Here is a 111,880-nt window from a genome sequence, read left to right as displayed (position 1 = left end):
AAGTAACATTAATTTTTCATTGGTATTGTAAAGCGACATATAATTTGGAACAAATATTTTTTCTAAAGTGACATACAATTTAGGACGGAGGGAGTAATATATTTAGTTTTTAATATAGACTAAGTAACATTCATTTGTTATTGAATGAATTTAAAAGATTAACTTTCTCTTGACTTTGTTTCAGATTTTTGAACATGAGAAATTTTGATTAGTTTTCATTAATCTTTTAGCCGACTAAAAAATTCTCTATAATGGAAGTGTTAACATAAAATGAAAAATAATATAAAATGCATGTGTGTATGTCACATGGCAATACTCGAACGCCTAGTGGATGGATGTTTGATTTCATTTGATTTGCTTGAAATAGTAAAGTATACTTTTGAAGAGGTGTGAGGTGATGAATTTGAAGTGTGAAAACTTAATATTAGTTAGTCTTATAAGTTGGGGGGCTATGGTGAGAGCTCAAAAACCGTGAGGATATATTTTTGAATATATAAAGGTTATGTTAGGTGGAAAGTGATGAATAAATTGATAAGTTAGATGATAACAAGTGAATTTAGGGTGAATATTAATTAAGGAGCTTCTACGGTGCAGTCATGAAACTGATTTTTTTGAAAAAATTAATTTTAATTTTAAATTTTGATTCATTTTTAAATTGTTGATTACTGATTAATGATCAATAGTAATTCATCTAGTAATGCTTGCAACATCTTAGACTTATAGATACTATTTTATCGTTGGCATCTTTAACATGCAAACAGAGTTGCTGATATCATGTGAGTGTTACACTTTGTGGAATGTTACACTTAAAACAAGGTAGGATAAAATTAGATTAAATGTATTCTTGTTAATATGATGAATTGATGATACTAAGAGGACTAAACTTTTGATGTCACTGTACAAACTGTGGGGTGTTACTCACAACACTTTTGATGTTATAGTGTTAACTTCACCAGAAAAGTTATTTTAATGACTTCACCATAAAATTTTCCTATTAAATAATCTAACAAATGAATTTGTATAGTGTTGTTTAGTCCAACTTTCAAGCAGATGATAGATGATAGGGTGAAGATTTTTACGAGTCTTCTTCACAAAAGATTGTAGAGTTTTCTTAATGTGATGTTAGGTTTGAATATTTTGGTAAAAATAATTTATAGAAAAATAAGAATATAAGCTAGTTTAACCTTAATCTCTATTTGTTCAAATTCAAACCAATAAGTTCAAGAAAGAGTATACCAATGTGATATATCTTCTGAACCTCATGGCATAACATGTTGGAGAGAAACCATTCATTATTAAATGTTGCTTATAAAAAAGATGTCTTAAGATTCTTAGAAAAGAAAACTTGTGTCTTACGAAAAAACATTTTCAATTTTAAAAAATTAAATATATAATTTTCAAGATAAAATTTCTACGTTAGATTACTTAATTTTGTGTTAGTCATGTATCCTATAAAAAAAAAAGTTGATGTAACTTGTGAATCATTTTAAATTTTTAAGAATTGAACTATTCAAATAAAAAGTCAACTCTCATTTACAACATGTTACCGCGGCTGCTGTTGAGCATCTAAACACAATTAAACCGTGTTCTATAAAAAGCATACTACAATTGTTTCTTTGATCTATATTAAAACATTAAAACATACAAATGATTTCATAAAGAAAAGTTTGTTGATGGAATTGTTAAATGTTTCTTTTGTGCATTTGGTGTTGTAACTTAAAATAAATGAAGATGCTCTTTATTTATTTATTGTGGTCTGTGAAATACATTTGTGATCTATCTATGTAATATGAAAGTGAAGCTAAATTGAACTATTTCTTTAAATTAATATACGAAACAGTATCTGGGGACCATGGTGGCTATTGAATATTAGGATTATTAGTCAGGAATATGGATTTGTGACTGTAATCCTTATCCTGTCAGATGTATAACGTGACCCTACCAAACCACCGAAGGTTCATCCCACTAAATTGGGGTTGGGGTTGGGGTCCTTTTGATAACACAGTCACTACTGTAAGCTGGGAAGAATTAAAAAAACATAGAAAATAACCACGAGGATTTTATTATATTAGATTAGATTAAGTTAATCTGATTAACCATTTCGCAGAGAATATTTAGAGTTTATGCTTCTTCGTGATGGACTTTTTCTATTTCAAGTTTCAACGAATTATTTATTTGTTTTCTAATTTTTTGATATTTGTGAAGTGATATTTGAAATTTTCCATAACCGAACTTTAAAGTGCCAATGAAGCAATTAGATGTGTAAGCTACAACCCAAATATTGAGAGTTCGGCCATGTTTGATGTGCTAAAAAATAAGAGATTTGACAAGACAACTTCAATTGTATTCTTTCATTTTAAGATTGTTTATGGATTGTAAGAAATATTGGGAAAAATTCATGTCTCACATCGGATAGATAAGACTCTTCTTCCGATTTAGAATCGGTTTTTAAGGATGCGTTAGACCTCAAATTTTATTATGGTATAAGAGCCTGTTGAATTCAAACCGGTATTTAAGGATGAGTTAGACCTCCAATTTCATTACGAAAAAGGGTAAGAGTGGACAAATAATAGAGACAAACCATCATTTTAAACTTAAAAGTGTAACTCGTTATCAACTTTATCTCTGACGCAAACAAAAACGCAAAGTATAATCTACCAATCTACATTTTGTTAGTTATTTTCATCCTTGAAGTTAAATTTGGACATTAACTCTTTCAAAAATTGTTGATGTGTCCTTAGGGACTAATATGAAAGAACATGAAGGTTCATGTTGCAAGCGTGGAATATTTCATCTTGTGTGTTGTGGTATGAATTTGCATGTTTCTCCATCATGTTGTCGTTAGCGCGTGTAGAATGAAGGAACAAGGTAAGTCGTGTGTGTACGAAGGAGGGATTTGCAAACACAAAAGCTTTGTGTGGCCAAAGGGTCATGGTGTGTGTGTGACTGTGACAGAAGTGAAAAATAAGATTTCTTGACGGACCAAAATACTTCATGATACTCATAGAAAACTTATACCGGGCATTCCTAAAAGTTTGGGATCCGTTTGATGTGCAGGATATGAAAGAGATATGATAAGATTAAAAAATGAATAAAGATAGGATATGATAGGGATAAGATAGACACTTATCATGTCATACGTTCTTGGTGCACACATGATAAAAAAGATGATAATATTATTTTATCATATTATGTGTTTGATGCACGTGTTATTAACATGAAGGAAAAAAAGAAATTAACAACGTTGGGGCATATTCATCTCCACCATTTGCCCCCTTCGTCATTCCATCAACCAGATTCATTGTCTTTGAACACCGCCATCGAGCCTCCATCTTCAGCCGATGAAACATTGTCCCCTTCCACATAGCAATCGTGTAGTTTTGCCCGCATAAAAATAGCTCACAATGCAACAATCCAATCTTCATTTTCATGTGCAGCAACCAATTTTCCTATGCACAAGAAACAAGACACAACACAACATAATACATGTACAGCAGCCAATTATATATGCAGCAACAACCAATCGATAGTTTTATCATATTTTTGTTTTTGGAGTAAACTATTAAGTTGGTCCCTTTTTTTTAAATCATTCTCAAATTAATTCTCGATTCTGCTAATATTTGAAACTAATCAACAATTAACTTTTATCGAACACTTCAAACTTTTGTTTACTTTTTTTTTTATATGCTAATTTGTCCGCTATATATTAAGTACAGTATCATTTCACTTATTCACAACTTGCTTCAAGTTTTAACTAGCTGTTTTTTAGGTGAAGTTTTAACTAACTTTTCTATTATACATTACTTTTTACTAAACATAGCATTACACATTTGGTGGGATTAAATAGAATAATAATATGCAGGTTCTAACTCGATTAATAAAATGTCAAAATAGTTTATATTAGACGTTGTGATTATGGTTTGAACTCCGATTTTTGTACTTAAATGTGAATCTTTAATAACTATTTTTTTTTTAAAAGGACTTTAATGACTATTGTTATTTTGTCTATTTAAAAAGAAACTACTAACAAAAAAAATGAAACTTGTATTTCTACGCATACTTTTCTACAAATAATCTCAAAAATAAAATCAATTTTGAGCTAATAATAACAATCATCCCTTGAAACAAACATATCATCAAGTAATATATTGATACTCTTCTCTCTCCTCTCCTTTCGAGACCCTAATAGTCACCACTTTTATTCTTCTTCATATCTCGAATATTAAGGATCAATTTTGACCCAAAATTACCTTTTTAAATTGTTTTTCTTTCTTTTTTTAATTAAGTAAGTGATTTTCACATATTTTTAATCTTATTTCGTTTGTTTCCTTTGATTTCTTTGTCTTTGCACAGCACTGTTTGTTTTGATTTCCCATCTTTATGCGGTGTATTTTTTATTTTCCGCCTTTGTGTAGTGTGTTTTTTATTTTTCGTCTTAATGCGCTGTTTATTTGACCCAGGTTAAAAATTAGTTTTATTTTAAATTTATATTATATCAATGTACTCTATCAATTTGAATGAATGAATATCGTTTATTTTTGTAAAATAAGAAGAAAAAAAACATCCCTTCAATTCTTGAAATATAATTTTGTTTTTAAACTTCCATAAATCAAAACCATGTGACTTCCAACCAAATGATTCCTCAATCAAAACCATGTGACTTCGAAACATTGTCACTATCATCCACGTATTAGATCTTCACCAACAATTGCATTAACATTCAAGTTTTATTACACCACCAAACAACATTTACGTTTTACTCGAGTTAGTGAATATCAACGAATACGTAGTAGACCTAAGAACTACAACGTATAAATAAAACAAAAATAATTGTTTGGAAACATTGTCATTGTCATCCAGACACCCACGTTTTACTCAAGTTAACAAATATCCACGAATATGTAGACTTAAGAACTAAACAAATACTCAGTCAAAGAAAAAGAACTAAACAAATACAAAAAAACATTTGATTGGGAAAATTGTCGTTGTTATCATGCACATTTTTCACTTTTGCTCCTATTGAGAGAACTAAAGAGTGAGTCCCCGTGAGCATAGTTCAATTGGCAGGGACATTGCATAATTTATGCAGGGGATGGAGTTCGAACTCCGGACAACCCACTTCTCCACATTCCACGTTTAAATGTGTGAGCTCCAGCCACTAAGATACTAGACAAAAAAAAAAGATTGAGAGAAAACAAAGAAAAACAAGAGAAAGTGGGAGAAAACATAGTGTTAATTGTAATGAATGTTTCACATAATGAATCAATAGCAAAGCTTACAATGCAAGATCATAAGCAAACCATAGCTTTTGTTTTTTTTGAACAAGAAGTCATAGCTTTTGTTACAAGTGTTACTATAGTCTATGATGTTCTTCCTCAATCTCTTCTATATTTTAAAAAAAAAATTGGGGGGTTGTGAGGTCTTTAAAAAAATTGCTTGGATAAATTGGGATACAATTTGTTTATCTGTGGATCGTGGTGGTTTGGAGGTTTGGAGGCTAGGGGAATTTAATTTACCTTTGTTAGGGAAGTGGTGATGGAGGTTGTTGGTTGATAAGGAAGGGTTGTGGTACCGAGTTTTAAAGGCTAGGTATGGGGAGGAAGGAGGCCGAGTTAAGGAAGGGGGTAGAAGTGCTTCTGGGTGGTGGAGGATGATGTGTCAGGTCAGGGAAGGGGTGGGATCGGGAGTAGGAAGTTGGTTTGATGATAACTCTAGGTAGAGTCCCTTTAAAGTGTCAGTTCAGCCGTCTCTATGAGTTGTCGGTCCATAAGGAGTGTTTGGTAGAGGATATGGTGAGAATGGGGTGGGAAGAAAGAGGTAGTGGGTGGGGGGTGGAAGCGTCGGTTGTTGGCGTAGGAGGAGGATAGTGTGAGGGAGTGCGTGACTTTATTGAATAACGTTACTTTGCAGGAAAATTTACAGGACCACTTGTGTTGGTTACTTGATCTTATACATGGATACTTGGTTCATGGGACGTACCGCTTTCTAACATCTATGGATGATCAGGTGACCGTTGATTCAAACAACGACATGTGGCACAAATTGGTTCCTACAAAAGTTTCTCTCTTTGCTTGGCGTCTCTTGAAAGATAGAATTCCGACAAGATCAAATTTGGTGCGACGACATGTTATCCAACCTAACGAAAACGTGTGTGTTGGAGGATGTGGTTGCATTGAAACAGCAGATCATCTCTTCATAGATGTGATTTGTTTGGGAGCGTGTGGTTTTTAATATGTCATTGGATTGGTTTTTCTTGTGTGTTTCCAGGTTCAATTACAAATCATTACCTTCGGTTTACTCATTTGGCGGGTTTGCCACGAGTTTCTCACTCTTTTCTTAAGGTTATCTGGCTCGCTTGTGTTTGGACAATTTGGAAGGAGAGAAACAACTGTATCTTCAAAAATGCGGTAATTGATCCTCACAATATAGTCGAAAAGGTGAAGCTGAATTCCTTTTTATGGCTTTCGTCGAATTTTGTACCAGTTGCGTTTGGTTTTCATGATTGGTGGAGACACTCACTACTTTGCATTGGTGCTGTGTAATTTTTTATTTTTTCTGGTGGTGACATATGTGTCAGGTGTCTTTTTATTGTACAGATCTTGGGTGATTCATCGCTCTTAGCACGCCTTGTGCGGGATGAATCACTCTCCTTTAAAGCAATATATTTCATTTTGATTTGTTAAAAAAAAAAAAACTTTGATTCTATCTTATTTGTATTTGTTTTCACTAGCTCGGTACAAGAATGTATCCACCAACATGATATATATGTACCAATAGTTTCGTAGTATTATAAACGGTGTATCATATATCCTCTCAGTTTTACTATCATTAATCTTAATTGAATTTTTTTTATTTTTTTTGGTCAGGGAATTTTTTAAGTATTACTTAAAAATATATATTATGTCATTTTATATTTATTAGTTAATTCAAAAGTTAGTTTTATCAAAAAAAAATATTTAACAAGTTCATCCGCTATCAATAAGCATGAGAGATAAAAAAAAAACGGCAGCCAAAATTTATTTATCTTGAATGATTTGAGTAATATATTTTTAACCACCTCAAACAAATCTATTTACCAAAAAGTAAGAAAAACTGAAAAGTTAGAAAATTATCCCTTGATCAATAAATGTTTTTATCTTGTTTTGATATTTTCAATCTCGTCAATAGCTATAGAAAAATATAAGAGTAAATTACATCCCCTCCTCCTAAAAGAAACTTGAATTACATTCCTCTTTTAAGTTAAAATATACACTTCTCTTCCTTAAAAAATAAAATTTATACTCCCCTAGAATTTATACTTCACCAACAACACGTAATAGATTTTGATTTGTTAATTGTTATAAAATCTCTAAAAAAAAAAAATATTATTCAATATCAATATCAATTTTATTTTAATTCGTAACAAACAGACCTTAAATCGTCTAAAATTTGATGTTTTAATGTTTAATAGGTTTTGTATGTTTAATAGGTTTTTAAAACTATTTAATTTTAAATTATTTTTAGAAAAGTATGATCTGATGTGTCAAATTGATGTGTTGTGATTGATGTGTCAAATTATTTTTAAAACTACCTTTAAACTCTTTTATCTTAGATTAAATTATAATTTTGTCAATCTTTTCGGTAATTTCAATTTATTATATTAACTCACAATAATTTCAGTTTATTAGTTTTTTGGTCAATTTAGACATATGATCATGTTACTTAAATTTATTCAAATGAAATAGACTCTTAAATAGGCTAACCAATCATATCAAACTTTCAAAATGACTAGATTCTTACAAATAAAACCCTCCTGATATATTATAGCTCAGACTCTTAATGTTCTTGACCAAATTATGCTTAATTAGGCTTGCAAAACTTAACTCACCTAACCTATTCTTAAATTTTTCAAAAACTTAATACTTTTGTTTACCAAGTCATGGAAGATAGTAGAACATATATAGATAATTTTCAATCTAGTGCTAAACAAAGATAAAGAGAGACAAGAAAAAAATCACAGCAATGTTCGAAAATTTAATTTATATAAGAAAAGGATATTCTTAAACATCTAATCTTCATTAAAAAAGGTTATTATTCTTAAACATGACAACTTTGTCTATCACAAAAAAAAACATAACCTCTTTCAATATACGTCGGTAACTGCATTTGAGTTTCATATAGAAGAAAATAGATAAAAATAACTGCAAAAAAAACTGCCTTTGTATTCTCTTCAATTCATCACACTATAACCTATGAATGAAAACATGAAATAGCATTTGAAATATTGGCACGGCTCAATCAAAATCAAAATCAAAATCAAAACATTCACAAGTAGTGTTATTTTTTGTTTCTTCTGAGTGAACCAAGCCAATATCTCAATAGCTAATTCATACAAAATAGAGATTAACCATTCCTTGTTGAGTTTGTTTGAAATATTGAGCTTTAAGTAAGAAAAAAAAGAGAGGGTGGTAATGGTTGTGTGATGAGAATAAATGGTTGTGTGTGAGTGTGATGAGAATGAATGTTTCTTAGGTTTAAAAAGAGAGAGGGCCTGTATATAGCATTTAAAACACTCGACTACCAAGGCATAAAGAAGGGACAGAGCATTAAAATCCATAGTATTAGCTCCATGCTGTTTTTTACCTTATTTTAACCCATAACGCCATGCCCTTTAGGCATTGAGTTTTAATGTTGCATCTCTTTGAGAAACTGCATGGTTTCTAGGTTGCTTAAAAGTCAAATTTAACCCTATAGTATGGGGGTATTAGTGTGTGATAATTAAGGGCAGTTTTGGTTTGATGAAAAAAGGGAAATTGTTTTGTTTTGTGTTGTGGTGGTGATCGTGATACTACCCAACTGGTTTGTGTTGTGTTTTGCAGAGAAATTAGCAGAAAGAGTGGAAAATATTAAATGAGGGAATCTCTTTCTGAAATCGACAGACAGCAACATTAATACCCACAACGTACTCGTGAGGGAGGTGGTGAGGTGAGTCTCTGCCTTTTCAACTGTCAAAACCCATTTGGCTCTAATTGGGACGTTATAGAGGGTCGGACCCTGAAATTTTAATTTGTGGAAAAAATATCATTATAAACAATTTTCTTTATATCATTAGAAAGTCACACGTATAAACGGTGAATCAGTGTATGAACTACAATTTCAATATTTTTATCGGTTGAGTTAAGATTTATAGACGGTTAATATATTTCTTTAAGCAGATCAAATAATTAGTTAACAATTCATCTCTAGTACCTTCACATATTTGATTATTCACAAATAAGATTATCCAATATTTTTTGTGGGACAATACTTATTTCTTTTTAGTGAAAACACAAATATAAGTATTCCAAGCTTGTGACAAACTAAATAGTTTAGTGGGTGTAGTGATTGTTCTCATGAGGAATGATTATGGCTAAATTCAAAGGAAATTTTTTAATATAACATTTAACATATTAATATTTATCATTCAAAAAAGAATTGGTTATCCAAAGTAACAAGTAACACATGTTTTGATGATAGAATCAATAAAATGACACTAGTAAATAACAATAACAATACAAAAAAAATAAAATTTATTGGAGAAAATAGTTAGCAACATCATACTTTAATTAGAGAAACATGATGAGATAAAATGAAGAGGAAAATATAAGGATGTTTTGGTGGCGGGAGTGAGAGTTAAGAAAGTGATAAAGAGAGATCAAGACTTTGATCATCACCCTTAACATAAAATCTAACAATACTAACATTGATCGTTTTAAAAAGTTAAAATGGTGGCAAAATTAGCTTATTAGCTTAACTAGATGCACAATTTTGAATTCAATCATGAGAATGTATCCGAGGAGGATTATGTCAGCTTTGTGCTTCTACATGACTCAAGTAATAAGTCTATGTATTTACATTCCTTCACAAAAAAAAGTCTATATATTTACATGTGGTGGTATACTCGATTAAAAAAAAATATAACTAATATCTTTAGAGTTTGCTCTAAAAAAACAAGTGTCTTAAGAGCATTTATTAAGAAGTTTAAAAATAAAATTTTATCTTAAAAATAATGCATTAACACTTTGAATTTATTTTTAACAAAAAAACACTTAGAAATTTTAAAAATTAACACATTTTACCTACTATAACTTGTGACTTATTTCCTTTTTAATCCTTCTTAAAAAGTGTCTTAAGACATTAATGGAGGAAACAACTACCTTTATTTTTGAAGTTGGGATGGGGTTGACCTTGCAGTGAAGGAAAAACATTTTCACGACTTGAGATGTTTGCTCAATATGGCAAAGCAGTATCTCTGTTTCAATAGGGAATCTTGTTTTATACCATGCCATGCTCAACAGTGTTTGTGGTTGGGTTCATAATAACGTATTTATAGGAACAATTAATACCCATAATATCTGCAACCTTTTATTTTTCAAATGGAATCTGGCTGCAGACACTTAACGTCTCAATTTGCTGTGATATTTATGAGAGGACGACATTTTCACATTAGTGTGTAACATCGCTATGAAATCAAGTACTACCGCTAAAGGTGGAAATAGCTTGGATCGGCTTATAGCATAACCTAAGTTTGGTCAAATTAGACCTTTCTTTTTTAAACACAGAAGGTCAAGAATTTCTAAAAGTCTAACGAGATAAAAATATCAAGCCACAAGGCATAAAAATTATTTTTTAAATCTATCATATCGATCTACTTAAGTAAAAAATGAATAAATTATTTTATTATTATTATATTAATTTTTATTTTGATTAAATTAAAATTTTAAACTTTTTCTGTAATTTAAGCTTATTAATTTACATTAATTTTTTACATCTTTAAATGCATTATATAAACTAGAATTGAATTTTTTTTGAAGAGATGAAAATGGAATATATTAATATCATATGACTACCTTCCTAGCATAAGGTGTGCCAAATAAGGAGCCAAAAAAAAACACAATGTTGTTCTACAGTATAAAACAACAATTAGCCAATGCCCACACATACATTTGGATTTTGGCACCAATTATGATAATTAAAAACAACAAATTTAGCTTTGAACCACCAAAAGAAAAGAAGCTTTATACTCTCTAAAAACTGAATACTCTGCAAAAGATTAATACTCTCCAAAATATGATATCATCTATAGTCAAATTCTCTAAAATGTCATGTTAAATATCCAAAGGAAGATTAATCTCAGTGTTCTATTAGTCTGTTAATATATTTAAACATGAATCAGATAACTTATTTAAATTTGTTCATATGAAATAAACTTGTAAACAAGCTAACATGACATATCAAACTTTCTTCTAAAAAAATGACATATCTGGCTTTCAAAAGTTTATGCTTAAACCTAAAAAATAAATTTATCACTGACTATAAGTCAGACTTATATCTTCAGTTGATTGGTAGATCAGACTTAAGTCTTGTAAAACTTAACTATCGTTGAACATATTCTCATTACTAAGTATTGCTGACGGACACTAGCTACTCTCATATGCCACGATTATAAAAATAGGGGCTATAAAATTAGTTAAATACAATTATTATTTTTTAGATTTCACGTAAAATATAAGATACTAAAGTATTTTGTTATTATTTAATTAGTTAGGACTGCCAAATATGAATGGATAAAGGCGGTATTGTACTATTACAATTGTTGAAGACCCCACCTTAGCTTGCAAATTATCCACTTATTCTTTTACATTTATTCAAGACATTATTTCATCTTCGCTTAAATATGCAATCCGTCTCTGTAATTTGGACGCGTTTTGATTTTCGTGTAAAAAAAAAAATTAAAAATATGCCTATAAAATTTTTTTTGTTTTAAAAATATCCCTGACCCCACTATTCAGTTGAAGTGGCATGGTTTTGGCCACGTGGCAGTTGCTGACTGTGCAACTTTTGCCACGTGGCGTGCCACATAATTAATTTTTGTTTATTTTTTTCAAAATTTTAAAAATTCATTTTTTAAATTAAAAAATCTGAAAATAAATATAAAAATCATAAAAAAAACTGAAAAATTAAATTTTTCGATTTTTATTTTTTTTTCCTTCAAAATTCTGAAAATTCATTTTATTTTAAATTAAAAAAATCTGAAAATTCATTTTTATGATTTTTTTAATTTTAAAAAATAATTTTCATATTTTAAAAAAATATAAATTTTTAATGACGTGGACTGCCACGTCAGGGCCACGTGGTAAAAGTTGCACAGTCAGCAACTGCCACGTGACCAAAGCCATCCCATGTCAGCAAAAAAAGTGGGGTCATGGATCTTTTTAAAACAAAATTTTTTTTGCAGAGATGTTTTTTATTTTTTTTTTACAAGGACGGAAATCAAAACGCATCCAAATTACAGAGACGGATTACATATTTAAGCCTTTTATCTTTATCCCTCTCTTATATCTCATCACTAATATATCACGTTATTCTCTTTTGTCCTTTTCTCTTTCAAAGGTTTACAGACCACACCAAACATTTCTTTTACAATGTTGGCATAATATAACTTGCCCAGTAATGTCCCCATTTCAAACTTCAAAAGGAGAAATTTTTCTATAATACACATTAAAAAAAGTTAACAAAGTGTTTATTTACCTATTTTTGTGAACAAAAGGAGCGAAAGGCTAAAAAAACACTAAAATTTACTCCCTCCCTCCGATCCTATTTATAAGAAGCATTTAAGTAAATAAAAAGTGATGCATCTGATCAAGAGTTTGGACCAAATACATTAACTTTTTGTTGACTCAAATATCTCTTATAAATAGGATCAGAGAGAGTGTTAGGGAAGCATACTATCGAAAAATCTCCCAAAATAGGAACACCTAGAAAATCGAGAACTACATATAAAAAATTAAAACGACTCTATAACATAAGACTATACGTAAACAAAACGTCTGCAACTTGGTTTGCTCCTCATAGAACATGTCTCCATATTTGAACATCTCTTATGGAAACAATTGCAAGAATGTGTCCCAATAAAGACAGCAAGAGTGGCACCAAGACACACCATCTTGTAGCATGTTAACAGTTACCATTGAATCACGCTACAATAATTTAGAGAAGCCTCTTTGAGTATTAGCATGTACTCCATGATACATGCCATAACAAAAGTACATGATCAAGGTTACACGCAAAAACTGCCATAAAATGACTATTTTTGTTACAAATTATATTCCTTCACAGTATGCATTTTCCAATATACTAACCTTAATCTGGAGGAAGTGACCAACCAATATAAGAGAGTGGAAGCCAAAGAACACACAGAGGTGTCTAGAATAGGTTGCAAGGTGGTTGAAAGAGTTTCTTTAGATATTTTAATACAAGTACATACTAATTGAATAAGGGCCCTGGCTGAGAATATGATCATTAGGACGTCTCTAGAGGCCATCAATGGTCTCAACAAAGATCATGACCCATCCCCTAAAAGGAGAGGGATGACGACTAGGAAGAATGATCCTCAACCAATCGACAATATTTCACTACTAAAATAAATTTAGTTGGATATCATGAGTAATCGATATGCATACCTTCTTGGCATGACCACAACCATGCAAAGAGTTTCTACGTTATGATTACACATAGGACAAACACTCGAAGATGACTTGCCATGACAAGCACACATGTCATTGGTGAGGACAAAGGCCAAACTGCCCTCCTAGGCAAGACTCTCATACATTTTTTTTTTGGGGGGTCTGCAACTTCTATTTTTTTAAATCTTTACAAAATAAAATAAAATTGAAGAAGCTAAATTAGTCCACTCAAATTGACATCGGAAGAATCAAACTTGAGATTTTGATAAGGATCACATTTCTAGGTTTCAAGTCAACACCATCAAACTAACTCAAGTGGCTTTAAATCTCTACAAACTAATCTCTAAACAATTGAATATCGAATCTTCTTAGAAATCGTGGTTGAGTCTAACACAACCCCACAAAATCGGCTTGTGAGACCATCTCATATCTGATATGAGACTCTTAACAAATCCAAATAAACGGACCTTAGTCCGCCTACTCTCGCCCCTATTTTTTTTTTTTTCAAAAAATTTCTCACCTCTATTTTTTTTAAGTCATCTCTAATTGGTTGGTACATAATACATATATTGTGATCACTACCAAACACCAATATACAATGCATCGACCCAAAACTAATTTGGACTGAAATAGGATTCAAATAACTTAATTTCCATATATGTTTAATTTCCTTTTTTTGAGAGGTTGGCTAATGTCTTCTTTTTTTTTTTTTTACAAAAGGATGGCTAATGTCTTATTTCCTAAATAAAAAGTTAGTAAAAAAATTAATAAATAATATATAACTACTTTTTTTTTATGGAAATATAACTACTTTTTATTCAATATAATAATTGTTATTGATTTCCCCTAAAAAAAAGTTGTATTAATAACGTGTTATTTTTTACCTTGTACCAGAAAAAACGTGTTACTTTTTACCCCGCATCAGAACCCTTAATCATGAAGAAAAAAAGGCATTTGTTTTACGACACGTAGATTCACACGCAAGTATGCGGCGCGTATAACAAATCATATTCGTATATTATAAAGTTCCAAATTTTGATACATATAAGTACTAAGTGATAGATAGATAGAAGCTCAAGAAGATAAAATCAATTACGTAGAAGAGTTCAAGAAACATAATCTGCTATCAAGCTGTTTTGTTTATTTCAGTTATTGTATATTTGTGATTCATATAGTATAGTTTTATTTCATTTGGATGGGTCAATGTGCATCACGTAGAAAAATTCATAGCGGAGGAGAGGTTGGAGGTGATGGTGGAGGAGAATCTGTTTATTCACAAAGGCATGGTGGAGGATGTTTTGCTATGGTAAAGGAGCATAAGTCCAGGTTCTATATTGTTAGAAGATGTATAATGATTCTAATTTGTTGGCATAAATATGATCATAAGTATTGAGATCATGAATAATCTTATTTTTTGTTTCTTTTCTCTTTTTTGGTCTATCGACATTAAGAATGAACAGTTCTTGTTTTTGTATCATAAATAATTAGCTAGAACAGGCTTTGTGAGACAGTTCTGTCTCTTGTTGAATCTGTTGATGCATAATTCATGTCCCTCTTTTCTTCTTTTTCATATTGTTAGCTGAAAACCTGAGGAAAAATAAATTTAGGAAATTTAGAGTTTTCATGTATCACTTAATAAACTTCCTCACGCCTTGTATTATTTAAATTTATATTGGGTTTAGGTTATTCTTAGAAAATCAACTTGTAAAGTGAACGATGAAATTCTTTAAAATTCTTTTTACATTAGAAATCTTTTCGGTATGAGATTTAGAAGCACTTGGATAGAATTTAAGAAAGGGGCAAAGTCAATTTTTTATGTGTGCTATACTATGTGTTTTTAATCCACACCACCATTTTATAAAGACGGGGTAGAACTCCAAAGAGAATGAACAAAAGAGACAGTATTAAGAGTCGTGTTTATGGCTCCCTTTAACCTTTACTTTTTTGAAATTGATAATGATATTTTAGTGTAAAGATAAATTAAACCCCAAACAACACGCAGAGCAAAGTCAAATTATACGTGAGTTTATTATATTTAAAAAATGTTTAGTATGATGTAGTATAAATTCTAATACTACATAAAAAAAAAAGGTTAGATGTTATTTTATGTAAGCCAGTATCAATATTACTTGCTTGCTGCCTTTGATTATGTTATCTACAATCTACAACTATGTCCACCGGATCATCATTAATTAATTGTTAAATATCTGTTCAAAACTTGTTAACATTTGAGGTTGGAACCCAATCATTTTATATAAAAATGATGAGAACCAGAGGCTATTCTTTGTCTCATTTATAAATTTTATGTAGCTGTTGATGTGTTGGGAAATCTGGTTTGCATCATATATATAGCTGTTTCTGTCGGGAGTTTCATCTATATAGGGACCAGACCATGATTGTCAACAGGTGTTTTAGGATATTGTAAACAGTGTTGCCATTGTTGTGGTAAAAACAGTTTTTGCATGATAACAAATTGAGGCTTGGTTACAGTATGTGTGTAAAGAAAATATTATTAGTGCTAAAAATAAAGATTTGTTTTTACATAATGTATACGTATCATTTCATTTGTAAGAAGCATTTTTCTACTGCAAACAAATCCCGGCAATCAAACAACTTAGCCATGTTTGGTTCCACTTCTAGAGGAGCTAGAATTAGAAATTAAAGTTTGTGGTTCTAGAATTGATTTTAACATTTAAATTTATCGTTCAACTCACTTCTACATAAGTGTATTCAAACATAAATCATTTTATCTATGCAAAACCAAACATACACTTAATCTCATCTATAAATCCTAACTAATCAAAATCAACACCGTAAATTTGTGAAAATCAAGGTCACTCAACGCCATTCTAAACATGCACTAATGTTTTGGAATATAGGAATCTGGATTTCATCTATATTCTCAAAAGCGCCATTTATTAAATCCTAGGTTCCATGAAGAGGACCTTGAGGATGGATGTTGGTGGATAATTAATGCAAACTTTCTTCGTTTGGATACGCAAGTCCAACTGAAAGAAAAGCTAACTGTTTCCTGGTAAGAAAACGTTGGAGTAGTGTTTAGATAACTTTTTGCGTAGGTAAGTCTCTAACTAATCCATCACATAATTTTGATGATGTTTTGCAAGCAATTTCCCTTAACACATGACTCTAAAAGTTGATAACTAAAATTTAAAGCTTCTGACCATCGTATCTTAACCTCTTCCTTACAAGCTACATCCTCCATCACGTGCAAGATGACATCGTGAGTGTGAACAGAATTTATTTCAATCAGAGTAATGACAAATTTTTATGGTGAAAGTCATCAAAGAAAACTAAATTGTTATTTGTATTAAATTCTCACAATAAACTGAAATTAAGTGAAGGGTTTTTCTATGCACATGTTAAGAAGTTTAAAGTAGTAACTTTAACTTGGAACTTGTGTTTTTTATATTAAATATGTAGTTTTTAATCAATAATTATTGGTTTTCAATGAAAAGTTACTACTTTTAGTTACCTTAACATGTGCAATATTACACATGTTAGACAAATCCTTAAGTGAAACTAATACGCTCGTAATGAAGTGACCTTGCTCCAGATGCTTGAGCTCAGCCAGCCAACAGTAAATTGGATAAAAAAAATAAAAAAAGCTGGTCTGGAAGTTTAATATTCGACCGTGAGAGCTTCTGGGATTTGGAGTTAACATTTGGAGACTGGTGTGTTGAATGTATTACATGTATCGAAACTTGGACATTATCCAACTATTTCAATTTAAAGTTCTTTTTTATCAGAAAAGTGACAGTCAGTTGAAGCTTGAAGGAAAACAATGAGAAGTATGGGACAACATTAGTATCAATATTACATTCATTCATCAGAAAGTGCCAAAGCCATAATTCTTTTGATGATTTCATTGATGTTCATGTCAAGGATTGCAAACATACTCGATAGTGTTGCAATTCCCAAGTACCAGTGGAAGTGCGAGAATCTCCCAGAGGTTTTAGGCCTTAATACATTTGATTTGATAATATATACAAACTAAGGTTAAGGACTCTCTAATTCAGCTGTACAACACATAATTTTGCTTCATTTCTGCAACTTATACCACAATAATTCCTGTTGAAAAATTATCAGGAAAAGATAACCATAAGTTCCTCTTCAGAACTTATCACCTGAAAATTTTCAAGACATAATTAGACAACTATATAGTGAAATTAAGTAGACATAAAATTTTGTTTACTGATTATTTTTTTTTAAGTCAAATTTCAACTTTTGAAGTGGCTAGAAACAATTTTTGATGTACCTAACAACCTAATTAGTGCTCCTGAGATGATTTACGAAGATTTTCAAGTTTGTTTCTCCATGTAGCTGCAAAAGTAAACAAACAAGCCTTAGGTTATTCCATGAAAATGCCAAGATTTGGGTATTCAAGCTTGCAGAAGGCAACAGATTGTGACCATAATACTTGCAGATGTGTAAGATATATGAATACAGTCATACCCAAACGATATTTTACCTGCGTCATTAAATCTTTCCTGTTTGATAGCTAAATGCATATTATGCATCATACTTAGTTCTTGAGCTACCGAATCTGGACCATCTATGGCACTGTAACAAACGAAAGAAGTTCGTGCTCAAGCTCAAATGATATAGCATGAATGTAAAGGAGGAAACTTGCACACAGAATCTATGGTGGCAAGGATGCTACAGGTGACGCGGTAAGACACAATAACTATGCAATACCTGTCAAGCAATACATCATAAATAGCCTTTTTATTATGCACTCTGCCCATTCCATAGCCGAGTCTTATAGCGTCTGTGAAAACAATTTCTTTACTTACATATATTGGAGCCTGCACAAATCAAATATAAAAATCATAAAGAGGTTTTGTCCAACTTCTTGGCACAAAATGCATATTACTAGGATTTCTAAATAAGAACACTTATGTTAGCATTCAGAGATTCCCCTTTAAAAAATCAAAATTTCTTGACAGGGTCATAGAAGAATTTGTACCTTGCATTTATTTGCAACATTAATGGCATCTGAGGGGCGCAAATCCACACTAATAATATCACTTTTCCCTGGCTGAAGGAATTATAAACTTTGATGAGCACTTTTACGAATAAAAAAGCATAACAAAAAGGCATTTATCTTTTAAAAGTTGTCAATACCTGGCTAAGGTACAATCTGGCAAAGTAAGTACTGACTACTCGCTCTGTAATTCTCACCATTATCACCTGAAAGAGTAAAATGAAACAACACACATCTTAATAAATTATTTGACACCAAATACATTGCTATTGCTTCAAAACATTAGAACAAGGATAAGGATGGAAAGATTGCTTAAGTGAAATTATTTGCATGCAAGAGGACCTGTTTAACTTTATTCAAATTGTTCTTTTTTTAAAACCAATAATTCTTTCTATTTTAGTATGGCACTTCTCAAAATAAACACGCAATGTGCATTGATGCTATGATCTCACACAATTTCCTTGAGAGGGACTAATGATGCAAATAGACTAAATAAAGGCTATTTATCTAGTGTAGATTTTCTTCTGATTTATTCTGACCTAGTGGATGGGCACAGTATGATTTGGACATGCGTGTTGAATATTGAAATGAGAGATTATAGCTTTTTTGGGAGTTCTTTCTCATGGTGATAGCTATTCATTGTCAAAATGAAGAGTTCATAAGAATCAAAATTACCAAGAAGATAGTATAATGTAATGAATTGTGAAATACACTTTGTTGCTGATATTTGCATAAACACTACTGCCTAAACTATACGTAACATAGCATTAGAATCAGCAAAAAATATTAACGAAACAACAAAAATGAAGCCAATGATTGAATGTCCATTGGCATCAGTATAAAATGAAAAATGCTTAGCTCCATACTTCATGGTCTAGTCTTTCAACTAGGTTATTCACAAACTGGAACTGATCCGGCCAATCCTACAATATGACATTTTACAAGGATCAGTCATAATAAAAAAAAGCACAAGTGCACAACCATTAAGATACAGGTTAAAAAATTACCTCGATCTCTTGTTCCACTTCAGCATCTATAAGCTTTTCAATAGCAATCTTTCCTGCATCAACAAAAGAACCGTTCAATAAAACAAGAATTTGCTCCTTTTCATTATTGATGCATATCCTATCCTATCATAGCATACATACCTACAACAATAGGCAGAACATAGTCTCCATCACAAGAAATCTTGAGAAAAATTGTGGGATTCTGAAAACGCTGTAGAAACCCCTGTCTGAATAAATTACTATCCCTTCTTGAGCTATTTTCTGGAAATGGTAACACGGGTGATTTACGTTGTAACTCAGATTGAAAACGATGTCTCCACATTCCATAGTGTGCTATTGTTTCTGCGCTAGTTTAAGTAATTCAAAATTTCAGGGATTCATACACATGACATCATGGATAGTTTACCTAAATGATCAAAAGAACCACAGTTACTATAATACACACTACAGTAACACCATCTCCAAATTTTCTCAACAACAACAACAATAATGCAAAACTATGGTCTGTTTTTCAAAATACATGTCTGAGCTTAGAGCTTATAAGCTCGTATGACTAAAAACAAACTCGTTTGGTAACCGTCATTTTTTCATGAATTTATAGCTTATTTTACTAGCTAACAGCGTTTTTTATGAGATAATTCAATTAACTTGTAGCTTCAAACTTATTGCTTATCATTTTTATCTCTAAATTTCACCTTGTAATCTTAATTGAACTTCTCTCACAATGTTAAATGTGTGTGAGTTTTGCCGCTCTATTTATAAAGGTAAAGGAAAAAAAAGGAAATTATTATATGCTAATCAATGCTTAGTTCTATTTAATAAATTTCATTATTTCTATAAACACATTGAACAGTGTAACAGAACAATCTGAAATGAAAGAGGAAAAAGAGTGAGAGAAAGAAAGAGGACCTGAGAGAAGAATAGAAGCTTCGAGAAAGTCGTTTTCATTGTTGTTGTTGTGATGATCGCTGAAATTGGATCTGCTGAGAGATGAATTACATGAAATAAGAAAGGATCTGGGTTTATGGAAGCGAGAGTGACGTGAGCGAAGAGGGAGGTTAATGGGAGAGAAATGGAAGGAGAGAGAGTGAGGAACGGAGCGGGAGGTGGCGGCATTTGTGTGATCGGCCGTGATGGTGGTGGTAGCGCCGGTGATCGGTTGCATGGAGAAACGAGATCTTATCATTTTTTTTAATAATGAAGCTCAGAAGATGATGATGATGATGGGAAGAAGATGAAGATAAAGGATTAAAGGTTGGTGGTTGATTTGATTTGATATGAATATATGAAATGAAAATGAAAATGTAAAGGATGAGAATGAGAACGAGAATGATAAACACATCAATGTTTATAATGTTTTTGTAAAATTAATTAGTTAATTTATTATTGGATAGTAGTTGATTAAATATCAATTACTCTATTAAGTTGGGTTTATTTATGTTATGTTTTTAAATTATTAAATTTTATAATCGATTGATAGAGTTTAGAGATGAGAGATGACGAGGCGAGATCACAACACGCAAGCAAGATTCCTTTCATGGACTTTGCACTTTGCTTTTATCCTACTTAATGCAATTCAAAATATCCGATTTTACCTGTTTAACATCAAAATATGTTAGCTTCTATCCAGCTAACATATTATATTGAAGAAATGATGCTTTCTATACAATTTTTGTCTCTTTTTTAGACAAAAACAATAGAAAGAGATAAAAATATAATGAAAATATGAGATAAAATTGTTTTATTTTATTTTATTGTAAAGAAAAATAAATTAGAACTACTAGTATGTATTTATAAATAAAAGGCTAAAATATGGTTTTAGTCCTTGCAAATATGCCTCGTTTTGGTTTTATTCCCTGTAAAAAAAAAATTGTTTTTGGTCCCTGCAAAAATTTTGTTTTTTAAAATAGTCTCCGACCCCATTATTGTGATGATTTGCCTACGTGGCACATGATAACCGAACCTATTTTATAGTTTTTGGTCCCTGCAAAATATTTTGTTTTTTAAAAAGGTCCCTAGGGACTATTTTCAAAAACAAAAAAATTTGCAGGGACCAAAATCAATTTTTTTTTTACAGGGACTAAAACCAAAACGAATCATATTTGCAAGGACTAAAACCATATTTTAGCCTGAATAAAAATTGATCGGAATGTATTTGTGGGGTGTGATGAAGCGAAGCGAGTTTGGCAAGAGGCGGGTTTGTGGGATATTATTCGTGATGGAACTGTTAATGATGTTGGTCTGGTAGCGTGTTCGTTCTCTCTTTTTTGTACAAATTTTCGGACAATGCGTGCAACGAAATAACAATGATGTTATTGTGCATTTAGCGTCAAAGGAACGTTAAAGTATTGGAGACCAAGTACCAGCCTCTCTGATTAATTGTGCAAATGATGCGAGATTCTTTATTGCAATGGCACGCAGTTCGCGACCAACACAATTGGCAAAACATCAGCGTAACAACCAGCATGAGGTGCGATGGCAGCCACCGTTGGATGGGTGTGTGAAGTGTAATATTGACGCAACACTATTTGGGGATCAACAATGCTTTAGAATTGGGATGTATATTCAAAATGTTCAAAGTCATTTTGTCAAAGCATCGACAAAGACGTTTGAGTACTTTCCTACTCCTTCAGAATGAGAAGCATTGGGATCAAGGGAGGTTATATCTTGGCTTGGGGAATTAGGATTATCAATGGTGTAAATTGAGCTAGATTGTAAGCTGGTGGTGGAAGACATCATGGATACAACTAACAATCAATATGAGTTTGGCAATATGTTGGTTAATTGTAGATCACTTTTACAATAATTTTTAAACTTTAAAATAAGTTTTGTTAAGAGACAAGCGAATTATGTTTCTCATACATTATTAGCAATGGTATCAAAATTGTATGCTAGTCATCATATATTTGATTTGATTCCATATTGCAATAACTCTATTATGATGAATGAAATAAAGTAAGTCATTTCCTTAAAAAAATTCCCATATAATCATTTCTATTCATAGCTTTGATTTATCAATATTTTTTTTTAAGAATTTTTATTTTAATAAACAAACAGCTTTAATATTATTTTTTTAAGAACAACAATTTTAATAATTAATCATTAGATTAATATTTTTGTCATTCACTAGATTTGAACTTGAACCCTCTAACTTATTTATCTCTTAAATTAATTTAGTTATTCAACATCCTCTAAAAGGTTAAGATCAACCTCATCTCATAAGAATGAAGGACTCTTTATGAGAGAGACAAAAACAAATGAGATATCGATGAGATTTGTTTTCGTAAATAAACCCGTCCAATAAATCACTTAATATACACTTTAGATATATCTCTCTGACAAAGGAGTTCACGACTTTTTTAAAAATAGAGACAAGACAAGCACTTCAACTCCCCTTTAGTGGACCAATAAGAGCACGCATTCACGCAGTCGAACATCAAGAATCATCTGATAGTGGACATTCTAGATTTAATTTAGAAATTATAAGTTATAAAACAAAATTAAATTTGTTTATCTTCTGAACTGTCCGATCAAGATTGGATGATTCAGATTGTGCTGAACGTGTAACTGCGTGCTTTGTTACCAGGTAAATCCACTTTGCCCTCTAGTTGGCCAGTATTAAATCCACTTTGCCCTCTAGTTGGCCAGTATTTCCACTTTCCTTCGGTGCCAATAATCCAAAGTCCAACTTCCAATCATAGAAACGAAACATATTATGGGGTAGCACTTGGATGACATTGTGGTTGGTGATATTGGCCAACCACAATATCACATGTGACTTTCTTCTTTTTCTTTCACAATATTTTTTTATTGTTTTGCACACTTATAACATTGTGGTTGGTAGTGTCATCAATGTCACCTAAGCATTATCCCATATTATGACGCCGACCGTATACATTGCACCCAAGCATATTCAGACTCTCCACGATGTTGATGTTTCTTTTGCCTACTGGTTTCCACGTAAAATGATTTAATTGTCATTTTTTACCAAACAATTTGGAACATGCCTTCTTATCAGTATCACTTGTCAGACTCAGATGTACTGTTTAGAATTTTGGATATATATATCATCATGAAGTTCATCACTTATGAGTTATGAGTCCACATGTATAATCTAGTTGTAGTGTTGTGACGCTTAACAAGTACAATTATTGGAGATACACCGTTTGATCTGAAATGTGGCAAGTTAACTTTTTTTATATTCTCTCCTAGATATTTTAAATAAAAAATTATTAATATTTAATGCAAAAAGTTCTTTTTATCAATAATTAAATGTAACAATAAATAAATTGTAGAAGAGATATAAATAACATTAATCCAAAATTGATTATGTCAACAAAAAAATAATCCCAACTGATGCAAAAATATGACAATACTAATGCTTTTGGTTGGTTATGGTATCATGAATAAAATTTAGCAATATGTACATACGGTGGCATTAAAAATTTAAGACTTAAATATATCTTTAGTTCCTGCACTTTCATCATATTTTGGCATTGGTCCCTACACTTTATTTTGTTTGGAATTGGTCCCTCCACTTTGTAAAAATATTTGTATTGGTCCCTCTGTTAACTTTTTGTTAAAAAAATACACAAAACTATTGGTATTAGTCCCTGCACTTTGTAAAATTATTGGTATTGGTGCAGGGACCAATGTTTTTACAAATATTTTTACAAAGTGCAGGGATCAATGCCAAACAAAAACAAGTGCAGGGACCAATACCAAAATCTGATGAAAGTGCAGGGACCAATGACACATTTAAACCAAAATTTAATTATTTATGTTCTCGTGTTGTTGAATTTAATAATTAAGTCAATGTTATCAACAAAAAAATGAGTCCCGTGAGCATAACTCAGTTGGAAGGACAATGCATTATTATATGCAGGGACCGGGGTGAATTCTAACTACAAAATTTACTTTTTATGTTTATTCATTTAATGATGTATGTGTTCCATACACGATTGCAAGTTGAATTGTTTGGAGTGTTAGAAGGTCTACTATCCCTTTGCTAGTGAGAAACTTTTCTTACCTCTATACTTTAAAAAATTCACATATTTATTTTCACGAAATTCACGTTTTTCTGGTTTGGCGTCCAAATTTGAAATCACATTTTTATTTTTAAAAAATGGCAAGTCGTTTTCCTTCTTCTTTTTTTTTTTTTTTAATGCAAAAAAGTCTACTTCCCTATCATATTTTTTGAATGCATTTTTTTTAATACAATAGCATCCTTGTCCTAAAGCTAAAGTTTCCATATGCTGAAGAGCTGCTTGCTACCTGCCATGAAAAACTCAGCAATGGCTATTCTTCACTTACTTGTTCCAGATCTTCAAAAGTTTTATTTATTTTCTTATCCACTTCCGTCGGGCGTGTCTATTTAAGGCTGTTTTAACAACTTGATTAACTCGTCTCTCAGGCGTGTCTATATAAGGCAGCTGTTTCAACAACTTGATTAACTCATATGTACTGACATTTTGACCAGAGTAAAGGCAAAGGTCGAGTGGAGTTAAACCATCCTGAGACAAACAAAAGATAAATTGAATTCAAATATCAATGTAAAAGAAATGGCTAGTATTAATCTGCTAGACAACATATTTTGAACAATCAATCATTGTTTAAGAGTATTTCTAATTTTATAAACCACGGACAAAATATTATGATATGCCTATTAAAAATCAACACCGAATTGAACAATACTCTAGACTCCATAGAGCTTTTAAACAAAAAAAATATATATAATCATCAATCACGACTCTAAATAAAACAAATTCAATCAAGCCTTGTCACTTCTGCTAGGTAAGGACTGATGCTGGCTAATCGATGCATCACGGTCTATTAAAGATCAATATTTTAATGAAACTATTAATTTTTTGATCCAAGCATGGGACTAGTGACTAGATTCGTAACAGTTCAACAAAGAAGCAAGTGATTGGCAAAGTCTAATGATTCCTAAATAACAATCGGAAAGTTTTTCTTCAACTGATAGGTTTTTAATGACTATGGTTTTTAACAACTTTTAAGACGTCCCTGTTTAAAGAGAGAATCTCGAGTAAGTATCTCAATTTCTTAGCCTATCATTTAAATCAGATAACCAGTTCTTAAGGACGGGACAAATCTTCTAAATACTTGTGTAGCACCAACACTTCAGATTGAATGCATGTATGATGTCCAACATGACACCAATACAATCACTTCTATTTTCTAAATTATTATCAATGTCTACGTGTCAGTGTAACGTTGAATGTCTGCGTCAGTGCTTCATAGCTAAATATCAGTGACAACTGATATTTACCAATGACCCATTAAAAGCATCTATATTCAACCCACATTATCTACCACGCAAGGTTCTATTACATTGATAGATTAATATAGGAAATCAATAGACAATTACCTTGTTTTTTAATGTCCGATCAGCGCCTTTAATCAGCAGAAGCTCCACTATATCAGGTCTCTGAGTCTGAACAGCAAGATGTAATGGTGTCCAGCCATCCTAAGACAGAGCAAATGAATTTTGTTCTCAAACATTGGTCCACAAAAGAATAAGAGGTAGATAAGCTAAGGATTGGAAAAATTGATCATACGTTGTCCCGAAGATTTATATCCACATTGTAAAACAAGAGTGTTTTAATTGCTCGGGCAGACGCTGTTTGTACAGCATAGTGCATCAAGGTGGCCCCATCCTGTTTCCAGCACAGAATATCAGGATACCAACAGGTAACTAAGGATATAATAACTATATGTTAATAGATTAAGGGCATGTTTGGATTGACTTATTTGAGCTTATCTATTAGCATAAACGCTCGTGAGACTATTCAAAAGAGCATATGGAAACAGCTTATAAATATGTCCATAAGTTGTTTTCAACATTTTTCGATAAGCTCCCAGAATAGCTTATGAAAACAGTTTATAGCTTATATGCAACAATTTGATTTGACTTTATCTTTTTGTTCTAAAAAAAATGTATGCATAAACACTTATATGACAAGAGTTTGTGCTATAAGCGCCTAAGATGTAATGATAACAACGATGAATTTCCAGTGAGGGCAGGAAGAGCACAAAATATAAATCGCAGTAAGAAAATCAACAAATAAAGGCTTACGAATGCTACTATGACAGCACAACACAATTTTTCACTCACATTATCTTGCACAAACGGATTCGCCAAGTTTCTCACGAGAAGATGGGTTATGGCAAGCTTTCTTCCAATTATCGCTTTGTAAAGAGCGCTCAAACCATCCTTGAAAAAGTAAAACAAATCACAATAGTTAAATACAGGATTCAACACATTATAATCTTCTGTGTTGAAATTAGTATTCATGTACCTTATCCATAGCATTAATATCAACATCATGCTGCAACAAAGTATCTAAAAGGAAAGATTCTCCGCTCGCAGCAAAAGTGTGCAAAGGAATCCATTTATCCTACAAAAAATGAGTATTATCCATTAAAAACATAAATATAGAGATTATTAACCAAAGGTAACAGACAAGTGAATACCCTTTTCTCCTACACTTCTATCATGATTCCAACGTTGAAAAAAATGCAACTACTAAGATAACTCAACAACTACAATACCAACAGCTACTAAGATTATTCAACAACATCAACGGTGGAACAAAAAATTACTTCAACATCAAACGAAGGAAAACGAGAGATGATGAAATATCAGTCATTAATTAGAGGAATACTTACTGAAGTAGCAACTGACAAGTCTGGCGTTTTCTTTTTCAACGAATCCCTCTCCTCCCAGGTAAACAAAAAAGGAAGACCTATTCAGGCAAGTATGAAAGAATGAAAACCAAAATGCCAACATTTAAAAACCAGATATATGCAAACAATGAGAACCAAAAGCGGATAAAATGGAGATCTTCCCGAACTCAACCACCAATGAAAAAATGATCCATTTTATCCCAATCAAATTTCTTTGTTTATGTTGCCATCCATTAAGTACCAAAGGTTGTGAAGTAGCACCAATTTAAGAGCCATTTTGGATAAACTTCTTCAAGAACACTTATCTAAAGAGAAATACTAAAACAAAATCTCAACATAACCATGAGTTTTTAATACAATAGCTTCTCATATAAATTAAAACTAGCCTCTATATCTCAACTTTTTCATAAGTTCTCTCATTTAACTTTTCAATAAGCGCTGGTAAACTTATAAGCGGTTTTCCCCATAAATTTATTTTAACTAACAAGCTCCCATAAATTAAAAGCAAATGCAAACCACAACTATTTTTTAAAATATCAATACACATCACCAAGGAAGTTGATTTTCACTACATCAGAACATGTTGCAAAGAACCAAAAGTTATCTAACAAGCAGAAATCATAATCTATGAAGCAGCAACACGGACACATATACCGGATATGACATTGACACATAGAAACCAAACGTAACTACATGCGCCTATGTCTGGCACAGATATGTGTCAGGCACATGAACGGCACCCTAAACAATAATATATGAAGCAGCAATACAGATAAGTATACCGGATATGACACTGACACGTAGATACCAAAGGTAACTACATGTGTATGTGTCTAACACCAATATGTGTCAGACACCCAACACAATAATCTACAAAGCAGCAATACAGAAACATGCATCGGATACGACACCGACGCATAGATACCAAACGTAACTACGTGTGTTTGTGTCTAACACCATTGTGTGTCAGGGGCACCTGACACGCCTTCAATCTAGAGACTAGAAGTTATTACATAGGTCACAATAATCCTCGACAACATTAACAAAAATAAAACCAAAACAGATTGTAAATACCAATTACCTCCAATTTTCTTAGCAGCAGGATCATAACTCTCACTGTTCAAAAACTCCTTAACATCCTCCAACCCTTTCCCATAAACAGCCCACCTAGGATTCCTAGCCTCTACCCTCTCATCACTCAATTCATCTAATTCTCTTTCCTTCTTTTTCTCAGCAAAACAAAAACTCGGAACCTTATCAAGAACCAAAGGCGTCAACTGAGCCAATTTAGCTTCTTTATAAGCTTTATACTCGTTCGAATCAATATCCCTCAAATGAACCAACCCACTTTTCTTCTTCATAAAATTACTATTAAACTCAAACTCTTGAGCTATCTTACGCCGTTCTTCTTTACTATTAAACTCAAACTCTTGAGCTATCTTACGCCGTTCTTCTTTACTATTAAACTCAATCTCTTGAGCTATCTTAGGCTGTTCTTTCTTCGTTATGTTTATCCCTGCTTGAACTTCTTTCCATTTACCAGGAACAAGATTCTCGGACTTTATCACTGTCTGTTTTTTCTTCTTTGAAATTGGTTTCGGTTTTTTGTTGTTTACGAGGTTGTTGTCGGATGTTGGGAAAATGGGGTCTTCGAAAATGCCTTCTTCGAAAACCAGACAATCTCCGATGATGTGTTCTTCGTCGTTGTCGTTGTTGTCATTTTGGTATGATGAAGAGAGAATTTTGTAGAGGTTGCGGTTTGTGGGGGATTTGAGAGGTTGAAAAGATTGAAACTTGCGAGGTGTGGAAGAAGGGAATGGAGAGAAGATGAGTGTTTGGGGTTGAGGATTATGAACAAGGGTGGAAAAATTGAACATTGTTGTTGTTGCAAATGACCCCATGCTCGCTCTTGATTAAATAAAAAAAATTGGTTTTTTAATAATAAATTTATTTTGATGTAATTTGTGATTTTTTGTAATATTTAGTAAATTAGATTTGTAGAAATTGATATTGTATTAAGTTGTGTAATATTTAGTAAATGGTTTTTTCTAAAGGAGAAAACTTATGTACAGTTGCATAGGCACAGTTTTTACTGTTCACGAATAAAAATAGGACACCTGGATATTTAATTATATTAAATTATATGATTTAACGTCCGTTAATTTCTTTCCGTTTCAATGTTTCGTCTTCGCAACTGTTGTGATCATCTGCGTTCTATCACAATCTACATTCTCATAGATGTCAAATCATCACTACTAAGAACTAACAGTGGCAAAACCCCACCCTGTAATTAAACTTTAAGATAACAATCAGATCCCTCAATGCAAGAGAGAAAGCAAAACACCAACACAGTAAAAGAAAGAAGAAACCATATATGCTGAAATTTTGGAAAGAAACAAGAATCTAAGAAAATCCAAGCAGGAGCGTATGTAAAATTTCCTCTTAAACCGTTGCAGCACAAACTGAACCCTCCTCCATGACAGATATTTTGTTTGATTATATAAGAATAAGTTGTCAATGTTTTGTCTATATCAAAGAGTTTGGGCTTTTATCATGTCCCATGTTTTGATGCACATACGTTGGTGGCCCTACAGAGGGGGAGGTATGGAAGATCGATAGGGGGAAAGTGCGTGGCTGTGGTATGTTGATTCTCGAAGAGAAGATCAGGTTAGTTGAAGAGGAGATGGAAAGAAACAGTAACTGAACAAAACGTTTACTGTTAATCTCTTAACATCTGACGTGGACAAAATAATTGACGTGTCATGTGTCGATTGGAGAACAGCACCTACAGGATGCAGGGAACTGCATCTAAGTTTTCTCCTTTTCTAAATTACCTTTGAAGAATGGTGGGTAATTTATCCACCAACAAATGAAAATGAGCAATTTATTTGTGGGGTCAAGATAATTGTGCTTATGTGGTTAATGTGTATTGATTGGGTAAATTACTTGTCATTCTTTCATAGGTAGCCTAGTTGTCACCTTAGTAAATTGGATATTTAAGGTTTAACAGGTCATTTGATTCCCCAATTAATTAATTTTCAGTTTTCATTTTGGTCTCATAATTAAAAAAATTTACATTTCGATCACTTAATTATACGTTCATTAGTTAAATTGGTCCACTATGTTAGTTTCTTAATGTCAGATATTTTTTATATCATTTTAACCATTTGATTGCATGTCCATTATATCTATGGTAAACCATCAGCACTTAATTTTTTTCACTTTTCATCATCTTCCCTCTCTTCCCTCTTCTTCTTCCTCATATCTTCATCATCTTTCATCATGTTCAAAAGGTTCAACCTTTTCCAGAATTTTTTTTTCCAAAACAATTTATTGAAACTCAATTTTCTCCACTACAAAATCAAACACACGGGTTTCAATTTCTTCAACTCCACATTCATCAACATTCATACAAAACCCATGATAAAAAAAAACCCAAAAAAAGAAATAATTTTTTTAAAATCATCATATTCATACATTCATCACCTCCAACCTCTATGCAGAAAATAAAACTGGAAGAAAAAAAAAATCACAATCGAACAACATCACCAACCCATATCATAAAATCACTTTCTCAATCCGTATCCATACAAAAATCACATCACCACAGAAATCTCAAAACACTTATTTGAAAAACTTGATGTTCTTCTCCAAAATACAACACAAACTGGCTTAAAAACTCAAGCAAAACCCATTATTTGCTTCGAATTTTTGACCCTCGTGAAACAGATTTTTTTTTCATGCTTGTTTACCTTTAATGTAGCTTCAACGCCATTAATGGGTTCCTTAAAATGGGTCTTCATGTTATGTGGTTTTGCCTTTTCTTTTAAACCTTATTCTTCAATGAAATAGGTAGCAACTTTCATAGATATGGTACGAAGGTAGATCTGAAAACTTGATGGAAATTTCAGAATAAGAGAAAAGGGAAAATATGATTAGAATAATTGGAAACGTGAGAGAAATTTGAGCAAGAGAAAATGATGACTTTGAAACGAAAGGATAAGAAATTGGAATTTAAAAGATAGAGGTTAATCATGTTATGTTTGTTTTGACTTTTGTTTCTGGAAATTTTTCTTGCTTGTTCATGAGTATTGATGGAGGTGCTCTTGAATTATGAAGAATGGCAAAGGAAGAAGATGAACTAAAGGAAATAAAATTAGGTGTTGTTACGTATCATAAAGTAGTATTGCATAATTCAATGGTAGTATTCTCTTTAAAAAAATCAAACTGTTTAAATTTAAAAATTAATACGGTCTATGATGGACCATCTATAATATTGGTCCACTATAGACATTTGGGGTTAAAGTTAACTTCAGGGATTTATTTGACCGACGGAGAGACAATTAAAAGACCAAAACATAGAGTTTTATTAATTATGGGACTAAAATGAAAACTTGAAATTAATTAAGGGGCCAAATGACCTATTAAGCCAATTAATATTGTATTTTAAGTTCATTTGGCATGTACAATGCATAAAATATGCAACGTTTGAGGTTCAAATTCCGATCACAAAAAAAAAAAGTTTTAAAAATATTTTTTTGTTAGGAAAATCCAATTTAAGTTAATTGACAAATATCAATGGCAAAGGCTACGGTGGGCAACCTCTTTAGGGGAGTTAACATTTTTTTTTTTTGGCATGTAAAATAGATATTAACCATTGGAAGTATTTGAAATTTTTTGAAGACCATACTGTTACTGTACTCTCTCAACACTAAATTTCCATCATCCTTCTCTCTTCCTCTCCATGTCTTACTCGCACCACCACCACCAACAGCAACTGCAAGTTTTTCTTTTCACCCTCTCTTCTCTCTTCGTATCTCACTTGTGACTTGTGAGTAACAGATCTGCCGCCGTCGTCCCTCTCCTTTGCAACAGTTTTAAAATTAGTGAACCTGGTAAAGTTGTGCTTATCATTGACAACACCAAGTTCTATAAAGAAAAACCTCTTGTACCGCTTAAAAACCAAGTCTTCACTCTGACTGAGAAAAATCATCATGTTTATGTACAGCGTGCAAGACCAAAATTGTTTTGTTTGATTATGTTCTCGTGTCCACTTTTACCACTAAATGATCTTCTAATTGAACTTTCCTGCTATTCATATCAATATAAAGTTTTTTATATCTTACAATTCAAATTTTGTAAAGATGAAAAAACTGATTTATAGAAAAAAGACGCTATAAATATTCCAAAAAAGCTATACTCACTGAAAAAGTTGCATTTGTAACAAGTATTAAGAACATCACGAAAAGTTTATCTGCAAAAAAATTATCTCAAAATTATATTCCTGCGTCCAGATTTTTGTTACTTTTATTTTGAACTTTTGTCTTTTAAAAAAATTCAAATTTAATTTATTTCATGTTAAAAAATTCTAAATTTTAGTAAACGAGCCGTTTGTAATGTTCTAAACTTGTATAAAAAAATCATTGAAAAACGGCAAAGACCAAACTTACAAATGGAAAAAAAACATTGGGGATGAAAAATTTAAAATTTAAATAGGGACCAATGTTGGAAGCTCGCTTATTTATAGGGACTTTAAACATAATTAACCCATAAAATAATGATACTCTCATAGTTATATCATTAGAATTATATCGCTAGTAACCAAGTTGCTTGAGCTCCAGTGGCAAGGACTCCTTCCAAAGACGTATCCGGGGAATACCGAGAACGATTCCCAGAGGAACAACGCTTGGCCAGTGCGCATACCTCTACGCATGAGCCGGATTAGTCGTCCACCTTTAGTGGGTCGAAAATCGGTGCAAAAGCAAAAAAAAAAAACAGAGAAATAATATTTGTACAACCATTTCCTAACAACTTTTGTGACAATTTTCTCTTTCATACTCACATTATATTTTTATTTTCTCTCTATTGCTTTGGTTTTTGTGCCAACACATACTTTTCTTTGTAAAATATGATTGTCAATATGGTTGTCAACCAAATTGATGTTCAAATAACATTGCTCAAAAAAGAATTATATCGCTAGTGTTTTTTTACCACAAAATCAATAATATATTATTGGTTTAAATGCAATTTTGGTTCCTTGCATGACCAATCCACAATTTTGATCTTTTTATATTATCAATCACGTAAATTTGCTTTCTCTGTCAAATTGACATCCAACTTCTAACGGTCATGTCGACATGGCAGTCATTTGCTTACGTGACATGTTACGTGGAGCAAATATGGCAGTATAACGCTGACATAACGCTTATTAGGCTTAAAAACTAAAGTTCCACTACTTGGAAATAATAATATAACTCCAATGTCATCAACAAACGATACAGGCACAATCTAACAGTCAAAGTACTTGAAGATACATCAATACTTGCAGAGTGCAAATTACCTCCAAAACGGGCATACATCACCTATAGGCACAATCTAACAGTCAAAGTACCATAGCAATTACACAGTTTTTGCTTTCCTTCTTCAAACTTAAAATATCTAAACAAACTAATGTAAAATATCACCTAGGCCCACGAGCATACCTCCTATCTGGGCTACCATATGGAGCATAAGGAGGTGACCTAGACCTATCCCTCCTATACCTTCCACTTCCACCATAAGGAGAGTGTCTTGGGGAATAATCCCTGCTACCACGATACGGAGAACGCCTTGGAGACCTATGATATGGATAATCATCACGACCAAATCCACCCTGATGCCTTCCACGGTCACCACCACGAGGTCCTTGAGAACAACAGAAGACAAAGGTTCAATAAGATTTCATAAAACAAGTAATAAATTATATTAAAGATTCAAAGAAGTGTCTCACACTTACCATAGTCTCTAGTATTTTTCAGCCCAAGATAGTGCCCAGGTGTGGGAGTTCTTGGCCGCTTTCTCTTTGACTGAAATATAAATAGAGAAACTGCATCCTTAGAATTTTGTTGATATAAATCAGTGTTGTCGAATATGGGCCATGGCGGTGGTGGCGGATTTCGGCCTCTCCGATATGGTAAATATCGCCCGATGTTGCGAGCTTTTCTGCCATAAGCCACTATGAAGGCACCATAAAGCGGCCTAAAAGGCAGGATTTTGGCTCTCTGCCATGGACCACCATCCACCATCGACAACACTGATATAAACAAACTCGCACCAATCATTCATGTAAAGCTGAACATAAAACAGATTAAATCATCTGGTATATCCATCATGTTGTATTAAATTGTAAAAATGAACACTTGCAAATTATAGTAAGAGCCCTTTAAAAGAAAGTTTGATTAACATAAAGTTATATCCACACACTAATGATCAATGCCAAGTGTGAGATACCATAAAGGCCTGATTAGAAAGTTGTTGAATAATGTCCGTTGATTAGTTCAGAGTTGAAAGGGAATGCTGAGGTTGTAAAGTTGTTGAACATTATAATTGCTAGTTGAGTTGAAAGTGAATGCTGAGGTTGTAAAGTTGTTGAACGTTATAATTGCTAATGTTTAGTTGATCAGACGCATTTGATTAGCTGTTTAAGCTTGCATTTGATCAAGTTGTTTCACTAAAGTTGACATGGATGAACTGATCATCTTTGATTGCTGCCAACATAGCTGATGCAATGCATTCTGAATGTAAGCACAAAACCTTCAAGTCAAGAAAGAAAAGCGCTAGTGTTTTATCAACTACTAGTTAATTAAAATACACATTACCCGCTCAACAGTGATATAGCGGCCCTCTAAAATGGATTGATTGAGGTACTTGATACAGCGGTTTGCATCCTCAGCAGTATCCATAGTGACAAAAGCAAAACCTCGAGATATACGCGTACGGGGCTCCACCACAAGAAAACATGAAGCAACCTAATAAAGTTATCAACCCATGACATTCTCATTCAAAGATTCGGGGATCACTGATGAAGGAAAATTGGACTATTATACAGTGAAAAAGAGGAGATAATCAATATGATACACACCTTCCCTTCCTTAGAGAAATGCTCCTCTAGGTCTCTCTCAGTGACCCTTGAAGAGAGACCAGTCACATAAAGAGTGTCCCCACCATTCCTAGAACAAAATTGAAAATATCAGAGGTTCCTAATAGAACATCACCAAATCCAAACCACGGCTATTTCTATCGATATACTAAATAAGGTAAAGCTAATCTTTCAATCTAAGGATTATAACAAGATGCAGGTAAAATTGACTAACCTATCAGGACTTCTTGATCTTGATCTGAACAAATAAGACCAGTAAATCAAAGGAAATACATTAGGCACTGCAGAACGGAAAAATGTAAAAACAATGCTTGAATGCTAAACCATGATTGCAATTAACCTGCCACGATTTCTCGAGGGGGATCTAGGCCTTTGCCTCTCAAGAGATCTGGACCGAGACCTAGGCCTTTGCATTTCACGAGACATTGACTGAGACGGAGGCCTTTGCTTTTCAAGGGATCTTGACCGTGACCTAGGCCTTTGCATTTCAGGAGACCTTGACAGAGACCTAGGCCTTTGCATTTCAGGAGACCTCGACCTCGACCTAGGCCTTTGCATTTCAGGCGACCTTGACAGAGACCTGGGCCTGTGCCTGTCAAGGGATCCTGACTGAGACCTGGACCGAGACCTGGATCTTGACTGAGCCCTCCATGGGGAAGGGGACCTTGAAAGCCTGGAAATGTGAAATATTCCATCATAACCAGAATAACAAATAGCTTCACAAGGGGCAAAATCACTTGGTGTTCAAAATTAAAAAACAGAAAATTAATCAACTTTAACCTAAAATCTCAAAGATAAAATAATTCATCTCGTTTATAAATGAACATAATTTAAAAATTCAATTCACTAATAAATATAAACTTAATGTTTAATTCAATTTTGCGTTAGGGTTCATTAACAAATAAACATAATTCAAGATAATCGCTAACAAATTATTTGTTAATCATCATTTTTGCAATGAAAGAGAGTTCAAGGGTTACCTTCTTACTGGAGAATCATCCTGCAAAATAATTGGGGAAAAAGTTAGAAAAATCTTGAAGAAGAATCCAAATGGGGTATAGATTCGGATAGAAAATTTACCATTTCGAAAAGCGACGAAAAGCGATAGCGATGAAGAAGAAAGCAACAACGACGAAGAGTTAGGGTTTTTGTCGAAATGCACTTTTTGTACGATTTGCAACAAGTTGGTCTTGGATTTTGCGGTTTTATAAGGTCTTTATTATAGAGGAAACTGCGCTCACCTCCCCTAAGATTTATTAAAATGGCACTCACAGCCCTCTAGTTTTAAAATGGACATTAACCTCCCTTAAATTTTCAACAAAGAGACAAACACCTCCCTTCTTGGTTAACACCGTTAAATTGTCCGTTGACTCATTTAAATACAACTCATTTTCTCACTATCCACAATAAAAGTAATTACTTTTGCAACGTATCTATCAATAGTGTGTGCATTGTCTATAAAATCATTCATGGTCCTTCACTCAGCAACTTAAGCTTCAGCTTTAAATTTAATCAACCAAATGAAAACACCACTTAATGACTTGAAAGAAAAGGTTATCACTATTGGCATCAAGGAGGTAAGAGACTAAAATCTATAGAATTATAAATTTCTGTGATTGAATTTTTACACCAGACAGGTTTTAATTTATTATTATGTAGAAAGAGCACAAACGAAACAGTGATATGATGACGATCGACGGCGTAAAAAATAAATAATGGTGAACGAAAACAACACATTAGAAACTAGAAAGAACGATGCCGCAATTACTGTTGAGAGCGACGACGACAACGATGGAGAAAATTAGGGGTGTTTGCGGTGCAGTTCGGCTCGGTTATGAAGCAAAAAGTGAACCGATCCAAAAAATAAAATATGTGCAGTTCGGCTCGGTTCGGTTGGTTCTTAAAATAAAATCTGAACCGAACCGATCCAATTTAACGCGGTTTAATTTGGATCGGTTTTCGATTATCCAAATTGTAAATAAGTGATAGTAGTGCCCGTATTAAAAATAATTTTGACGATTTCATAAATTGCAGTATTTCTTTTTTCTTTCATATACTAGCTGTAGCAAATTCTTTCATATGATAGGCTATAGCGGTATAGCCTGTAGCAGTTTATGCATAATGTGTCATATTTCAATAAAATCTCTATAGCCATTAGGGTTGGGAATAGGCCAGGCCGGCCTATAGGGGCCTATGGCCTGGCCTGTTTAAGCCTGGCCTGGCCTGGCCTGTTTATTAAAAAGATTAGGCTTAGGCTTTTTAAAAAGCCTATTTAAGTAAATAGGCCAGGCTTAGGCTATCAAAAAAGCCTATGAAGCCTAATAGGCCGGCCTGTTTATGCATGTTAGGCTTTATAGTGGACTTTTTAAATAGGCTTTAAAGCATTATAGTGAAATAGGCTTTTAAGGCCTTATAGTGATAAACAAGTCTTACACTCAAATAGGCTTTGAGGCCTATTAAACCTATTTAAAAGTAGATAAAATGGAATGTTTAGTGAGGCCTATTAAACCTATTTAAAAGTAGGCCTGTAAATAGGCTTTCAGGCCAGGCCAGGCCAAAAAAATAGGCCTATGAAAGGCCATAGGCCAGGCTCAGGCCTGCAAAAATTTTCGTAGGCCAGGCTCAGGCCTATCAAAGCCTGGCCTGGCCTGGCCTATTCCCAACCCTAATAGCCATGCAACTATTAAGGAACAAATGCCTTATTATTTTGATCAAAAAAGGCAAATACTCAATGAGCAAGACAAACAAAATAACTGATACAAGACCAAAGATCAACCTTACTAGTTAGTACTATCATAACCTTAACAAACCATTACATAAGGAGTACCACAAAAAGTAAGAAACAAACCATATAGCACTTTCTAATCCCCTTTTCTAAACATACTTCTTAACTTATGTTTCTCTTCGGTTAAAATATCTCAGCAATCTCTAGCAACTGAAATCCTAGAAGGAATGGGGAATCTAGGCTGCCCAACACTCATAAAATAGCAAAATTCCTCCCCCTCAAGAAACTTAAAAGGCAACTCATCAACAATTATCATCCTAACTAACGCTTTCCTACATACTTCAACATCAAAATGGACACTGGAAAGAGTACTACTAGTTCCTGTCCCATCTTCTTTTTTCAATTGTTGAAGAGTTTGTGTTTGTTTATCATTGGAACCTTCACCTTTATTCACATAATTTTTCCTCTCCATACTCGGTGGCAGTGGTGCTAGTAGTTCAAGTTCAGCAGTAGAGTTCATGGATTCAACATTCCCAGCTATTCTACTCTCGTTAGTTTGAAAGTTTATAGCCTGCAAAATATTCATATACAACTCAATAAATAATTCTATGACAAACAAGATTCCAAACTTACATTCTTATATGAAGAAAAAAAAACAATCAACAATTGTCATTACCAAACAACATTTTTACATGAAAAAAAAAATAACCCAAACAAATAGAACATAACTGATAAAAAAATAATAGCACATTCAGAGAAGTGATTCAAAGAAGAAGTTATACCAGATATACCAAAGAAGTGATGAAAAAAAATCAATCAACATTCTTTTAAACACGAAGAAGTTATAGCAGACATATAGTTATACCAAAGAAGAAATGATGAAAAAAATCAATCAACATTATTTATACACAAAGAATAAAGTGATTCAAATAACCCTTTCTTTCTAATCTATTTAATTCAACAATTTGATCATGGAAAAATATTTTATAGGTTAGATATGATATTTTATATGACCTAATTATGCTAATTTCTAAATTCTAACGGAGAGTTAACAGAATGCAACAGAGGGGAGGTATATGATAGTTTTTAAAATAGAGGGTAGGTTTGTTGTATTTAGTCATAATAAAGAAATGATGAAAAAAATCAATCAACATTATTTATACACAAAGAATAAAGTGATTCAAATAATCCTTTCTTTCTAATCTATTTAATTCAGCAATTGATCATGGAATATAATTCAATAAATATCATATCTAACCTATAAAATATTTGTTTTAAATATAATTTTTGTATTGAAAAGATAAAGTTTTAAAATTTTAATACATTGAATCTAAAATTTCCAAAAAAAATGTTTCTTCCTTAAAAAAAAAAGTTTCTATTTTTAGTTTTTTAACATTTTCCATAAAATTAAGATGAATGTTATTTGAAAATTTTAGTGTTTGGATAATTTAAAACTAACGAATTAAGATGAATGTTATTTGAAAATTTTAGGGTTTGGATAACTTAAAACTGACGGAACGAATGGAACAGAGTGAAATGGAACGAAATAAAGATTTCATTCCATTGTTTGTATATTTTTTATGAAGGAATTGAGTTAATTTCTCATTCCATTGTTTGGAAAATCAACGGAACAGGATGAGTTATGAATTTTTTATTCCAATTTTACTCTATATTTAGAAAACATCAATAGGTGGAATTTTTAACTCAATTCTATCGATATTTGGTTATTTTGGCATGTTAGTAGCACCAATATACATGGTTCATTCAAACGATCACCTTTAGGGGTGTTCAAAATCGAACCAACCCAATAGAAAAACTGCAAACCAAACCAATCCAAACTGAAACCGCAAAAAAACCGTACTTGGTTCGGATGAATTCAGATGACTTTTGCACTGAACCGTGCGGTTCGGTTCGGTTTGCGGTTTGAATCTCAGCAACCGAACCAAACCAAACCCAACCGCAAGAATAATGAATATTACTTAAATATGCACTAGCCCAAACATAGCTCAGAAATAATCTCTTTTGATTCGATTTTTCCATTGTTGCACCATCAAGTTCAATTCTAATTCCTTTCCATCTCTTTGAATTCATTTCCAGTGATGAATTTATTTCCTTTACTTCCCAATAATTTGTTTCATGCTTATGTTTCTTCTTAATTTTACCTATTTAGATATAAGTTTTACCTAATATTTTATCATATAAACATCAAAATAAAATGTCCTATGTTTATTTTGTGACAAGTTGGCAATATTAGAGTTAATGTAATATTTTTTATCTTGCGATAAACCGCACAAACCGAACCAATCCAAACCGCATTGGTTTGGTTTGGTTTGGATGACTTTTTAAAAATCAACCGAACCAAACCAAACCAAACCGCATGCTTTTTATCTCGCGGTTTGAATGACTTTTTTCTCAAAACCGAACCAAACCGCACCGCGAACACCTCTAATTACCTTCATTCATGAGTACTCAAAGTCAACACATGTTCATAACAACCATTTGAGAATATACTAAGGGTCTGTTTAGGAAACCCAAAAAAAGAGCTTTTAGCTTTTAACTTATAAGCTCGTTTGACAAAAAAAGCTCTGTTTGGTAACACTTTTTCACCATGAGCTTATAGCTTATTTCACGAGCTTATAAGCTATTTTTCAGAAGCTATTCCAAGTAGCGTTTGAGCTTATAGCTTATAGCTTCTCACTTTTTCTTTCAATTTTACCCTTATTATTTCATTTAAATTGTATTTTTATCCATTATAATTTTTATAATAAGCTACGTAATAAAGACTACTATCCCTTTATTCCAATTTTTATATATATATCAGCTGGTCTTTTTTTTTTTTTTGAAAAAATATATACCTTCGTTTTTTTTTTTTACGAAACAAAATACTATTATTCTATTAGTGTTACTTTTTACTTTTTATTTTTATTTTTTTGAGAAAAGTGTTATTTTTTTTATTCTCTGTTATTAGTATTACTCTATTAGTGCTACATTTTTTATTTATTTTTGAGGTAAATGTTATTTTCTTTATAAAGTAGAAACACTTAAATGATAATAAATATAAGATAAAATTTTAATAAATAAAATTTAATTTAATTTATAATATATAGGATATATTAAATTAATAAATTTAAAGTATTTTTTTAAAGAAAAATTAGTTTACAAAGTTACAAATACTTAAATTAATGATATAATTTTTATTATGAATTAAGAATACCCTTTATGTCATTTTACATTTATCAGCTAGTTGAACCGCTATTTTTACCAAACACTTCAGTTAGCTTATCAGCTAAAAGCTATCAGCTAGCTTATCAGCTATCTGCTATTTTTACCAAACAGAGCCTAACATGAGATTTATAAACAAGCCTAAATTCTTTCTTGTAACAAGCCTTTTAGAAGCTATTCATGGTTCGGTACATTCAGGAAACAATTTGAGTAACAAACATATATTGTTTTAATTGAAACATCCAAAAAATTATTGGGTGCATTCAGGATATAATTTTTTTTTTTTAATGAAGCCAAAGTATTACCAATGAATAAATAATATCATGTAGCAATACTGTGTTGCCTGCTCTATTGATATGTCTAAAACTAAACTCTCTAAAATTGACAAGGTTAATTACTGATGCCGTTAACTAAGCTACCAACATAAGTTCGAGGTAACTAATCATCTTCGTTTAGGATCCCAACCAGGGTTATGCATTCATGATATAATGAAACAATGGAATCAAGCACTCGTAATTGAAAAAGAAAAACAAGAAATAAAAGTGGCAAAATTGTAACTGTATTATCAATGTGTTCCATTCTATTGGATGCACACCTCAAATTAGGGGGAATGGAAGATTGGATAAATGGGTGGTATTGGATGGAATGGGTTCCATCACATTCCATTCCTTTCCATTTTTTTTACAAAACCAAACAATGGAACATGGCTCTATCCCACTCCATCCATCACTCTTCACCAATCCAAACATAACCTTAATTTCCTGTATTTTTAAGGCTCAGTATTTCCCATCTCGAAGTTGTTTGAGTGCTAATTTGGGGAGTAATCCTAGTTACATATAGAAGAGTATTTTGAAGGCGTGTCATAGTCCGTGGCGGGGGCACGTTGGTGTATTGGTACATGTAGTTCTACCTATATTCTTGACGAATTGTGGTTGTTAAATGGGGATTACATAAATATGGTTATTGTGGGGGCACACTCTTAAGGGTTAAAATAAACATCCAAAGTTATATACTAGTTGAATGCATTTTGAAATTAATTTAATAACAAACATGAAAAGTACATTTGTCAAAAAAGGATGAAAAGTATTGGAAACTAACTCAATGTAAAATTAATTGAGTATATAAAATCAATATTATAAAAAAGTATTATATATACTATCTCGCAAGTTCAAGAACTAAATGACTGGAGCTATATATATATATATATATATATATATATATATATCAAGTTTAACTAATTTAATTCATGAAATAAATTAAACAAATTAATTATCAAGTTTAGTCTCCAACTATGTTTGAGTATACTCAATTTATTGACAACCTTTATAGTTATTGTAAAATAGTTTTACATTTACATGTTACCAACCATAACTCATAATATTGACAATAAATCCACTTTGTGATCAACAACAGTTTAAGAATAATCGTAAAATATTTCATTCTCATTGGTTATGAAGTGCAGATAAGTGGCAGAAAATTATGAACAAATAAAGGAATCAAACAATTAATACAACAATCTACAAACTGGTGATGTTTTTTACAAATATGAATTGTTACCTATGTGAAAGGTTTACAAGTGATTTGAACAATCAATTCTAAGTAGAGAAAACTAAACACTTCACTCAAATCTTCTTCCCCTTAAAGAGGCAAGCAACATATTACAGCCTTCACCAAAACTTCAATCAAACATGAATTCAGGAGTTTACGTTGTTAGGATATCTGGAATTGTCGCGGAATGAGCCCCCAATATCTTACCACCAGCATCTGGGAAACTATCACAATCAGGTAATGAACTGACCTGCCCATCAGAATCTATTTGTACGGGATACTTAAGAAGATGTCCCTGTAGCAGTGACATTTCTTCAGAAGCGTATTTTCTCCAATTATCGTCTGCTATTTCATTCACTTTACGCACACACTCCAATCTTTCTGGCTCTTTAAATGTTTCATCTAACATACCAAGATGCTCTGCCCAAAGTGACATTCTATAACCATAAATCTGCAGGAATAAAACCCATCAGATAAATAGTAATCAATTTTCACCCAACAGACAGCAGAAAAAGTAAAAGAGAAACCTAGTTGAAAGGTCAAATTATAATTTTTTATTTTTATTTTAGTAATTTAAAAAATTGGGGGGAAGTCATTCACATTCATCATAGGATAGGATAAGGGTTATTTACCGGTCTACTTAAGCATTAAGCATCAAATCAATTAGTAATTTTGCTAGCTCAGTGGTAAGAGTTTAATCTTGTAACCTCAAGGTTTTGAGTTCAAATCCCTCAGGGACAGTTGTAAAATGGTCATTAGTGCCACCATAATCAATAAAATATTTCAAAAATAAATAAATTTTATAAGAGTGAGAAGTGATTTCCAGCTTATTTGTGTTTGACTGCAATGTTACGCATCACTTGTGGCTAGACAAATGGTAATTTCCAATTAGAGTTGCTGCTAGAATTAAAGCTTAGTGAGAAATACAAACCTGGCCATGTGGATGTTTTTTCCTCGCAGACCATGTGTAATGGGGTTGATATGAACCCATAGCTATCTCAGTATCTTTAGTACCAGCCATAGATCTTTGGTTTATGTTGGCAGATCCCAATATAACATATTCATCATCCACGATCATCCCCTTGGCATGCACATAGATCATATTTCGACGATATTTAAATGCTCCAGAGACCTGACAAAAAAATTCACAACCTATTCATAATCGGTGTCTGTCATTTAAGATACATATTTCAAAAGTCAAGTATTTGGATATTATAAGAAACATGTAAAATGGAATATACTAAGAAGAAAAAGAAAAATCGTAGTGTTGGAATGTTAGATGAATTGGAGAGTACCATCTACAATTCGAATAGCATAAAGAAAAATTTCAGCAACAATTATTTTAACAATTTGATCATAATATCAGTAGCCAAGTCAATTAAAACTTAAAAGATGCATCTACAGATTAATGTATTGTATCAAGATCTATCTTGTCATATACATGGTGAAAGGAAAAGCCAACTGATTTTATGTTTGGGCGTACCGCATATGTAAGTTAAGAGCTGGAGATGAAGATTGAAGGGTGGTTGGTGGACTGAGAATTCAATGCTTGTTTGTTATTTTCCAAAGCCAAAGAAACGCACAAAGAGATAAATCAAAAGATTATAGTTTTTTAAGTTTGTTTGATCTGAAAATGGTCAACGCTCTATGCAAAACCTACATGAAATTCAATACTACACAGAAAATGCAACCAATATATGTTTAATTGACAGTAGATAGTACAAAGCTTAGAGCAAAAGAAAATTATACTTTTGAATACATCATCTCATTGGTGATATTAAGTGATAGTGTGATACCTACTAACACTATTGTCTATATAAAGAAGATTACCTCATCTACAGTAGTAGATAACTAAGGGTCTGTTTGTTTCAGATTTTTTTAATAAAATCTATTTTTTAATAAAAAAAAAAATAACTTTTGTCATTTTTTAGTGTTTGTTTAGGATTTTAAAAGAAAACCATTTTTTTAGAATGCCAGTAAAAAAAAAAGCTATTAAACAAGGAGGTAACACATGTAAAAGTTAAAATTCTTTTTTTAAGTGATTTTTATGGGTAGTAAACAAACAGAAATAACTTGATTTTTTTAAAATCTCTAGAAAAAATCTCTAGATTCTTTTAACACAAAATCTTTTTTTTTAAAGCTGAAACAAAAGCACCCTGAATACTATTAAATAAAGCAGCCTTGTATTTTTTAACATGATAAAGAACTAGTACATTTTAGAGATCCTTAACAAAATGGAACTTTTATTTGGAGAAATTACCGGTGCACTATTTGAGCCTGAACTTTCTTCATTGAAGTGTTCCCGATTACCAAGGCAATAGAAATTGAGGTAGTCTTGTGGATGCACATCACTAAGTTGCATTGATTTCAATTCTTTAGCAACAACATTATACATCATTTGCATTGTCTGAGCCTGTATACAGAAAACATAGAACTGAGTATAAACATTTAATTTATTTTGTTGCTTTTTTTATCTTTTGACTCAAATAAAAAACATAAATCCTTTAATGTTGTGTAGACGTTGGACAGTTGAATACAGGTTTGGAAACCATTCATTAGAACAATACGTAATTAGATAAGATACCATCACATCGACAACAAACCAACATTTGTGAGAACTCGCTTCTTTGATTTCCTTATTGATAATTACTTACTTTGTGCTCCCTAAAGAGAAGCCGGATCCTTAGCCTTCATAATCAGATATTGTAAATTTTCATGATAAACAAGTTTATAAAATGTTGGGAGTCCCAAAGTGATATGGTCTAAATAGTGATTATTCATGAAAGACAGACATCACTTTACAAGTCGGTTTTGTAGGGTTAAGTCCAACGCAAATTTTAAGATGGTATTACAGGTTATCCTAAATCCGTTGGGCCATCTGTTGACAGACCCCCCATTCCATGCTTCAGATATCTAATTATGGGCGTGATGGGATGTGTTGGGAGTCCCATAGCAATATGGCCTTAGCAGTGGTTATAAATGGGAGACAATACTCTCCTTAGAAGCCAATTTTGTGGGGTTAATTAAGACCCAACCAAAATTCTAATATAAATTTTGACATTAGATAATCACATACCTGCCAGAAAAGGATTTCTTGCACAGCTCCAGATTTAGGATCACCTTCTGGCCACATAGGTAAAACAATATAAATAGCAAATCTCTCCTTAGCTTTGATTTTACTAGCAATTTTCAGTGCCAATTCCATTGGGATAAGATTATCAGCACCTGACCACAGAAGAAAACAATGAGTTTGACTTTGACTAAAGATGGTAAGTGGAACATCATCTCATTATCCTTAAAATCCTTTTCCTTTTGCTGACAAAATATGTACAAACTAAGAAATCCATGTCTTAAGAACATAATATGGTAAGTTATTTATTTTTTTAAGAAGAAGATCACAAAGAGTTGGAGGAAAAAAATATCCTTCGGAAAAAAAAACACTATGGCTACAATCATCATTTAATCAAATTTGAAACTAATTCACACCATACCAGCAGCAATACTTTTCTACGACGCCAATTTCTGAAAGGGATGTAGATTTCAAGATTAATATGCATTCAAGGATCTCCCCCTAATCCTAAAAACTTTAAGCAATTTCTTTTGTCCACAACAAAGGAAACCACCTCGCTTAAATATAGACAGTTATCTTGCTTTTCAAAAGTATTAACATTTAACCCACCTGCATTATTGTAAGATGGCCATGCATATGAAGATCCAATAAAGTATTGGTTTTCAATATAAATGAAATGTTGAGCAGATCTGATAGCTTGGATATATCCTGTTTGAATGCTTTTTTCTATAGTCAAATTTTTAGCACATATGAGATTCTGCAACCAAAAAATGTAATAAGATTCAGATCAATTCATAAATAAAATCTCAAACTCAATAAATAGCTTCTTTACAGAACTCACCAAGTTAACATATTTTATGTGTAAATATAAAAGGATGGACAACAAAGTAAAACACCAGTGAATATACCTGGGATAGAGCCTGATCAGCACGTTTGGGAAATCCTTTCAAGGATCCTGAGTCAATGGAGCGGAAGATCTGTAAAATTGTGTGTAGCCCAGTAAGAGTTGGAAAACAAAGTAATGAAATGAACCATCTCCAAAATCAAGAAAAATAACATGCAGGTCATATTTACTCAAAACCAAGTTTGCTTTTAGCCAACCTGAACATGCCAGTTTTCAGGATCATTTTCACTAGAAACCCATAATAGAGGGTCATCCCCTGGAACAATTGTATAACCTTCCTTTGATTCCTTTGGGGTAGGAAGAGTAGGAAGAGATGGACTTAATATCCATGAGATACGGTCTACTCTTATTAAAGCGTCGTCGTTCCACTGAGAAGCTTTTTTGAAAAGAATTGCAAACTCTTTCCACTTGGTTGCTTTTCTCCATCGTTGTTCAAAATTAATAAGAACGTCATATGCAGCGGGTCCGTCTATTCTGCAGTGCAAATCATGCCAAGGTTGTCTAGGAGCCCTTGTTCCAGACTATCCCAAAAAGCAAAAAAGAAAAGCAGGGAGCAGTGACGATAAATCAGTTTATGTATCAGTTTTTAAAACCGAGTGTTACAACATTGTAACAAAACCATATTTCTTACAGCATATTGGTAGCTAAGAAGAACTGCACAACTGACTTTCTTACTAATAATCCATAGATATGCAATAGTGATACCAGTTTCGTTAAATAGTGGGGCTATAGCGCTATTGCATAGCAAAATTTGAACAAATTGGCATTGTTCTGCAAGCCATTTAGTACAAAATATTGTGATATAGTCGAAATATTATAGCACTTTTGCCTACCGGAATTTGAACAAACCCCTATTGGGAGCTAACAATTATAACTGGTTCCTCCCTTACATTCAACCATCAGACTAAGTCCAATAATTTTGATAACTAAGATCATTCTAGATTGTTCTAGATTGCTATTTGGAAGCAGATAACACAATTAGGTTACTCTAAACAATTTAACCTCAGAATTTGACACTTTGTGATCTAATCCTTAAAATATTGCAACAAAGGCACAACCCAAGCCAACTCAAGAGCCAAGATAGCTTTGAGCTCAGCTCTCCAAGAACATCATGAGTAACCCCTTACATGGTGGCCACGTGGCAGAAAGGACTATATGTGGCAATATAACTTTGTCTTATCTGGGAAGTGCATTCAGAGATTGGGGCAAGCATTACGGGTGTCTTAAGTTCTGGAAAGTGGTAACAAATCCGGATGATAGATAGGGAAGGTATAGTGGTTATGATCCCACACTATAGGTGCCATACTAAGACATCACATATAATATTACAATAGATGAATTCTATCATGTTCAATACCCTTGGTGACAAAACAACCAACCAACTTTACTGTCTCTGAATTAGTTACCATACAACCTAATCATGCATCCGTCCAATTCAACCTTGTAACTAGGGTTCACTAAGAAATTATCAATGATAACACACAATGTAGATTTTATTCAAAAGCTAGTACATATCTGGTGGACAAGTCATAATCAAAGTCTACAAGGCGTATCTCGTAAAATCTACAAAATGTAAAAAAATTCTACAAGATATAAGAATAACTTAATCAGAAAACATTCTATTCAAAGAGTTTATACATGAATGTATAGAGTCCCAATAAAATAAAAAATGCAATGTTAATATGTCCAATTGGAAAGACAACTTACAGGAAATGTAGGATTGTGGAAATCACCGGCAAATACAGTATCAAGATCACGAAAAAGCCGATGCTCAGGTGTGTCATAGCGACCATCACAGAGATCGAGACCTCCTATAAAAGTAGCTACCCTTCTGTTATTACCAGCAGCTTGTGCGTCTACAATAACACATTTTTGGTGGTGTGTGAAGACGGTTCCAACAACCTGCATATACCACAAGCAATTTCACTACAGAGTTCATCTCAAAAGACATAAAACCACTCAGCCAAGCCAAAAAACCTTTTAACTTCAAATAGAGAAAGATTACACTTACAGTAAGCTAAAATATATTTATTTCCCATACTACATTTTGAATGAACAAAAAAACCTACCCACAATTTAGACCTAAGACCACAAAACACAAGGTATTTCACATTTGACTCCACTGATTAATACACAAAGAACCCTATCTCCTGACAATATACATGAGATGTATCAACTTTATGAAACAACAAAATAAAAACCACACAACAACTATCAACAAATATTTACCAACCAATACTTGCCTGTTGCTTAATGAAGCTCATCTTACTACTAGCATAGCGAGGCGCCAAAACACACATGACAGAAGAATGTTTGAAAAACTTCCTAGTTTCCTCATCATGCGTCTCCATTACTCCAGTCTGCACATATCATAAAACACCCAATAAGTAATAGCATAGAAACCGAAAAATGATAAATGCTACTTCCTCCGGTTTTAATTATAAGAGAAAGTTGGGTCAACAAAAGTTGGCGTATTATATACCAACTTTTGTTGATGCAAATGTCTCTTATATTTAGGACCGGAGGGAGTAAATGCTAACATCCAAAATTCTTCTTACCGTCTTGAAAAAGAGCTTATCATGGGAAGTTTTATCATCCCAAACAAGCAATAAAACCCTCACACCTTCTTCACTCTTATACTTAAGCAAATCACCAAGTGTTAAATCGCCACCTTTCGGCAAAGGCCTAGAAGGTTCCCTAACAAGCTTCACCTTATCATAAATCGACCAACCCGCTAAATAAACCATATGATGAGCTTCTGTTATAGCATAACATATATCTTCCCAACAATTCTCCGCTCTATAAACCTTCCCATTATCAAGCTGAATCTCCGGTACAGTTCCTTCTGGACAATGTGCATCTTGATAAAGCCTCACAGAACTCCCCTTCCTCACCGGAAAATACGTATGCCTCACTCCTCCATGTTCCGGATCAGCCGCAATGCCACGCAGGTATAGCGGATTCTCATCCACCGGAGTAAACTTCATTTCTATATTCAAAGCTGTATCCGGCTTCGGTGGTTTACCGGATGAAGCAACAATAGGAAACCAACCGGAAATCAACTCTCCGGTAGCAATTCTCTTGGCCGGAATCTTCACCATTCCCATAACTTCAGCACCAAACACATCATCATCTTTAACACGAATCTCCAAATCAATAACCGGATGTGCTAACGGAATGTGAAACCGTTCCTTCCACTCAGGATTCAGTGAATTCTTCAACACACGTGTCCGTGCAACGGTTGCTTGCGGTACAGAAACAGTTACGTAGGGATCACTTCGTATGATTTTTCTCCGGTGATGATGTTCCCGGTGTGTGGTGGTTCCTCCGTCGGCGGCGGTGGTGGTGGAGTCAGAAGGTGGCGAGTGGAATTTAATAGTGTCGCAAGCGGTTATGCAGCGGCAGAAACGCTCGGAAAACATATCCATGTTCGGTAACCGGCGAGCGGAGATTATAGTTAAGTCGAGATCGCCGTGAAGATATGTAAAACCGTCACCGTTAACTTCACCGCCGGTTTCCGCCATTTTGTTAACGTGCGCCGCGTGTGAACGTTAAAAACTAAGAAAACAGAAAGATAAAGATAAAGGTTTTTATAAAATTTCTCTTTTGTTTCAACGCAACGCAACGCAAAGCAATTATGGCTTGTAAAAGAGGAAGTGGAATGGAATAAGTATAACGTAACAGTTTGAGTTTGAAGGTGAGTGAGTGAACGTGGGTTGTTTTTATTTATTTATTTAATTTTTCTGTGTTTTTTGGTTTTGGATTTTGATTTTGATTTTGATTTTGATTTTGATTTTGTTTGTTTGTGTCGTGGCTTGTTCACAGGATTTCTTGCTTCTTTTGGGAATTTTAATTTTAATTTATTATTACAGTTGATTAATTGGAAAATTGTTTTGCATTATTGTAAGTTGTAACGTGGATTACGATGTTGAGATCTAGTGATACTACGTGGAACGGAATTGCCGATGCAAAATGAGATGTGTGATTAACTTATGATTGTGGTGAATGTAGTAATAAATCGATTTTTGCAACGTCAATAATCAATTATTGTTGTATAGTCAAATCTTAATCGTGTTGTGATGTACTAAGCTGTTGGATAAGAAGAGATGAAACTTGTTGGTTGCTGGTGAGTAGTAGGTATAGCAATATATATAAAGGTAGTGGGGGTGTGTCCGTGGGTCTATCGACCCTCAATGGCTAAGAACAGCCCATCGTGTGTCCTACCACGACCTTGGATTCCATTACGAGGACATTGTCATTGTTTTACTCTTGGAAATTATTCATTTACTATGGTCTATGGGGCATGTTTGATGCCATATTCAACTAGCTATACTATACTATACTAAAAATAGAGCAACATGAAATAAAAAAATTAAGATTTATCGCTTTTTTTTTTTTGAGGAAATTTTAGTTTGGTCACTTATTTGTTGTCTCACAATGGCTCTTCACACTGGGTGTATGTTTAGATTTTCATTATGGCCAAAAATTTCACATAAATGACAAATTGTTCTACTAAGTGCATATTCAACGCAAAAAAAAAAAAAAAAAAATTGTGCATATTTGGTATAAGGTGGACTTGTCAAAATCATGATGTCACTGTGACTTTGCAAAAACTATAAAGAGTTATTTTTTAAAATTACACCCGATTCACAATGTTGTTTTGACAAATCCACATATATATCAAACATAAGTGTAATTTGGATAAGTGTACTTTTTGTCCAAAACTATCTTATCTTGCCTGAATATGTCAATTTCAAACGTGAATCCAAACATACACCCGTTAATTTCTTACATTAATTGTATGAATATGTTGGTATCTTTCATAAATTATACTAGGTTTTTGTAAATATTCCCATTTGACTGCTTCAACAATTAATGTCTCAAATTTATTACTCTTGCAGTAGCTCAGTGGAACAAAATCGACTAAGAATGATAACTTAAATATAAGTTAAAACAGTCATTCTCCAACTTCTTATGGCAGCGGTGCATACGGGCTTTTCTCCTTCTTGTCACTACAGAAAGTTGGATGTTCTTTAAACTGATGGGACACATCCAAATTATGGGAGAAATTAAAGGGATATGGGAACTTTAATGAAGGTCAACAACAATGGTGCAGTTACACATTTGTTGTTGGTTTAGGGTGAGTGGCACAAAGGTATTTTTGGTGTAATGTCTTTGATTAAGTATTCAAAAGATATTGTTGGTGAAAGATATAAAACCATTGGACAAAGGGAAAAAGTAACAAGTTAAAGGAGGAATTATGCTGTACTAGAAAATGGCTTAAGATCTCAATATTGTCAGTGGTTTTTATTTAATGCTAATTACAATCACAGCAACTGGATATTCATTCATTGCATCAATGATTACCAAAAGGACCAAAGTCATTAATTTATTTGCAAGGCACCTTTTACATCATTATATTAGAGTTATTTGTGAGGGTAAACAGTAATGTCATGATTTTCTTTTCCCCCTCCCTTTTCACATGACATTTGAAATCATAATAAATGACCATATCCCCCGCCATTTTCCATCCTCATATTTTCTTTCCTTGCTACTTGCGTAGATCCAAACAATCGTTATCGCGTAAAGCAGCCCAAAAAGAACATGATATTGCTTGGAAAGGAAGCTGGAAAGTAGGTTTAATGACTTAAGAAGCAAGCCAACGTTATCTTGGGATGTTGGACTTAAGTTGCAGCATCTCCCTGGTATCAAGGCATATATACCTTGAAGGAAATAAATAACTTTCAACATTGTCTTTTTCAGTTAGAAATGCAATGCAATGATACAAAAAGCACACACTTGCCTCCCCAAATGCCTAAAACTTCATTTCCTTGTTAGATCCCAACAAAAAAGTTGCCAAGTAAAAAGTGAATCAATATGAATCCAGATCCTATACAGTTTTACTGTAAACTACAGAGATCTTGGCCATTGAAATTTAATTTTTTTTTCTTCAATAAATATTTAAAGAAATACTATAATTTACCAATTTCCAACTTTTGGATCAAAACTGTACTGCATTCAAATTTGTTAAGTTAAGTATATGATTGTGTTTAAGTATGATTTTCTCTCTAAAAACCTAAGGAATAACCATCATGTGATTGGTATTGTTCAGATTTATGGACCAATCTTTTGGTGTGGAAAGCATCAAATTTTGGCACTGATTTGGTTGCTCCATCAATTAGCCTTCAAACAAAGGTCTTAATTTTCTTTTTGCAGAAAAATAGAATTCTTACAACTTGCTTATATCTCCTGTGAAGTAAGTGACTATAAGCATCTCATTACAAACCTAATGTATAACTATAAGCAATGATTTAGTATTTTTTTGTCTTTAGGAGTGCTGATTTAGTATTTTTTCTTCGGATCCTAATGTATAACTATCAGAACTTTATATATTCATTGCTATCTAAGAAATTGAGCCATGCTTACTACAAACCATGATATGTATCCATCGAAGGTCATCAGCATTTTAATTCATTCATCTTTCAACAACTTCATTTACTGCTATATTTCTCAGCTCTTGCTATTTAAATGACCAGAAGTAGCCTCAAAATGCTTTGGATATGTGTTTTGATAGTAAGAAGAATTGTATTTCCTACAACATATTGGTAGCTAAGAAGAACTGCAGATTGATAGCTAAGAAGAACTGCAGAACTGGCTTTCTTACTAATAATCCATAGATATGCAATAGTGATACCAGTTTTGTTAAATAGTGGAGCTATAGCGCTATTGCATAGCGAATTTTGAACAAATTGTCATTGTTCTGCGAGCCATTTAGTACAAAATATTGTGATATAGTCGCTAGAGCAACACTATAGTATACTATAGCACTCTTGCCAACCGGAATTTGAACAAACCCCTATTGGGAGCTAACAATTATAATTGGTTCCTCCCTTACATTCAACCATCAGACTAGGTCCAATAAGTTTGATAACTAAGATCATTCTAGAATGTGCGTAAAAAACAGATTGTTCTACATTGCTATTTGGAAGTAGACAACACAATTAGATTACTCTAAACAAAATTTAATCTCAGAATTTGACGCTTTGTCATTTAATACTTAAAATATTGGAACAAAAGCACAACCTAAGCCAACTCAAGAGCCAAGATAGCTTCGAGCTCAGCTCTCCAAGAACATCATGAGGCACCCCTTACATGGTGGCCACGTGGCAGAAAGGACTATCTGTGGCAATAGAACTTTGTCTTGTTGCCATTAAAAAAAAAAGAACTTTGTCTTGTCTGGGAAGTGCAGTCAGAGATTGTTCTGGTAAGTGGTAACAAATCCGAATGTTAGATAGCGACGGTGTGGTTCTTATGATCCCACACTATAGGTGCTATACTAAGACATCACATATAATATTACAATAGATAAATTCTATTATGTTCAATATCCTTGGTGACAAAACAATCAACCAACTTTACTGTCACTAAATTAGAGTTACCATACAACCTAATCATGCATCCGTCCAATTCAACCTTGTAACTAGGGTTCACTAAGAAATTATCAATGATAACACATAATATAGATTTTATTCAAAAGCTAGTACATATTTGGTGGACAAATCATAATCAAAGTCTACAAGGCGTATCTCGTAAAATCTACAAAATGGAAACAAATTTTACAAGATATAATGAATAACGTAACCAGAAAACATTCTATTGAAAGAGTTTATACATGAATGTATAGAATCCCAATAAAATAAAATAAAAGTGCACTGTTAATATGTCCAATTGGGAAGACAGCTTACAGGAAATGTAGGATTGTGGAAATCACCGGCAAATACAGTATCAACATCACGAAAAAGCCGATGCTCAGGTGTGTCATAGTAACCATCACAGAGATCAAGACCTCCTATAAAAGTAGCTACCCTTCTGTTATTACCAGCAGCTTGTGCGTCCACAATAACACATTTTTGGTGGTGTGTGAAGACGGTTCCAACAACCTGCATAATACCATACCAGAAGCAGTTTCACTACAGGGTTTATCTCAAAAGACATAAAACCACTCAACTCAACCATATCACAGCTCATCATGAGTCTCCATCACTCCAGTCTGCACAAAAACTGTGGTTGTGACTTAAAAATTTTGTACCATCCTATTTTAATTTTTCACAACTAGAATAGATATCAAATTTGTAGTGACTCAAATTTACAAACAAACTTTGTCACGGTAGGTAGGTGAGTGGGTGCGTCAGAAACAAATAAATTCATGTGATATAGCTTTCAACAAATATAATTTATTTATTTTTTTCGCCTTGAAATGAAATGAAAATCATAATAATAATGAATTCCATCCAAATTATATCCTGCACATTGATAAAGTTGTCATTAAACAAGGAATGTGCTTTAACTTTGGGTATCTTCCATTCCTTTTCACTCCTTCTAAGCACACCAAATAATTAGAGAATGGAGTCATTACCAATTCATTTTTATTCTCTAAGCCTGGAATCTATACTAATGGACCAGGAGAATATCAAACTATATCAAAGAGAAATTTTGAATCAAGTCTACATATATTATTGAATCAAAACTTATTATATATGCTAATGAGGCATTTTTTGCAGTTAGGAGGGTTACTAAAACCTTATACCTTACAATGTTTTTGGGCCTGGTTGTTTTTGCTTGAACTTGAACCATGCACAACAAGACTGTGAGAGAGGCTGTCTCTTTTGCACCTAAGCTTCCACCTTTGTGCTTTCGTCGAACAATTCTGGAGAGCGATGACGTAAACGGAACCTTTGAGAAGTTGCAATTAGATCTTAAAGACAATGCCAACAGGCAGCCTTAAAGGCATCATCGTAGAGTCCATAGTGAAGCCCATTTGAAGTTGAGAAGGGCGGTTAAGAAAGTAGCCTTTGGGAACTAGTCAACTGAGCAACATGCTCTACAAGAGGAGACATAATACTGCAGCAACCACATCAAAGGACCAACATTATTAGTGCAATGTAAAATTCACCAAACAAGGAGATTACACCAAATCGAACCCTACAAGGGGCTTCTAAAGTAATGTCCCCTAGACTCTTTGGTTCAATATTCTCTTGCACAGCTTGAATGCAAAGCACTGCTGAAGATCTGCATGTTAAACTTTCATTGGACACCAGTGAGAGAAGAGGTCATTTGTATTTCTTCTATCAAAAATCAATGAAGTCAATTTAGAAAGATCACCATTTCAAGAGAGTTGGTAATTGGTATATGTATAATTAGGGTGCACACATGTGAATCAATGAAGTCGTCATTGATATGTGCTCGTCAACTGTCACACTATGCTAACATTTAAAGGTATTTGAATTAACCTTTTCAATGTTACTTTAAAGCTAAGATGATGAGACCAGACTAAGAGTGCCTCCAATCATAATATGTCAGAAAACTGATTTCATGTCGGATATGTTACACTTGTCTCTCATGTGTGCAGATAAAGTATTCAGTATAATCTTAATACTTTCGGTTCTCAGCTTCCCTGGATCGTCTGAGACAAAATTTTGTATCTGATTTTGTACTTCAATCCAACTGCAGCCAGGTAGCTTTCCAGCTCTTCTCTCCCTCATTAGCACCCTTAATCTCTCAACATCCTCCCACCTTCCAGCCTCAGCATGCATGTTTGACAAAGTAATATAATTAGAGGCATTATGTGGTTCAAGTTCTAAAAGCCTCAAGGCAGCAATTTTACCAAGTTCCATGTTCTTATGTACACGACAAGCCGCAAGCAGCGAACCCCATAATCCAGCATTTGCTTTCACTTTCATCCCCCTAACTATGTTGAACGCTTCCTCTAACCTACCCATGCGGCCAAGCAAGTCAACTAGGCAGCTGTAGTGTTCAGCCAAGGGTTCAATAGCAAAACCTTCAATCATGCATTTAAATAAATCCACACCCTGATTGGTTAAACCGGCATGACTGCAAGCTGACAACATCCCAATAAAGGTAACCTCGTCAGGAACCGTCCCCTCTGATGACATTTGTTCAAAGGCCCAAAATGCCTCATTTGCATATCCATTCAAAGCATAGCCCGAAATCAAGGAATTCCAAGAAATAAGATCAACACCTTCAATATCTTTAAACACTTTTTCAGCACTTTGTACTCCTCCGCATTTTGCATACATGGCAATCAGAGCATTGCTAACAAATAAATCATTTATATAACCACTTTTCAGGATCAACTCATGGAGCTGCTTGCCTACTTGCAAAGCAGCAAGATTAGCACATGAACTTAAGGAACATGCAAAAGTTGATTGATCCGGCTTCTTTCCTTCCTGCCCCATCAATACCAAACTCTTAAGAGCATCCAAGTATAAACCATTTTGAAGAAAACCTGTAATAAGAGAATTCCAGGAAATAACATTCCTCACCCCCATGGCCTCAAATATCTCTGTTGCTCTATCCATCTCTCCTGCCTGAGCATATCCAGAAATCATAGTATTCCACGAAACAGCATTCTTTACAGGCATTTGTCTAAATAGATTGAGAGCTTCACTCATTCTTCCACTCTGACAATAGCCTGCAATCATGCTGTTCCAACAAATAGCATCACGTTTATTGAGTTGACTGAAAACTTGACTAGCCTCATCAATCCTTCCATTCTGTATTAATCCCGACATCAAAGCTGTTTTTGCTGCCACGTCTTTGTAAGGCATCTGATTGTAAACTTCCCGTGCTTCATCAAGCTTACCAACCCGAACATACCCATTGATCATTGTAGTCCACGATACACAATCTTTATACGGCGTTTCTTTAAACAGCTTAACAGCTTCATCAATTTGTAAGTCTTGGACATAGGCTGCAATCATCGCATTCCAAGAAACCACATTCTTACACGGCATCCTGTCAAAGAGTTTCCTAGCCTCTACAATCTTTCCATGTCTAGCAAACCCGCACAACATTGTAACCCAAGAAACAGCATTAGGATCTGGAATCTTCTCAAACAACTCCCAAGCAGAACCCAAATCACAATTATTAACAAACCCAGCCACCATCAAATTCCACGAAACCACATTCCTCTCAGCCATCCTCTCAAAAAACTTCATAGCCAAACCCATTTTCCCATTCTGTGTATAACCCGCCAACATAGAATTATAAGAAACCAAATCCTTCACCGGCATCTTTTCAAATACTTTCTCAGCATCATCAAACCGACCCTTTTTCGCATACCCCGCAATCATCGCATTCCAACAAGCAGTATCCAATTTGTCAGGAACCAACTCGAACAACTCTCTAGCTTTTTCAAGCATCCCTTTACGCGTGTAACAAGTTATCATCAAAGCCCACGAAAAATTATCTCGTTCCGCCATTAAATCAAACAACTTATGGGCTTCTTCAACCATGTTATTATGAAGATATCCAGCAATCATGGTGTTCCAGGAAACAAGATTTCTTTGAGACATTTTATCAAACAGTTGGCGTGCATCACTAACTCGACCATTTTTCGCAAACACAGTTACCATGGAATTGTATGTTGCATGGTTTTTGTGTATCACGTTTGAGAATACTCTTTTGGCTTCATCAATTTTTCCTTGTTTTCCTAAATAGATAATTTTTTTGTTTTGGTTGAAGACATTTTTTGATTGTTCAAGTGTTGATCTTGTTCCAATGTTAAGTTTCATTGAGTTTGTGATACAATGAATGGGCGTAGACTCTTTTATGCAATCATGTTTTTATATTTGTTAGGAGGGAAAAAAGGAACCCCGAGATTTTTCATGCAGTGTCCGAATAAAATTTTCCACATGTTACATTTTCCACAAGAGTGAGGTTTAGTATGGGAAAGCAAAGTTGTTTTCCACCGTTGAAAAAGTTTTTTTGGACGGTTAGATTAAAGCGGAATACAAATTTTAAGATAGTCTGTCTACACTGTGTAATCCATCTAGCATTCTCTCTTCTCCATTCCACCACCACTCTTTTCATCTTCCATCTCGGTCTTACTTTTCAATCGAAAGAACACAAACTTACTACTCAAATTTGGACAAACTGAGTCGAGTTTTGGAAACAAGGAGGGACTATGATGTCACCATCAGCAAACTTATAAGCATTTGTACCAATAATATAGATGAATCAAACTCCAATAATAAATCATAGATGAATCAAACTCCAATAAATCTCCACAAATATGGAAAACACGTCTCCTCGAGTTATATGTAATCAAGAAACCAATATTTTTATTATTATTATTTCTATATGTAAATTCGGCATCATCACACATACAAAAATTAAATCTGGTTCGACTTTTCTTTCATCATCACATATTCAAACTACTTATTTTTTATACCCAGATCTGCTTCTGAGTAATTTTGATTTTGATGTTTGTTTTTTTTTTTTTAAATTAGTTGTTGATAAATAAATAAATAATTAGTTTGAATAAGTCTTTTTTGAAACAATTGGGAGAGGAAAAAAATTAGTATGAATTTGTGTTGTTCTGAGCAGTAAAGAAAATGATGGACTGGGTTAATTTCAATCCCATGAGGTTGAAGACAAAGTAAACAAGATATGGTGTGGGTAGTCTATGATTAAATCAGTGTTCCAAGTTAATCAAGTGGTATAAAATAGCTTTCCCATGGTGGGAAACAACTTCCCTTTCCCATACTAAATGCCACCTATTTGACCAAAAGGAAAAAAAAATCAGTTTGTTACATTTTTTTAAGAAAAAATCACTTGAACAAATCATGTTTTTTTAAAAAAAAAAAATAATCACTTTTAAGTTTTAGGATTGTATTTGTTTGTTATTACAGCTTTAAAAAAAATAATCTATAAAAGAAATGTAGCAACATATTTTAACACATATTTGAGATTTGTTTGGGAAAAACGAAAAAATTTAAAAGACCTTTAAATGCATTTGACCATATTTAATCAACCAAGTCACACTCATTGGATAATCATATGCGGTTTTAATCAATTATTAGTTTTTCTTCAGAAAAACACACAAAATAGTTGCAAAAGTATTCTCCCAAATTCTGGAATAAGCAAACTCTTAATAGACGTAGACTTAGATTTCCTCTTATAATAACAGTTTTTTTTAAGAAATAGTTTTTCCACACTTGTTAGATATAATTGTACTGTCTTGTACTAGTTGAGAATGGTAGCAATAGTGTCCGGGAATTGTTTTTTATGAAGCCAAAAACTGTACTAACCATTTTCTTACATAATTTGTGGAAGTGTACATTATTTAAAGTCACTTTTGCCTGAAAAGTATTTCAAAGAACTTGATTAAGACTCAAACTCAAATGTAGGAACAGATCAACCAATATTAAAACTTGTTTCATTGTGGGGCTCTTCTCCCACCTCCTACATTTGTACGTTTGAATGCGTGGTTGAAGAACATTTTGTATTGTCTGATTGTGCACTTCTAAAAACATAGAAATCTTTTTAGTAATGAAAATGGAATTAAACAATCACCTTAATTACATCATATGCTTTTTATGAACCTCCATGAAAAGCATACCCTTCTAAAATCAAAACTAATTAAAATATATATATATTTTGGCCCTGACTAAATCAATCATTAAATTTCATACCAACAAAAACAGTCATAATAAATTCATCTTTGCTATAGATGCACTATAAATGAAAGTTACATTCTTATTACATAAAAAAAAAAAAAAAAAATTGTTGCATTCACCTTTCAGATAGTGTTGCATCAAAATCACACAACGATCCTCTCCCACTAGTAAATTTCTTCATAGAATTCAACGTTGGAGGAACACTCACTATAGCTGATTCCTTCTCTTTCCCACCTTGTCTCCCTCCCTCATAACTTCCCTTAGAAATCCAAAGCAGAACGTTTTTGTTTGGAACAACATTCTGAATCCCTTTATGTAACTTCTTCTCCTTCTTTTTCTTCTTCTTCTTGCTCTTAATTTCACCCATGCACGAGACTTTGGGAGAAGTGGGTTCTTTTGGACTAAAACTAATTCCCCTTTTGTGCTTTCTTCTAGCTTCCTTAGGGAATAATGAAACATGTGTTGTAGGTGATCGACAAGGACTAAGAGTTGGGTTCTGATATCCCGCTAAAGACACTGGTGGTTGTTTAGATAGAAACTTCAAGAACGTTGTTTTAATCTTAAACAGTTTCTCCATCTAGAGCTTATGTGCTGTGCAGTATTTTCTTCTGAGGAAAATGGTTTTGAAGTATGAAATTGTGAAAAGTTATGCTATGCTAACATTTATAGCATGGTTTAAAATGTAAGGGACATAATAGGAGGTAGCTGAAAGGTATGATTCATGATTAGATATCATCTAATCGGGAAATTAAAAGAGACAAATTAAAATTAGGGGGCAATTAAAGAAAGAATATGGTTGACATTGATGATAGAGAAGTGGCGTGCTAGCATAGTAGAGTGCAAGTGTAAAGAAATTGTAATGAAATCAGCTTAAGTTGCCGGCACATTATAAAACATTTTTTTAACTTTGATTAGTCGTCGTTACATAGGTTGATGCGTCACTTTGACACTGAAATAGGCCATTTGTTTGGACATTGAAATTTAGGATTAATTAAACATGACCATTATATTTTATTTTATTTTCAAATATCTTATGGCAATGCCGTTGAATGGGAGGATGTGTATTTGTTCAAAGTTAAAGTATCAGATTATTAGTTCGTAAAGCATATTCTCTGTTGCCTTTTGTTCATTTATTCGTCTTTTAGAGAACCTTGTACCGCTAAATCTATTGAAAATTTGAAAGAATAGAACACTTTGAAGTGAAAACCAAAAACTAACAACAACAAAAACCTAAAAACCAACGTTGAGAAATGAACAAAATCAAAACCTAAAAACCAACGCTTTGAGAAATGGGCGGAACAAGCGCATGCAATACAATCCCCAGTTGGCCACGGCCGTATCGCCGATTCATCAGAGCCATACAAGCACCAAATATGTTACCAATCTTAATTTGATTTACCTTTTTGGAATTCAGTGTTTTGTTTATGAACTCATGAACTGTGAACCGTTTTTGTTCTATTAAAATACCAAACTTCTTACTACGGTTAAAATTTTGATTAAAAAATGTCGGTTGGTACTATTTACCTCATTTGGACGAAGGCTGATTGGAGTATATAGTACAATTATTTATTCTTTATTCATTTGAACTCAATCATCAAATTTATTTGTAATTGAACCTGCTAAATCAATTAAACTATGACCCAAAAGTCTTGCGAATTCTTTAATTTAAAGTGTAAAAATATTTGAACTTGACTAGATTTCATCTGTTTTTTTTTATAAAAAAAAAAAGGCTCATCTGGCTTATTATGTATACTAGATAATTGTTTTCATACTAAGGTGAGAAGACTAAATAGGCAACAGAAATAAAAACTGCAAAAACCACACAACACCCACTCATCACACTATGGCATGGTGACAACAAGAGAACTTAACATTTATGATCTATGACCGGAAAATTGTTCATTCAACATCCGCATCATGAACTCGTTTCAGATTATTAGTACTTTATATAGTCGATCATCCTCAACAATTTACATGACATATATTGGAACAAAAAAAAAAAACCTTTACCTATTAACGTAAAATTTGAAATCAGAGTTGCCAGTACTCTGAAGACATTGTCAACAGAATCAAATCATTTGTGATTAATACAAATCAAACTATTAGCCCTCGAACATCCCATTTTCCAGTCTCAGCAGAACCTCAAACTGCACCATCTAGCCTGAAGCTGTCTGCACATTCACACCCGTCTTAGATACTTTGGCAATTATGCCTAAATTTAAACTTGATTTGTAACTTGATAAGTTACAAATAGGTTCACTTGCTATAAGTAACTTTCTTTTGGGCCAAAGCAAAAGGGTAAAAGGCCAAATACGTAGTTGCATGAATGTTAAAAACTCATTACATGGATAGTGGCAGGCAATCATAATTTACTTTGACAGAATAAAGTGGTGGGTCAGCAATTCCCCACATTCCAATCATCTACCCCCCTCTAATCCAATAACAACAATTTTCCTAAACCACCCTCAACAGTCAACCCCCCTCTCAAAAAACCCAGATCTATTTAGACGCTTTGATCACCCTTCTATATAACAGGCTACATATGCAAATCTTCCTCAATAGATTTCTAGCCAAGACTTTTCAAAAATTTAAAATATGAGGTAGATGGCAAATAATGAGGACTTTCAATCCACTTATGTGTAGTGAAGAGAACTTCTGAACCATTTATATTTTACTTCATCAATAAGATTAAAAAAAAAAAAAAATAGCAATATTATACTTCAGCAAACAAACAACTCACCTCACTGAGTGCCTGTATCATCCTTGTCACTTGTCTGTGGAGTGTACTGGCTGGTTGAGGATGGTGAGTAGCCAGGTTGACTTGGTGAGTAACCAGTACTCGGACTGCAGATAGTCAAATAAAAAATTTAAAAAAACAGAATGCTCAGTTATATGCCTTCATTACCACTTAGCATTTAAAGAATCATCCATGAATAACATACCTAAATTGCGGTGAACTTGGGCTATAGTCTGGGCTGGTACCAGAATTATATGGGCTAGAAAAATGTATAAATATGAGTAAGTCACACAGAAAGCAATTATATTCTGTTAACCTTTAATAACAAAAGAAAAAAAGAAGAAACCTTGATTATATACTGCTATTGACATAGACACTAGATAAATTGTCAAAAGCCTTGACGGGATAATAAATGAAGTTCACTTACCTGCTGGGACTGTATGTTGGGCTCGAGGGAGAATACGATGGAGATGTTGGAGAGTATGATGGAGACGTTGGGCTGGAAAAAAGAAAAGAAAAAAAAAACAGACATTGCTTAGTGTTAAGATTACCGCAAGAAAAATGCAATTGATATAAAAATAGGCCAGACTATATTCAGATTCAGCCACCCAACAAGCTAATCATTGAAAAATATGGAAAATTCAGAGGAAAATAATGTTTATTGCATAACATAGTGGTTCCTAATATGGAAAATTCAAAGGAAAACAATTTTTATTGCATAATGCAGTGATTCCTCTTCAAACCCAAGTATAAGACTGAAAAGTGAAGGAAATGAGTTTCAAGTTTTTGAGATATCTTTAAGCATTTACAGGTTTCATATATCATGTTGGTGCTTAAAAAAAAACTACAAATACCCAGAAGATGACTCACCTGTAGCTTGGAGACGTGGGACTATAGGGACTTGATGGAGACAACCTCGGACTGCTGGGAGAATATGCCAATGAAGGGCTATACTTAGCAGACTGCGGATTGTAACTTGGGGAAGTAGGACTATATGATGGTGATGTTGGGCTGTAAGAGGGTGATGTGGGGCTGTACCCAGGAGAGGTAGGGCTGTAAGCAGGTGATGTAGGGCTATATGAGGGAGATGTCGGGCTGTAAGAGGGTGATGTGGGGCTGTAGGAAGGCGAAGTTGGACTGTAGGAAGGTGATGTTGGACTATATGATGGAGAAGTGGGACTATAGGCAGGTGAAGTGGGGCTGTATGCTGGAGATGTTGGGCTGTATGCAGGTGAAGTGGGGCTATAGCTGGGAGATGTAGGGCTGTAGCTGGGAGAAGTTGGGCTGTAGCTGGGTGATGTGGGACTGTAGCTGGGTGACGTGGGAGAGTAGGATGGACTTGTAGGTGAATAAGCTGGGCTCGTAGGACTGTATCCTGGAGAGCTAGGGCTGTATGTTGGAGAGGTAGGACTGTACCCAGGTGATGTGGGGCTGTACCCAGGGGATGTGGGACTGTACCCTGGTGAAGTGGGGCTGTATCCAGGTGATGATGGACTGTAGCCTGGTGATGATGGACTGTAACCAGGAGATGAAGTAGGCGAAAATGCCATACCACCAACATATGGTGAAAACTGTGCATCGTTGCTAGGAGACAGCCGGAGATTTGGGCTCAACAGATAATTTGGAGACATCAAGCCTTCGTGGTATGGAGTAGCAGATATTGGGGAACGGCCAGGGGTCATGCCAAAATCAAGACCTTCCATATAGCTAGGTAGCTGGAGCTCAATAGCATTCTTAAGCATCTCATCATTAAGTAACAGGGCACATTCACCGGTGCCTATGGGGGCTAGTTGACCTAACATAATATTTTCAGTTACACCCCTCAAGTGATCAGTCTCAGCATATACCGCAGCATCCAGGAGAATATCAACAGTCTCTTCAAATGAGCACCTCATCATTGGGCCAGTTTCATTCCTGTTGATACCATGACGTGTAATTGCCATCAAATGTCCCCGATAAGTCATAGTATCACAAAGAATAGCCAGGTGTCTGTAATTGACATAAGACCCATCAAATGAAATGACAACACGCAATTCATCCAGCAGAGACCGCCGAACTGCCTCAATACCCAGAACTTCAATAACTTCAATCAAGTGGTTGCTTGTGGTCCTTTTTGCATCAACATCTTCATGGCACATTACAGCTAAAAGGTTGACACCTTCGGTATCAAGCATCCATTCCTCGTGAGGCTTAAAACCTTCATTTTCGTCAAACTTCTGAATTTTCGTATTTTTTATGAAAACTTTATTGATATCTGGAATACCTCGCAAGGTCATTTCAGTCAGCATGTTGCTTTCTATTTTCTTTAAGAAAACATCATCTTCAGCAGATTCATCTTGAATGTCTCCCTTGGGTGCTTCATCATTCATAATACGGATTCGAAGTATAAGTTTTTCAGCATTGTCATCATTAAATATGCATGTCAAATCACCATCGAATTCGTGGTTGATCTTCTCGGCAATGTCAGCCATACTCAACTTCTTATCCACCATCATTTCACGATTTAGTTCTATGCGAAGCAACCAAGGTGAGATTTTATCAAGAGCAACTTCTTCATCGGGCATTTCATAGTAAGACTTGACAAAATCAACATCCTCTTCTATTATTGTACCCATTGGGTCCGGATCATACCACACCTCTGTGGCTTGAGTCACACTCCGGAGAGTGGTATATTCTAAAGCACACTGCACATTCTTGGCTCTCTCTTTAGTCTTACAAACCTCAGGTTTCAAATACACGGACAAAGAAGGTGTCTTAATTCTCTTGGCAACATTAATAATTTCTCTTAACCTAGGCACACCAAGAGTAACGTTCTTAGCACTGACACCAGCGTAGTGGAAAGTGTTGAGAGTCATCTGAGTAGCAGGTTCACCAATTGATTGTGCTGCCACACAACCAATCATTTCCCCAGAGGCCACAAGTGATTGCAAGAACCTTGATTCTATTTCTCCCACTACCCATTCAAATGCCTCGCGAGAAAGCCTGTACTCCTCCAGGACCCTTTTACTGGCAAAAGTGCTACGAAGCAGAATATTGAACAGGAGAGTGGCATTTTTCTGAGCTTCCTGACTTAAAAGGTCCTCCCCAGGAACTACTCTAAGTCTCTCCTGGAGCTTATCAATAGCTTCCACAATTTCCATCGGATGCATATCAGAAGGTCTTCGGAAGTCAACCTTAAAGGTCTTCTGCGCATTCCAGATAAGCCTTTTAAGGTTGACAGGTAGTGGTAGGGAACTGTCACCAGTGGTGGCTATCTCAGTTGCAAGTTGAACCCTATCGGCGTCAAGCTTTTGAACTTCCGCCTCAAACACGTTACGGAACTCTCTAATTGTTTTTAAGTCTTCTACGGGCTCTTCAAGCATGTAAGTAGGCTTCCAGTTTTCATCATCAAATTCATACCTAAAAGCCCTGTCAAAATCTGTTTTTTTCATTTTCAGTGAATCCAGCTTCTGCGTTTCAATCCAAACAGCATCCATACCGTCTTCACCATAGAGAAACTGTATGACATCTCCCAAAGAATTCCTAACTGTCCCGTCATATTTAACCATGATGTCCTCCATAGCCTTTACAAGCCGCCTCTGAATGTACCCAGTTTCTGAAGTCTTCACAGCAGTATCAATAAGACCTTCCCTACCACCCATGGCATGGAAAAAGAACTCTTGAGGGGTCAGTCCACGGAGATATGAGTTCTCCACAAACCCACGACTTTCAGGCCCATAATCATCTTTTGTAAAGTGAGGCAATGTCCGGTCTATGAACCCAAATGGAATTCGTTTACCCTCAACATTCTGTTGGCCCACACAAGCAGTCATCTGAGATATGTTAATGAAACTTCCCTTAGAACCAGCTGTGACCATGGCTTTCAGATTATTGCTCTCAGATAAACTTTTTTGGGCACTATTTCCGGCGTCATCACGAGCTCTATTCAGAGTCTAATTATAAAATAGCATAGTAAATCAGATTCATCCAAAAGAAGTTCCAATAAATATACAGTGACAAAATATCAAATGTAAGTACCTGGTTCACTCTATTTTCAAATGAATCCATCATTGTCCGACCAGGTTCAGCCTCTAATTTCTTTTCCTGAGCTTCCCGGATGAGTTGTTTCACTTTATCCTTAGCCTGTGAAATAGTCTGATTAATAGTCTCCATGGTAGACGCATCAGCAATTGTATCACCAATGCCAATGCTAAAAGCTTGCTGTAAAAGCCAGTAGTTTACAAGCCACTGAGTATGGCCAAGAAATTTGCGAGCCGCATCAGGGCCAACCTCTTCCCTGTATTCAAGTACACATTTATTGTCAGAAAGCACTCAATAATAATAAACTCAACTGAGAATTCAGAGTTTGAGTCAACAGAATAAATTCCACTATCGATTGATAGAGATTGTAAAGGTAAATAATCCATAATAAGATTAAAACAATAATCTAATTCTGTTGGTAATTTGAAGTAGAAATATCCATATAATTTATCATGTGGGAGCTCATACCAAATGACATGAATGAGACTTCCAGTGCCTGTTCCTAGTGTCTTTTTGCAAAGAGTACCAGTAAGTAGTTCCCCCTTTTCAATTCTGACCATGGTATCTCCAGGGGTTATGGGCCCCCTTTCGTTCTCATTGTGCCAGCTAGAATATCTAATTAGATTTATCTGCTTAGGAATAATCAGATTGAAAACTTGCTTCCCAGTCCACAGTGGTTCTGGTTTCAATATTGTAGGAGCAGGAACTTTGCCATCAAAATCTTCCCACCACATCAATATATTCATAAAAACATCCTGCAAAAGAAAAAAGCTTTATCAGATTTCTAAGCAGCTTGTACAAGAACATGAATTGAGCTAAACTGCAATAACAGAAAAAATCACTTAATACAACCTTTGAAATGAATGTGTCTCTTTTGGTAATTTTCCTGCATCCTAAAAGTGAATCTTGGACAATTCCCATTACTGGCCTGTTTGCCTGAGGTGACACAATGCATTTAGGCACCATCATCAGCTCCAACACCTCAGCTCTGGTTTCAAATGACTGAGGAACATGCATATTCATTTCATCACCATCAAAATCAGCATTATATGGTGAGGTAACCGACAAGTTGAGCCGAAAAGTAGAATAGGGCATGATTTTGATTCGGTGCCCCATGATAGACATCTTATGAAGACTGGGTTGACGATTGAAGAGGACAAAATCTCCATCATTCAAATGGCGCTCCACCTAAAACCAAAACATCAACAGCTGTTAGAAGGCTTTGAGTGAAAAGCTAAGAATAAAAATAAAAAAGCATTTCTTAAAAACGATGCCTTGTATCCAAGCTCCAAATGGTGATCGCTACTTTTCTTCAAATATCTGAGATCAAGCCTTTGCCCATCATCACGAATGATATACTTGGCACCAGTTTTTCCAGGTGGAGGATGGGGTCCGTACTCAACAAGTTCCTTCAATCTGTTTTTCATTCATTTAGAACATTTAGTCAAATTAACGGAAAACACATTAAGAGACGAATAACTCAAAAGTTGTATCCAAATAACACCTTTCAATGTTGTAAGGAGTCACAGTCTCAGGGTATGTAAGATTCAGAGCAATACTCCATGGCACTCCCAATTGATCAATATTGATGGTTGGATCTGGTGTGATTACTGTTCGAGCAGAAAAATCAACTCTTTTCCCCATCAAGTTGCCTCTAATCCGGCCTTCTTTTGCTTTAAGCCTGCTACATATTGATTTGATAGGCCTTCCCGATCTTTGAGTAGCCTGTGAAAATAAATCAATTTTATTAAAAATGCGCCGACAACTATGAATAATTCAAAATCAACGAAGATTATAACTAGGAAATAAAATATCAGTGTCCAAAACAAGTATACCCTTGGCAATCCAGGCAACTCATTATCAAAATATGTGGCTATATGAAACTGCAACAGCTGAGCAAATTCTGAAATAATATGTGCAGGAGAACCATTCCTCTCTTGTCTCTTCAGATTTTCATTGTGCCTGATGATCATGGCCAGCTGATGAGTTAGATCATCCTACATACAGAAGCGACAAAAAAAAAATCAGCACTTAAATAAAGCTTTAATAGAAAATGTCATTGGGAAAGTTTTAAGTTAACATAATCAGTATCAAAAGATGATGAAATGAAAACATGAGCAGAGCTTGGAAAATGGAGAATATGTAAAACAGCATATGGAAACACTTGCCTCACTCCTGGAGGATGTGTCCATCATTACTGAAGGTCTCACAGGTGGAGGAGGAATTGGGAGCACTTGTAAAATCAACCAGTCAGGACGGGCATACTTAGGATTCAAGCCTAACAACTGGCAGTCCTCGTCACTTATCCTTTTCAGAACACCCAAAACCTTCATCGGACATAAAAAGTCACGAACCACATTAATTTCTGTAACAATGGACATATAAGTGTTCATACCAGAAATCTATAATCTAAAAATCAATTACCCTTTCTGCAGAAAGAGTCTGTTTCCTTTCAACAGGTTCAGGAAGCTGTTCCTGGTCATCACTTTTCTTCCTTTGAGCTTTGTACTCTGCAATCATTTTCATCCCCTCAATAGTGATCTTTGGTTGCTGAGCACCACAGCCACCACGACTCTTTTTAAGCGGCTCCTTAGTATCATGTTCAGGAAGGTCAATGTCATCACCGCCTTCACACTTCGTTTTGTTTTTGCAAGCATCAAGAATCTTCCGCAGTCTGTGTTTTGGGTTCTTGATCCTCATAGCTTGCTTAAACTTATGATCATTCTGCACAAAACACAATCAATTTAAAGAACCTAATTTCACTTTCCTACACATACAAACAAAACACACAGGCCATGTTTGGATAAACAGCTTAATTTGTAGTTTTGTAGCACAAGAGCTTATCATGATATGCGTTTATATATAAACTGTTTCTATAACAAAATATAAAATGAAGTTAAATAATTTTCTTATAAGCTATTTTCATAAACTATCTTGCAGAGCTTGTGAAAACAAATTGAAACAAGCTTACAAACTTATCTGAGTTGTTTTCATAGTTTTTCCCGAACAGTCTCACATAACTCATGTTGGTAGATAAGCTCAAAATAAGTCAATCCAAACTAAACCGTAATAAAGATAAAAGATTAAATAACAATCAACAAATCACATACCATAAATTAAAAAGAAGCATCTAGATTCCTTCATATTATTTGACCGACATATCAGATAGTTCGAAATTTCAATAGACAGTTAATAGTAATAACTGCCTATAGAACTCGGGTTCTCATAATCTCCCAATTATATACAGCTAATCAAGTCAGTATCATACAAAGCACATTCCCTAGCTATGAGCTAAAATCAGTGTTGTCAATTGCAGATTGCGGAAAATAGCAACTAGTTGAAATCCTATTGTAGCCTTGTTATAGCGCCACTATAGCCACTAATTAACAACTATATAGAGTATCACAGAACAATAGCAATTTGTTCAAATTCCACTGCGCAATGTAAGTGTTAGAGCTGCTATTAACAACACTGGTTTAAATGGCCTTGAAAGTACCTCATCAGCGAGAATTTTCGAACAATTGAAGCATACGCATCGCATTATACTGAGTACAGTCTTCAAGAACCCTATATGAAACATAGGCTTTGCAAGCTCCAAATAACCAAAATGTCCGGGACATTCAGCCATGCTGGCAGTGCAGGTTTCGCACTTCATCTTCCTATCAATAGTCCCGAGTCTGGGATCACTCAATCCTCCAATTTTTGGCTTTCCTCGTTCCGTTGTTTCGCCGTGCTCAATTTGCACCACAGCCATTTGCCTCTGAAAGATTAACAATTAATCGGTAATTATTTAACAAACAACACATCAATGAAGTTACAATGCTTCAATTCAACTATTCTAATCATATTCAAGAAGAATTCAAGAAAACGAAAGGATTAACGAGAATTGAGAAAATTACGATCTCATCGGGACTGAGTATGCCGAACTGAACCATACGGACTTTGGCGACCTCTGCCGGAGAAAAAGGGAACCGAATATCCATGGCGGTGATGAAGTTTTAGGGTTTGGGAGGGAATGAAAAAGTAAAAGCGATAATTCAAATTAAGTTTGATACGGTGTAATTGATTACTGTTTAAGCGTTTTTTGAGGTTTAGTTTTGAGTTTTATGGAAGTGTTAGAAGAGATCGATTGAAAATCGTTTCTCTGGTATTGAGGAATACTCCTCTCGATGTAAAGAATGAATGGGAGCCCTGTGGTTGTATTTATAGATGGTATCGTGCGCTAGGTTTACTATCGTGCACGTGGTATGCAATTAACGCGATTGAACACACGGTTATGATTGTATGGATTCGTTTTTAGGGTTCGCCTCTATATACTCTATCTCACTTGGCTACTCTTTTTTTTTTAAATTTAAGGATTAATTAAGTTTTCGGTTCCTGTAAATATTCACAATTTTATTTTTAATCCCTACAAGATAAAATAATATTTTTTAGTTCCTCTAAAAATTTTTATCAACATTTTTATTCCTATAAAAATTTTTCATCAGCATGTTTAGTCCTTGTAAAAAAATTTTATCAACATTTTTAGTCCCTAAAATGCTTAAGGAAAATATCACAGAGACTAAAAAGTGATATTTTATTTTGAAGGGACTAAAAACAAAACTATGAATATTTATAGGGACTAAAAACTTAATTAACCCTAAATTTAATTTAGACTATTACTCTGCCCACCCTATTTGTTTCTCCCACACCCTGCAAAAAATCAAAAATACCTCTTGTTTAGATTATGTAATTTGAATCAGATTGTTGGAGATTTCCGAAAAACAAAATTCGGACACACTCGAAATCTGATTTTTGGTATTTTCTTTTTTGTCAAATGTCTATGTTGACCGTTATATAACCCCCGCATAAGCTGCAAAGCAATTGCAGGGGTATATGAACGGTCAACAATGACCATGACATTCAAAACCTTCCAAAAAATGCATTAAAACTGCACTAACCAGCCAAACATTAGGTGAAACGCATCGTCCAAAAATAATTGAGGGTGTCCCGATTATATAATCCGAAAATGACAAAAACATCCCGGATTATATAATCTGAACTGCACCATAATGCATGTTTGGAGATCATTAAACCTATTTATGATCATAGGGCGCCACGTGTCACCTATTTGAACTTTCCATCTTCTTTCGTATTGCAATTTTCGATTTTCATCATCATTGTGCCTTTCTTCACAAGATTTCCAAGACTTTATGTCTCCCAAGGCAATTAATTATCCATTATCTCAAAGCATTTATGCTTCTTTCCAAGATAGTTGCTTCTCTCCGCTATCTCAAGTCACATTCACCGTTATAAAATGCCTTGTTACCTTTTTGCTCTTTACTAAATCATGACTTTCTCTTCTTTGTATCTTCCCTTCTCTCGCAAGGAAGCAAAAACTCCTTCACGCCATGGACGTGCTTCCCTCGGAACTTCAACTCATTGTTGCCAGGAAGATTGTTGCTTCAAGCACTAGAGAGTTGATAACCTTCCGGGCATCCGCGAAGCTCCATCGGAGAATTTCTGAAAACCCTGTGGTGCTCAGAGCGGTGTCAAAAGATTGTTTACACCTTCTTGTCCTCCCTTCGCCTAACGCGGGACAAAAAAAGTTCATGCAGCAACTTACTGTCAGTGGTCATGCATTATACTGCGTTGTCAGAGCGGTTCAAATGTTTCATCAGCCTCACCCTAACCTGCCAAGGATTCAGTCTGTTCTTAGAAACGCCTGAATTGTGGGGTCAGATGAAGTCACGTACTTCATGATCATGTTGAAGGTATTGGCAAGCGAAGGTTTTGAGAGAGATAGGGTTTTATCCCTCTTTCATGACCTTTTCACTCGACAGCGCCTTGCTCAATGTAGAAGCGGCATCATTGTCGACGGTCTTCTCTTCGTTGGGATCAACTCGAACTATGTTTTATGCCCCCAGATTTGCACTACAAGTTCACTTGTCTATTCGACGGGGTTTGTGCGATGAGCAATAGGATCCGCAATTCTCACTTGCCACCTCCAGGTGCAGACGAGGATTATGATATGATCAACATCTACCTTTTTTTGTCGTTTCAACGCCGAACTTGCTTGGTTTCTAGGGTACTTCCACTTCATCGACCTTGATTTCCTGTTGTAAAAGCTTAAAGGCCATTTTTTTTAATGCGTCGAATGATCACAAACTTTGTCTAACCATTTAAGGTTTCGATGCAATGTATTTTGACCCAATAGCTGACTATTTCGATGGAATGTATTAGCGCCCTATCTCTTCGTAATCCTTTAGTTTGGCCAGTATCAAATATATTCGGATTACATAATCTGGAAACCATGGGAGGTGTCCGGATTATGTAATCCGGACCGTGTCAGTTTGTTTTGGACAGTGTTTTGCATCACAAGAAACACATTTTCAAAGATTATGTAGTCCGTATTATTTTTGTTCGTATATTTGTGTTTTTATTTGCATTTATTTTATGAATTTAGCATCTACATAATACAAAATAAAACAAAGTGTAAGCAAAGAATGTAAAGCTGGTAAAAGTGATTTCCAGATTATATAATTCGGAAATTTCTAAAAAATTATTTATCCGAATTATATAATTTGAAGGACTTTTTTTGTACATTTGCGGGGGACGCGAGAACTTAAGAGGGTTGAAAAAATAATAGTCTTTAATTTAATCTTAAAATTTGGGCCTCAAAATTTGAATCGAAAGACATAAAGTTTGCAATTCTCTTTAATACGCGGTATGTGTTCTAGTATGTGAGAGTATGTGTAATGAATATGTTATTTTAGTTTGTGTAATTTATCAAACAAAACTGTACTCCCTCCGTTCCTTTTTAAGTGTCTATTTTGATGAAATTTTTTGTTCGTATTTAATTGTCACTTTTAAAGTTCAATGCAACATTAAATGTTATTTTACCAATATTATCTTTAATTATTTATTACGGAGAGAGAAATATATAAAATAAGATATTAAATGAATAAGGTCATTATAGTAAAAGTACAACTTATTGCATCAAAAGTGATAACAATCATTGACTATTTTGGTTTATGTAAAATGTCAAAATGTGACAATTAAAAAGGAACGGAGGTAGTATATATTTTGTGTTTGTTTATCATAATAATTTTGTATTTTTTAAAATAATTTAGTTTGTTTGAATACAACTATATAAAAGTGATATTTATTTTCCTTAAAAAAAAAAGATATTTCTGATGCAAAATTACCTTCATATTTTGATACTTATTTTATCTTTTCTATTTTTTATTTATTTTGCAAAGTAACCCATAACAACTTTTCATTGAAAGTTATTTTAGATTCTGTTTTTTGTTTTAAGCTGTAACAAACGAATATAATATTCTTAAATGTGATTGTTATTATTATTTTTTTAAAGGTGATATTTTTCATAAAAAAAAAAAACTATAACAAACAACGTATTATTTTCATGATTAAATTAATTAATCCAACAGTAAATACTATTTTATATATGATGCAAGATTTGTCTAATCCGTACACGATATAATTGAAAATCATTGCATTGTCTAATCCGTACACGGTATGTGTTCTAGTATGTGAGAGTATGTGTAATGAATATGTTATTTTAGTTTATGGGAGGTGTCCGGATTATGTAATCCGCTACATTAAAACCCAGAAAACACGCATCGATGCAAAGAACAAGAAATTCAGAAATTAAATAAACTAAAAAAAACACACATCGGACACAAAAAGCAGGGAACAACATGAATCAAAATCATATGTAAAAAAACCCATAAAATGTATAACCCATAAATCACATAAACTCTACTCTATTTTATCTCATGTAAAAAAGGTCATCTTCAATCGACGCAAATGCGAAGAGCAATTGGAATTGACGAATGCCAAAAAGACGAAAACCGAGCACAAATTGATGCCAAATTCCAAATATGCAGATGATGAATTCACAAATACATTTAAACCTAAACCCCAAATTTGAAGAAAAAAAACCCAGTTATGAAGAAACTCATATGAAACCAAAACCCCGAAATCCAGTGAAGGTGATGAGCTTTTTGCTATTTGATGTTGATACGAGGGTATATGTCTTCTGTGATGATGAAGGATGAAGTTGGAGTGGCGTGAGAGTGAGATTTAATACTGGTTTGAGAAAGAAAAAAACAATAGATCTTACTATGGAATGGGGGTGAGTGTTGGTGATTATTATGAACGTTATTAATGATGTTCGTGGATGATGTATGAAGAACAAGATGGAAGGAATTAAAAATCGAAGGAAATTAAGAGGATTTGGGAATTAGGGTTCAATTGTTCTTATAAAAAATTCAATTTCATTTTAATTTCTTTTACTTTTAATTTTTGAAATGTTAAATTTATTGTCTAAGTTTAAAAAATTTGATTTGATTTGATGACATGTTAATGACATTTTTCATGTTGGAATTGCCACCTAACTGATTTTTTGGACAGCACATAAAAAAATGTGTCACATCAGCGTTTCTGACAGCTTTGTTCGATTCGAAAAAGACATGACCAAGTTTGTGAGTTGGTTAAAATAAGAGGATCAAAAGTGAAATTAAGTTTTCAAAAATTAAAAGATTTTTTTTAATAAAAAATTGTATTTTTTTTAACATGTAATTAATTAAATATGATTTTTTTTGTCAAGTAGCCTAGTGGCTAGAGCTCACACATATAAATGTGGAGAAGTGAGGTGTCCGGGGTTCGAACCCCGGCCCTGCATATAATATGCAATATCGCTACCAACTGAGCTAAGCTCACGGGGATAAATGTTATAGCGGCGAGGATTGAAGTAATGAAAATCTGGACTTAAAAATTAAATTTTGAGCTATTTTTTTTTTTTGCAGAGAAACTTTGTATAATTTTCTAAATAAGTATGTAAAAAGCATTAAAAAATTTAAATATTTAAGTATGATTAAACAAATTTTAATTTTACAGTAACTAAAAGTATGTGCTGATTTTTTTATAGGGATCAAAACAAGTCATTTTTTTTATGAGAACTAAAAACAAAATTGACTATATTTATAGCGATAAAAAACTTATTTAACCCTATAAACATTTGTCATTCACTTGAAAAAAAAACAACATTTTCCATTCAAAAAGAAAAGGAACCATAGGTTTTTTTAGTTTTCTAATTTATTCTTATAATAATTGAGGATGAATGAAAAATATTTAAGAATAACTCTAAATTTCATACCAATTCAAAGGATTTAATGTAATTTAAGGAGAAGTATTCATTTTTGTATACATAATTTTAATATTTAAAACAAGAGAAAGTGATTGAGACCAAGTTTAAATGTTTGAGCATGATTAAACAAAGTGTAGTATGGAAAAATAAGTACCTATTAATTTCGAGTTAAGATCATCTCTATTTAATACTTCTCCATTTCCTCCATATAGAAATACAAAGACACAAAATATATTGAAAATAATTAATGATTGTGAGACTTATTTAATTATAGGATCCACCACCTATTTTTTTTAGGAGTTTGTTAGGATACACGCACTATTTTTTTTTTATTAAGCTGTGTTTTAGCAAAGATATAACTAAAAATTTGTTAAATACACCTTAAGGTGAATGTTGCTAAAACACACATTCTTAAAAAATAAGTGGGTGTATGTTAACAACTTCTATAGGCATTTGCTAGAATACATCCACTTATTTTTTTAGAATGTGTGTTTTAGCAAGTTATAACTAAAAAATATTTAAATACACCTTAAGGAAAACACTCCCACATTAAAATTAGTGGGTGTGTTCTAACAATTTTTTTTTTTTTATGTCTTCATAATTGCAATATCCATTTATCTTTATCTTTTTTATCACAATAGTCCCAATTGCAAATGTTTGAGCCTAAAATATATTAGTATAAATTTTTGATGCGTCCTTCCCCTCTTTGTTATGATATAAATTTTCCTTCAAAATTTGTTTCCTTTGATGTTTTTGGTTGACAACCCTTACGTATGTCACCGGTAATGATGCATGTTTATACGTGGTTGGAGCTTTCCCCTTAACCATTAGAAAACAACAGATCTTCAAGTAATAACCTTTCAGTAGTTGAATCACTTGAGTTAGTAGCGGATTTGCCTCCATACATGAAAAAGAGTTGACAAATTATTGAGTTTTGATCAAAGTGTAGCAGTCTTTTTAATTCACTTGGTTTCATCTTTGTAGCTTCTTCCGTTTGAGATTCTGCTATCAATTTGATGCCTTCAAGTGTGTTTGTAACGTATGTCTCTTGATGATTCAATTGGCATTACATTTTCCATATGTTAAAAATGAGACTCATGTGCGTCACTTCATGAATAAAGTTATATTATTTTTTCTTCTTCTTCTAGTTGTATATGTATGTATATATGTATGTCCCATGTTTTTGTAGTTGATACCCTTCAACTCTATTGCATGCACCGTCCACATTAGGATTGTGAGTTGCCGTGATCCTCGGTTGGGAGTTCTCTATGGCGTAAAAGGTAAAATTTGGAGTATTTTACCTTGTATCGAAAATCAAACATAATTGTCCCTGTGAGCTTAACTCAGTTGGTAAAGACAATGCATAATATATGTAAGATCCGAAGTTCGAACCTCAGACACCACAAAAAAAAAATCAAACACAACTCTTAAAATAGTCTTTTGATACGAAATTTCGAACGAAACAAAATGTCAAATGTGAGTCCAACTTGCCTTTTTTTTTTATTTTTATTTTTTTTATTTTTTTAAGGAATTTGAATATATTGTTTAGCCAGCTTTTAGATTTTGTGATATTTCTACATGTATTTATACTATTATTGCTATTGGAATAACAAAATTTTGACCTTTTAAAAATCCGAAAAGTTTTATAATTAAAAATCCGAAAATTCTTCACAAGAATGCCCAAAATTATAACACTTGAGTCATGCGTTGAGTTTCTTTAGTAGTTAATGAAGATTGAAGAGAAATCGTTTATTTCTATAACAATTTGTAGTGTTATGTTTATTATATACATCATACAAAATAAACAATCACTCAGCTTGTCCCCATTTTCCAACCTAATCTTTCTATACTAGAGAATATATATAGAGATTCAAGGATGTGACTTGTATACATGAAGATAACTTATGAATTTGTCGCTTTCAGATATATTTTTCATAAGATTTGCAAGGAGCAAGTAGTTTACTCTCGTATAGTTAGATTCTTGCGGCTTTGTACAAAAAAAAAATTGCTTGTTGTGCTTTTTCCTCTACTACTAGTCATTAACTTTTCTTATGTATTTGCTCTTGATAATGCACGCTCTGAATCCAATCAGTTCAAGTGTCAAAGGTACTACTTTCATTTCAATCTTCTTTCTCTTAAGCACTTTACAATATTTGATGTGACTCTATAAAAAAACAATATTTGATGTGACAATTATTTCTATTCCAAGTCCTGTGTACTGAGTCAAAAAAAAAAAAGTCCTGTTTAGTGTGTACATGTAATGTCGTTTTAGTCCAAATTCCAAAATGCAGGTGCTCATCATTTGTTGCATCTGCATAATGCAGCAAGTTAAAATTTTAAAAAGATTGATAAAATGATAAAAGACTCCTTTCACAATTCTCAATTTTTCATCCTAATATCATTGGACTTACAAGTCCTGAAGCTTACTTTTTTTTCCCACAAAAATTGCTAAATGACTTCAAATTAGGGTTTATTACATTCCACTCATTCAATTTTGGAGGGTCTTCTAAAATTTCCAAAATCTACGAGTACATTTGGCTGCTTGTGAGGAGTTTGTAGGGTGGAAGCAAGGAAAACTTTGGCACAACACCATTCTGCTTCCTAATCCAAGCTGAAGTTCCCTCACAAACTATAACAAACGAAAGCATCGGATGCACCGACGGTTTTCAAAATTCACTGTCTACTTGAATTGAGCTCATGCACTGCAAGATAGATTAAGAGCAATCCAAATAAGCAAATGTAGATTTGAATATCAACATTCAACAACCGCGAACAAATTAACATAAACAACTGTTAGAACACACATTATCAGCACTCCATTAAACCCCAAAATACCTTCAAGTTGGTTATAGCCCTCATGTTTAGTCTAAACCATATTAGAGATTTAAAGCTTGCGAAATTTGGTAGGATTGTAAGAAAGGAAATCTTATCTTAGTTTTGTCTGAACTCTAAATCATCACTTAGGCTTCCTAATCTTCTTTACCAAGTTTGAGCCTGCATGTCTCTAAATTGATAGGAAACTTGTTCAACTATATTTTTCTGCATAATCATGCAGCAACTAAACACCTGAAATGCCATATGTAAGCCTTAATAACAAACTACATTTGGTTCCTTAATTCAACTCCGAAGCACTTGAATGTCTAGACCAGCCATCATGCTTCTTCTCCAGCCCATCGTATGTACTCCTGATTCCTATTATCAATGTTCAAACATAATTTGTAGAAAACCTACCCACACCCGAGACACAGAAGGTATAGTTCTTTGAATTTCAACTTGCCTTACAAAACTCATTGATTTTAGACCTTAACCACATTATTATTTCAGTATAGCTTATGCTCAGCATTACCAATTTATAAACTAACTCATTAGGGATACTAACACTTATATCTCTTTATTGAACCCAACAATCAAATTTAAATATACCAACAAACAATTATGTTTTTCTAACTGGTCTCATAATCAAACTTACGTTCCATCTAGCCCCTCAAAATAACAAAACAAGGTTGGTGATCATAGAACAATATCAAATCTTTATTTGATACAAAATTTAAGAACCACACACATCATTCCATAAGAAGAATACAAATTGATTGCATAAACCACTTCTCATCTACATCACACTAAAAAATCAAATAGAAGCAATGACTGTTTCTAATTACAACTTGATAGGTTCCTAATTCTTGCGAGGACACAAGACTCCAAACATAATAATTCACCCTCTTTCCTCACGGCATCCAGTCTAAGATAAGGTGGAAAATAGAAGATAGTGTACAAACAAAGAAATTTGGAAGATATTAAAGGGATTATAACATTAGGAACCATATAGTATAATAATCATAAACAAGCTGGAATAGCTCAGTTGGTTAGAGCGTGTGGCTGTTAACCACAAGGTGGAGGTTCAACCCCTCCTTCTAGCGATTTTAATCCTGCCTATGTTAAGCTTGGGCAACAAACATAAAACTTTGTCCAATCTTTTTGATATGAATCAAATACGCAATAGTGTTAAGGCTAGGTCGTTGCCTAGAAGCAACGTGCTGTGTATAGCTCGAGTACGGTGTCAAATGAGCAAGGGCCGCTGCATTATTTTTGACAGAACACTATGGCATCGTTTGATTCATGTAGCCGACCTCACTTAGTGGGATAAGGCTTGGTTGTCGTTGTGTATAGTATAATCATCAGAAATTGAGTCAAATAACATGGGTGTGTCACTTAAATTTAAGTTTAAAACGTGTATGCCTTACCCCAATTTCTTGAAACTTTAACAGATGATCTTATCTTCCTATTGTAAAGAGTCATGCAAACAAGGAAAATACTGATGGGTGGTGATAATATAACCCTATTCCATTTTATAAGTTTTCAGCCGAAGCACTGACTTCTAAAAGGGCTAAAGGTTAATGGAAATATGATGCAGCCGAAGTACTGACTTGTCAAAGGGCTAAAGGTTAATGGAAATGTTATGTTTTGAGAAGATAATAATCAAATCGCTTATTGCCTGTTCTGATTTTGATCTTGATTGACATGCATAAACTCATGAGACTAATTTACCAAATAAAACAATTTCAAGCAGTTGCCACATCATACATCAGAACTCAATCCAATCACACAAACAAAGTTGTCAATATTTCAAATAAGCACAACACAAACAGTTAAGCAATACAAATTTCATGACCTGTTGGATCACCTCAATTGACATAATGCCTCGTGTTACAAATGCAGTCAAATACATACTGCTCTACAACACCCAAGAGTTCATAGCACAATATAACTATAAAAATCAAGAAAATGGTGAAGGAGAATATTTCAAAACCTCATTCTTCTTCTTGTTTGTGTCATCTCCTTAAGCTTGTTCATTGTCACCAGGGAGTGAAAGCAGAGACTCTGTATAAAGAGCCACTTCGGTTCCATGTGTACTGCTAGAATAGTAGTGCCACTCTATCAACTGTCCTTTGTCATTATACTTCACCAATCTCCATCCATCTTCTGTTCCAATGATATCACCACTTTTTGTTGAACATATAGGGGAAAATAGCTTAGTGGAAATGCCGTCAATAGACAAAACAAGAGTTTTCTTCCAAGAGGAATGCACTTTGTATTCTTTCATCACCCATATTTCAACTGTATCATTAGCAAAATCCATAGCCCATATACTGAGAAATTCTCCAAATACCCACACATCACAATTTGTAGCTTCATAATCAATATCAATTGGGAGAGGAATCTCAAAAAGTTCCGTTTTGATTAAATCAAAGGCAAGAATAAGATCCTTTTGTAAATGATCATGACGAAAAGCGAACCAATGAATAGACCCATTGAAAAGAGACCCTGTTATTTTGGGGTAATCAGTAGAGGAATTGGTACATTTAGTATTATTTACTATTTCGTGAGCTTAGTTCAGTTAGTAGGATATTGCATATTATTTGCAGGAGCCGGAGTTTGAACTCTGGACACTCAACTTCTCCATAACTTAATTGTGTAAGTTCTAGCCACGGGGCTATTTGACAATTTTTTTTTTTTTTTTTTTTTACGTAGGTAGAAAAATGTCGGATATCGATTTCGTGCATTAACGCAGTGTCTCCGTAAGCTTAACTCAAAATATTGCATATTATATATAGAGTAAATTACACTCCCCTCCCCTCAAAGATGCTTGAATTACACTCCCCTCCCCTCTTAAGTTAAAATGTACACTTTACTCCCTCAATATTTTTTTTTTATGTTAAAATTTATACTCCCCTCTCTTATAAGATGCTTGAATTACAAACCCCTCCCTTAATAATTAAATATGCACCACACTTTAATCTATTTGAACATAAATAAATATTCTTAATATATATATATATATATATATATATATATATATATATTAATTTTGAATCACCATTTAAGAAAAATTAATTCATTTCTTTATAGTTTAAATGTCATGATAATTAAATTTAAATATATTGCTATTGATTTTATAAATTAGAGTATAAAATTAACTTTTAAATAATCATGTTTTAATGATTTTAGTAATTTTTCACATATTTTAATTTTGTTTTGGGTTGTTTCATGTTTTATAATAGAGTTTAAAACTACATGTCAATGAAATGACGAATAAAAAATAGCGAAAAATATGTATTCAATTTTTTATTATATTAAAATAGACCCGCAATAATATTTTTTTTTAAGTGTGTTAAATTATTATTTTTTGCTAGATTATTAGAAATAATAAAAAAGAATATTGAGGGAGTAAAGTGTAAATTTTAACATAAGAGGGGAGGGGATGTAATTCAAGCTTCTCTTAGGGTAGGGGGTGAAATTTTTTCTAATATGTTTTGAATAAGAGGGGAGAGGAGTGTATATTTTAACTTAAGAGAGGAAGGGAGTGTAATTCAAACATCTTTAAGAGGAGGGGAGTGTAATTTACTCTTATATATAAGAGTAGGAGTTTGAACTTCGAACACTATACTTTTTCACAATTAAATTATGGGACATTTAAGCACTAAGCTATTTAACAAAAAATGTGAATTAACGCAGTAATCACCTTCGACTGTCCGATCTAAAAAATTACCGCTGAGGTTAAAACTGTATAAAACTGGTCAAATTGCAATGGATGAACAAAAGCCGTTAGATCAATTGTTCAAGGCTGAGATCGTCTAGTGTGGGAAACAACAACATTCTAGAAACGAGAGTTGGCTGGTCCACAATCAACTGCGACGCGTTTTCGACTTTTCTCAGCCCTTACAATTACAAAACCCCTCCGCCCCCTCTCTCTACTCTACAGCAACAACAATGGCTTCAATCTACACCTGCTCAGAATGCAACACAAACCTCAACCTCAACACCTCCTACACTTACCCACCGGATTTCTACTTCGAAGCCGGAAACAAAAACTCAATCTCCTTCTCCACCATCGACGCTACCAAGTTCAAATTCGAAAAAGAAGATAAGATCCGTCCATTCTTCGAAACAATCAACTATTGGGGAATTCAAAGAAAGAGAACTAAGATCAAGTGTAATAATTGTAATCATCTTGTTGGTTATGTATATGATGATGGTCCTCCTCTTATTAATACTCCTGGTCAGTTTCATATGGGTCCTAGTCAAGTTATTCCTAGAGCTCCTAGATATAGGTTTAAATCCAAATCACTTCGAATCACTTCTCAAACTTAATTCACTTCTGTATTTTGTGGATATAATTCTTAGTGTATATGGTTGGTGTAATGCTTTATACTTTTTTGTTCGAATAAAGTGGTTTATTTCGTTTACTTTTTTTATTTTTTATTTTTTGTTGTTAATTAATCTTATTTGAATTAGAATTATGATTTAGGGTAAAACATGTGCCATGTAAATGATGTATCTTGAAGCTTAATTATGTTCATTGGAACTTTGGTCATTGTTGCTTGGTTTTGGTAAATAGAGAACCATCTTATGCTCGGTTCATATTGTATGCTAAGTTGGTATTTAATTTTGTAGTCTTTAGAAAGAATAATTATAAGGTCACCACTGGTGAATATTATCAAGTTGAGCTGTTTTATTTGGTAACTTGCTGCAACTACATAAACATTTGCAATTCTAAGACATACTTTCTGTTCTTCAGTTAGGATTTGGATTCCCTATAGTTGTGTGTGGTTGCAACAGTCAATAGTTCAGTACTTTTGGATCAAGATCAGACTGTTCATGTTCATGTAGTGACTTTAGTAAATATGATTTAAAATTAAAATGCCATTTTGAATATGAGTCGTCTGAGCTTAATTCAATAGTGTTGATTTGGTGTCTGAAGCAACTGTCTTCTTTTACAATTGCAGTGAATCTAGATTTTTAAGTCTCACGGCTCTGCCACCGTGCCATGTAAATAACTAACTTCATTCCCCCATCTGTCTCTATTTTCTTTCTGGGTGAGTACACCCTCCAAACAGCAGGCCATTTTGGATTCTGGCCCAAGTTGACTTGTTCCACAAGCAATGTCCCCTATCAGAGAGTAGCATGTATAATAAATAGGAGAATGCAAGTATAGAGAAGATTCATTGAGTATAAACTTTTAGTGAATAGAGTAGCAAAACTCTATTGTAGAAGGAGGGAAACCGTTGAGAAGAGTTTACTTTTCTCTCATATTCTTTCATATTTTCTTAATAAAAGTGTTATTTCGATTCAATCTGATTTATGGGTTCCTAAATCTCCAAGAATGAGGGTTGGAGAGCGAGTATCCGTTATCAGAGATAAAGTTTATTGTGTGGAGAAAAATCATAACACTTTTTATTTTATTTGGTGGACGTTAACTACAATTGAACATTTCTGATCCCTGCTCTCTTATAACATATTTATTGTCAGTTCAGTTCCTTTCATGTCTGATAGCTCTCTCAAAATTTTCTGCCTTGATTGCTACGCAGTGTGATAATACTTGGTACTTATATGCGAAAATGAATATTGTATATGAATAATACGGGAAAAGTGAGGTTGGACAAGGCTTTGATTATTCAGTTTTTTTCTTGAGATGATCTGATCATTCAATTCTTGTAATAAGATGAAATTGGCCGTTGATTATTGATATACTATATTATTCCATGTTTATGATAAGCTGGTTTGTGGAGAATCAAAAAGAAGAAAACAAGACTATGTATATTTAAATTGAAAGAATGATAAAAAGAAACCCCAACTTTCTCCTTTCTCCTTGTTTATATACCTTTCACCCCTTGATAATTAACCGAGTTCATTAGATAATTGTTACAATATACTAGCCCCAAGTCCAGAGAGTTAATCCTCTTTTATCGTCCTGAGTTTCATTAGTTCATATCAGTTTGTCTATAGAACTATCCGCTATTATGGTGTTTCAGGCTGAAGGTGTAATACTTCTTTAACATTGAGCTTTATGTGCATCATGTTTTCTGGTATGATTAGTTGGCAGATTATAAATTTATTAAACTAGACTTCTCATGCTTGACATCCCATATGACAAGGATGAATGGAAATGACGCGAGTCACTGCAGTAAGGGTTTCTTGTCAGTTCCCTTCATGTCTTGTAGCTCTGTAAAATTTGCGTGCTATTGACATCTTTGCAAATTGATAATAATTACCTGAGGAAATGTATATTGTAAATGGATAATACGGGGAAAGTGTAGTCGAAAACTTGAAATTGACTGTTGAAGTTATATTCCATGTTTGTCTATAGAACTATCTGCCATGTGATGTTTCAGGATGAAGGTGTAAGTAATAATGATGTTGAGCTTTATGGTTTTGCTGGTAGGATTAGTTGGCTGATTATAGTTTTCATATAATTTAAACTGGAGAAATGTTTAGTATTAGTGTAGTACACTATTACTCCGTGAAGCCAACTTATGACAATAGTCTTTTTCCTTCAGAAGCATAATTCTTGTTCTATCTAAATCAGTATTATCACTGTCGTTTATTTCTTTTCTCTTTTAGTCATGTTACTACCACCCTTTCTTCTGTTAAGTTTTTACCTTTCCTTTTCTTTTTATCTTTGAACTGTTGCTTTCATTGTATGCTTTCTTGTATTACAAATTGTAGTGCATATTAGTCATTGTTTCTCTTGTACCTTAAAATTTTGGTGGCAGAATATACAAAGTACAACTTGCTATAATTCTCAATTAAACTAGTTGATATTTCTTATGTCCTAATCTTATTTAAGTAAGGTTTTTTCTTGAGCAAATTATTTAATAGACTGATAACTGCAACTTAGTTTTTTTGTGTTTATAATATTTGGCAATACTGTTGTAGTTGGCCTTTTGCTTTGGATAAGGGCTAATGAGAGGAAGTTTACTTGCAGTTGGTTCACACCAAGACTTGTTTATTAACATTACATTATCCACTGATTAAAAGAATTAGAAGTTGCCATGGAGGACAAATAAAATTATGTATATAGTATGCATCACTATACCATGAAATATATTTTATAATCGCAAGTTGCTCGTGTCATATGAGGATCAGAGGATCACAGCCACCCATTGAAGATTCTTGATAGGGATGGGAACCTTCTTAATGGTGAAAGAAGAGAAAAACACGTAAGAAGATTATCTTTATTATTCGGTCCCAAACTTGATATAATTGGAGTCCCCTCTTAATGTTAGAAAAATCATAAGACGTTGATTTTTTGTTTGTTTGAATTGCTGCCCAGTACTACAATGATTTGATATCCATGTCACCGTAATCTCCCTCGGGTCTCGAGAACTTGTTGAGCGTGTAATGCGAGTTCTTTACCATTTGCTAAAGTGTCTTGCTAACCGATGCTCAGGACAATGATTAAGAAAATTATAAGAAGAAAATTTATCTTGAAAATATAAATTTTAATTTTTTATTAAGTAATAATTATGACACTTATATAAAAAAGTTGTTTTGGTTGCTCAACCAATATTCTAAGAGCGCTGTTTAACCTTCTCAAAAAAACAGAGACAAAAGTTTAACTTCTGATAAAACTAAAAAAATTACATCAACTTTAGCCGCATTAACTTGAGCCAAAAGCAACACTATTCTTTAATACTTCATTCATCTTAAACTATAAGTCCTTTTCCTTAAAAAAAAAAATCCTTTTACAATGCCTATAAGTCATAAATGTCATTATTTTTTTTAACTACTCTCTTTATATTTTATTAAAAAATAAAAGAAATAATATTTATACAATCATTTATTTATGAGACATCACTCTTTGTTCCTCTTTCTCTCTATTTACGGGACATCACTCTTTGCCCCATTCATTTCTATAAAAAGAAAAAATAAAATGTTGTTCTAAAATAATTGTATAAATATCATTTTTCATAAAAAATAACCATGCTTGGTCATCGATTTCTATAAAATTTGTGACGTCTAATTAGTTTATTTTTTATTTTTAGAGAATGATATCTAATTAGCTGTTTTGCATCGGTCTTTCTCCAATTTGTATGAACATTTCTCTTTGAATTTTGGAGATATCTGTCAAAACCATGTAAAAAATCACTCTTGTACGTGAACAATGATGGCTTTCATTACTCTATGTTTTATTCTTTACTAAAGATAGCATATATATAATTTTTCTTGATGATAGTGTTTCGTTTTTCTTATTACAATTTAATTTCAAATTAAATTCTCAATTGCAATATTATAAATTAGAATTGAAATATCATATCATATATATAGTAAAATTTTCTAAAAGTCATATTATATATCAAAAAGTCATGCTATATATTAAACAAAGGTTTAATTTCTCTTACATGTGTTAGCCGACCCTAGTTTTCTAGTAGGAGAAACTCTAACTTCTCTCTAAACTTTCTTTCTCTTTCGTTCATCGAGGAGGGGTGATTTTAGGTCATTTTTTAACCTAGAATCACCCCTCTACATCTTTTTTCCCATTTTCTTTTAATCTAAATAAGTGGTTTTCACATCTATCAAGTTTTTCCTTTTGTGTTTTTTGTGATTTCGTCGTCTAAGTGCGGCGTTCTGTTGTTCGTCGTCTTGTGCGGCGTTTGATTTCACGTTTTGTCGCGGTGTTTGTTCAGTTCCTCTTGAAAGATCTACATCAGTCAATTACAAATTCAACCAATGATTTGGACGTCAACGTTGCAGATCCGGAAGCATAGATATTTCGGTGACTTAAGTTTTATCATATTATTTGTAGGCATTTTTCCGTTGTATGCTATTAACTTGGGTGTTCTGAGTTTGTTCGCAGATTCACCCTTTACGTTTTTAGCGATGTTTGTATCTGATGTACTCTATCGATTTGAATGAATGAATATCGTTTTGTTTTTGTCAAAAAAAAAAAATCAAACAAAAGTTTAATTACATTGATATAGTGTTTCTATTAAATATATTTTTTTAATTTTATATACAAAACATTATTAAATATTTGTGTCGCTCTCGTTGTAGATTTTATGTGCTTATATATGCAGAGGTAAATTTTTATGTATTGATACTAGAAATTCGATATGATAAATTTTTTTAAATATTATTTTTAAAATATCAATCTTAATGTAGTGTGCCTATTAAATACTTTTTTTTGTAAATTAGTGAGATCAAATGATTAAAAGAGATGAGAATAATGTTTCAAAAAAAAAAAACGATGAGAATAAATGATTTTTTCGTATAATACGACAAAAGAGATGAGAAAAAACCATATTTCTATATTTATGACATAACATAGGAGAATAAACCGTTTCCTTATATTTATGTCATAATAAATTAATTTTTTATTTGTAAAATGACAATTCAATCCATAAAAATAAAACATACATGATTATGAGTTTAACTGAGGTTAATTATAAAATTTTATAGGAGGATTTTTTTTTTTATAGTAGTAGTAGAATTATCTTTTTCATACTTTTAATAAATATTAATTTTGTAAAATAACTCACAATTTTTCTCTTTCATGTGCAATTAATCAAATTTGTTAATTATTTATGTGAAATGGACTTATAATTGAGACGGAAAGAGTGTTATTTTTTATTCTTTCTTTTACATTTTTACATTTAAAATAGATGGAACAACCGACCCTTTTTCTTTTTTGTTGTTTATGTTCTCCCCACGCAAGTTAAAAGGGGCTATAAATATTGCTTATGCTCTCCGACTAAGAAATTCCAGTTGTAACAAAAAGTCTATCTACTGGTGTAGTGTGGAAGAAAGGTAGGTTGGATAGTTAGTTGCTTACATCCGTAATCTCAAATTTATTTTAGATATAGCTTAGAAGTTTAGTGAGTAGTGACAAAGTGAAAAAAGCTCAAAAGTTTGTCGAAATGAAGCAAAGGAAGGAACAAGGGACTATTTCAAGGGCAGCAACACCACCACCACCTCCTCCGCTTCCAAAATTCCGAATCATCTCGAAGCCAAGAGCAGAAGAGAGCGTGACAAAACGCGAAATTGCCAAGTTTTGGAGGCAAAAGCGAATTGTGGAAGAGGATCATCTCCTTGCTGCTATCAAGGCTGCGGCAAGACTCCGTGCGCGCAATCTCACGGTAAGTGCCATATAGTTTGCATCCTCTGCAGCAGCTATCAAGAATTCAAATTATATGTATATATATAATTCAAGTATATGGTACATATGTGTGTATGTGTATATATTATGGTTGATCCTCGTAAGAAAATAATAATTTGTTTTGTTTTTCCTTTTTGATGATAGACATATCAAGGAGTCCAGATCATTCTTGTAGTTCAATCCAAGCAAAATTGTTTATAAATTGCTTAATTAACATATATTCTTCATGTGGTTGATTAATTTTTTTTGAACATGAATTTCTAAATTTGTTCAAGCATGTTATGATCATGATTAATTTCTATTTGATTATAGGAGCAAGAGTACCTGAGGTTTGAATTGAGCTTAAAGAATGAGGGTGATGAAGATGAGGCCAATAAAGAGAAAGTCAATTGGGCTGTAGGGACAAATTATTGTGGCAAAAAGGTTGATGAAGACAAGGAAGTACGCGTGGGAATAAAGGATTGGTTAGTATATTTTCCATCTTATAAAAATAAGGGTTAAATATGTTTTTAATCCCTATAAATATGCCAACTTTTCGTTTTAGTTCCTCTAAAATTTTCCTTCAACTTTTAGTCTCTATAAAATTTTCAATCTTCACTTTTGGTCCATCTGTTAAAGTAAACTCATATCTAGAATTCATATTTTTTTAAAGAATTTTTTAACAAAACATGAATTTAATATGAATTTTTATATTTTTCACGGTTAAAAATTTATATTTAATTTGTGTTTTGTTAAAAAAATTTAATTTTTTTAGGAATTTTTTTAGAATATTTTACACATTTCTTTACAATTTCATTAAAAAATACAAAAATTAAATTAAAAATAGGGACCAAAAGTAGTAATTGAAAGTTTTATAGGGATTAAAAGTTGAAGGAAAATTTTAGAGGGACTAAAACAAAAAGTTAACATATTTATAAAGACCAAAAACATATTTAACCCTATAAAATGAATTGTGGTATCTTGGAAAAACTTTACATCAATTGTTTGGACAAGATAGTTTGAGGTGATATTTTAACAACATTTGTTATATGCATTAAGCAATCAAGTTGGAGATCAAATAAGTCAGGACTTTGAGTTATGAATCAATGGATTGAACTTGATGTCTAACAAATAAATAAGCACTTGATGCCTAACAAATAAATAAACCAGTGTTGATTTTTAGCTTTTCAAATGAAACCTAAAAAAATGAATTGATTGAACCGGCCACGGCTGAGCTCGATTAAAACTAGTTTGATTTGGTTCTAAGAGACCCGGTTCCAATTGAACGAATGGGCAGATTGAAATTGAACCAACCGCGGTTCAACTCTATTCAATCTATAGCTTGAACCGATTCTAAGAGAGTGAGAACCAACTAAAGTTGAACAATTATCAAATTGATCGATTGGAGATGAGACTAAAATTGACAATGTATCTAGACATCAAATGCTTCAGTCATGCATTCTATTAATATAATAATAGAATCGGACCCCACAACTTTTTCTATGATGTTATCTTATTTGTTCATTTCATAATCATAAATGAAGCCATTTTAAAGGAGTTTGTAGTTTGTACATTAATAATAATAATAGTATTAGTTTTGTCATGTGCAGGTGGACTAAAAGCAAGTATGCATATTTAAACCAACCAGCCTTAGCTTCCATGGATCCTCCTAAGAAACGGACCTCTACTTATGTTCCACATATTATTTCTTACAAGCCTAAGGCCTTGTATCCTACTGCTATTGGTGTCTTTTGAAGCCATAAGAGCTCTCAATATTATTTGAACTTATAATAGTTCCCTTGTTAATGCTTCATTTGTTATTCAAAATCCCATGTGTGTTATTTGGGATAAGAATTGTTACATTTGTTACAAATGGTCAAGTTTGAAATAATTATTACTTAATGTGTAATTGCCTTGCTATTCTATTTTCTGGTTAATTAATCACCAGTAATAGAATTTCTCGACATTACCTTTCTATTAGAAGAATTGATTTCTAGTTGTGTATATAAAAAAATACTAGTGTTAAAAACATCCGTCCTGAGTTCATCCGATTCCTATTATATTATTTTTCGTGGTTTTTTTTTTGTCTAATAGTCTATGAATTAAAAACTCACCACTTACAATGAACACACACAAAATTCTGATTGAACCCCAACTCTTGAATATCGCAATGTCCTTTTTAACACTATTTGTCGTGATTTAATTGTTGGGTATAGAGAATTTATATCGCAAGGAAAAAATGTTCCGTACTCTTACAAACAATCTCTACATTCATGAATTTTCAAGTAACCATTTTTAAATACAAGAAAGACAATAATAGCCATGAACAACGGGATTTGTTTAAGAATATTTTTGAGACAAGTGCACAATATGGCGGAGTAGTTATTCTCACAGTCAACTTAAGCATCCTCTGCCAGCTAATTTTATACTGAAATTTTCAAATTAAATTCCGATTATAACTCTGGATATTTTATGTAAGGAAATTTCCATTTTAGTCAATGATGAAAAATGAGACACACAATCAAGTTTTCAAGTTGTTAAGCTCAAATGGTATCAATGAAGTACAAATTGATTGAGAGCACTGCCAAGCAATATAAATTGGGTTCAATGTTCAAACTTAGTGCTTCTAATCCATTAGTGGACAAGAATGAACTAATTTATCTAATTTAGATAGTAAGATTGTTATTTTGTTTGTGTAAATCAATTACTCGGTACTCCCAATCGATTCAACTTAGTGAAAATAGAATGAATTGATATTTTCTAATAAATGACATAAAAAATATATTTGAATTTGAATACAATCAAAATTTCTTATTTTTCTAACTTTTTGTCAAACACAATATTATTTTTTTTTTTTTATGGCTGGAGTTCGAATCTTAAACTTAAGAGGATGATCAAACACAAACTAGTAGTATATATAGTCGGTTTAACATTTTTGTGATTAAGGTGATGCAACTCTATATCTTAAATAGTTGCACTTGCACAATAATGATGGTACTTGCTTGTCAACGAGATGTATGAAAATTACTATAGAGCGTTGGATAAGGTTAGGCAACGTGAGATTAGATCCTGTCATGTTAAAATTACAAATGAGCAAACATTATTTCCTTTTCTTTTCCGATTATCACATTTATAGAATTGTTTTTGTTGTGGTTTATTTATCTTTCTATTTCATCCGGTCTTTATTATGTATAAGGAAAAAAACAATAAAAAACATCAAAACTAGACATTTTACAAATATGTATATCACTAATATTAATTGCTGCAACTTTTTTCTACGATTTTACAAATATATCATAGAAATCTGTAAAGTATAAAATATGTATATCACTAATATTAAAAAAACGAACAATCAATGTGGGCTAGAAAATAATTTTAAGCAATAAATATTCCTTTAAGTTGTGACTTTTTTCTATAAACATAACAAATTCTTTTTTTAAAAAAATTCTTATAAATAGAACCGGTTTTTTTAAAAAAACTTTTAAATAGGACACGAGGGAGTAAAGTTTAATTTAGCGTGAATTATTTTTTGTGAATATTATCCTTATTTACCGTAGAGTGAAAAATATACAAAAATATTAAATAAGTAAAGTTATTGTATGAAATAAAATATTTTTTTTTTGTTGGAAATAGGAAATAAAAGATAGACAATTGTATTTAAAGTAACAACAACATTTATTGGTTTCATTATTCATATGTTGCGTAAAAAAAATAGTATTCATATGCATAAAAATTAAAAATTAAAAGCAACGATTTAAAGTGAACAAAACGAGTTTGTAAGACAATTAAGTGATGGAACTCAAGTTCAATTTCTTGTGAGATCAATTATTGGTCAGACTTTATCTATATTTCGATTGAACTTCAGATTATTAAGGTCTATCGTTAGATAAAATACTTTCATCCTTGTTTAAACTTGAAATTTTGCAATTATATGTGAATTTCAAACGACACTTATCATATAGTCTAAAAAAAATGAAACTTTGCAATTATAAGTGAATGAAGTGTTACTTGTCACGTACTCTGGAAAAATAGAACAAATATTTCCTCTAATGATTCTTTTTTCAAATTAATTGGATAATAATTGATTTATTTTTTTGACAAATAATTGAATAATTGATATATATTATAAATCAGATACATAATTTATTTAATAAATTTTAAAAATAAATTTATTTATAATAATGATGGGAGAAAGCGTCTCTATAGAGTAAAGTAAATTGCAAATACAAAGACGCAATTAGTGTAGGTATACCCACGCTGATTGATGAAAAAATTACCACTATTAGAAACCTTGACTTTTTTATTTCGGAAAAACAAGGTGTAGAAAAAGAAAAACAAATAAAAAGCTTCCATCTTTCTTCCACCCTCTACCTAGTCGTAACAGTATTACAAATTTTCTTCTTCTCTCAAATATTCAATTCCAACTGTTGAATTTTTTCAGATCTCGTGGATCTGAAAAACTCAACAACAATGGCGAAATCACGATACTCTCGTCTCCCATCACGAAAATCATCATCACCATACACACTCATTTTCTCTCTATTCATCGCTTTCACTTTCCTTATCCTCATTCTCCTCGTCTTCGGAATCCTCTCCATTCCTTCTTCCAATCAAAACTTGCCTAAACCCAACGATCTCACCTCCATTGTTCATAACACCGTCGATAGGTAATGTTTCTGTTATAACTGTTTTTCGATTTAATTCCGCGTTTTTTTTTGTTGTGTTGATGATTTTTTTTTTGTTTGAATTAGAAATGATGATGAAGAAGGTAAGGGTGAACAGTGGGTTGAAGTTGTATCATGGGAGCCTAGAGCTTTTGTGTATCACAATTTTCTGGTTAGTATTTAAATTCATGAATTTTTTATTTTTTATAATTTAGTGTTAGGTCCATTTTATTAATGCGATTCATAATTTGATCGGAATTTGTGAACTATACATATGTTTTTGGTATTTACTTTTCATGGTTTGTTTTGTCGTTTTGGTGATATTTCTCTGTTTTGCATGTTTGGATAAATAACGTAATTAAGTGTTTTATATCATAAGTGCTTATCTATAAGCTATTTTTATAACACGGGCAGGTTTGGATTGACTTATTTGAGTTTATCTAGTGACATAAGTTTTGTGAGAATGTTTGGGAGAACTCATGAAAACAGCTTAGGACAATTTTCACAAACTTTTTTCTGCTAATTTTCATAAGTTCTCCAATATAACTTACAAAAATAATTTAACTTTATTTTATCTTTTTCTTTAAAAATAGCTTATGTAAATTCATGCATATGATAAGCGCTTGTGCTATGAGCTGTTTATCCAAACAGCCCTAAAAGATAAACTTGAAAAAGTGCTTATATAAGGACTGATTTATTTGAGCTTATCTACTTGCGTAATCATGTGTGACATTGTTTGGAAGAACTTATGAAAACAACTTATAATGTATTTCATAAGCTGTTTTCAGCTTATTTCCATAAGCTTAGCAGGATAACTTATGAAAATAGCTTATAGATTATACAAAAACAGTTTGACTTTTATCTTGGGTTATAGAAATTGCTTATTCATAAATGCTTATGCTTTAAGCTGCAAAATAAGTTGTTTACACAAACAGGGCCTTAATCAAGGTTGTGGTTTGTGAAAATGTTAGAAATGTTCAAGTTAGTTTTTTGTTTTAAAGGAAACACGTCCTAATTTGGAATAGTGTTTTTTCCTTGTGACTAGTCTACAAATTGGGAAAGAAGGTGATTTCTGGTAATATTGGATCTATATGTTAAGGGTTTGGTACAACTAGCAGCCTCAAACTCTAGGAGGTAACAAGGGTGTGCGTGAAATGGAATAAAAACAGGGGGTTTAGTGCATACCAAAGAAAGGCTTAAGCCTCACGTAGCCTGATATGCATAAATAAGGTTTCTAAAGTTTGAATAATCTTCACCTAACAAATTAATTTTGTGGGTTTGTTAAAAAAAAAAAAGAAGTTAATTTTGTGGGTCTGAGTCAGGCTCAAAATCTAATGCTACACACTAATAATAGAAGTAGGGGGTTTAGTACCATGGCTACATACCAAAGAAAGGCGAAAGTCCAACGTAGCCTGATATGGCATAAATAAGGTTTATAAAGTTTGCTCAATCTTCACCTAACAAGTTAATTTTGTATTTCCTTCAAAAAAAAAAAAAGTTAATTTTGTGGGTTTGTTAAAAAAAAAAGAAATTAATTTTGTGGGGTTCAGTTAGACTAGAAATCTAATATTACCCAATCATTAAGGGTCTTTTAATTTAATTACTTGTGGTTCTTGGTGATGAGTTTGCCTTTGTTTTACTATCTACTTAGGGATATCAGTATCAAAACTATTTGTGTTTTGCTTGGTTAAATGATGGTTGATAGAAGGTTCAAGTGATGTATTTCCCTGTTTGAATTCCATGTTTGAATATGATTTTAGCGTGATGTGGTGACATTGTGTTTAACTTGAAGCTCCTGTGGAGCATTAATATTTATTTAATATGATACATTGTATTGTCTCCACCTTCCAATCACTAAAGTTTAGCTGAATAATCTGAGTAGACCAAGGAGGAATGTGAATATCTGATCGACATAGCAAAGCCGAGTATGCACAAGTCAACGGTTGTTGATAGCGAGACTGGAAAGAGCAAAGACAGCAGGTAGGAGTATTTCCTATCTTTCTCTGTTAAGTGTCCTTTGAAATTGAAAATGGTTTCTTCTGCATTGTTTTGATTGCCAGTATGGCAAACCCCATCTTTACATATTTCTTTCTACATGTAGAGTGCGTACTAGCTCTGGAACATTTCTGGCCAGGGGACGTGATAAGATTGTGAGGAATATTGAGAAAAAAATTGCCGACTTTACTTTTATTCCTGTAGGTAAGTAACCCCGCCTATTATATATACTTTTTTTTTTTTTTTTTATATAAATTTTAATTTTTATTGATAAAATTAAGAGTTTACTACTGGTACTTTTTTTTCTTGTTTGTATGTACGTACAATCTGTAGTCAACTTTTTGTCTGTTAGGCAGAACTTTGAGTAGTTGGAGATGTTTATGTATGTGTCTTCCACTGAATATTTTCAGTTAACGTTGCCATCTAGCTTTCTTTTATTATGGTCTTAGATAGTAGGTTATTTCCATCATATACTTCAGCAAGCATTAATAAGCTATGCCTCACAATATGCAGAGCACGGTGAAGGACTTCAAGTTCTACATTATGAAGTTGGACAAAAGTATGAGCCTCACTATGACTACTTTCTTGATGAATTTAACACAAAGAATGGGGGTCAGCGCATAGCAACGGTACTGATGTACCTGTAAGTGATATCATGTGCTGTCTTACTAACTTCAATTTGTCTTGGATATGTGATCAGCTGTTCATGGGATTTTCTTTTTCTATTTTAATGATACAGTACAGATGTTGAAGAAGGGGGTGAGACAGTGTTCCCTGCTGCTAAGGGGAATTTCAGTAATGTGCCGTGGTATAATGAGCTTTCTGATTGTGGGAAAAAAGGACTTTCAATTAAGCCAAAGAGAGGTGATGCTTTACTTTTCTGGAGCATGAAGCCGGATGCAACTTTAGATGCATCAAGCTTGCATGGTTAGTTTCTCTTTCTTTTATTATTATTATTTATTTATTTATTTATTTATTTATTTTATTTTTGTTATTATTATTATTTGCGCTGCCTTCTGCATCAATGGGCTTTCACAATAGAGGAGATAAATTATTAAAACTGTTTTCTTGATAACTTTCAGGTGGTTGTCCGGTAATTAAAGGAAATAAGTGGTCAAGCACCAAATGGATCCGCGTCAATGAATACAAAACTTGAGTATATGTTACAATAGGTACTTACTTATCTCGCCTCTGTTGTATTGTTGTAATAAATATTATTTGACAGTTAATGCAATATTTTGCATTTGTTTTACCTGATACTTAGCTAAATGCTTGCCTGCATAACATACAATTTGATCTAAAATAAAATTGTAAATGTTGATTTGTCTTGCACCTATCGTGTTTATTCTGGCCTCAATTACTTAAAACTGTAGATATAGGGTATGTTTGAAAGAGCTTATTTATGGTTTATTTGAGTTTTTTTTTATAACTTGTTAATTGTCTGAGAGAGCTTATGACATGTCTATAAGCTGTTTTCAACTAATTTCAGTATGCTTCTCAATTAAAACAACTTACCCTTATATGAAAAAAAAAATTAACAACATTCTCTCGATAATTATAGTAATAAGCTTATATATAAGCCCTTGTATGATAAACACTTCCCAAAATGTGTTTGTGTGGGTACTTAGAATCTTCTGCAACATGTCATGTTAGTTTATATATTTAAAATTGTTTGCAGAGCTGTATTTACAGCTGAATAGTTTGTCTTGCACAACATGATTCTCAACTTCTGCATTTAGGGTAATAATATTTAATTTGCCAGTTGCTGGCTTGCTGCTGATCACCTCTCATGTTGATTGATTTTTATTTCTCAGGCTTGTCTGAGTTCATCATTCCAATCATGTGCAAAGTCTCGGCTAATACTTCGTACAATGGAGCTTAAGGTCTCAAAGGAAATGTTTGCAGCGTGACGTGGGGTTCTGTAATTTGTTTTGTTTTGTAGCTTAGGTAACTTATTTTTTCCCATCTTTTTATTTATATGTAGCAAATACAATAAACAAATAAGTACTCGTGAAGTTGTGAACCGATAGATGTAACAAGTATACCAGCTTTTTGCTCCGAGCTCATTTACCCTGTGTATCGTTGTTATCTGTTTGCTTCTGTTGTCGCCCATTTATGAGGAGCCTTCTCTACATTTTTGCATGTTTTCAATCTATGAAGCCACTATTGGTAATGAGCTATGTAGCACCGACACTTACAATTAAAGATGTGTCTGAAGCACATCATCAGCACGACATCGAATGTAATTCGTTTAAATTAATATAGATGTCAGTGTTTCAGTATCGTGTCCGGTGTATGTCTCTCTGTCGTTGCCTCATTGACAGAGGGTTTCCAAAGGCAAAATAAATAAATTGTCCTCCTATGCTTGTTCTGAAACGGGAGAGAAAATAAGGTCATTGTTATGTGGATTTCTTTCTATCCTGAAGGTTTGTTCCCCCCAACTTTCGTCCCTAGCACTTAAAGTGAGCTATATTGGTCCCACAGCAATGGCTATTAAAAATGAGTTCATTGTGCTTCATGCAAAGAAAATGCACGAAGCTCCAATGCTGCAAGCGCATGTGCACGAATCTTTGCAGCAACAATCTCTAAAATCATAACTCCAAGAATATAAATGTCCTATTTTTCAGAAATCTGTTCATACATCACATATTCTGGAGACATATTTTAGCCACTCTATTAAAAAAACAATATTAATTTAACTGAAATGTACCTTAATTGAGAAGAACTCAAAAAATATAACAAAAGAGTGAACATTCAAAACTTACTATGCTCCAACAATTCTATTTGTACTTCCTTCGTCTTGATTTGCTTTGTCAATTTGAGCCAAACCAAAATCTAAAATTTTAGGAGTCATATTTTCAGCTAATGGAATATTACTAGGTTTGAGATCGCTATGTATAACTTAGACGAGATAGTTCATGCAAATAAATTCTCTGAGCAATTCCTCCTAGCATGTTAAAGCGTTCAGCCCAAGTTAACAATTTTTACCGTTGAGAATCTACAAAATTGTTCATGAAATAAAATCAAGTCTGGATATAGAAAAAGCTATATATATAATGCACGAATCTTAAATCTTCATAAGAAAGTGTCTTGTGCGAGGGTGTGTGTTTGTGTAGACTCTTACAAGTCGAGTCTACGGATTTCCCTCAAGTCTATGTAGACTCTCGAGTATGACAACCTTGGTTGTATATGTTACGTTGCCTTGGAGATTTGGTGCAAAGAGGGTAATTTTCCATCCTTTTTATTTTGAAAGAAAAAGAATTTTGCTCTCGTTGAGAGTTGAACTCAAGACCTCCCGCTTACTAAACGGGTGCTCTAACAGTAATTTTCCATCCTTATTCCAGGTTGTTTTGGCAGAACACTCAACTAGTGATTCTCCATATCTTCAGCACAGAAATATCGATAACAAATTTTGGGCAAGAAAATCAACTAATAAACACTTAAGTAAAATACATTCTGTAATTAAAATGCAAATTAGCGCTGTAATCAACTAATAAACCCTAGTTTATCCCGATTTAAGCATGTATTTCTGTGAGAAGTGCAATAAACATGAGGAAAAGTTTTCCCGAGGTATATTTTCATTCACATTGTATTCATCTTCATCAATGGTTGTTCAACAGCATTTGTAACTTAATGTTATAAATTTAAATAGCTAGCTACAGGTTGTATATAATGTAGGTACTCAATTAAGGTGCATGTGATGGATAATATTGATTGTGCAACATTTGTTCTCTTTGATCATGATGCATCAATGCTATTCAACAAAAGTTGTGCAGAAATCTTGCTTCTAATGTAAGTAATCAACATCTAAGTCCTGTTTTTTTGTTGCAGCTTTGGTTAAATGTACTTACCTTTTTAAGGTGGAGTTTAAGAGACCTCTTAGTCATAAATTTGAGCAATCATTTAGAGACAAGAAAGTTTATGGAGTATATGACAATTAAACTTAAGGTACCATGACAGTCATATGTTAGATTTTATACTTGGAATATTTAGGAAGGTTACCATTGTTCTAATTTAATCATATATTATTTAGGTCTATTAAACCTGTAACAACATTATAGAAATGATGATAGTACCTATTTCATTTATACTGGTCTTTCATTTTAATTTAACTGTCAGATGCATTCTCAATTACTACGGAATTGTTTGATATCTTGATGTATCTCTAATGCTACACCGCATTCTGATTTTATTTTTAATACTAAACGTTGTTGAGTTAAATAACAGTATGCCTAATTCACAATGAAGTAAATATTTTTGATGCACCGGTGTAAAAGCTAGTTCTCGCAATTAAGAAGAGGAAAACCCGGAAGAAAAAGAAATTCACTCACCTTAATTAAAGTTAGGAAAGAATTTATATTTAAGTTTTGGCAATCTTTTAAATTTGAGGTTTGCTCATGGGACCTTTTAAGTTTGGGGTGACGGTTTGAAAAAGAATGATTGTGGGTAAGAGAGCACAATTAAAAAAAGTTCAGGAAGACCGTTGAAAAACTGAAGAAGAAGAAGAAGAAGAAAAGAATTAAGCACAAAAGAAAAAAAATAGAAAATCAAAGGACAAATATAAACAGTTAAATTTTTGTGTCAAAGTTTATGAATAGCAGCAGTTCTCTAAGCTATCTTACTTTATCTGATTGAGGTACTGATGTGAATTGTAACAAATGGATAACATTGACTCATCAAAATTAGCTATATGACTAAACTTTGAGGTACCGAGGATACTTGCACTCAAGATTTACGGTTAAATCTGCAAATTATGCAGGTCCTCACCTAGCAGTTACAGTAATGTAGCGGTGAGTATTCTCGTCACATGATTGATACCCCAAAGTCTTGCTTTTGTGCATTTCAAATATTCCGGTGAAGAAATTATGCTCTTCCCATTTTAGTGATAAGAATAAACCTCAAATTTTAATCCTCAAAAATACGTAAATATACTAAGTAGTCCATAAATTTTATCAAATTCGGCAATTTAGACCTTGATAACAAGATATTATTAACTAAATTGATGGATTATCAAATACTTAAGGGCTTAAATTGCCGGATTCATATAGTTTATTAGAGACTATTTATTATATTGTTTTAGTATATGGACTAAATTAGTGAGAGAGTGATAATTTACGGATTAAATAGATGATTTATTTTCATGCTAAGCAGCCATAAAGCATCACAACATTGTAGGAATTTGGCTAACTCATTACACATGTAGTTTTATATATATTTTTGTGTGAATTGGATGTCATTTGCGCGTAATTGTAGAGACTAATCTCTTGAACCGGATGGAACCATAATGAATGAGATAATTCTCCCTTAACATTTTTTTTTTTAAAACTCGGTATCCGATCCAATAATCAACTAATCCGACTCCCTTAACATTTTTAACACTACTGGATTTAAACTCAGACCTCTAACTAAGCTACCCTCTCATTCAAGTGCTTTAGGTACCTATAGTTTTACACTTTAACCATTTCGCATGAGGTTGTTATTAGAGACAAAAACTTACGTTTTTCAAGTTTGTTTAAAGCGAAACTTGTTACACGATTCTGTGGGGCGATTTTGCTAACGACAATTTTTCTTTTCTGTTTTTAAGAGATAAGTTTTTTTCTTCTTCTTTTATAATAAAAACATAACAAATATTAGTAATTATATTAGGTTGAACTATTCACAAGTCACGACCCCTTATTTCTTCAAGGAGATCATTACACATTGTGTAAGGATTGGCCACATGAAACATCTGCTATGCTAGGAGTGTGTATATTAATCAGATTAAGAAGGGCATATTTTCATTTACTCGTTTTCTATTTCTCGATTAAGTGCGTAGCTACAAGAAAGCTCAAGCGTGCTATATTATGAGGCTCAATTTTACTTCAAACACAGGTGTACAAATCTTTCAACGCTCCTTAATCCAATTTATGCTTTGTCACAATGCTTCAATAAAAATTCTTGATATTCACTAGAATGTAAATGTTTGCTACAAATGCAAACCGTAAAACCACTTTTTATTCTCGTAAACAGGTAAGAGAAATGAGAAAAATGAATTACATTTCTTTAGCAAACGACACATCCACGAACCTCCACCTGAGTTCCTTAGTTTATTGATATAAATAGCTGAATGACATGAATTTCCTCTCACATTGGAAGGACCTTGGCTGACCCATTCCACATTATTTAGGCAGTGTTAAAAATCAATGTTTAGCATTGATCAAGTTTCTGATGGCGTATTGTAAGATGCCTCCATGATTGAAGTAAGCAAGTTCAACCTGCCATACATAACCGAAACATCAGCAGGATAAAAAGTCAAAGAATAAAAACAGCATCAAAACAGACAGCAACACCACCAAAAAAAAAATGAAAAAGCAAAATTAATACCTCTGTATCAAATCTCAGGGTACATGAAAATGTCTTCCCATTGTCTGTCACCACAGTGATATCTTGACCAGGTCGAATTTCATTCACACTGCTTGGAAGATCAATGGTGTAACGTTCATGACCGGTCAATCCAAGAGTATCGGCATCCTCCCCAGACTTGAAACACAAAGGAATTATGCCCATTCCCACCAAATTACTGCGGTGAATCCTTTCAAAGCTTTTTGCTATGACAGCTTTCACGCCCTAGGAACAATAACGAATCAATATAGCATTACATCAACTAAGAATATACACATTAGTCAGAGCAGAACAGCATCAAGGAATTACCAGTAGCATTGGTCCCTTTGCTGCCCAATCGCGAGAGCTTCCACTCCCATATTCTGCACCAGCCAAAATAATTGTATCGTGCCCCTCACTCTTGTATTTCTGACAATTAAGTAGTGTCAATACCAAATTCAAGCATTATATTCTTTCACATTAAATTTCTAGAGTCGACAAAAAAAAGGAGCTAGAAATATTTAGTTAATAATTATTGTATAAAGAACAAAATCCAACATGATATCCGTAGGTCGAAACTCTTAAATTCGATTTACACACGGACCACTTTGGAACCTCCCTTGATGTTATATATGACAATCAAATAAAATTAAAAGTATACGAGCAAAAAGGCTTTGGGTTAGCTACTTCAGCTCTTGATTAAAAAATATATGGAACTAAAACTGATATTATTGCAGCATGGTTCAGAAAAATATCAATGACTAATGTGCCTACATGTCACATAGTTAAGAAAACTTACGTTTGCCGCATCGAAGACTGATAACTTCTCCCCAGAAGGAACATGTATAGTTTTAGGCCCAACTTCTCCATTTAGGAATTTGTTCACAATGCGAATATTGGCAAAAGTTCCTCTTGCCATCACCTCATCGTTGCCACGGCGACTTCCATAGGAGTTGAAGTCTCGTCTATCAACCCCACGTTCTGTAAGGTATCTGGCTGCAGGACTATCCTTATGTATGCTGCCAGCTGGAGAGATGTGGTCAGTGGTAATACTGTCTCCAAAGTTGAGCAAACAGTAAGCATTCTTCACTCCATGGGAGCCTGGGGGAGACATGCTCATGCCTTTAAAATAAGGTGGCTCATGAATATAAGTTGATGTAGAGTCCCAGGCATAAAGATTGCCAGATGGAACAGATAAACTATTCCACATAGGGTTGCCTTTGGTAATAGCATTATATGTTTCCCTAAACATATCGGGCAGCACACTCGATTGTACAACCTGAAAATAGGATAAATATGAACAAAGGATAGAAACTAAACAATATAATTTTATTTATATGGTGGAATGATAATAAAACACATTCAACCACTTACATCTGCTATTTCTTCACTGGATGGCCAAATATCTCTGAAGAAAATCTGTTTTCCATCCTTCGCAATCCCAATGGGCTCGGTGTCAAAGTCAATGTTGACCTGAATAATAATGTCCAAAATTAGACAGCAAGAAGCAGTTTTGAAACATGGAAACAATTTAATTTACGTACTGTGCCGGCAAGGGCATAGGCAACAACGAGAGGAGGAGAAGCTAGGTAGTTAGCCCTCGTTAATGGATGAACTCGGCCCTCAAAGTTCCTATTTCCAGACAATACAGCTGCAGCTACTATATCTGTAAAATTCAGAAAATCAGTGTTAAGACAACCTCAGATTCATAAGTAATTCAAATATACCATTTATAAAAGGATATGTACCATTTTCAGTAATTGCAGATGCAACGGCTTCATTAATATCCCCTGAATTTCCAATGCACGTAGTGCATCCATACCCAACTATATTAAACCCTAGCTGATTCAAATACGGTTGCAAGCCACTGCAGAAGCAATACAGGATTAATCAAGATATTTCAGCCACATAAATGTGAACGCCACCATATTATGAGTAAATACTTCATGATATTCTAAGAGTACCTCTTCTGCAAATACTTAGTAACTACACCAGAACCTGGAGCAAGACTTGTTTTGATCCATGGCTTCACCTAATAGTTAATATGAAATAATAGTGAACAGATAGCAATCGGTTAGTAGAAGAAAATAACAAATTATTAGGGGGAAATGGAAAAGGTAAGCACATTTTATATTCCCTCAAATACGTATTTAACTACTGGACTGTAAAACAAAAAACAGCCTCAAACAATCACTAATGTGAAACAAAAAGGGAAAATAGCAAAAATACGATTCTACTTTCTAATACTAGCTAGAAAACAAAGGAGGAAATCATGTTGCATTCATGAGTAGATGCACATTGGATTTATGCATAATAGATGTATAAGCATGTCATTATTGAATTAAATCATTAACACAGAAACCAAATGCAGAGACATTGACTAACCTGCAATCCCAAATCACATGCTTTCTTTGCAACCAATGCAGCTCCAAGCATTACACTAGGATTTGAGGTGTTTGTACAACTGGTGATAGCAGCTATAACAACATCCCCATGCCTAAGTTTTGCTGGTGTTTCATGGAATTTGAACTCTGCAAATTTTGTCTGAGATTCTTTTGGCACAGCAAAGCCCTGTAACAATGCAATACTATACGGCTCAAATAAATGAAATCCTAGTACTGTTAAACTTCCTAGAAGATGCAACGAGTACATTCTTCGGGGATATAAATTCAAATTTCATCCAATGCAGTAAAAAGTGAACGGCATTCTTGAGGTGATTAGGGGGTTTAATGTCTTAGGCTTTGTTTGGGAGTTTGGAGGGGTGGGCTTTGGGGGGTGGGAAATATGGGGGGAAATGGAGAAATTTGTCACATTTTTTGAAAAAGTATTTTTTAGAGAATGATAAATTAATGTTTTTGATTAATATATTTTTAATTTTAAGAATATTATAAAATAGATTAGATTGAATTTGAAGAATTCATATAAACCCTCCAAAATCCTCCTCCAATACAATTGTTGAGTTCCCCCAAATTAGGAAGATTTTGTATTATGAAGAAAAGTGAACCCCCCTAAGCCCTCACCCCCTCTTAAAGTTCTGTATTTCTTCCACTTGCTCCTTCCTTTTTCCAAAGCCCTCCCTTCCCCTCCAAACTCGCAAACAAAGCCATAAAGCAACGGGTGCAAACAGGGCACTCCTCACTCAAGGTTGGTGTTAACTCTTAACAATAAAAAAAGGCATACATACTAGATAGTGGATAATATACAACTATTTTGCATTTATTAGCCATAGAATAATGTTTCTCTCACTTTTCATTGTTGGTAGTGTAAAAGCCCCTGAGGGTGTAAAATCATATCATGGACTATTTCACACACTTCAGAATTTCACTTGGCAAGATGGCTGAAATTTTTGTATTCCATCCTATCATGCACTAAAGGCATGACTGAGAGAGGGTCGAGATTCATTGACACCACACATAAACCTAAGCATAACTAACACTTGATAACTTTTTTTTAGAATACAAAAACTATCAATCCAAACTTTTAATCATGTTGCATTATGTTGACGATCTTGTATATCAAATTTTAGATAATTTGGATGTTCGTAGGTGTGTAATTAATGATGGATGTTTACCTATATTTTAAATTGCATATCATGTCACTGTAAGGTGGTGGAATGAAGTATCATTTGGCTTTGAATTAAATGAAATTTTGTAAACTTGGTATATTCATGTGGGCTTTCAGTTTAATGATTTGATTGGTAAGTTTCATTGTGTATACAAGTTTTTAAAAAGTGAACGTACGTCAATAGATATCTGTTTGTGAGTGCATGTACATAAAAAGAAGTATCATTTGGCTTTGAATTAAACGAAATTTTGTAAACTTGGTATATTCATGTGGGCTTTCAGTTTAATGATTTGATTGGTAAGTTTCATTGTGTATACAAGTTTTCAAAAAGTGAACGTACGTCAATAGATATCTGTTTGTGAGTGCATGTACATAAAAAGAAGTATCATTTGGCTTTGAATTAAATGAAATTTTGTAAACTTGGTATATTCATGTGGGCTTTCAGTTTAATGATTTGATTGGTAAGTTTCATTGTGTATACAAGTTTTTAAAAAGTGAACGTATGTCAATGTATATCTGTTTGTGAGTGCATATACATAAAAAGAAGATTCAGACATATCTATCTATGTTTAGGTGTAAGAGAGATTTACTGAAAATTGCCCAGTGGCTATTGAAAAACTATATTTGAAAACGAAATGTGGCAATATACAAATATAAGCATCATGGGTACTGAGAATAAGCTATGCCATTTTATATTTAGACATTCCAGATAATATGTATGGTTCCAGAAGTTAATACCTTAAACCCAACTTTATTGTTGAGGCAGGCATGCCAATCTGCTTTCATTTCTTTCAAAGTGACACGGTCATGAGGCCTGAAAAGATTTAAAGCAAGGACTAAACAATGAAAAACTGAATGTCATTAAACTTTCATAGTAAATACCGATTCCCCTCTAATTTACCACACAGATCCTCAACTCCACAACGTTGTCAAATGTAACATGTTTGTTAGTTGAATGTAACCTTCATATCAGTTAAGCCGAATGAATGCGGTCTTCATTTTCCTCAAAATATATGATTAAACAAGCCAGCAAGGGTCAAGGGTAGGAATAGACAATTTTGACAGACTTGTTGAACTTAAATAAGATTTCAAAGTTGGTGGTGGTTTTGTAATTTTTTAAACCTAGATAATCGTATGTAACAATATTTTAATCTTAATAAGGGAAGGCATGTGTAGTGAAGCAAAATAAAAGTAATGGTACATTTATTTTCCTTAATTTTAAGTGGAAAACATGAAGACTCGTTACCTTTTTGGACCTGAGACACATGGTTCAACATCTTCAAGATTGAGCTCCAAATAGGACGAGTACACTCTCTCCACTTGGGGCTGCAATGCAACAAAGCAAACTCTCAGTCAGATCAGGTTCTTTCAGACATTTCAGCTATAACTATCCCAAAACAATATATGCATGCATAGCATACCTCATTGTAGTCCACAAACATCTTATTAGCTCGTAAATAGGATTCTATCATAGAAACCTGCAAGAAAGACGTGTAAGAACATGTAGATAAAATCAAATATCACGAAACAACTAACAAGTGTTAACGTACAGTTTCATCACTCCTGCCGGTCAGTTTCAAATATTGCAAAGTGACATGATCCACAGGAAAGAATCCCATAGTTGCACCATACTCAGGAGACATGTTTGCTATGGTGGCACGATCAGCCAAAGGTAGTTCACTCATGCCTTCCCCTGCATAAAGGAAATATAAAACGATTATTATTGAAGGAAAGATTGATTAATCAGCTAGGAACATGATGCTACAAAGGAAGAAATATGTTGTATAAATTAGTATTTACCATAAAACTCTACAAACTTGCCAACAACCCCATGCTTTCTTAGCATTTGAGTAACAGTCAAGACCAAGTCAGTAGCTGTGACACCACTTCGTAGTTTGCCTAATAATTTGAACCCAACCACGCCAGGTAGGACCATGCTCATGGGCTGCAAAGGAAAATAATTGTTTCTAATAACAGGTTAACAATTGGCCAAAACTACACATGCATTTCAAATAATATACTAATTAGCAAAAAAATGCATTTCTAATAATATACTAATTAGCAAAAAAGAAAGTGAAAAAGCCAGTAGCACGTTATTTTTACCTGGCCAAGCATTGCAGCTTCGGCTTCAATTCCACCAACTCCCCACCCAGCAACACCCAAGCCATCAATCATAGTTGTGTGTGAATCAGTTCCAACAACGCTGTCAGGATAAAGCACACCATTTGTGTTGAACACAACTCTACCAAGGTATTCTAAATTGACCTGCAAAAGTTGAATTTGCAAATCTTGATTCAGAAGACAAACTGGAATTACTGGATAAAGAAGAAAAAAATTCTTCACATGTAAAAATTATAACTCAGATATAACACACGCGTTTTACTAGTTACTGAATCATGCAATAACCTGATGGACTATTCCTGATCCAGGAGGAACAACAAGCATGTTGTTGAACGCATTTGAACCCCATTTGAGGAAACCAAATCTTTCCTTGTTCCTCTGGAATTCAAGTTCCATATTTGCCTGAACAGCATTTTCTGATCTTGCTACATCAACCTGAACAGAGTGATCAATGACAAGATCCACCGGTACCTGAAAGTAACCAAAATTTTAAATTTATTACGCATGCTCGACGCAAAAATAATCAAATATCAATCTCAAATTCACCAATAAGCAGCATCTGTATCTGTCTTACCAATGGGTTAATTTTATTAGAATCACCACCAAGCCTGTTCATCGCATCTCGCATGCAGGCAAGGTCAACAACAGCAGGCACCCCGGTAAAATCCTGATATCAAAATTAAAAACACAATGAATACCACAATACAACTAACTAACAATCAAAGAATTTCACAAAAGCAATATCACTAAACACTCATCCACTCCCGGCATTAACATATTCGCTCGCCACTCACCTGAAGAAGCACTCTAGCCGGCTTGAACGGAATTTCCACCTGTTTAGGAGAAGTATTCTTCCAATCAATAATCTTTTCAACATCATCACTCTTAACTTGAAACTCATCACAGTTACGAATTGCAGATTCCAAAAGTATCCTGATTGAGTAAGGAAGTGCATCTGAAAACACAAACACAAATTTCTACATCATTTTTACTCCAACCATTCTGACACAGACACCAGACACGACACTGACACATTAACACCGGTGATAATTAAATAAAATGACTCACCGATTCTGGAATCGTTGAGAGCTGGCAAACTATAGTATTTTCCAAATTCACCTCCACCACCTGGCTTTTCCAGTGTCTTCAATATGTTGTTGAATGGATTTTGAGTTGCTGAAAATAAAAAAAAATAAAAAAAATAAGCATATTTCATAATATATAGATTAATTTAGATAAATTGAATCTGGTATTAAGAACGAAAGAGTTAGATGTTGATGTTATGTAAGAGTTTCTTTACCCATGGTAAGAGATTGAGATTGAGATCGAGAGAGAAAAATAGAGAGCGTGAAGAACGAAGGTAATAATAATAAGAGAAGAGAAGAATAGCAGGTAGGTGAGAAAAGGATATAGTATTCTTATTATTCGATAATAATAGGGTTAATTAAGTTTTTCATCCCTATAAATATCTGCAGTTTTGTTTTTAGTCCCTATAAAAATAAATCACACTTTTTAGTCTCTACAATATTTTCCGTTAGTGTTTTTAGTCCCTATAAAATTTTCCGTCAGCATTTTTAGTCCCTTTAAAAATTTCCATCAACATTTTTGGTCCTTAAAATGCTTAAGGAAAATGTCACAGGGACTAAAAAGTGTGATTTTATTTTATAGGGATTAAAAACAAAACTGTGAATATTTACAGGGACTAAAAACTTAATTAACCCATAATAATATTCAATTGAATTTTGTTGTCTGAAAGTGTTTTTGATATTTTCGTATATTTGGTGGATCCACTTATGTCATGCCATGTTCTTAACATACTGTCATGATCCATGGTATATTTTCAAAAATATATATGTTTGTTTTTTATGGATGATTCGGTGTATATTTTCAAACTTTATCCTATATGAATAATGATTGTTACAGGATAAATAGATAAAACAAAAAATCTTATAAAGCTTGTGGAGGACACAAGTGGTGGTATAAAAACTAAATCAACCACATTATGATCCATTCAATAATCTAATTCTTAAGTTACTTTTATTATTTATTTGGATATTGGTTTTTGTCGTAAAAGATCAATCACCTGAGATTCCAACTAAATTATTATATACCTTTATTTTCTTTCACATTGTATTAGGGGTTTTATCTTTAAAACAGTATTTTTTTTAAATAAATCTTTAAAAAAGTATTTATAATAATGTATTTCTTCATCATTATATTTTTTTATCGGTCTAAATTTAGTACTTATTTTAACCATATGAAAAATTTACACTTTGGTAATAAAAATTTAAACAATTATAAAGAGCGCCCAGTTAGCAATAAAAATTGTCAAAAAATAATTAAAATATATTTTATTTCATTTCTTTTAGTTTTGGTTCCATCACGAAAAAATAGCTAGCTTCACCGCTGATTTTAGTTGTTATCCTTCCAACTTATTGGCACACCCACAAAAGTGAAAAACAATCTTGACTAATTTTTCTATGAACCTCTACATGTATTATGAATGGTTTTATAACCCACTAAATTGCATTTTGAAGTGGCATTGTTGAATTAGTCTTAGCCCTCGTTTGTGGTGTATTTTTTGTTGGACAAAGTATTCATTGTACTTTATCGTATCATTGGATGTAGAACTTTTTTGTAAGGAAAATGAGACTTGTCAAAGAAGCGAGCCGCATAGAAATATATTAAAGCAAAAAGATAGAGGGGGGACAAATACCGAATCCCTCAATACATTAGTGTAATCTAAAGTTAGTCATGCCTAGCCTATTTCTATTAAACTCATAACCAATTTGGCTAGGAACATGATCCCACCAAGCATGAGTTTGTAAAGAAAGACCAATGTTTACCAAAATATCAACACAATGGTTTCCTTCAATATATACACGAGTTACAAAAGAAATTTATTGAGGAAACCTTGATCATGCAATTTTCCCACCTGTTCTTTAATTGCCAAGGAACCATTTTGAATGACTCGAAAGCTAAGGCAACCAAAACTGAGTCCGTTTTCAGTCAAAGATGATTCCACCCTTTTTGAGATGCTATTTCAATTGCGATCATAGCTCCCTGAAGCTTATCAACTAATGAGTTCGAGATGCCTAAGTTGAAAGCAAAAACTCATACAAAATCAACATGAGTTTCTGAATATTCCCCCACAATATGAAGGTCCAGGGTTGCGGATTGCCATTAGAAGCTCCATCAACGTTGTATTTTAACCAATGCATTATGGGAGGATACCATCAAACTTCTTTGATTTAAGGGCCATTCTCATAGTTCATCATAACTGAGAAAGCTCTTAAGACAACAAAATCTATAATTGAAGAGTTAGCCTTAAGAGATGAACTATTATATGACAAGGAGGTGCCTACAATAATTAAGTTGACAGCAGTTCTATCATTGGATGTAGAACATGGATTATTTTACTTGGTTTCATGTTTATTAATGATTACCTTATCATTAAACTGACATATATTGAATAATCAAACTTTTATTCATTGTTGAATAAAATATCAATATAATGTCGAAATTAGTTGATTAAAAAAAGTAATATCTCTGTTTAAAATAAGTGTTATTTTAATAAAGTTTATTTTAAAATAAGTGTTATTTTAATAAAGTTTATTTTAAAATAAGCTGTTCTAATATAATGATAATAATTATTTCATTCCAATTTCACTAAAAATTAATATTATGTTCATCACTTTTAAATCATTATAATTCCCTACGTATTTATAAAAATTGTTTTTTTTAAAGATATTTATGAAAATTATTAAGATAGTGGTTAGCAAAAATAAATTTATAAAACACTGTTAGTTTTTTTCTCATTTCATTCTAAGTGAACAATCTCAAAGAATACTTTTTTTTTTTTTTTAAGAAATCTAAAAAAATACATTTTATTATTATTATTATTATTATCGACATTAATTCCCCGTTTATTTCGGACGGTCTTACTTGGCATAGTGCGGTTCCTATAAAAATTTGCCTCTTTGCTTAGCATTTGCTTCATAATTGTCTTCCTACTACAGACAACCTAATTAGGCGTGGAGTACTTCATAACAACAATCATATTTGCTCGGGTGGATGTGGATGTGGTTCAGCTGAAACCGCAGATCATCTCTTTCTCAATTGTGACTTTTATGGTTCTATCTGGTCAATGGTTACTCTTTGGTTAGGCTTTGACTCAATTTTTCCAGCTCACATTACATTGTTGGAACAAAATGTGTTTAGCAAAAATAACCCTTAAGAGTTTTGATGATAACAAAGTATTAAAAAATTTCAATTGGATATGCT

General features: G+C 33.2%; 12 protein-coding genes and 1 non-coding gene across 24 annotated transcripts; 4 read left to right on the top strand and 9 right to left on the bottom strand.

The window, feature by feature from the left end:
• Positions 1-17,279: 17,279 nt before the first annotated feature.
• Positions 17,280-20,815, bottom strand: LOC11425357 (bifunctional nuclease 2). Of its 3 annotated transcripts, none has more exons than XM_024785165.2 (10): positions 20,406-20,815; positions 19,638-19,838; positions 19,497-19,549; positions 19,356-19,412; positions 18,630-18,695; positions 18,472-18,543; positions 18,201-18,310; positions 17,974-18,065; positions 17,769-17,825; positions 17,280-17,629 (listed from the first exon to the last, which is right to left on the bottom strand). In XM_024785165.2, the coding sequence occupies exons 1-9, from the start codon at positions 20,680-20,682 to the stop codon at positions 17,773-17,775; spliced, it is 981 nt and encodes a 326-aa protein (XP_024640933.1). In that variant the 5' UTR covers positions 20,683-20,815; the 3' UTR covers positions 17,280-17,629; positions 17,769-17,772. The 3 variants fall into 3 exon arrangements, with proteins under 3 accessions (XP_024640933.1, XP_003612265.1, XP_024640934.1); XM_003612217.4 differs by having other exon boundaries at positions 17,761-17,825; positions 20,406-20,813; XM_024785166.2 differs by having other exon boundaries at positions 17,761-17,825; positions 19,638-19,902; positions 20,406-20,543.
• A 3,718-nt stretch (positions 20,816-24,533) lies between these two features.
• Positions 24,534-29,103, bottom strand: LOC11424854 (ankyrin repeat domain-containing protein, chloroplastic). Of its 2 annotated transcripts, XM_039834548.1 has the most exons (8): positions 28,643-29,103; positions 28,285-28,597; positions 27,186-27,262; positions 26,816-26,914; positions 26,632-26,730; positions 26,075-26,173; positions 25,885-25,983; positions 24,534-25,009 (listed from the first exon to the last, which is right to left on the bottom strand). In XM_039834548.1, exons 1-8 carry the CDS (start codon positions 29,078-29,080, stop codon positions 24,836-24,838), a joined length of 1,398 nt encoding a protein of 465 aa, XP_039690482.1. In that variant the 5' UTR covers positions 29,081-29,103; the 3' UTR covers positions 24,534-24,835. The 2 variants fall into 2 exon arrangements, with proteins under 2 accessions (XP_039690482.1, XP_003612263.4); XM_003612215.4 differs by having other exon boundaries at positions 28,285-29,103.
• Positions 29,104-33,417: 4,314 nt separating this feature from the next.
• On the bottom strand, positions 33,418-36,385 carry LOC11430997 (serine/arginine-rich splicing factor SR45a). The gene is made up of 8 exons (XM_003612212.4): positions 36,202-36,385; positions 36,102-36,121; positions 35,462-35,794; positions 35,336-35,359; positions 35,104-35,191; positions 34,841-34,990; positions 33,979-34,048; positions 33,418-33,887 (listed from the first exon to the last, which is right to left on the bottom strand). Exons 1-8 carry the CDS (start codon positions 36,202-36,204, stop codon positions 33,664-33,666), a joined length of 912 nt encoding a protein of 303 aa, XP_003612260.1. The 5' UTR covers positions 36,205-36,385; the 3' UTR covers positions 33,418-33,663.
• A 6,150-nt stretch (positions 36,386-42,535) lies between these two features.
• On the bottom strand, positions 42,536-50,322 carry LOC11430291 (phospholipase D delta). 2 transcript variants are annotated; one of them, XM_003612211.4, is made up of 10 exons: positions 49,149-50,321; positions 48,834-48,950; positions 48,298-48,492; positions 46,788-47,111; positions 46,595-46,663; positions 46,296-46,443; positions 45,693-45,841; positions 44,877-45,029; positions 43,548-43,748; positions 42,536-43,067 (listed from the first exon to the last, which is right to left on the bottom strand). In XM_003612211.4, the coding sequence occupies exons 1-10, from the start codon at positions 50,112-50,114 to the stop codon at positions 42,771-42,773; spliced, it is 2,619 nt and encodes an 872-aa protein (XP_003612259.2). In that variant the 5' UTR covers positions 50,115-50,321; the 3' UTR covers positions 42,536-42,770. The 2 variants fall into 2 exon arrangements, with proteins under 2 accessions (XP_003612259.2, XP_024639619.1); XM_024783851.2 differs by lacking the exon at positions 46,788-47,111 and having other exon boundaries at positions 49,149-50,322.
• Positions 50,323-54,057: 3,735 nt separating this feature from the next.
• Positions 54,058-59,181, bottom strand: LOC11424853 (pentatricopeptide repeat-containing protein At4g02750). 8 transcript variants are annotated; one of them, XM_039834803.1, is made up of 4 exons: positions 55,753-59,181; positions 55,572-55,659; positions 55,178-55,491; positions 54,058-54,530 (listed from the first exon to the last, which is right to left on the bottom strand). In XM_039834803.1, the coding sequence occupies exon 1, from the start codon at positions 58,182-58,184 to the stop codon at positions 55,947-55,949; it is 2,238 nt and encodes a 745-aa protein (XP_039690737.1). In that variant the 5' UTR covers positions 58,185-59,181; the 3' UTR covers positions 54,058-54,530; positions 55,178-55,491; positions 55,572-55,659; positions 55,753-55,946. The 8 variants fall into 8 exon arrangements, with proteins under 8 accessions (XP_039690737.1, XP_039690738.1, XP_039690735.1 ...); XM_039834804.1 differs by having other exon boundaries at positions 55,577-55,659; XM_039834801.1 differs by having other exon boundaries at positions 55,572-59,181.
• Positions 59,182-60,015: 834 nt separating this feature from the next.
• LOC11420578 (uncharacterized protein At1g76070) lies at positions 60,016-60,968 on the bottom strand. The gene has a single exon (XM_003612209.4). The coding sequence runs from the start codon at positions 60,646-60,648 to the stop codon at positions 60,187-60,189; it is 462 nt and encodes a 153-aa protein (XP_003612257.2). The 5' UTR covers positions 60,649-60,968; the 3' UTR covers positions 60,016-60,186.
• Positions 60,969-61,920: 952 nt separating this feature from the next.
• LOC11434004 (DNA-directed RNA polymerase II subunit RPB1) lies at positions 61,921-70,996 on the bottom strand. Its single transcript, XM_003612208.4, has 15 exons — positions 70,728-70,996; positions 70,325-70,588; positions 69,253-69,552; positions 68,997-69,155; positions 68,664-68,825; positions 68,333-68,553; positions 68,103-68,244; positions 67,681-68,016; positions 67,297-67,583; positions 66,826-67,084; positions 63,679-66,740; positions 63,236-63,307; positions 63,014-63,067; positions 62,812-62,915; positions 61,921-62,242 (listed from the first exon to the last, which is right to left on the bottom strand). Exons 1-14 carry the CDS (start codon positions 70,809-70,811, stop codon positions 62,813-62,815), a joined length of 5,505 nt encoding a protein of 1,834 aa, XP_003612256.2. The 5' UTR covers positions 70,812-70,996; the 3' UTR covers positions 61,921-62,242; position 62,812.
• Positions 70,997-79,823: 8,827 nt separating this feature from the next.
• Positions 79,824-79,896, top strand: TRNAN-GUU (transfer RNA asparagine (anticodon GUU)). Its single transcript has one exon. It is a non-coding gene; the product is annotated as a tRNA-Asn (tRNA).
• A 681-nt stretch (positions 79,897-80,577) lies between these two features.
• Positions 80,578-81,332, bottom strand: LOC11423818 (uncharacterized). Its single transcript, XM_003612206.4, has one exon. The coding sequence runs from the start codon at positions 81,114-81,116 to the stop codon at positions 80,817-80,819; it is 300 nt and encodes a 99-aa protein (XP_003612254.2). The 5' UTR covers positions 81,117-81,332; the 3' UTR covers positions 80,578-80,816.
• A 1,328-nt stretch (positions 81,333-82,660) lies between these two features.
• LOC11423817 (uncharacterized) lies at positions 82,661-83,223 on the top strand. The gene has a single exon (XM_003612205.4). It carries the CDS (start codon positions 82,748-82,750, stop codon positions 83,126-83,128), a length of 381 nt encoding a protein of 126 aa, XP_003612253.1. The 5' UTR covers positions 82,661-82,747; the 3' UTR covers positions 83,129-83,223.
• Positions 83,224-88,460: 5,237 nt separating this feature from the next.
• Positions 88,461-90,938, top strand: LOC11418765 (uncharacterized). The gene is made up of 3 exons (XM_003612203.4): positions 88,461-88,893; positions 89,226-89,377; positions 90,503-90,938. Exons 1-3 carry the CDS (start codon positions 88,675-88,677, stop codon positions 90,645-90,647), a joined length of 516 nt encoding a protein of 171 aa, XP_003612251.1. The 5' UTR covers positions 88,461-88,674; the 3' UTR covers positions 90,648-90,938.
• Positions 90,939-93,203: 2,265 nt separating this feature from the next.
• On the top strand, positions 93,204-97,685 carry LOC11420577 (probable prolyl 4-hydroxylase 10). The gene is made up of 8 exons (XM_003612201.3): positions 93,204-93,559; positions 93,644-93,728; positions 95,439-95,536; positions 95,658-95,755; positions 96,065-96,194; positions 96,291-96,478; positions 96,634-96,723; positions 97,366-97,685. Exons 1-7 carry the CDS (start codon positions 93,363-93,365, stop codon positions 96,705-96,707), a joined length of 870 nt encoding a protein of 289 aa, XP_003612249.1. The 5' UTR covers positions 93,204-93,362; the 3' UTR covers positions 96,708-96,723; positions 97,366-97,685.
• Positions 97,686-101,392: 3,707 nt separating this feature from the next.
• On the bottom strand, positions 101,393-109,029 carry LOC11421844 (aconitate hydratase 1). The gene is made up of 20 exons (XM_003612199.4): positions 108,897-109,029; positions 108,665-108,772; positions 108,391-108,551; positions 108,171-108,263; positions 107,882-108,067; positions 107,579-107,740; positions 107,276-107,420; positions 107,026-107,168; positions 106,897-106,953; positions 106,722-106,801; positions 106,214-106,289; positions 104,297-104,482; positions 103,876-103,943; positions 103,660-103,778; positions 103,456-103,577; positions 103,286-103,384; positions 102,711-103,190; positions 102,242-102,340; positions 101,915-102,157; positions 101,393-101,805 (listed from the first exon to the last, which is right to left on the bottom strand). Exons 1-20 carry the CDS (start codon positions 108,898-108,900, stop codon positions 101,731-101,733), a joined length of 2,706 nt encoding a protein of 901 aa, XP_003612247.1. The 5' UTR covers positions 108,901-109,029; the 3' UTR covers positions 101,393-101,730.
• Between the last annotated feature and the right edge of the window lie 2,851 nt (positions 109,030-111,880).

This window comes from Medicago truncatula, chromosome 5, assembly GCF_003473485.1.
Source record: "Medicago truncatula cultivar Jemalong A17 chromosome 5, MtrunA17r5.0-ANR, whole genome shotgun sequence".
NCBI classification, from domain to species: Eukaryota; Viridiplantae; Streptophyta; class Magnoliopsida; order Fabales; family Fabaceae; genus Medicago; species Medicago truncatula.
The sequence above is the reverse complement of the archived record's forward strand: the minus strand, read 5'-3'. Positions and strand labels throughout refer to the sequence as shown.

Bases quoted from the DNA above. Each gene is read 5' to 3' on its own strand.
- LOC11423817 (XM_003612205.4), top strand. From the start codon at position 82,748: ATGGCTTCAATCTACACCTGCTCAGAATGCAACACAAACCTCAACCTC.
- LOC11424853 (XM_024783512.2), bottom strand. From the start codon at position 58,184: ATGAAACTTAACATTGGAACAAGATCAACACTTGAACAATCAAAAAAT.
- LOC11424854 (XM_003612215.4), bottom strand. From the start codon at position 29,080: ATGTTCAATTTTTCCACCCTTGTTCATAATCCTCAACCCCAAACACTC. The intron at 27,263-28,284 runs GTAATTGGTATT...TTGCCTGAATAG, and splicing joins TGCTGCTAAGAAAATTGGAG to GTCTTCCTTTTTTGTTTACC. The intron at 25,010-25,884 runs GTAATTGTCTAT...TGTTTGTCTCAG, and splicing joins ATCGGACATTAAAAAACAAG to GATGGTTTAACTCCACTCGA.
- LOC11420577 (XM_003612201.3), top strand. From the start codon at position 93,363: ATGGCGAAATCACGATACTCTCGTCTCCCATCACGAAAATCATCATCA. The intron at 95,756-96,064 runs GTAAGTAACCCC...CACAATATGCAG, and splicing joins CTTTACTTTTATTCCTGTAG to AGCACGGTGAAGGACTTCAA. The intron at 96,195-96,290 runs GTAAGTGATATC...TTAATGATACAG, and splicing joins GCAACGGTACTGATGTACCT to TACAGATGTTGAAGAAGGGG.
- LOC11430997 (XM_003612212.4), bottom strand. The intron at 34,991-35,103 runs GTGTGTATCATA...TAACTTTATTAG, and splicing joins ATTTCTCTAAGGAAGGGAAG to GTTGCTTCATGTTTTCTTGT. The intron at 34,049-34,840 runs GTAATGTGTATT...TTTATATTTCAG, and splicing joins GCTATATCACTGTTGAGCGG to TCAAAGAGAAAGCGGCCAAG.
- LOC11423818 (XM_003612206.4), bottom strand. From the start codon at position 81,116: ATGGATTTTGCTAATGATACAGTTGAAATATGGGTGATGAAAGAATAC.
- LOC11430291 (XM_003612211.4), bottom strand. From the start codon at position 50,114: ATGGCGGAAACCGGCGGTGAAGTTAACGGTGACGGTTTTACATATCTT. The intron at 48,951-49,148 runs GTAAGAAGAATT...TGATATGTGCAG, and splicing joins ATAAGCTCTTTTTCAAGACG to ACTGGAGTAATGGAGACGCA. The intron at 45,030-45,692 runs GTATGTGATTAT...TTCTGTATACAG, and splicing joins AAGAAATCCTTTTCTGGCAG to GCTCAGACAATGCAAATGAT.
- LOC11421844 (XM_003612199.4), bottom strand. The intron at 108,068-108,170 runs GTAAGACAGATA...GGTTACTTTCAG, and splicing joins CTAATAAAATTAACCCATTG to GTACCGGTGGATCTTGTCAT. The intron at 103,779-103,875 runs GTACTCTTAGAA...TTGCTTCTGCAG, and splicing joins ACTAAGTATTTGCAGAAGAG to TGGCTTGCAACCGTATTTGA.
- LOC11420578 (XM_003612209.4), bottom strand. From the start codon at position 60,648: ATGGAGAAACTGTTTAAGATTAAAACAACGTTCTTGAAGTTTCTATCT.
- LOC11418765 (XM_003612203.4), top strand. From the start codon at position 88,675: ATGAAGCAAAGGAAGGAACAAGGGACTATTTCAAGGGCAGCAACACCA. The intron at 88,894-89,225 runs GTAAGTGCCATA...ATTTGATTATAG, and splicing joins TCCGTGCGCGCAATCTCACG to GAGCAAGAGTACCTGAGGTT. The intron at 89,378-90,502 runs GTTAGTATATTT...TGTCATGTGCAG, and splicing joins CGCGTGGGAATAAAGGATTG to GTGGACTAAAAGCAAGTATG.
- LOC11434004 (XM_003612208.4), bottom strand. From the start codon at position 70,811: ATGGATATTCGGTTCCCTTTTTCTCCGGCAGAGGTCGCCAAAGTCCGT. The intron at 68,245-68,332 runs GTGTTATTTGGA...AATGAAAAACAG, and splicing joins ACTCCTTACAACATTGAAAG to ATTGAAGGAACTTGTTGAGT. The intron at 63,068-63,235 runs GTAAGTGAACTT...ACATTTTTCTAG, and splicing joins CCAACATACAGTCCCAGCAG to CCCATATAATTCTGGTACCA.
- LOC11425357 (XM_024785165.2), bottom strand. From the start codon at position 20,682: ATGATAAGATCTCGTTTCTCCATGCAACCGATCACCGGCGCTACCACC. The intron at 19,550-19,637 runs GTATGTATGCTA...TTGTTGATGCAG, and splicing joins TGTTCTGCCTATTGTTGTAG to GAAAGATTGCTATTGAAAAG. The intron at 18,066-18,200 runs GTATTGCATAGT...CGTTTGTTACAG, and splicing joins TATGATGTATTGCTTGACAG to TGCCATAGATGGTCCAGATT.